We start from the raw sequence: 144,179 nt of genomic DNA, 5'->3' as shown, positions 1-144,179 counted from the left end.
TCACACTTCATAGATTCACTTTCAACTTCACTTCTATATAGATCAAGCTTTTAAACCGATAACCCAATATTTCAGATCTTAAGATATTCAATTTTCAAAAGATGGCTTAGCCAAGATATCTCCTTCCCTATTTATATTCAAGCCCTTATTCACACCATGGGACAAAACCATCAATAACCAATACAAGGGATCCAAACCGGGGCTAAATTACATCCTATACCATGGGCCAAAACCATAGAATTAAGAATGGCGGGCTAAATACCACGGGCCAAACATAAGAAACCCCACGTGAGCGCGCTTCTCTGCCTTGAAGTGACTGAGCTGGGGATCCGGACCTCATGAACGGGTAACCTGCGGGTATGTACGCACTTTAGCTATGATATTCCTACGGGTCCGCAGCTTTTGTACGGTGTACCTGCGTACCTCTTATTTTCCAACATATTTTGAGAGCCTGAACAGAGTATTGCCACCTAAGAGAGTTGCCATCAAGTACAACACCTGTAAGATAGAGCCATACCACAATCATAATGCCAATAGACTTGGTGTTGTAATATTCGTAATTAGCTATGGCTAATTGGAATATTCGATTTTGTTCGATTTTTTCCTTCTATAGTTATTTGTAAATAAAAAGTGAGGAAGGGGGAGCATAACTCACTTTAGAATAAAAAGTCACTTCCTAGGTAGCACAAGGTCGTGACTTAAGGGGGAACCAAGGGGGCAAAGGGGGACGCAAAAATGGTGCCCACGCGGACACATGGAGGGTCTATGCAGGAAGGAAGGAACACATGGCAAGAAGAGGATCATGCAAGAGAAAGTGAGCCTAGGAATTGTGAGAGGCAGAGGCTATAAAATAGAGAGGAACCCCCTCATTTGGGATCATTCTGGTTATGAGCATTTGTGATAGTCATTTCAACTTAGAGCATGCTGGCTGTTTAGCTAGTCTGCAACACTGTTTAGTGCATTGATTGTCTCCGTTCAGAGATCTCACCCTTAGCCCCACGAGACTTCGAGTGCCTGCTCGGGCAAGGTATTTCCATTGGCATTCCAGCAGTAGATTCATCAGCATTTCAACAATAGTTTCATTAGCATTTCAGCAGAAGTTTCATCAACATCTTTGAGGAATTGCGCAAAACTCCAAGGGGGTGATTTTCAGGGGTCGACCATTTTAGAAAATCTTTTTGGGTTTTGCTTGTTTTTTTAGTAGACTCTGATTCCAGAGTTTTAGCCTTTTCTAAGGAGGGAAGTAGCCCCAAATCCTCATTCGATTTCCAACAACAACAACAAAACAACAGTTTTCTAGCAGCTGGGACGTAGATCAGTGTGAGGCCATTCCAGGAAAGCTTTCTGGGTTTTTCTGGGTTTGTTGAGTAGAGCCTGAATCTAGAGTTTTAGCTTTTTCTGAGGGGGGAGCAACCCCAAATCATCATTTGTTTTCTAGCAGCACAGCAGCAGCATCCATGCAGAGAGGCCATTCTTGTGATTCTGAGAGTATGTCTTCACTTGCCTTGTGCAAGTCGAGGTGTCATCTACCTAATCACCTCTTGTAATCATTTATTTCTCAGTATAATAAAATGGCTTAGCATTTGTGACTGCATTTCTTGTGTATCTGCTTATATTTCTAGCTTACAATATTATATGTTGTTCCATTGTTATTTTATCTCTTCAGGGTTATTTTATCATTTGCACATATTTGGTTGGAGATTTTTCTAGGGTTTGAGGATTAGTATGGGTTAGGGATATTACAGTGGTATCAAATCATAGATCTGGCTCAACCTGTGGAGCTATCAATCTATGACATCGAGGGAAAAACCTTATATCTATTACAGAGGTTAGAGATACAGAGACACTAGGCATATGTTGGAGAATACCTACGGGAAACGAGATTGTGTTCCTGTGGCAAATGCAGAACAAGAGGAACCAATAGTGGACGCAGAGGAGATGGCAGATGAGGAGAGGAAGAGATTTATGGATATGCTCCTCAAATCAGTGCATGATTTATCGAGTCAGATTGAGGTGATGGGGCAGAGATTCACGGAAGTAGAGGCCAGACAGCGGGAGAGCCCATGATTTCTTCAGATCAGTGAGGGATTAGGTGCATCCCATCACTTTCTAGAGTAGCATGATACTACGTAGCAGCGGGCCTCACATACCCTTACACGCTCTACCATGCCCACCTTCTTAGGAGCAGAAACGAGGGCCGCAGCCCTGTAGGAGGTAGAGCCCGGGGCATATGGGAAATTATTTTGCAAAGTACCCGACCTATGGGTAGGAGTTCAGGGAATCCCTCTCATTCAGAGATTTTGTTCAGCTCCAGTGGGATAGCAGACCCCACGATCATCACAGAGGGTACCGACATTACAATGATGGAAACACCCACCGTGCAGCGAGCAGATTCCACTTGCCTACGTTTGATGGCTCATCAAACAGTTCAGCAAAGTCTTGGGTGGGGAAGCTGGACATTTATTTCCAGCTTAACCAATGTCGAAGGCAAAGGCCATCAAGGTGGAAACATTACATTTGGATGGCGAGGCCCAGGATTGGTGGTTTCATGGGATGGTTACATTGGGGCACTCCACAGTGATGTCATATGCCAAGTTTACTAGGAGACTGATGGAGGGATTTGATCGGAGGGATCTAGAGAAGCATTTCATTGAGCTGACGAGGCTCAAGCAGACAAGGAGCCTAAAGACCTACATTGCAGATTTCTTGAGGGTCTCCATGATGGTGCCAGACCTCTCCATAGCACGGATGGTCTATATGTATGTTGAGGGGTTAGAAGAGCGACTTCGGGGTCTAGTCCAATCCACTAGACTAGCTACGCTCTAGGACGCTATCAGCAGGACCTAGGACTTACAGGATGTCTTACCCAGGACCCAGACACCTTACCCCCAGAGACAGATTTTCCAGTCTAAGGGGAAGGATGTGAGGATTCCACCTCCGAAGGGAAATCCAGGATGAGTATAGCTTGACGATGATGCTAGGAGGGAGCTGAAGAAGAAGCAATTGTGCTTCACTTGTCAGGAGCCATGGGCACCAGGACATAGATGTGCTGCTGGTAAAGCACATTTATTGAGGTCTTCTCTGAGAGCAGTGGAGAAGAGGATGATGAGGAGGATGTGGAGGTAGGAGATAGCCATGCCATATAGGGACCTTTGCCACCTCCACCCCCAACACCAGGTGGTGCATCTTTTGCACCCATCGGAGAGGCCCTTGCAGCATTTTAGAGAGTTCCCAAGTATCTGACATTACGTGTATGAGGGACAGTACATGGCCAGCGCGCATCAGTTTTGGTTGACAATGGGGCAACCCACAACTTCATCGATGCCCAAATGGTTGAGCGGAGAGGTATACAGACATAGAGCTTCGATGGGTTTTTAATATTGGTCCTAGGAGATCAAACCATGACGTGTGCTCGTTATGTTCCAGAGCTTTTAGTGACGATGGGCACCTACACATTGACTGACCACTTTTTTTTGGTCGATATTCTAGACACGAACATGATATTGGGTGTTTAGTGGCTTATCACTCTAGGGAACGCCACAACAGATTGGAAGACCCTGGAGATGGAGTGGGATGATGAGATGATAAGGAGGCATGAGAAGATATGGGGACAGCACACATATTCGCCTCAGACTATCTCGGCACATCAGTTGGAGGCATTCTTCCGAAAGTGAGACATAGAGTGGGTAGTGGAGCTCCATGCATCAGAGGCAGGAACTACAGGGCAGACAGTACACCCAGAGATACAGTCTATCCTTGATTGGTATGCCATAGTGTTTGGGGAGATTCCACCTGTTTAGCCACCAAATCGGGGGTTTGAGCACACCATCGAGCTTGAGCAGGGAATACAGGCCATGATTACCACCCCCTATAGGCACCTCAAGGCCTATCGGGATGAGATTGAGTGGGCTATCCAAGAGTTGCCTGCATTGCCAAATTTCACGCAGCCATTTTTTTTGCAGTTGATGTGTCGGGAGATGGGATCAGCGTAGTATTGATGCATTTGAGGTCACCCTATAGCAAAAGCAGCTACTAGAGAGGCAGCAAAAGTGGATCAGTAAGATCCAAGCATATGACTTTGACATTGAGTATGTCAAAGGTAAGAACAATGTGGTAGCAGATTCCCTTTCACGTAGACCAGCCACATTGTCTCTGTTGGATACCTATACCAATAGGTTTCATATTTCATGATTGGCAAGGGAAAGTCCAAATATGCTCTGCTTTGATATCACAAAGATCCCATATTTCCTAGAGAACAAGAGGTGTGTAAAGTGTTTCAATGTTGATGACCTTATTTCAATTTTGGTGTATGATCCAACAGTTTAATCTGGATCATGCCATGTTTTCAATTTTCAGTTATAGAATAGAGAAAGAAGTCTGTCCAAACTGCTTAATCTTGGCAGACAACTAGTTCAGGTAGAGAAGAAAAGGCTCCCAACAGCTTAATCTGGGACCTTGGAAGAGATAAGGGTAGAAGTAGATAGAAAAAGCAAAAGAAAAAAGCCGAAGAAAAGAAAAGGCAAGTAAGGGTCTGCAAGTCCAAGTGCACCCTCCAAGAAGAAATAAAAATGCTAGGCAAGTAGCTGGGTAAGTAGTTGGGGTTGCAGAAAGGTTATCCCTACCATTGCAGAGATGGTAACTGTGGGCATCAAAGCGAAGTCAATTAATTGACAAAGGTGTTCTTCTTCATCGAATTACAGCAGGAAGCATGACTAATTTCCCTCATTCCCCTCCAATTTCATTTCTAACATTCCCCCATCAGCTAAGATTCATGGAAAAGACTAAGGTTTCATGGTGGTTCTTAATCTTTAGAAGCCACATTTCTTGTCTAAAAATCTTTTCATTTTGATCTACTCTTAAAACCAAGTTTGTTTCACATAAACTTAATGGTTTCCCCTCCACTTACCCTCTCATCCATGCTAACACTAACCCTATTATATAAATCCCTTATATCACCTTTTTCCCTAATATTACTAACACCATGGTGTATAAACCCCAAAATCTTATAAATACCCACCCCCTTGGTATTATAGCCAATAAGTCTTGAGTCAGGGATCAAATGACACCTGGTCATGTTGATGAACCTAGGCCAAGTACCTCTTCCCCTTCATGAGCTAATTCCTTCATTTTGACCCCCTTTTGCACATAAAAACCCCTAAAAAGCCTAATTCCTACCCTCACCCGCTTCAAATGGCCAAAAATCATGAAAAACCGACATGTTCTCTTTATGCTAAGTCTAAAGGGCGGAGCTATTTTCAAACAAAACGTGAAAACCCACTTTTACATAGTCTCCGCCATCGCGCAAATTCCCAGAAAAAACATTATTTTAACCCTCCCCTTCCCCGTACTTGGTTGTCACTTTACTTGTCCCGACAACCGTCCGATCAAATACCTCCCGTTCCAACGGGCCTGATCGCATCGGAGTCCTTCCGACGTCCGAGAATTAAGCGCGCTATCTCCCTGTCACGTCAGTGTTCCGATCACCGTCCGATTTGGCCCCTCCAGATCTGACGGCCACTATAGCGTCGGAGCTCATCCGATGCCCGAAAGTTACCTCCCGACGGCCGTATAAAGGTTACGTCACGCTGTATCCATGCGTCGGTTCCACAATCCGTCGGAGGTACTACTGCTGCAAACCGCCATCGTACCGTAGGCGGTGCGATATCAAACTGCCGCGGTTTCTGGTTTTGCCGTTCCCGCCCACGTGACCTCAGCAACCCGTCATCGTTCCGTCACCCCAGGTACGCCGTCTTGTCATTTCCTTGCCCAGTGATTGGTCCACCTGTCCTGCCATCTCACTGCCCCAGTGGACCAACCAGACCCCGCCACCTGGCCGGATGACGTCCTGCTGACGTCATCCGGCCCCGACCCCACTCATGACGTCATGATGACGTCAGCACGAATTCGCGCCAAAATCACCAAAAAGTCTATTTTGGCCGAAAATCCGTGTTTTTTGCCATTTTGAGCGCATTCATCGTAGTTTATCCTGCATGCATAATCACGACCAAACCTGCACCAGCCACGGAAATGTGTTTCCTGACCGCCAGAACGTCCATCTCTTCAGCGCCAGCAAGCTCTAACCAGTCCAACTCTACAGGTATTCCTCATTTGAGCTCTGAAACTCCATTTTCACTGCATTTCGCGTATCAATAAGTAACAGACCTTAAGACCCGAAATTCACCGTTAAATGCCACTGAATTGACATTTAGACTGAACCAGAGCCGTCACTACACTTCTGTCGAACCACTGTGGGTAATTTGAAAGTAAACTGTCGCTGGTTCGCGCAATCGTGAACCAGTCATCTGCAAGAAGCCAATTTGCCTCAAAAACGAACTCTGCTCAGGTCTGCAACTCACCTGTTAACTCAAAGGCAGTATTTCAACTGCTGCAGCCTCTACATTCACCCTTTTCTCAGAAATTTTCATTCTTTGCAAGAAACTCCGGTTGTGTTACTCTGTACTGTAACAACAGTCCTTGAAAAACATAATCTTGAAAAGAACCATGGATCCCCCTGTGGCTCCCATAGCCCTCAATGTAGCTCCTCTGAATGCCCCTCACAGAGCATTGGGCTGGCAAGCATTAGCTGACTTAGACTATAACATATCAGAAGAAATGCTAAGCAGGAGCAGGTTCCATCTTCAAATACTGAATGAAATTAAAATCAAACGTCAAAATGGGACAGACATCTTGGGAATTTGGGATTCCTCTCTCCCAATCTTCAAGCTACCTCAGGTCAACCAATTCCCAGAACTCATCCACCTATGTGCTGAGTATTATGATGCATCCCAGAGGGTGGTGCTTGATTCTTCAGGTGCAGTTCTGTTTCTCATTGCCCCTGAGGCCATCAGGGAAATGCTGCAGTTCAAAACAGATAAGAAGTTGGTCCCTCTATTATTAGCTGATTTGATAATGGAGGGAGCCAGAATGACAGAGGCCCAGATTACAAAGCTTAACCAGTTATTCATCAAAGCTGACACTGTACAAGCTCCTCCCATCAACTCTATCTACCTCAACCAATTGGGCCTGGACCTTGTTGACATGATCAGTCCCATCCTGGGATATGATTCAGTGGAGCATGTGGATGAAACAGTCATGCACATAATGCTCATGTTTGCTCCAGGTAGAAAACCAGTCTGCTATGACTATGCTACATACATCTCAGACAAGATGCATGATCAGTTGATGAACCTATCAAGAGATAGGGTATTTAAATACACCTCCTACATATATCATTTGCTTCTATACTTCCAGCATGAGAAGTTCTCCTTCCCAATGAAGAGAGAAGATGCACAGGGAAATCTGAGATCTGTGGTGTACTGGACCTCTGTTTTCCACCTCACTTGCTATTCTCCATACACCTACTGTGAGTTCATTGATCATTTCATTCATCCAGCCATGACTCTACTCTTGGGCTCACCTCCTCCCAGGTTGACAGATGAGATGAAAAGACTCCTGCAGCTATCAAAAGCATACAGTATTGGGGATTGGTACTTCTACCAACACCACACCGTTATCAGAATATATGGGTGTGAGGTGCCCCCATTTATACTACCCAGATATGTGCCTATGAGGCTATTTGCCTTAGAATACTTCAGGCAGTTTTGCTTTGTGGATATGTTCCACTTTTCAGGCAAAGGTAAGAAGGCACAGCTAAAAGTTAAAAGTCAACTTGGCCATTTCCTCTATAATGAAAGGGATGAAGGATGGAAGGAAGCAGATAGAAAACTTGGGGGCTTTGGTCTCAAATACAGCTTCCTATGGAAACCTTATGACCCCAACAACTTCATAACCATGAGGAGGCTTAAATACAAACTATCTGCCTACGATCATTGCAGCCTTCCTCACATAGAAAAACATGCCAACCAAAGCAAATGGAGGAGAGGCACTTTGGAAGAAGCTGTTACTCAAGAAGAGCTTAATCAAAGAGCTCTAAGAAACCTAAAGAAGATGGCCGACCTTGAGTTTTATTCACAGGTCAGTTCACTGCCAAGCATACAAATTGGAGCAGCAGCGTCCTCTTCAACCGCCCCACAGCAAACTACAAAAGTTGCTGGAAAGATATCAGAGAAGGGAAAAGAAAAGGAGATGGAGGCAGAGCAGGAGCAGCAGCAGCAACAACAAAAACAGCAACAAAGCAAGGAGGAGGGCAACCTGAAACGCAGCAGCCTTTACAGCAAGAAAGAGTGGTAGATACCCCACCTACCACCGAGCAGCAGGCCCAAAATGTAGAACACTCGAGGCCTGAAAACATCACTGATGCCTCGGTCCTTCAAACTCCACAGAAGGAGGACCTAAGTAGGAAAAGAGACAGAGAAACACCCATGACTTCATCCATCAACCAAGGGGAGAAGAGACAGAGATTGAATGACTTCCCAGAGGATGATGCTGCAATCAGACAGGCAATGGGTATGGGCCCACCCAGCAAGGAAGCCTCGGTCAGTTCCTTCCACCAAGAACAAGACAGAATCATAGGAGGGGAGGTTACTTCTTCCAGCTAGCAGAGGGAAGGAGAGGTAGGCATCAAACAGCAATTCATAGACATTAAAAGAAGGAGTGAGCCCATGAAGGTCAAGTTATATAACCATTTGTTGAAATTGGCCCCCTCCAACCAACAAAGATTGATGTCTGCTTTTGATGTGGACGAAGGCAAGTTGAAAATGAGTCACTTCATACCCACAACGCTCCAACCACAAACCACTGCAGATTATCTCAGGACTAATCTAGAGGTCCTGGCCAAGGATATCCATCCAATGGATAAAATAGAGCTGCACAAGCAAACTGGTGAAATGGTGTATGCAGCCTTGGCAGACAAAACGTTGGATAATTACAAATTAACAAGCAGCCTCAATGCTACAGCCTCTCAACTAGAACTCGAGAGGGCTTCATCTCAAGCAAAAGACAACAGGATAAGATCCCTGGAGGAGATCATCGTGGAAATTGGTCATAACCCAAATGACATCAAAGGGATACAGGAAATTCTGAAACTAAGAGATGCTGACATGGCTGCATTAAGGAAAAAAGTCAAGCTCCCGGCTACCATTCACCCCCAAACAGATGAGGTAGCTCAACAAAGGATGGAAAAGGATGCCACAGACCTGCTAATAGCTATATACAAGCAGCTCCAGCAGACACAAGAGAAATTAGGAGAATCTGAGGCTACTCAAGCGGCCTTACAAGCAGCACTAAAGCAAAGACAAGAGGATCAGACTTCTCAGCCTCCTCCTCATGTCATCAATCTTGAGGATGCTGCTCCTACTACAGTGCCTCCACCTCAACAACCTGAGCAAACAGCTACATCCACTTCAACAACACCTACAAGTACTGAACAGGGACACACTCTGGACATGCAGAAATTAAAAAATGAAATACAAGTCTTGGAAGCTCAGATGACAGAGCTGCATGAAACCAGAGATAAGCTGGCCAAGGTCAATGAAAGGCATGATAAGACAAAAAGAGAGGTGGGAGAAAAGGCCAAGGAAATTAAAGCCCTAAAAGACATGATCAAGGAACTGGAGAATGAGCTCAAGCTAGACAAAATCATATCTGAGATTAGAGCAATGATATGGTCCAATATTGGCCAATCCATCACCAACCAATGGCCATATATTGAGACAATCCATGAGCAACTAGAGCTCATCCCAAAGGCACAGAAGGAAGTTCGAGCATCAAGAGCCTTATTGGGAAATATGCCTGAGATTGCTACAAGAATGATCAATGTGCTCAACCACAAAACAAGTTCTCAGTTGGCCACCATTGGAATCACAAATAGAACTGAGGCTATTCAACTGATCAAAAGGGTTCTTACTCTTAGAAATCTGGTGCAGACATTGGACAGAAGAACCCAGGATATGCAGACAGAGGTGAACAGGTTCATGGAGAAATTCCAGGTATTGCAGAATAGAGGGCTCCCTAGCTTACTGAACAGCGGAGGGAAATTATTCACCCATGAACAGTATGCTAAAAGAGTAAATGTTTTTGCCTCAGCGCAGATCAATGAGAAGGCCAGCACTTCAGAAGACACAGGGCCTATTACAGGACAGGTTTTCTATAGTAAAATAGAAAATCTATTTTTCATAATGAATGAAATTAATCACTTGTTTGATGTGGCCCCAAATTTTTTCAAATATACAGAAGCTGAAGAGACAATGGAGGCCATCCTCATGCATCAGCTCCCTACACAGGAATGGTGGACCGATGCAATACAGAGAATTTTGTAATCACTAAGGCATTCGCCAAATTTCTATTTATTACAAATTTTTTATAAAAAGCACAGTTCAGCAAAGTCAGCATGCAGCATAAATCAAAGCTGAGCCAACTCAGCGGATCTAGCGGCCAACAGAGCAGAAATAGAAGACCACAGCTGGCAAACCCGAGAATGCACTGCGCAGCCAAAAGTAAATGCGTATTTCCAGAATTAAAACAGAGTAATGCAACCGACTCAATGACTCTCAAAAGTCAAAACAATCCTCTGACAGACATAAAGGGCATTTACGCTGCATTCAAAATTGTAATAACTCCTTGCCTACTTTCTGAACGTAATAATGAAGATATTTTCTCTCTCAGATGACTCAATGCCTGAGATATTTTGTATACACATTTCTATAAAGTCCCCTTCGCATGAGATAGCAAGGGTTGTTGTTGATTTCTCCTGAAGAAGTTCTTATGCTGTAATCCTTTTCAGAAGTTAATAGAGCAAAGCAATGGAATTTCTCGGATTTCCGAGGTGTTGGATGCGTTCTGGTGTCTGTTGATAACTACTAGATCCCTGTGTATTTCATCATACAATAAGTCTCTGTATCTCTCTCTGTTAATTTGTTGTTTTGTTAAAATCCATATATGTTATCTGTTTTCAATACTAAGCAACAAGGAAAAAGAATAGCTTTCAGGATTTATTCATTGAGTAACCTGAGTTCAATCTGCGTTGTTTATCAATGTTTTCTTCAGCTGTAATCTAGTTAAGTGTAATTCTTAAATGCTGCATTTTCAGAATACATCTATCACAGTGACCTTTGTCATAGGAATTCAAGTTTTGCTCCTGTGCAGTTCACCTCCATCCACCAGCTCAATAGAAAATTCTTAATTGCTTTCTGTTGATCGACATACATCACCATTTGATCTAGTTTGTCTGTTAAAAATACACAATAGGCCCTACAGTTTGAACACCACCAAACCAGCGTGTCTGATCACTTCACAACTCCAGACTCCATTGCCCAATGGTATTATACTATCTAAACACTGCATCATAAGACCTGAAAGAAATCCTTCAACCAAAACATAAACCAAAACCTGAGCATAATAGCTAGCCTAAAACACCATCATAACAGAGACAAATCATTAAGAGAGAGCCCTCTCTGGTTGCAGTTAGGCTAGGAACTGTAACCCAAAGATTGGTTAGTGGTTACCCCGGCCGTATTCCCTTGGGAGTCATAGGGAATAACCTGGGTGTTAACATAATTGGCGACTCCACTGGGAAATTCTTAGGATTTTTCAATTACTATCTATCTTCCAAAGCTACCATCAAGCCTGAAACTAGCCAAGAGGCCTTAGAACTGTTTCTGTACCACAGAGATAGCTTTAGGGAGGAGCTAATTAGGGAATCTTCATCTTAGCTCTGAAACATATATAGCCATTCAAAAATCTTCATCTAGTCCGTGCATATATAAAAAACTTCTTATAAAAGTCCTGAAAAAACAGTTAGAAACTGGCTCCCAAGAAAAATCCAAGGTACACTAGGGCAAATCCTGACCCTAATCCACCCATCATTGTTGATAATCCAAATACCATCCGAAAAAACATCAGGAAGCAACAAGAGCAGGATCAGCCTGCTATTTTGGCCTCAGTTGAAGATTTCCCCAACATTTCTACTCCACTCAAAGTCCTCTTTAGGTCTGTCCCAGGTTCTCCTAGTTCACCATCAACATCTCAAAGTCCTCCTCTTTCGCCTTCATCTACTGCATATACTCCTTTAACCAATCTCCTGTTTGCTACCCATCCCATTAACCCTGTTATACCAGTAATCCCTGTTGTCCCGTTTGTTCTTATCAACCCCCTAAATCCCATAAACATGGCTAACAGGTACGCACCCCTGCAGATACCAGCTAATGCTGCAGCTTTACCCCAAGACTACCAAACCAAAATCTCATTTTTTGACTCCAACGGCCCTCTGACAGCTGTTCAGCATGCTAGAAAGATGCAAGACCACTTTGAGACCTATGAAATAGATGATGACAGTGTCAGGATGAGAATTTTTGTTCAAAGCTTAACTGGGGATGTTAGAACTTGGTTTAGGTCCCTCAATGCAAACTCCATTACAACTCCTGAGGAGCTTTACCAAGCTTTTACGAATAGATGGGAGAAAAAGAAAGATCCTCTCCATATACTTGGTGAATATGACACTATTAAGAGAGGTCCCCAAGAAACAGTTTTGGAATATTGTGCTAGGTTTAACAATGTATATAATGCTATCCCACAGAACTTAAGGCCCCCTCCTGATTTAGCCTTATATAAATTCCCTGATGGTTTTGACCCTGATATGGCCTATCAGTTGAAGGAAAGAGATCCTCCAATCCTTGCAGAAGCTCAAAGGGTTGCTGTCACAGTATAGGCTAACCTAATTGCCAAAAGAAACAGGGCAAAGTTGGAAAAAAGGACTGCCTTCAGAGAAGAACCCTCGGGCTTTGATCAAAAGTTGGATGCAACACTAAATAGCATGAAGAGATTGGGTGAAAGAGTGGAATCAGTTGAAAGAAAGTCATCATGGGAAGCATCACAAAGCAACCCTCCTAGAAATCCGAATTTTAGGAGAACTCAGAACCCAAACATAGGTAAGACAAGTGCTGACCAAGACATTAGACCCCCTTTTCAAGAAAATTATGCAGAAACTTCCACATCTAATGAACTCAATGAAGATCCGGAGATTAACTTAATGGGTCTTGATGGTAAAAGCCATGTTTTCTTAACACAAGAGGACCATGAGGAAGATGAAATCAAAACATTCCAAACTAAATCAGGAGAATCCTTTGATTTTAAACAAGGATATGATACTGCTGTCTATGAAGTCCATAAACAGTACAAGCTAAGGAGTAGGACTGTGAATGTAAATCAGCCTGACAAGATAAAGGATAAACAGAGGTCTAAAGAAACCATAGTCACAGAACCTAATGACAAAATAAACTTGCCTGCAGAAGAAGTAGTGGTTGAAGAGGTTACTGAACTATTGTCACCACTACAACAGCCCATGGCAACTTCGTCCTCTCACCCTGATTTAAATATTACCCCTCAAGACATGAGTAAAAGGGGCAGGTCTCGAAGTCAAGATGAAATCCAACAAGAAGATTTAATGAACAAAGAAAGGACTGCTATCCGTGATTTCAAAACCCAAGCTGACAAACCTTTTGACCTAGGCACAGAGATTGGCAAGCTAAAGATAGCAATTCCCCTCTCAGAGCTAGCCAAGCATGACATCTATAAGCAACAGATTAAGAAATCCCTTCAACTCACTAATAGCAAAGATGATGTAAATGTGTTAGATGACACTCCGGAATTACTGTTTGGCCCGGAGGTAGATGGAAAAACAGTAGTCACGGGGATATTACCTTTTTATGTCAGCTTGCATGTTCATGACAAAATACTGCACAATGCAATGTTCGACTCAGGTGCTTCTCATAACCTCATGCCAAAAGCAGTCATGGAAAGATTGAACTTGGATATAACAAGACCATACAAAGACCTGTTTTCCTTTGATTCTAGCCAAGTCAAATGTTTAGGTCTAATAAAAGATTTATGTGTGTCTCTGGTTCAGTACCCAAACAAAACCATTCTAATGGACGTTGTAGTCGCTGATATCCCACCTAAATATGGGATGCTGCTTTCAAGATCATGGGGAGCTAAACTCCAGGGCTCCCTGCAATTAGACATGTCATATGCCACCATCTCTGTCTTTGGGCAACCAAAAAGACTTTACAGAGAAACACTCATGAAGTACATGGTTAGCAGTGAAGAAAAGCCTCAAAATTTTCCAATATATGTTGTCCATTCAGACATAGACTCATTCATTCTCTTCAATGACAACGCAAGCCTCTCAAAGGATGATGCTGGGACTAAAAAGCTCATGCAAGAACAAAACATTAATCAAGGAAGTACCACCCATAAAACATCAATTAGTCAAGCAATAGACACTGCCCCTCCTCTAGTTGTCAAAGATTTTCAAACAAGTCATGAAACTGTCCTAGAAGACAAGCTGGAGAAGAGACCCCAACTCCTGCTTACATTGCCATCCCATGAACAGATCTTTAAATCTCCTTTCCAGCAAGATATTTTGTGGGTCCTAGAATTTGATGGCTCAGTCAACAAGTTAGGGGCAGGAGCTGGAGTTTGGATACATAACAAAGGGAAAAACCATGCAGAAGGAAGAGCTTATAGATTAAACTTTAGATGCACTAATAACATGGCAGAGTATGAAGCCCTGTTACTAGGTCTCAAACTAGCAAAGTCATTACAAGCTCCTAGGGTCTCCATCATGGGAGATTCTGATCTAGTGATTCAACAAGTAAAAGGAAATTTTGTCACCAATGACAAAAGGTTGAGGTCTTACAGATCTGCTGTAATTGAACTATTGGACACCTTTTCTGAGTTCCTTATCACAAAAATTTCAAGGAGCCATAATCTCCATGCACACAGTTTAGCAACATTTGCCAGCACCTTCAAATTTCCACTAGAACCCAATAACTGCTTCATAGCCGAGGTCAAATACAGACCCTCCATTCCAAACAATGTCAAAGAATGGCAAGTATTTGAGGATGCTATGCAAATAAACAATTTTCTAACCTTACAACAAGAGTTTACAGGATTAAATATCGACATTGAGTCAGCAAGTCAATCACAAATACTTGAGTCAGCAAGTCAATCACGAGTACTCGATGGAGCAAGTCCATCACAAATACAGTTCCAACAGATTGCTCAGCCAATATCACCTAGAACAGCAAAACAATTACTGAATCCAACCATCTTCAACAACGAAAACATTCAGCAAATTCACCAAATTGACTGTGAAGAGGTGACCAGCGCTGAAGCTGAAATCATACAACTCAAAGACAATTTCCTTCCAACAGGCCTTACCCCACTAGAGGACATTTTTGATTCAAATGACATCCCTAGGAAGCCAAAAATGCAGCCATTAGATGCAGCCGTTGAAGAATGCAACATTGGTACTATTGACAAGCCTAAAATAATAAAGCTATCTGCTTCTTTGCCCCCCGACCAAAAACCCAAATACATTGACCTCTTTAAAGAATTTCAGGATGTCTTTGCATGGGGTTATGAGGATCTAAAGTCCTATGATACTTCTGTCATTCAGCATACCATTCCCCTCAAGCCTAATAAAAAACCATTCAAGCAGAAGCTGAGAAGAATCAATCCTGTGCTCCTTCCTTCCATTGAAAAAGAATTGCATAAAATGTTCAAAGCGGGTATCATAGCACCAATCAGGTTCTCTGAGTGGATTTCAAATTTAGTCCCTACAAGAAAGAAAACTGGTGAGATTAGACTTTGTGTAGACTTAAGGAATCTAAATCAAGTATCACTCAAAGATAACTATCCTTTACCCAAAATGGATCACATTCTCCAGAGAGTGGTGGGGGCTTCAAGGATGTCATTACTTGATGGATTTTCAGGCTTTAACCAAATCTTGGTACACCCTTATGACCATGACAAAACTGCATTCACAACCCCATGGGGAACTTTCAAATATGTAAAAATGCCCTTTGGATTGAAAAATGTAGGGGCAACATTTCAAAGAGCAATGGATATTGCTTTTGCAAAAGAGATTCATGACTTCCTAGTCATTTACTTAGATGATCTTACACCCTTTTCAAAATCTGACCAAGAACATCTGAAACATTTGAGACAGATTTTCCTAACATGCAGGAAATATGGTATTTCCTTAAATCCCAAGAAGTCATTATTTGGCTTGGAAGAAGGAAAACTCTTAGGACACATTATTTCAAAAGATGGCATAAGAATTGATCCAGATAGGATACAAGCTATCCTACAAATGCCCCACCCAAGGAATGTCAAAGAGTTGTAGGGATTCTTAGGAAAAATCAATTTTTTAAGAAGGTTTATCCCAAACTTAGCAGAACTAATCAGATTATTAAACAATATGCTAAAGAAAGATTCAAAGGTCAAATGGACTGTTGAAGCCAAGCAAGCCTTTGAAGGTATAAAACTGGCCCTTACCCAAACCCCAGTGTTGACCAATCCTCAGTTTGACAGAGAATTCATCATCTTCTCTTTTGCCTCCCAGCATACTATTGCTGCTGTTTTATTACAGAAAGATGACCAAGGGAATGAGAAGCCTATTGCCTTCTTCAGCAGGGCTCTTAGAGATGCCCCTCTAAAATATCAAATTATGGAGAAACAAGCCTATGATTTGGTCAAAGCTATTAAAGACTTTAGGATTTACATCCTTTATTCCCATGTTGTGGCTTATGTACCAAGTCCTATTGTCAAAGACATTCTCACCCAAGAAAACTTAGAGGGCAGAAGAGGAAAATGGATTGCCAGCATACTAGAATTTGACATTGAAATAAAACCTACAAAGCTAATAAAAGGGCAAGGCTTGGCCAAATTAATGACAGAAGCAAATTTCCAAGCCCTAGATATCAATCAGCTGGACAGTGAAACAGAGCTGGCGACTCCAAAGATCAATGTAGCCTTTGAATAATCCCCTTGGTACTCTGACATCTGTTATGTGTTACAAAACTTGTGTGCTCCCCCAGGACTGTCCAGAACTAAGTGTAGGTTCCTAAAAATGAAAACTTCTAGATTTTGTGTGATGGATGGAAATTTACTTTGGAAAAACCATGAAGGTATATTGCTGCACTGTTTAATGGAGAATGAAACTAACATTATCATGCAAGATTTCCATGCAGGAGACTGTGGTGGACATTTGTACTGGAAGTCCACTGTGGACAAGATACTGAGGGCTGGTTATTACTGGCCCACCATGTTCTCTGATGTTAAGAAATTCACAACCTCATGCCACAAATGCCAAGTGTTTGAGGGCAAAAGAAAGTTGCTGCCACTTCCCCTAAGACCTATTGCAACAAAGAGACCTTTCCAACAATGGGGCTTGGATTTCATTGGGGAAATTCATCCCTCATCTTCAGGCCAACATAGATGGATTCTGACAGCCACAGAATACTTCACCAAATGGATTGAGGCTACCCCATGCAGACAAGCAAATGACTCAGTAATTATTCAGTTTTTAGAAAACAACATACTGGCTAGGTTTGGCTGTCCTGACAAGATAATAACAGACAATGCTGCTGCCTTCAGATCCAAGAAGATGGTGAACTTCTGCCACAAATATCATATTACTTTGGGACACTCTACTGCATACTATCCCCAAGGAAACGGCCTAGCTGAATCATCTAACAAAAGCTTAATAAATATCATAAAGAAGGTGCTGGAAGAGAACAAAAAGAACTGGCATAAAAAACTAGTCAATGCTTTATGGGCAGATAGACTAACAACAAAAAGATCAATTGGGACCAGCCCATATGAGTTAGTCTATGGATTAGAAGCCAAATTTCCTTCATCACTAGGAGTGCCTGTTATGAAGCTTCTGCAAGAGAGTCAAGCAGAGCCAAATGATATGCAAAGGAGGATCAATCAGATAATCTGTTTACAGCAAACTAGAGAACAAGTTTTCAGCAGAGTGCAGATATTACAAGAAAAATTAAAAAAGGCCTTTGATAAAAGAACTAAGGCAGAAGATTTCAGCCTTGGTGATAAAGTCCTCAAGTGGGATGCAAGGAGAGAAGAAAAAGGAAAACATGGGAAATTTGATTCCCTTTGGAGAGGACCATTTGCTGTCCAAGCAGTGCAAGGTAACAACACTTACTTCCTCAAAAGTCTGACTGAAACTGACTTGGATGAAGGTCCTGTCAATGGCAGGATGCTGAAGCACTATTTTGACTTTTTCCCATGAGTGCAACCCAAGGTTCCCTTGTATATATGCAGATGTACATATTATTTTCTGTTTAGATTGTAAAAATGCAGTTTTCCAAGTTATTCACCGACCAGCAAAAGGTAAATAGAATCAGAAGTCTACCATGAAAGGAAGCACGAAATTTGGTACTTCAAAGCAGCAAACTTCAAGGATGATATGGGCAGCAATGGAGCAAGGCAATCTGACCTGCTGTTCTTGGTCTTTCAAAAGAAAAACCATCCCCATGTGGAGCCACTGTTGGATACCTATCCCAATAGGTTTCATATTTCATGATTGGCAAGGGAAAGTCCAAATATGCTCTGCTTTGATATCACAAAGATCCCATATTTCCTAGAGAACAAGAGGTGTGTAAAGTGTTTCAATGTTGATGACCTTATTTCAATTTTGGTGTATGATCCAACAGTTTAATCTGGATCATACCATGTTTTCAATTTTCAGTTATAGAATAGAGAAAGAAGTCTGTCCAAACTGCTTAATCTTGGCAGACAACTAGTTCAGGTAGAGAAGAAAAGGCTCCCAACAGCTTAATCTGGGACCTTGGAAGAGATAAGGGTAGAAGTAGATAGAAAAAGCAAAAGAAAAAAGCCGAAGAAAAGAAAAGGCAAGTAAGGGTCTGCAAGTCCAAGTGCACCCTCCAAGAAGAAATAAAAATGTTAGGCAAGTAGCTGGGTAAGTAGTTGGGGTTGCAGAAAGGTTATCCCTACCATTGCAGAGATGGTAACTGTGGGCATCAAAGCGAAGTCAATTAATTGACAAAGGTGTTCTTCTTCATCGAATTACATCAGGAAGCATGAATAATTTCCCTCATTCCCCTCCAATTTCATTTCTAACATTCCCCCATCAGCTAAGATTCATGGAAAAGACTAAGGTTTCATGGTGGTTCTTAATCTTTAGAAGCCACATTTCTTGTCTAAAAATCTTTTCATTTTGATCTACTCTTAAAACCAAGTTTGTTTCACATAAACTTAATGGTTTCCCCTCCACTGGCCCTCTCATCCATGCTAACACTAACCCTATTATATAAATCCCTTATATCACCTTTTTCCCTAATATTACTAACACCATGGTGTATAAACCCCAAAATCTTATAAATACTCACCCCCTTGGTATTATAGCCAATAAGTCTTGAGTCAGGGATCAAATGACACCTGGTCATGTTGATGAACCTAGGCCAAGTACCTCTTCCCCTTCATGAGCTAATTCCTTCATTTTGACCCCCTTTTGCACATAAAAACCCCTAAAAAGCCTAATTCCTACCCTCACCCGCTTCAAATGGCCAAAAATCATGAAAAACCGACATGTTCTCTTTATGCTAAGTCTAAAGGGCGGAGCTATTTTCAAACAAAACGTGAAAACCCACTTTTACATAGTCTCCGCCATCGCGCAAATTCCCAGAAAAAACATTATTTTAACCCTCCCCTTCCCCGTACTTGGTTGTCACTTTACTTGTCCCGACAACCGTCCGATCAAATACCTCCCGTTCCAACGGCCCTGATCGCGTCGGAGTCCTTCCGACGTCCGAGAATTAAGCGCGCTATCTCCCTGTCACGTCAGTGTTCCGATCACCGTCCGATTTGGCCCCTCCAGATCTGACGGCCACTATAGCGTCGGAGCTCATCCGATGCCCGAAAGTTACCTCCCGACGGCCGTATAAAGGTTACGTCACGCTGTATCCACGCGTCGGTTCCACAATCCGTCGGAGGTACTACTGCTGCAAACCGCCATCGTACCGTAGGCGGTGCGATATCAAACCGCCGCGGTTTCTGGTTTTGCCGTTCCCGCCTACGTGACCTCAGCAACCCGTCATCGCTCCGTCACCCCAGGTACGCCGTCTTGTCATTTCCTTGCCCAGTGATTGGTCCACCTGTCCTGCCATCTCACTGCCCCAGTGGACCAACCAGACCCCGCCACCTGGCTGGATGACGTCCTGCTGACGTTATCCGGCCCCGACCCCACTCATGACGTCATGATGACGTTAGCACAAATTCGCGCCAAAATCACCAAAAAGTCTATTTTGGCCAAAAATCTGTGTTTTTTGCCATTTTGAGCGCATTCATCGTAGTTTATCCTGCATGCATAATCACGAGCAAACCTGCACCAGCCGCAGAAAAGTGTTTCCTGACCGCCAGAACGTCCATCTCTTCAGCGCCAGCAAGCTCTAACCAGTCCAACTCTACAGGTATTCCTCATTTGAGCTCTGAAACTCCATTTTCACTGCATTTCGCGTATCAATAAGTAACAGACCTTAAGACCCGAAATTCACCGTTAAATGCCACTGAATTGACATTTAGACTGAACCAGAGCCGTCACTACACTTTTGTCGAACCACTATGGGTAATTTGAAAGTAAACTGTCGCTGGTTCGCGCAATCGTGAACCAGTCATCTGCAAGAAGCCAATTTGCCTCAAAAACGAACTCTGCTCGGGTCTGCAACTCACCTGTTAACTCAAAGGCAGTATTTCAACAGCTGCAGCCTCTACATTCACCCTTTTCTCAGAAATTTTCATTCTTTGCAAGAAACTTCGGTTGTGTTACTCTGTACTGTAACAACAATCCTTGAAAAACATAATCTTGAAAAGAACCATGGATCCCCCTGTGGCTCCCATAGCCCTCAATGTAGCTCCTCTGAATGCCCCTCACAGAGCATTGGGCTGGCAAGCATTAGCTGACTTAGACTATAACATATCAGAAGAAATGCTAAGCAGGAGCAGGTTCCATCTTCAAATACTGAATCAAATTAAAATCAAACGTCAAAATGGGACAGACATCTTGGGAATTTGGGATTCCTCTCTCCCAATCTTCAAGCTACCTCAGGTCAACCAATTCCCAGAACTCATCCACCTATGTGCTGAGTATTATGATGCATCCCAGAGGGTGGTGCTTGATTCTTCAGGTGCAGTTCTGTTTCTTATTACCCCTGAGGCCATCAGGGAAATGCTGCAGTTCAAAACAAATAAGAAGTTGGTCCCTCTATTATTAGCTGATTTGATAATGGAGGGAGCCAGAATGACAGAGGCCCAGATTACAAAGCTTAACTAGTTATTCATCAAAGCTGACACTGTAAAAGCTCCTCCCATCAACTCTGTCTACCTCAACCAATTGGGCCTGGACCTTGTTGACATGATCAGTCCCATCCTGGGATATGATTCAGTGGAGCATGTGGATGAGACAGTCATGCACATAATGCTCATGTTTGCTCCAGGTAGAAAACCAGTCTGCTATGACTATGCTACATACATCTCAGACAAGATGCATGATCAGTTGATGAACCTATCAAGAGATAGGGTATTTAAATACACCTCCTACATATATCATTTGCTTCTATACTTCCAGCATGAGAAGTTCTCCTTCCCAATGAAGAGAGAAGATGCACAGGGAAATCTGAGATCTGTGGTGTACTGGACCTCTGTTTTCCACCTCACTTGCTATTCTCCATACACCTACTGTGAGTTCATTGATCATTTCATTCATCCAGCCATGACTCTACTCTTGGGCTCACCTCCTCCCAGGTTGACAGATGAGATGAAAAGACTCCTGCAGCTATCAAAAGCATACAGTATTGGGGATTGGTACTTCTACCAACACCACACCGTCATCAGAATATATGGGTGTGAGGTGCCCCCATTTATACTACCCAGATATGTGCCTATGAGGCTATTTGCCTTAGAATACTTCAGGCAGTTTGGCTTTGTGGATATGTTCCACTTTTCAGGCAAAGGTAAGAAGGCACAGCTAAAAGTTAAAAGTCAACTTGGCCATTTCCTCTATAATGAAAGGGATGAAGGATGGAAGGAAGCAGATAGAAAACTTGGGGGCTTTGGTCTCAAATACAGCTTCCTATGGAAACCTTATGACCCCAACAACTTCATAACCATGAGGAGGCTTAAATACAAACTATCTGCCTATGATCATTGCAGCCTTCCTCACATAGAAAAACATGCCAACCAAAGCAAATGGAGGAGAGGCACTTTGGAAGAAGCTGTTACTCAAGAAGAGCTTAATCAAAGAGCTCTAAGAAACCTAAAGAAGATGGCTGACCTTGAGTTTTATTCACAGGTCAGTTCACTGCCAAGCATACAAATTGGAGCAGAAGCGTCCTCTTCAACCGCCCCATAGCAAACTACAAAAGTTGCTGGAAAGATATCAGAGAAGGGAAAAGAAAAGGAGATGGAGGCAGAGCAGGAGCAGCAGCAGCAACAACAAAAACAGCAACAGCAGCAAGGAGGAGGGCAACCTGAAACGCAACAGCCTTTACAGCAAGAAAGAGTGGTAGATACCCCACCTACCACCGAGCAGCAGGCCCAAAATGTAGAACACTCGAGGCCTGAAAACATCACTGATGCCTCGGTCCTTCAAACTCCACAGAAGGAGGACCTAAGTAGGAAAAGAGACAGAGAAACACCCATGACTTCATCCATCAACCAAGGGGAGAAGAGACAGAGATTGAATGACTTCCCAGAGGATGATGCTGCAATCAGACAGGCAATGGGTATGGGCCCACCCAGCAGGGAAGCCTCGGTCAGTTCCTTCCACCAAGAACAAGACAGAATCATAGGAGGGGAGGTCACTTCTTCCAGCCAGCAGAGGGAAGGAGAGGTAGGCATCAAACAGCAATTCATAGACATTAAAAGAAGGAGTGAGCCCATGAAGGTCAAGTTATATAACCATTTGTTGAAATTGGCCCCCTCCAACCAACAAAGATTGATGTCTGCTTTTGATGTGGACGAAGGCAAGTTGACAATGAGTCACTTCATACCCACAGCGCTCCAACCACAAACCACTGCAGATTATCTCAGGACTAATCTAGAGGTCCTGGCCAAGGATATCCATCCAATGGATAAAATAGAGCTGCACAAGCAAACTGGTGAAATGGTGTATGCAGCCTTGGCAGACAAAACGTTGGATAATTACAAATTAACAAGCAGCCTCAATGCTACAGCCTCTCAACTAGAACTGGAGAGGGCTTCATCTCAAGGAAAAGACAACAGGATAAGATCCCTGGAGGAGATCATCGTGGAAATTGGTCATAACCCAAATGACATCAAAGGGATACAGGAAATTCTGAAACTAAGAGATGCTGACATGGCTGCATTAAGGAAAAAAGTCAAGCTCCCGGCTACCATTCACCCCCAAACAGATGAGGTAGCTCAACAAAGGATGGAAAAGGATGCCACAGACCTGCTAATAGCTATATACAAGCAGCTCCAGCAGACACAAGAGAAATTAGGAGAATCTGAGGCTACTCAAGCGGCCTTACAAGCAGCACTAAAGCAAAGACAAGAGGGTCAGACTTCTCAGCCTCCTCCTCAAGTCATCAATCTTGAGGATGCTGCTCCTACTACAGTGCCTCCACCTCAACAACCTGAGCAAATAGCTACATCCACTTCAGCAGCACCTACAAGTACTGAACAGGCACACACTCTGGACATGTAGAAATTAAAAAATGAAATACAAGTCTTGGAAGCTCAGATGACAGAGCTGCATGAAACCAGAGATAAGCTGACCAAGGTCAATGAAAGGCATGATAAGACAAAAAGAGAGGTGGGAGAAAAGGCCAAGGAAATTAAAGCCCTAAAAGACAGGATCAAGGAACTGGAGAATGAGCTCAAGCTAGACAAAATCATATCTGAGATTAGAGCAATGATATGGTCCAATATTGGCCAATCCATCACCAACCAATGGCCATATATTGAGACAATCCATGAGCAACTAGAGCTCATCCCAAAGGCACAGAAGGAAGTTCGAGCATCAAGAGCCTTATTGGGAAATATGCCTGAGATTGCTACAAGAATGATCAATGTGCTCAACCACAAAACAAGTTCTCAGTTGGCCACCATTGGAATCACAAATAGAACTGAGGCTATTCAACTGATCAAAAGGGTTCTTACTCTTAGAAATCTGGTGCAGACATTGGACAGAAGAACCCAGGATATGCAGACAGAGGTGAACAGGTTCATGGAGAAATTCCAGGTATTGCAGAATAGAGGGCTCCCTAGCTTACTGAACAGCGGAGGGAAATTATTCACCCATGAACAGTATGCTAAAAGAGTAAATGTTTTTGCCTCAGCGCAGATCAATGAGAAGGCCAACACTTCAGAAGACACAGGGCCTATTACAGGACGGGTTTTCTATAGTAAAATAGAAAATCTATTTTTCATAATGAATGAAATTAATCACTTGTTTGATGTGGCCCCAAATTTTTTCAAATATACAGAAGCTGAAGAGACAATGGAGGCCATCCTCAGGCATCAGCTCCCTACACAGGAATGGTGGACCGATGCAATACAGAGAATTTTGTAATCACTAAGGCATTCACCAAATTTCTGTTTTATTACAAATTTTTTATAAAAAGCACAGTTCAGCAAAGTCAGCATGCAGCATAAATCAAAGCTAAGCCAACTCAGCGGATCTCGCGGCCAACAGAGCAGAAATAGAAGACCACAGCTGGAAAACCCGAGAATGCACTGCGCAGCCAAAAGTAAATGCGTATTTCCAGAATTAAAACAGAGTAATGCAACCGACTCAATGACTCTCAAAAGTCAAAACAATCCTCTGACAGACATAAAGGGCATTTACGCTGCATTCAAAATTGTAATAACTCCTTGCCTACTTTCTGAACGTAATAATGAAGATATTTTCTCTCTCAGATGACTCAATGCCTGAGATATTTTGTATACACATTTCTATAAAGTCCCCTTCGCATGAGATAGCAAGGGTTGTTGTTGATTTCTCCTGAAGAAGTTCTTATGCTGTAATCCTTTTCAGAAGTTAATAGAGCAAAGCAATGGAATTTCTCGGATTTCCGAGGTGTTGGATGCGTTCTGGTGTCTGTTGATAACTACTGGATCCCTGTGTATTTCATCATACAATAAGTCTCTGTATCTCTCTCTGTTAATTTGTTGTTTTGTTAAAATCCATATATGTTATCTGTTTTCAATACTAAGCAACAAGGAAAAAGAATAGCTTTCAGGATTTATTCATTGAGTAACCTGAGTTCAATCTGCGTTGTTTATCAATGTTTTCTTCAGTTGTAATCTAGTTAAGTGTAATTCTTAAATGCTGCATTTTCAGAATACATTTATCACAGTGACCTTTGTCACAGGAATTCAAGTTTTTCTCCTGTGCAGTTCACCTCCATCCACCAGCTCAATAGAAAATTCTTAATTTCTTTCTGTTGATCGACATACATCACCATTTGATCTAGTTTGTCTGTTTAAAATACACAATAGGCCCTGCAGTTTGAACACCACCAAACCAGCGTGTCAGATCACTTCACAACTCCAGACTCCATTGCCCAATGGTATTATACTATCTAAACACTGCATCATAAGACCTGAAAGAAATCCTTCAACCAAAACATAAACCAAAACCTGAGCATAATAGCTAGCCTAAAACACCATCATAACAGAGACAAATCATTAAGAGAGAGCCCTCTCTGGTTGCAGTTAGGCTAGGAACTGTAACCCAAAGATTGGTTAGTGGTTACCCCCGCCGTATTCCCTTGGGAGTCATAGGGAACAACCTGGGTGTTAACAGTCTCTTATGAGCTTGGATACAGATTGGAGGGCTCGACTCTTAGTAGAGTACTCCAATGATAGATTTGCATGTGAGGTTCTGGATGGGTAGGTGGCAGATGATAGGTACAAGGTGGTCTATGAGATCATCTACTACAGGGACCAGATCTTCTTGACTGAGGGGTCTCAGCTCAAGAAGAAGATACTCCAGGCATCACATGATTCCCCATTGGCAGGACATCAGGGTTTTACCAAAACCTACAGGGCCATTAGGGAGAGGTTCTCATGAAAGGGCCTCAAGGAGGATGTACTCCAACACATCCGAGAGTCAAATGTTTGCCAAAAGAACAAGGGAGAGATGAGCCATCCTACAAGATTATTGCAGCCTTTTCGCATTCCGGAGGGGAAATGGGAGAATATTTCGATGGATTTCATCACAGGGTTGCCCATGGTACAGGGCAAGGATTGTATCTTTGTTGTCGTTGATCGACTGATGAAGTACACACATTTCTTTGCCATATCTGCAAATTATACAGTAGCACAGGTGGTTAAGCTGTTCTTCAGGGAGATCTTTAGGCTACATGGTCTTCCTAAGACCATCGTCAGTGACAGGGACAACAGTCTCATGGGCGGGTTTTGGCAGGAGCTTTTCTGATTGGTGAGGACAAAGTTGACACTGAGTACCAGCTATCACCCACAGACAGATGGACAGACAGAGATAGTTAACAATTGGCTGGAGGGATACTTACATAACTATGTCAGTGGCAGCAGCGAGCATGGCTGAAGTGGTTTCATCTGGGGGAGTACTGCTACAATACTTCACATTACATGTCCATTGATATGTTACCATTCTATGCATTATGGGTATCATCCTTTATCTTTTTCTGACTTGATGTTTGGTGATAGAAAGTCTCCTAGAGCCAAGATTTGGATCCAAGAGAGTTAGGATATCCTTCGAGCTCTCAAGGATAACATGGCTACTGCGCAGAACCAGCAAAAGCTGTATGCCGACAGGGGTAAGGTGGAGAGGCAGTTCGAGGTAGGGGACATGGTCTACCTACGATTACAACCATATTGACAGTCATTGTTGAAGCAAAAGGGGACTGGGAAGCTCAAGCCCCACTTTTATGGGCCGTACAGGGTGATACGCAGGATTGGACAGGTTGCATATGAGTTGGAGCTGCCCCAAGACAGCAAGATTTATAAGTTTTTTCATGTATCATGCCTGAAGAAGGCATTGGGGCAGCAGGTGACTGTGATGGATGAGCTACCACCCATGGATGATGAGGGGCATTTGTTATTGCAACCGGAGGCTATCATTGACTCTAGGGAGAGACGATTGCGAAGTAGGACAGTCCGAGAATTCTTGGCAAGGTGGAAGAATTTGCTGGATGAGGATGCCACTTGGCAGAGTGAGGAGATCTTACTGCATCCATCACTTCAGTTGCTTGAGGACAATCGAAATTTTTCTGGGGGAGACTATAATATTCCTAATTAGCTATGGCTAATTGGAATATTCGTTTTTGTTAGATTTTTGCCTTCTATAGTTATTTGTAAATAAAATGTGAGGAAGGGGGAACAGAACTCACTTTAGAATAAAAATTCACTTCCTAGGTAGCACAGTATTGTGACTTAAGGGGAACCAAGTGAGCCAAAGGGCGACGCAGAAATGGGGCCCACGCAGACACATGGAGGGACTCCGCAGGAGGGAAGGAACACATGGCAAGAAGGGGATCACGCAGGAGAAAGTGAGCCCAGGGATTGTGAGAGGCAGAGGCTATAAAATAGAGAGGAACCCCCTCATTTGGGATCATTCTAGTTATGAGCATTTGTGATAGTTATTCGACTTAGAGCACGCTAGCTATTTAGCTAGTCTGCAACACTGTTTAGTGCATTGAGTGTCTCCGTTCGGAGATCTCGTCGTTAGCCCCAGAGAACTTTGAGTGCTTGCTCGAGCAAGGTATTTCCATTAGCATTTCAGCAGTAGATTCATCAGCATTCCAGGAGCATTTTCATCAGCATTTGACTAGCAATTTCATTAGCGTCTTTGAGGAACTACGCAAAACCCCAAGGGGGTGATTTTTGGGGGTAGAAGTCAATTTAAAATCTGCTCAAGACTGACAAAAGAACTTTTCTAATCATTTGAGGAGCTTCTGGGAATTCCATGTGGGGTATCATGTTTACATTCGGGTATGAGCCAATAAAAGCACCTTGTGATGAATCGGATGTGCTAAATTGGCAACCCAATTCCACGACCCTTTCCAAATTTTAGCTTGAATCGAACCATTGGCTTCTGAGCTGGCCTCACCCAACCATATTCATGTGCACAATGTCTTTCACGTTTCTCTACTTAAGAAATACATTTATGATACTAACCACATAATCAATTGATAAGACATTCAGGCAATGTATATACTAAACATATTTTTTTGAATTCAGATTTATTAAACAAGCTGGTGGAATCAGAGGGCGAGCTCTATGTCGAGCCACTGGTTATACTCGATCAGAGAGAAGTAACACTGCAAAAATGAGTTATCACCCACGTTAAAGTGTAATGGCATCACTATGGGCCGAAGGAGGCTATGTGGGAAGATGAGAAGACTATAAAGGAATACTTTCTAGATTTATTTTCAGAAGGAAAACATCGAGATAATGTTACATCTTAGGGGGGAAGATGTGATATCCCCCAATTATGTAAATATTTAATTTATTGCAAACCAAACAATTTGTTATTACTTTAATTATAAAACTATTTCTTGGATTAATTATGAACAAGAAAATTAGTAGTTATTTTTAAATATTGCTTTTGCTTTTTAAGTAGTTAGGATGACAGTTATCCTCCCTAACTAATTTCTTGAGTATTCACTTAAGAAATATCAAGACGATAGGGGTATCTCAAATCGGGGAGGAGAAGAAAAGAAAGGAAAGAAATTATGTGTTGAGATGTCAGTCAGAGTTCAGTAGCTACGTCTAGTTTGGACCCGATAGTTGTGAGATACTAGGATCTGATAATAGGAAAAGAAGAAAAAGGTTCACGCATACATGAATAACATAGGGGTAGATTACAAGAGGTATTAGTCTCAAGGTTGGGAGGTAAAGTATCGAGGAGAAAGGCTTAGTTGTTGGCTTAAAATGGAAAGCATTGTCACTAGATAAGTGAAATTTCCTTATGAAGTAATTAGGAATTTTTTATGTATATATATATATATATATATATATATATATATATATACAAGTCAATTGATATTAGACTATAGGAATTGATGGATTAATTTGTGAAATTAGTAATAATAGCCTATAAATAACTTTCATGTAATTAGCTTAAAGGAAGACTACTTAGTGTGCTAGTGAAAGTACCATCAAAATTAGTAGTCTTTATTAAAGAACAAATGGCAGAGTTTAAAAAATTATATTTCAGTATTGAAAAAAAGTTAAAAGAAGCATATTTCAGTATTGAAAACAAGTTTAAACAAGTATATTTCAGTATTGAAAAAAAAGTCACGACACAAAGATAAACATATTACTACCGATATTTTATTTTTTCTTGCGAACATTGGAATGCTAAAACCCTTGCTAGGAATAGCAAACCCTTAGTAACAGGGATGGAGCAAAACAAAAATTTATATATAAATATAACGAAACAACATGCACAACTTGAGAAGAACAGAGGAAATAATAGATATAATAAAATGATAAATATAGTACGCGAAAGGTAATTCAAGGAATTTCATCATGCTATCCTCACGGATTGGGGCAAAGACCCTTCACCATTTCAATGAAATTTAGTCACATAAATAAAGTTTTTAAAATCCAATAACAGGAAAAGAGACGAAGAAATGTTGAACCTTATCAATATCAGAATGCATTAAATATTCATCTAAGTTAACCGTGATTTAAGGACAGTAGATTATTGAAACAACATCACAAGATGGCTAGACTAAAGCTATAGCTAAATAAGTCAAGCCGGGATTTGAAGCCTGATGAGCCCTAGAAATGGGTAATTATACGGGCTCATTTTGCCTCTTAATTCAAGTTAAATCACCATTCTCATTAGTTTATTGCATTTTTTTTATTATATTTATGCTAATAGAGTGAATTGGGTTAGTCATTATGCCAAAAAGTCTAATGTGTGCTTTATGCAGATTTTTGGTCAATTTTGAGACAAAATCAAAGGTTTAATGAGCATTTGGCAGCCAATTCATGGAAGAACAAGGGAGAGGATTTTTAGGAGGGTGTTCCCTTCATTTGTGAGCCCTTACCTCAAATTCTCCATCAAAAAGTCAGAGCACAAAGCCAAAGGTCAGCCAAGCAAGTCAAGTAGGACTGTTGTTATCTTCAGTTCGAGGAAGACGAGTTCCTTGATTTTAGGACGACTATTGTAAGTCCCCATTTGTATAAATAGGAAGGCTTAAGCCCACAATTTTTTTATTTAGGTTTTAGCTATTGAAAAGCCTATTTTCGCACTTCAGTGCAGCTCTACATTCAACTCATTTTCGAGCTCTTTCTGTAGACAGTTTTGTGATGTGACTATCATTTTTTTATCAATGAAGATGAATTCAACCTTGAACCAACACTATTCTTTCTAAGGGGGTTGTAGCTCTTGGGGTTGGGCCCATCCCAAGTGCCCAGTACCTCCTTCTTGTATTTATATGTGTTTTTCTTGCATTCATGAAATAATTTCTGTTGTTTAGGTTAAATCTTGCTTTATTACTTAGGTCGCTTTTAATGATTAGAATAGTTGTTCTTGCTTTAGGTTGATTAGTTAGTTTACTACAATAATAGAAAAATATCCACAAAAAGGCTACCAAGTAGGCTTTGATCTCCTTTCTCCTTCCTTTGGACCATGAATTGAGACCAAGGCACTCTTGTTGCCACCAAAACATTGTTTTTTGCTTTCCCATGCAATTGCTAGTGTGTGATTTCGAGTTGGAGAAGTTGATATCAGTTGTATTTACATGCTTATATTTTTCCTTGTTCAATTTTCGTAGCTATCTTGCATAAATTCCTATCCATCAAGTTTTGTTCAGCACTTTTCTGGTTTTTAGGCCAGAATGGGGTTAAAATGGGTAAAACTCTGCTTTTTTAGTTCTTACTTGGGTTCGTTTTCAGAAGTAGTTATGCAGCTCACTTGAAAAACATTCAAGCTTATCATCCTTTCATCACCCAACCTGCTCCAGTCCATCTCTCAATATTTTCTCCACTCATTGGCCATACTTTCCCAAACTACCTTAATTTCTACATTCTTCTGCAAAATCACTTTCTTAACCTCTGAACCAATCCAACCATCTCCTTCATGTTTGATCTTCATTGACAGAGTCCTAGACCCTCTAACACCCTCATCCAACCTTCATTTCCTTTCTCCCACCATTTTTCCATCTCCAAACCTTCAAAAATTACTTTTGGCCTCTTCCTATAGAACTTCTTGTATAACTTCCTGTAAATCCCCTGCAACCTTCCTGTAGAAGTTCATGCGAGCAATTTTTTGAAGTTTGATCGCAATGGAAATATCTAGAAGGGTACTAGGGACTTCTTAGGACCCCTCCACACCTTCCTCATCATCTGCAAAAGCGAACTCCATCTCCCTTCGTCGCCAAACCTCTGCACAGTCACAAATAGTTAAAACACAAACATAATAATAATTCTGCATAAAATTGCTCAAAAGTACAAAAAGATGGTTCTTCCAAATTTTCATTCAGAAGTAGCTTAAGTACATGAATTTTACTTTGACAGTAGTCCATGGCATCCATTTTAGTAGTTTCATCTCTTTTTCTTGCAAAAGTAGGGTTAGTGGGTAAAACTAGGGTTTGCATTTCCTTTCAGCTTGCATCCTCTTTCTACAAGTAGAACAACCTCTTTTGAGTTAGCTTCTTTCCATCACAATTAAAAGATTCTTCTAAGAACTCATAGAAGTTGGCTTGAGATCCTAGCAAACTTCTGCCAGCTGATCAAGTGACAACTTGCAGTAAGAGCTAGCACTTGTGCATACAAGACCGTCGCTTCCAAGTTTGTTACGAACTATCGGGTTGATAAAAGTAAAGAAGGGAGTCGTAGGAGTTGTAACGTTATTGCTGCAATATAGGAGCTCATCACTCTTTTTGCACTGTTTCCGAGGAAACGACAAAGTATTTGTGATTACTGCTTTTCTTCTATTTTCTACTGCAACATTCTACTAAGTAGTTTATTTCAGCAAGAGTAGAGTAGCTGTTTCATTTCCATTCTGCAATTTCATTTCTGCAAAGTAGATTAGACATTTCCCGCTTTCATTTCATTTCAGCAAGCATAGATTAGACATTTCCTGCTTTCATTTCATTTCATCAAGCATATATTAGACATTTCTTCTTTCATAATAATTCTACAATTTCATTTCAGCAAGTGTAGATTAGACATTTCCTGCTTACATTTCAATTCTGCAATTTCATTTCAGCAAGCGTAGATTAGACATTTCCTGCTTCCATTTCAATTCTGCAATTTCATTTCTGCAAGCGTAAGTTAGACATCTCCTGCTTTCATTTCAATTCTGCAATTTCCATTTCAACAAAATAGATTAGTCATTTCCTGCTTTCATTTCAATTCTGCAATTTCATTTCAACAAAATAGATTAGTCATTTCCTGCTTTCATTTCAATTCTGCAATTTCCATTTCAGCAAGGTTTATTTTAGTTAGTTGTAATTTGTTGTTCAATCAATTTCAGTTTTGCAGGTACAAAAAGAAAAAAAAAAAATCAATTAAAAATATTTCCTTTCATGCCTCGTAGGAGTAGAGGTAATTCAGAAAAATGTTTGCAAAACACCCCCACTGCTTCACATAGCCAACCTTCTCTCTTCTTCGGTGGCTGCAATCAAGAAACACCCTTAGGTAATAGCTAGACATATTTGAAGAACCTATAGGGGAAGAAGAAGAAGAAAACATTCCTCTGCAGCCCATGGATGAAAACAAAAATGTTGGGAGCAGTACCTTTTCTTCCAACTCATCCCTTAGAGGTGAATTTGTAAATCAGATGGAAGAATTCAAAAGCAAAATGAGAGAGACTATTGCCATGCATATCAAAATAATACAACAAGAAGAAGAGAGGGATTTGGCCATCTTTTGTCCCAGGTGCACTAGAAAGCATCCTAGGAACGAATGTCTATTGCACTCTATAGAAGTGTGTTTCGTCTGTGAAGAATACCATCCTACGAATCAGTGCCCTTCCTTAACTATGCTTGATCCCTTCAAAGTCAAATCATTTGGTCTCTAAAATCCAGATACCTGTCAAAGCATGCATTTCAAGCCTCCACAACATTTTGTCTATCATATTGATGTGCACATGGCTCCATTGGAAGTATTCTTATACTTGAAAAGGATTTTTTTTATCAAGTAGGGTAGGGTAGAGAAAAAAAAATTGAAAAATAAGAGAAAATAAAAATCTAAGGTGAAAACCTCCTCAGAGGCGCCGCAGATTGGCTCATCGATTGAAAACCTCCATCAGGTGGTCAATGGGTTGGAAAGAAGAGAAAATAAAAAGAGAATAAGATCCCTGGGTGAAAACATCCCTTGGAGGTGCCCAGGGCAAGTGGTTAGGGTGAAAACCTCCTTGAGGCGCCCTAGTTGTTTTCAAAAACAAGAGAAAAAAAAAAAAGAAAAAATGAATTTCCAGTTGTATTGCAGGCTTGCAGGAGGACTTCAAGAAGTAGCAACAGCTGCCAAGAAAGCTCTAAAACCAATAGCATCACCTATCCTACCTTCCCTCACCCTTCTCCATCATTTTTGACATTATTTCCACCCCATTGTGCTTCTTTTCTAAGAACTGTGTTTTCTACAGGAGGCTACTATAGAAATTACAGAGCTAGAAATGGACTTCAAAAGTAGTTTAGGGAATGAGGAAGCTTCATAAAGGGTTTATAAATCCCCCTGCAATCCTTAAACCTCTCTCCCATAAATTCCAAGTCTGCATTATAGCCCAAGCTCATTTTTTTCTTACTGTGCAAAAACTATAGAATGCCCTAATACAAAAATACATAGAGCAGAAATTTGTTTTTTCCCTAACTTGAAAACCATGCATCCATTTAAAAAATATTTCATGGGGAGTTGTATAGGGATGATGGAAACATGCCCAAGCAATTTCAGCCAATTCTAGTGCACGGTTTCCAAGAAATCAGCCTCCATCACCTTCAGCCATTTTTACATTTTCTCCATATCCATGCATCCATTGATCACAATTTTTCTATGGGAGGTGCATAATGATGATGGAAACATGATTAGGAAATTTCAAGTCAATCCAGTCTGCCATTTGGGATCTATGGACAAAACAAGTTGTTTTCCTACAAAAATCCAATATCAGCAGCATGAGGGTGCAAATCTGAAGGTTGAAGTAGACTCCTGAAGATCAAATCCAACCAGAGGATACCTACACAACAAAAATAGCCATATATCAGCAACCAGACAAGCATGCATCCACAGAAGCAAAGGCATGTAGCAGAAGGAAAGGCCACAACACCTCACAGCAAATGCATTTGACTTTCAAGTAAGTGACTAAACCCGTTCCTCTATTGCATGAATGTAATTTAAAAACTGCATGGACAGTGAGATGGTTGTGATTAAATGAGATTGGTGGCTAGCTAACTAGCCACCCTCGTCCAGTTCTATAGCACTCAGCCAGAAATCATACAGCACATGTGTCTAGTCAACTCACAGGAAATCTATAAAAACAGGTAGTGGGAGATGTTTTGAACTCCATCGCAGATAATGGGAAGCGATTACAAGCAAAAAGTGTAAAGTCCCATGATGGCACTGCAATAGGGACCAAAAGTCCAAATAATGCCAACCCACATTTTTGCCAGCTCACCATCAGCGGAAATATCTCACAGAAAACATAAGTACTCTGCCTCAAACTCATTCACCGCCTTTGTTTCCATTTTATCATCATTCCTACAACTGCAACAAGCTTTATACCACGTCCATAGCCTCGAAACCATCGTTCTTTTTCATTTTTTTGCTATCAACATTCTATAGGAAGTTGTAACAGTTCTACAGGAAGGCCAATGAGCAGTCTTGAAGAAGGAAAAACGAGATTCTCATCCAAATTTGGGCTCGAAGAGGTAGGCGGGGCAAACCCAATTTTCATTTTAATATATACAAGGAGTGATGCAATTTTAAGGAAGGATTAAGGCTGAAAAAGGAGAGGAATTGCATTCAAAAGTCTGCCTGTTTCTTGAGAAAACACAATTTTCATCTGTTTCTTGTTTCTGCAAAAGAATCGTTGTCTCCTTTTCCACCTTGGATACTCACATATACAGTGAATGATGCAATTTTAGGGAAGAATTAAGCCTGAAGAGAAGAGTAATTGTATTAAAAAACAAATCCCTGTTTCTTCACGAAAAACACAGTTTTTTCTCTGTTTCCTAGGTTTTGAAAATTGTTGTCTCCCTCTTCACCTGAGATATTCCAGAAGACTCTGAACATCATGACAGGGATAATTTTAGAAATATGGCAAGGGAAGATGAGGGGGAAACAAAAAAAGAGGAAAATACCAAAATAGAGAAAGAAGAACTTGAAACAGAGAAGGAAAAGGCCAGAGCAGAGAGGAGGAAACCCAGAATAGAAAAGGAAAAGACTAAACCAGAGAAGGAAAAGACTAAAGCAGAGAAGACAAAAACTAAACAAGATGAGGAGAAAACCAAAACAGAGCTTGAGGAAGCAAAGCTAACAGAGGCAAAGACGAATCTGTCAGAGCTATCAAGGATGAAGAGTTAGATTAGTTGCTCAGAGGATAAGCAACCCATTCAGTAGGGGGGTGATGATGAGCCCCAGAAATGGGTAATTATATGGGCTCATTTTTCCTCTTAATTCAACTTAATCCACCATTCTCATTAGTTTATCGCATTTTTTTTATTATATTTATGCTAATAGAGTGAATTGGGTTAGTCATTATGCCAAAAAATCTAATGTGTGATTTATGCAAATTTTTGGTCAATTTTGAGACAAAATCAAATGTTTTTATGAGCCTTTGGCAGCCAAATTCGTGGAAGAACAAGGGAGAGGATTTGTAGGAGGGTGTCCTCTTAATTTATGAGCCTTTACCTTTAATTCTTCATCAAAAAATCAGAGCGCAAAGCCAAAGGATAGCCAAGAAAGTCAAGTAGGACTGTTGTTATCTTTAGTTCTAGGAAGCTGAGTTCCTTGATTTTAGGAGGACTATTGGAGGCCCCCATTTGTATAAATAAGAAGGCTTAGGGCCTCAGTTTTTCTAGTTAGATTTTAGCTATTGAACAGTCTATTTTTGTACTTTAGTGCAGCTCTACATTCAGCTGATTTTCAAGCTCTTTCTGTAGACAGTTTCGTGATGTGACTATTATTTTTTTATCAATGAGGATGAATTTAGCCTTGAACCAGCACTAATCTTTCTAAGGGGGTTGTAGCTCTTAGTTTTGGGCCCAAACCAAGCGGCCAGTACCTCCTTCTTGTATTTATATGTGTTTTTCTTGCATTCATGAAATAATTTCTGTTGTTTAGGTTAAATATTGCTTTATTACTTAGGTTTCTTTTGATGATTAGATTAGTTGTTCTTGCTTCAGGTTGATTAGTTAGTTTGCTTCAATAATAGAAAAGGATCCACAAAAAGGCTACCAAGTAGGCTTTGATCTCCTTTCTCCCTCCTTGGGACCATGAACAGAGACCAAGGCAGTCTTGCTGCCACCAAAACACTGTTTTTTCTTTCCAATGCAATTGAGCTAGTGTGTGATTTCGAGATGGAGAATTTGATATTAGTTGTATTTACATGCTTAGATTTTTCCTTGTTCAGTTTTCATAGCTTTCTTGCATAACTTCCTGCCCATAAAGTTTTGTTCAACACTTTTCTGGTTTTTAGGTCAGAATTTTGTTAACATAGATAAAACTCTGTTTTTCTAGTTCTTACTTGGGTCCATCTTCAGAATTAGGTATGCAGATCACTTGAAAAACATTCTAGCTTATCATCCTTTCATTACCTAACCTACTCCAGTCCATCTCTCACGATTTTCTCCACTCATTCACCATACTTTCCCAAACTACCTTAATTTCTACATTCGTGTGCAAAATCGCTTTCTTATCCTTTGAACTAATCCAACCATCTCCTTCATGTTTGATCTTCATTGACAGAGTCCTAGACCCTCTAACACCCTCATCCAACCTTCATTTCCTTTTTCCCACCATTTTTCCACCTCCAAACCTTCAAAAATAACTTTCGGCCTCTTCCTGTAGATCCCCTGCAGCCTTCCTGTAGAAGTTCATGCGAGTGATTTTTCGAAGTCTAATCACAATGGAAATCTATAGAAGGGTACTAGGGACTTCTGAGGACCCCTCCACACCTTCCTCATCATCTATAAAAGCCAACTCCATCTCCCTTCACCACCAAACCTCTGAACAATCACAAATAGTTAAAACTCAAACATAATAATTCTGCATAAAATTGCTCAAAAGTAAAAAAAGATGGTTCTTCCACAGTTTCCTTTAGAAATATCTTAATTACATGCATTTTACCTTGACATTAGTCCATGGCATCCATTTCAGTAGTTTCATCTTCTTTTCTTGCAAAAGTAGGGTTAGTGGGTAAAACTAGGGCTTGCTAGAGTTTGTGTTTCCTTTCAAGTTTCACCCTCTTTCTGCAAGTAGAAAAACCTCTTTTGAGTTAGCTTTCTTCCATCACAATTAAAAGCTTCTTTTGAGAACTCATAGAATTTTCCTTGAGGTCCTAGCAAACTTGTGCGAGTGGATCAAGTGATAGCCTACTGTAAGAGCCAGTACTTGTGCATACAACACCGTCGCTTCCAAGTTTGTTACGAACTTCCGGGTTGATAAAAGTAAAGAAGGGAGACCTAGAAGTTGTGGAATTAGTGTTGGAATACTGGAGCTCACTAAATCCACCTCCCTCAAAAAACAAAAACACATATTTCTTGAAAGATAGTGGAAAATTGTTCGAATTCATAAATTTAACAGGAAACTTCAAAGAGAACCCCCTCACAAATATGCAACACATTAACGTCCAAATAGAGCCCTATGGGATCCAAGACCTCAAACAAGAAAGAACTCTATTAATAAATGTTAAGTAGACTCAAGTACGCAGAGGAGACTTTAATGCACTCAGAAGACCGAGCAAGAGCTCCCACCAGCGTATCGCGCAAAACATTAAAACCTGTAAAACTTTGCATCCCAGATGGGAGGAGTAACCCAGATGAATAGGTAAATCATGAAAGAAAAAGGAACTACAAAGAAGGGTTGCATTCAAATCAAATAAGAATAAAAACTTCGGCCATTACCTGTTTGAAATTACTTTTGAAGAGGACAAGAGATTGTTAGGGGTCATGGTAAGGCAACAATAGAAAACAATGCAGATTACCAATCAAGAACCATTATCAGTACCTCATGGGTGACTTCGATGCATGCCCTTGTCATTGTACAATGCAGAGCCGAAGGCCAATACACCTGCCGTGGAGGCTAGAGACAGTCAAGGGCCATGGATTAACAACAAAAAACTAGTTTTAAGTTACATTCCACACTAGCTATGTATAAAAGAAACTGTGAGCACCTGGGTATGGAGAAACCCTTCTGAGTTGCAGTTTCCAACTCCAAAAAGGAAAGCATGGCAAAGAATCATTGTTTCTGCCAAGGCATAGAAACGCAGGGGTCCCCTCTACCATCTGATCTGAACAATGAATGGAGGTCGTTGATCTTAAACCAGTCCCGAGACCAGCGACGAAGCGGAACCACCATAAAGAATCCAGAAAGCACAAACCTCCACCAAGGCTGATGGAACAATCAATTTATTAATGTATCATGGGAGATCACTTAGCGAGAGTTAATATCACTCAGAAGCCAGACAACTATGAATTCATTTTTGAATGCCAAAGCGCTGTAAAAATATTTATGCGAAGAAGGGATAAGTGGCTCATAGAAATCCCACTTCCTTGTTAAGTTGTAAATGTAATCATGGATAGTACAAAAAGTCGTGGTGGATCATACTGAATGGGATTTGTATTTTAATCATATAAACCATATCATAACCAGAATCGCATTGAACAAACATTTCTGAGTTAATTATGAAATTATATTTGTTCGCATGGTAATAGTTTGGTATATTATTACAGTCATGGTAATTGTTTTTTATTTAAATACATTACTTTATTTAATTACATATATTTTTAAATTTTTATTATTATTATTATTGTTCTATATTTTAACTTATGGATGTGTGATAGTCATATAACTAAATAGTTACACCAACTCTTTATTCATTAGGTATCATGAACATATATTTATTATTACTATTTTTGAATAAACAAATATTTATTATTAGTGGTTTTTAATTAAAATGTCAATAGATTTCCATGGGAAAATAATTTTTACAATTTATATTAAATCAATTACAAATATGAAATTTGAAATCCATCTATTAAATAAAAAGTTAATAAAAAATTAAAATATATCACATTATTTAAATATGTAAGACCATTTTTGTAAACTTAAATGCCAATTTTATTACAAATTATATGTAGACAATTTATATCCATGAATTGATAAACCCACGCTTAAGATATTTTGAAACTTTCATTTATGTGCTTAGTTGACCTTTAAATTAACTTTTAGCTTGAAATAAATAAAAAAATTGACAATTATTTAAAGACTAAAAATGTTGACCTATGTCTATATGTTTTGTTGAACTTCGTTTATGTCGTGAAATCATCTCATATCTATCATCTCATGTGGCATTAATTAATTAATGCCTGTGGTTTTTTATTGAATTTTCCATCTAATTATTCCATTTTAGCACTTTGAATTTCATATTATATTTTAGTTTTAATTATGTCATTTTCACACTTTGAATTTCATATTACATTTTAATTTCTATAATTCAAACTTCAATTATTTCACAAATGCTAAATCTAAACAACCAAAAAATGATAATGTTAGGTCCTTATAATATTAGTGATTCCCCATTACTATTGACATTATATCCCTTATTATTATTGTTGTGCCCCTATGTCCCCATATTGTTATTATTGTGCCCCATAGAATCCCTCTGTTGTTATTTTTTTGCCTTTATATTATTATTGTTAGGTCGGCTTGGTTTTATTATGACCCTTTAGACTCCTATATATAGAAAGGAGGTTTCGTCATTTGAATCATCCAAGAACTTTTCATTTGTGTAATGTAAAGGAGGTTACCCACTTGAAGAGGTTTATTTCTAAGGTGTTGATCTATCTTTTCTATCTTTTTGTGAGCTAGTTTCATAACATTTTGTATAAGAGCTTTGGATTCTAGGGTTTCACTACTCCAAACAAGTCATCGTGGAATTTGTGCTATAATTTTTTTTATGCGATGTTTCGAAAGCCAAAAAAAAACCCATTTGAGCTGAAATCGTTCTAAACTTGGGGACCAAATGTCAGAGATTGTCCTGCTATATTTATGGAGATATGATCTGAGTAATTTAGGGTTTTTGTAGACTCCCGAATTACATTTGAAATAGGTGACCTAGGGAAAACCACCATAATTTTTGTTTCAATCATCATATTGAAATTTCATAAGAAGCTATGGAAAGTACACAGCCTGTAGTTTTTTGTGTATCCATTTCAGATACTAAGGTCGAAATAGTGAGACGTGGCATGTCATAAAAGTTTTCTCTACTGAACTAGTCTATAATCAAGTCACCATGGGATATTTGGCATAAATCTTCTTTGGGTAATCCAATCTTGGTCATACTTGCAGGATTAGAAAGAGGACTCAAAGGTTTACTGCAGGGAAAGATTTCAAATATTATAGATTCATAGTTACAGAGATACAACAGATTCAATATCAAGCGCTTAGAAAGTAGAAACAAAAGGTGTGTAGTTTTCTTTTTAATTTTGCATAAGATTGGGTTTAAAAATTAGTTTGAATGAATTCAAAGGGAATAGTGAAAAATTATTAGCATTACTTAATGCCGCGAAGAAATAAAATGGAAACACCTCATTAGCAACCTAAAAGCTCTAGCATGACTCATGAAGAACATGAATAAAGGCAACATGATATATCAAAAATATGAAACCAAGTACCACAAATTTCATTCTCACTATAGGTAAATGAGGCCAAGATGAATGGCATGAAAGCTAATATGAATGGCATGGATGCTAAGATGGAAGCTAAGATGAATGGCATGGATGCTAAGATGGAAGCTAAGATGAACGACATGGATGCTAAGATGAATGGTATGGATGATAAGATGTAAGAATTGAAGATAAATTTGAATAAGTTGCAACAAAAAATTGTCACTAATGGCGAAAGGGTTGTAAAGGAAACTCATGATGAGAAAAAAAGAAATGTTAATCATGATTTCATATACTCTAATGTTGGATTGAAGACCCACCATGTTCCAAAACTCGATATGAGGATGTTTGATGGCAAGGATCGTAGAACATGGATACTACACTTGTAGCAATTTTTAGATCTCCATAATGTGCAAAACACACAAAAGGTACGTATTGAAACTTTATATTTGGTACCAAATAAGTTTGTATGGTATTTATGTCTTTTCTCTCGTAAAAAAATTGTCACTTGGGAAATTTTTACGAAAGAAATCATAGCACATTATGAGGAAACAAAAAGCAACACTTTTTTTATCCAATTGATAAATATCAAACAAAAGGGTTCAATGATGGAGCACATTGAGGACTTCCAAAAATTGAACATAAGGGTAACAAATATTCCACATGAGAATAGGATTTATGTATTCATAGGGACTTTAAAGGATAATATCTAGCATGATGTTCACCTTTGGAAACATGATTCATTGGAGAAGGAATTCAATTTAGCAAGAAAAATGGAAATCAAAATTACGACAACGAGGAAGCCTATTGCTCACAACTATAAAGATGGAAGTATTGTGGCCCCTAGCCTTCCAAAACCTACAAGGTTGACACCACAAAAATTGGAAGAAATAAGAGCAAAAGGGCTTTGTTAGAGTTGTGATAGCAAATACACTAAAGGTCATAAGTGTGCTAAGAAGAAATTATTCTACATAGATTGTGAAGAGGAGGAAGAAGAGGAATAAGAAATGTCAAAAGAAGAGTATATAGTACAGGAACAAACCCTAGATAAAGAGGAAATGAATCTTACCATATTTTGTAATGCATTGGCTGGAATCACCACTCCTCAAACTATCAAGATAGAGGGACATATCAAGAAGAAAAAGGTAATAGTGTCGATTGATTCAGGAGGTACCCATAATTTATTCATTGTAAGATAGAAAAGTAATTGAGTTGCTTCCTATATCCAACACCAAAGTGTCAAGTGATGGTTGCAAGTGGAGGAACCATAAATTGTTCTGAAAAGTGCCATAATATCAAGCTATCCATTGGAGAATATGTATTGAATAGCCCAATGATCTCCATTCCAATGCGTGGTGTTGATGTGGTACTAGGAGTCCAATGGCTACAATCCTTGGGTACAATAGCTTTTAATTTTCAACAACTTTTCATGAAACTTTTTACGAAAGGAAAGGAAGTTGAATTAAGGGGTATTACACAAAACCAAAGAAAGATAATCAGCTCTAATGGTATGACAAATCTTGTAAAGAAGGAACAACAAGGTGTAATTGCACAATTATGTTTGCTAGAGCTTCCCACATCGAAATCATCTATTTCTCCAGATCTCCAAAAAGTCTTAGACAATCATTCCAAGGTATTTGAGACTCCCAAATATCTAGAATGACTCATGAATAAGAGGAAGAAATGCAACATGATATATCAAAATTACAAAACCAGGTACAACAAATTTCACTCTCACTAAAGGTAAATGAGGCCAAGATGAATGGCATGGAAGCTAATATGAATGGCATGCAAGTTAAGATGAATGGCATGGCCGTTAAGATGGAAGCTAAGATGAATGGCATGGATGCTGAGATGGAAGTGAAGATGAATGGCATGGATGCTGAGATGAATGGCATGGACAATAAGATGGAAGAATTTAAGATAAATTTGTATAAGTTGCTACAAAAAATGGTAACTAATGGCGAAAGGGTAGTAAAGGAGACTCATGATGAGAGAAAAAGAAATGTTAATCATGATTCCATATACTCTAATGTTGGATTGAAAACCCACCATGTTCCAAAACTCGATATGAGGAAGTTTGATGGCAAGGATCCCAGAACATGGATACTACACATGGAGCAATTTTTAGATATCCATAATGTGAAAAACACACAAAAGGTACGTATTGCAACTTTATATTTGAAACTAAATAAGATTGTATGGTATCGATGGCTTTTCTCTCATAAACAAATTGTCACTTGGGTAATTTTTACGGAAGAAATGATAGCACATTATGAGGATACAAAAAGAAACACCTTTTTAGCCAATTGATAAATCTCAAACAAAAGGGTTCAATGATGGAGCACATTGAGGACTTCCAAAAATTGAACATAAGGGTAAAATATATTCCACATTAGAATAGGATTGATGGAAAGCAAAATTACGGCACTGAGGAAGCCTACCACTCACAACTATAAAGATGGAAGTGTTGTGGCCCCGAGCCTTCCACAACCTACGAGGTTAACACCACAACAATTGGAAGAAAAAAGAGCAAAAGGGCTTTGTTACAGTTGTGATAGAAAATACACTAAAGGTCATAAGTGTGCTCAGAAGAAATTATTCTACATATATTGTGAAGAGGAGGAGGAAGAGGAATAAGAAATGTCAAAGGAATAGGATATAGTCCAAGAACAAACCCTAGATAAAGAAGAAATAAATCCGACCATATCTTGTAATGCATTGGTTGGAATCACCACTCCTCAAACTATCAAGATAGAAGGACATATCAAGAAGAAAAAGGTAATAGTCTTGATTGATTCAGGAAGTACCCATAATTTTATTCATTGTAAGATAGAAAAGGAATTGAATTTCTTCCTATATCCGAAACCAAAGTGTCAAGTGATGGTTGCAAGTGGAGGAACCATAAATTGCTCTAGAAAGTGCCATAACATCAAGTTATCCATTCGCTAGCCCGATTCTGCCCGCTTCTATGGCCCTTTCCAAATTTTAGCTTGAATCGAACCAATGGCTTACGAGCTTGCCTCGCCCATCCATATTTGTGGGCACAATGGCTTTCATGTGTCACTACTTGAGAAATACATTTATGATGCTAACCACATAATCAATTGGTAAGACATTAAGGTAGTGTATATACTAAGCATATTTTTTTGAATTCAGATTTATTAAACAAGTTGGTGGAATCGGAAGGTGAGTTCTTTGTCGAGTGCCTGGTTATACTCGATCAGAGAGAGGTAACACTCAGAAACAAGTTATCACCCACGTTAAAGTGTAATGGCATCAATATGGGCCAGAGGAGGCTACGTGGGAAGATGAGAAGACTGAAGGAAACCTTTCCAAATATATTTTTAGAAGGAAAACATCGAGATAATGTTCCATATTAGGGGTAATGATGTGATATCCCCCAATTATGTAAATATTTAATTTATTGCAACCAAAACAATGTGTTATTACTTTAATTATAAAACTATTTCTTGGATTAATTATGCAGAAGAAAATTAGTAGTTATTTTTAAATATTTCTTTTACGTTTTAAGTAGTTACGGAGACAGTTATCTTCCCCAACTAATTTCTTGAGTATTTACTTGAGAAAGGTCAAGAGAATAGGGGTATCTTAGATCAGGGAGGAGAAGAAAAGAAAGGAAAGAAATTATGTGCTGAGATGTCATGCAGAGTTCAGTAGCTACATCTAGTTTGGACCAGATAGCTGTGAGATATTAGGATCTCATAATAAGAAAAGAAGAAAAAGGTTCATGTGTACATGAATAGCTTAGGGGGAGATTACAAGAGGTAGTAGTCTCAAGGTTGGGAGGTAAAATATCAAGCAGTACGACTTGGTTGCATGCTTAACATGGAAAACATTGTGAACCAGATAAGTGAGAATTCCATATGAAGTAATTAGGAATTTTTTTATGTATGTATATATATATATATATATATATATATATATATATATATATGCAAGTCAACTAATATTAGACTGTAGGAATTGATGGATTAATCTGTGAAATTAGTAATAATAGTCTGAAAATAACATTCATGTAATTAGCTTAAACGAAGACTACTTAGTGTGCTAGTGAACGTACCATCAGAATTAGTAGTCTTTATTAAAGAACAAATGGCAGAGTTTAAAAAATTATATTTCAGTATTGAAAAAAAAGTTAAAAGAAATATATTTCAGTATTGGAAGCAAGCTTAAACAAGTATATTTCATTATTGAAAAAAAAAAGTCACGGAATGATGATAAACAAATTACTAACCATAATTTCTTTTTTTCTTGCGAACATTGGAATGCTAAAACCCTTGCTAGGAATACCAAACCCTTAGTAATAGGGATGGAGAAAAACAAAAATTTATATATAAATATAACGAAGCAACATGCACAATTTGAGAAGAACAGAGGAAACAATAGATAGAATAAAAGGATAAATACAGTACACAACAGGTAATTCAAGGAATTTCATCATGCTGTCCTCACAGATTGGGGCAAAGACCCTTCACCATTTCAATGCAATTTAGTTACATAAACAAAGTTGTTAATCTCCGATAACAGCAAAAGAGACGAAGAAATGTTGAACCTTATCAATATCAAAATGCATTAAATAGTCATCTAAGTTAACCATGATTTAAAGGACAGTAGGTTATGAAAACAACATCACAAGATGGCTAGACTAAAGCTATACCTAAATAAGTGCCAGGATTTGAAGCCGCCTCTGTCAAAAAACAAAAATACATCTTTCTTGAAAGATAGTGGAAAATTGTTCGAATTCATAAATTTAACAGGAAATTTCAAAGAGAACCCCCTCACAAATATCCAACAGAGTAATGTAAAAATAGAGCCCTATAGGATCCAAGACCTCAAACAAGAAAGAACCCTATTAATAAATGTTAAGTAGACTCAAGTACCCAGCCAAGACTTTAACGCACTTAGAATTTCGAGCAAGATCTCCCACCAGCGTATCATGCAAAACACTAACAACTGTAAAACGTTGCATCTCATTTGGGAGTAGTAACCCATATCTATAGGTAAATTATGAAAGAAAAAGGCACTATAAAGAATGGTTGCATTCAAATCAAATAAGAACAAAAACTTCAACCATTACCAGTTTGTAATAACTTGTGAAGAGGACGAGAGACTATTAGGGGTCATGGTAAGGAAAAATAGAAAAATAGTGCAAATTACCAATCAAGAACCATTATCATTACCTCATGGGTGACTTCGATGCAAGCCCTCATCATTGTAGAATGCAGAGCCAGAGGCCAATACGCCTACCATGGAGGCCAGAGATAGTCAAGAGCCATTGATTGACAAAAAAAAACTAGTTTTACAATACATTCCACACCAGCTATGTACAAAAGAACCTGTGGGCACCTGGGTATGGAGAAACACTTCTGAGCCGCAGTTTCCAACTCCAGAAAGGAAATTATGGTGAAGAGTCATCGATTCTACCAAGCCATAGAAACCCAAGGGTTCCCTCCACTGTCTGATATGAGCAACGAATGGAGGTCGTCGATCTGAAACCAGTCTTGAGACCAGCGATGGAGCGGTACCACCATAAAGAATCTAGAAGGGACAGGCCTCCACCAAGGCCGATACAACAACTAGTTTATTAATGTAGCATGAGAGATAACTTGGTAAGAGTTATTATCACTCAGAAACTAGAGAACTATGAAGTCAGGTGTGAATGCCAAAGTTTTGTAAAAATATTTATGCGAAGAAGGGATAAGTGGCTCATAGAAAGCCCACTTCCTTTTTAAGTTGTAAATGTAATCATGGATAGTATGAAATGTCTTGCTGGGTCATACTTAATAGGATTTGTATTTTAATCATATAAACCATATCATAACTAGAATCACGTTGAACAAACATTTCTCAATTATTTATTAAATTATATTTGTTCACATGGTAATAGTCTGGTATATAATTACAGTCATGGTAATAGTTTTTTATTTAGATACATTAGTTTATTTAATTACATATATTTTTTAATTTTCATTATTATTGTTGTTGTATATTTTAACTTATGGATGTGTGATAGTCATATAATTAAATAGTTACACCAACTGCTTATTCATAATGTATCATAAACATATATTTATTATTACTGTTTTTCAGTAAACAAATATTTATTATTAGTGTTTTTTAATTAAAATGTCAATAGATTTCCATGGGAACATAATTTTTACAATTTATATTAAATCAATTAAAAATTTGAAATTTGAAATCTATCTATTAAGTAAAAAGTTAACAAAAATTTAAAATATAACACATTATTTAGATATGTAAAACCATTTTTCTAAACTTAAATGCCAATTTTATCACAAATTATATGTAAACAATTTATATCGGTGAAAATAAATTACCTCAGTTCCAAAAATTGAGTTCCATAATTCTCTTCTCCTCTACTATACTTGCTAGATAACAATAACATCTTCACGTTAAGCTACACTCAACACTAAATTTTTGCATGATAAATTTTAAAATACTCTAGTTCTGAATAAGAGAACTTAGTGTTCAAGCCAGGTAACATATATAAATGAGCCTTTGATGGTTGAGCCAGGTAACATATATATATATGATCGTTGTTGCAATGGTTGAGCCTTTGAAGGTGAGATAAAGAAATGTTTACTAGGAGGAGAAGCTACAAGTTAAATTCCCGTAAGTCTTGGTGTGCAACAATTATAAAAGGATAGATCAATTGATGAACACGAAATCACAGATTCTTGGTTTATGCATTCAAGAGGAAGAATTTATGGGAATATTAATTATTATTGAATGTTCATGGTAATTCAGTTGCAGAGACTATGAAAGATGAGACATGTCATGGAAATGGTTGGTTATCCCATTGTTGAGTTAGAGTTATCTCATTGAAGATCAAATATTGAAATAGAGTGAAAAATATGCCTTTGATGAATTAAAGACAATTTTATGGCTCATTGTGGTGTTTGAAAAATACTTCTAGAGCTAAGTGACAATTAATGAGGATAATACTCAAGTTGTGCATGTCGTAAATGAAGTTCGGTGTTGAGCAAGGTGAGCTATACTGAAGCGAACACTCATGCCCCCTAAAAGTAAAATAAAGTGACCCCTATTCCAAAATCATTGTAGTGAAGACTCTGAATAGAGCCATTTGTAGATAGAAAAGATGAACAAAATGTAGTTGGACTACTAGAGATCATGGAGGTAATGTTTTTGTATGTGTTTTAAGAGAAGAGGAGGACACAAGTTAAGTAGTATAAGTAAAGATAAGCCAACAAAGGAGATATTAGGGTTGAGAGGTGATTGATGCTATGTATGAGGCTGAGTAAGAGCCATAGCTGAGAGCAGTGCATATAAATAATACATCTATAGATATAGTATGAAAATAATATGAAATAGTTATATATAGGTTCACCATGTTGGGGCCTACACATAAGAATGTTAGTGCTTCCATCTAAGTGGGTTTTTTAAGAATAGCTTGGGTGTTAGTTCCTCTAGCAACTGGGTGCTTGAAAAATAAAGTACTTTGTATGTCTCATTGGTGCTAGTAAATGTTAGGCCCCTATACTACTAGTGTAACCCATTATTGTTATTTTTACAACCCACTTATTATATTTTTGTAGCCAAGTAGTCCACATATTGTTATTATAGTGCCCCGTAGAAGCCCACTATTGTTATTATTGTGCACTTACATTATTATTGTTATGTTGGCTCTCATTATATTATGACCCCTTAGACTCCTATATATAGAAAGGAGGCCTTGTCATTTGTAGCATCCAAGAATTGTTCATTTGTGTAATGTAAAGGAGGTTGCCCCCTCAAAGAGGCTGAATTCTAAGGCATTCATCTATCTTTTTTAGCTTTTTGTGAGCTGGTTTCATAACATTTGGTATTGGAGGTTTCGATTCTAGGGTTTCGATGCTCCAAATAGATTACTGTGGTATTTTAGCTATAGCTTTTTTTCTGTGACATTTCAAAAGCTAAAAAAAAGAATTGAGAAGAAATCTTATTGAACAGCATGTCCAAATTTCAGATCTTGTCTCGCTATAATTTCCAAGATATTATATGAGGAACTTATGGTTTTTTCAAGCTCCATAATTCCATATAAAACAAGTCGTTGTGTTATTTTCGCTATAACATTTTTCGCTACGAAGTTTTAGAAGCTAAAGAAAAATCGGATTTGAGAAGAAATCGTTCTGAATCTCAGGTCCAAATTTCAGATCCTATCTCGCTATATTTTCGGATATATGAGCTGAAGAAGTTAGGGTTTTTGCAGACTCCCTAATTACATCCTAAGAAGGTGACCTTGGGAAAATCGTCATAACATTCTCTCTGAGCAACAAATTGAAATTTCTTAAGAAGTTAAAGAATGAGCATAGACTGTGGCTTTTTGTACATAGTTTTTAGATCTGAAGGTCAAAACAGTGACTTGTGGCATGTCGTACAAGTTCTCTCTACTGAAACATTATATAATTAGATCATCTTAGGAGATTGGGCATAACGCTTTCTTGGAGAATCCAATTCTAATAAGACTTGCAGGGTTGGAAAGAGGAGCAGAGGGCTACTGCAGGAGAAAATTTGATAACTTTGAGATATTAAAGTACAGAGTTATAGTCATTTCAAGATCGAGCTCCTGAAATCAAGAAAAGGTGATATGAGGAAGTTTGATGGAAAAGATCCAGTAAATTGGATACTATGAATGGAGCAATATTTTGATTCAGATGGTGTACCACCGTTAGAAAAGGTATGTATTGCATCTTCATATTTAGAACCAGATCAATTTTTATGGTATAAATGGCTTTTTACTCGTAAACAACTTGTTACATGGTCAATTTTCATGGAGGAAATGATAGCACATTATGAGGGTACAAAGAGCAACACCTTCTTTAGAGTAACACCACAACAATTGGAAGAAAAAAGAGAAAAAGTGCTTTATTACAAAATGGAAAGAAAACTTATGGCAACAAGGAAGTCTACCCGATGTGAACTGCACCAAATCGCAGGTTTTCTTTTTTCACACGCCCCCTCAGGTTAAATCTGTTGTCACCCGCATTCTTGGCTTCCCCTCAGCGTCTCTTCCCTCAAAATACCTCGGTGCCCCTCTCACCGCCTTGGCCATTACGCATTCTTCTTGGCGCTCCCTCATGGAGAAGCTTTAATCTCGTCTCAACCTTTGGACACATAGATCCCTCAACCTGGCCAGCCGGGTCGTGCTCATTAAGTCTGTTCTTCAAGCAATGCCTTTGTACCTCTTCTCAGTCCTTGCAGCGCCCAAATGGGTCTTAAAAAGAATCAGGAAGCTCCAGCGCAGTTTTCTATGGGGCGGATCAGCTACAAGTAGGAAATGGGCGCTAGTCAAATGGTCTGTAGTATGTCTACCAAAAGAAAAAGGAGGCATAGGGCTAAGAGATCCGGAGCACAATAATTCTATTATGAGTGCTAAAATATGGTGGCACTAGATTACTAATCCAGATAAGCCTTGGGCAAGAATCTGGACGGCCAAATATGCTAACAACCGTCCCCAGGAGGAGCTCATTCGGTTCACACCCAAGGAAAAAGGATCACTAATCTGGAATGCGGCAAAGCAGCATTTTCAGTTAATACAGCAACACAGCTTCTGGGAGGTCAGGAATGGTAAAACAACGAGATTTTGGACAGATGCATGGAACCAAATGCCAAAGCTGACCCACATTCTGCAATCACCGCTGGACCATGTTAGGCAGGAGCAGCAGCAAGGAAAAATCCATCACTACTGGTTGCAGGAGTTGGAGCACGGCTTCAGGAAATGGATGCAGGGAAATCATCTAACTATTCTCACAAATCTACAGGATACAGGGGAATTGGAAAGGGAGCTAGGAAAAAGGAGAATCAAACATGATGAAGGCAATGATATCCTAAGATGGGGATATCGCCGAAAAGGAAATTTCACCACTTCAGAGGCCTACAAGATAATCTGCAACCATAACATCCCATCAGACCCAATCTGGAGTATAATATGGGATCCTAACTCATGGCCCAAAGTCTCATATTTCCTGTGGTTGGTAAGTCACAAAAGAATTCTCACCTGGGACAAACTAAGAAAGAGAAATTTCCATGGGCCATCTATATGCCCTAACTGCCATCAAAGTGAAGAAACGCTCCAACACCTTCTGAACTCCTGTCCCCTAGCCTATCATCTATGGGAAAAGGCTAGTTTCAGATGTCAAAAAAGATGCAGAACAATGAATGACATAACTGACTCCCTAAGACATTGGCCGAAGCGTCCTTACAAGAGCGAGCTCCTAAACTGCCTATGGAAACTGCTTCCAGGTCTCATCCTATGGGGTATATGGAAGGAAAGGAATAAGAGGATATTTAAAAATCAAAGCTCTAGGGTCGATGATATATGGACCAGAATTTGTGGGAACCTCAATGAAACGCTAGCTCTTCACTCCTGGACGCAAGAAGATCTCCCATCTATAGATAGCGAGAAAGGCATTCTAAGCAACTGGCATTTATCTCTACCACAGCCCCCCCACAAAAGCAGTACTTCCACATGCAGCTGCACCATTGAAGGCACCTGGAAGGCTCCCCCCAAGAACTCTTACAAGCTCAACTTTGATGGGGCCTCCAAAGGCAACCTGGGAAAGGCAGGCTTCAGAGGAATCATCAGGAATCAAGCAGGCACACCCATATAGTTATACATCGGATCTTTGGGTTGGGACACCAATAACTCGGCGGAGATTGAAGGTTTATGGCAAGGAATTCTTCTCGCTAGAAACCTCAAGCTTCAGCCCCTGATTGTGGAAGGAGACTCCCAGATTCTCATTAACATGGCCAGGAGGCTTCAGCATGGCTCTCAAGCGGAAAAAATTTCAAACAGCTGGAGACTTGCAGCCAGGCTAGAAGCCATTGAACAAGTTCTTCGCAGCAACAGGGCTATTACCTTCACTCATACTAAAAGAGAAGGCAACAAGGTTTCTGATTTCATAGCTAACATAGGTGCAGACAATGATCACTATCTACTCACCGGTACCATGGCCATCATACCAGACACTTCAAGGGCTCAGGATTTAGACAAGCTAATCCAAAGTGAGGCTGCCTCCCCGGATGCGGGTGCCACGGGCGAGAAGGTGGGACTGCCACATGGTAACCATGGGCGGTACCAAGTTTAAAAGAGGTACTCATGGCAATCTGCCGTCACGGATTGCAAGTGTGGGAGCCGAGGAGAGAAGGGACAACAATTTAATGCCCGGTCCAGTTTACAGCTCTGAGTTCTAGGAGCAGTTATGGTTTGCGAGGGTCGAGACGCTGCAGAAAGGCATAAGTATGGTGCAGGTAAGGAATGTTGTGCATTGGAATGTCGGCAGTTTATGGAATTGGAAGTTTGTGCATTGGAATGTTCACGAGGTCTGGCTCAGGGCGCCCCCGCTACCTTTGAAGTTGGGTGCAAAATTGCAAGAGTGGGCGACCAGTGCGTTTATGTTTATCCTGCTCTGTTGGGCTCTCTGGTCTCCTTCGCCACCATGGTCAAGCCCAGACAACGCCTTATCAACCGCCGAGGCTCTGGCAGAGGCGACACTTCTCGCCCCTCAGTCGATAATGCCTCTACCCGCTGTTGTCGCTGTCTTTGTCATCGTGTTGAAGAAGAAAATCCCCTGCAATCGAGCCAGTTCATGGATTCTGCCAATCCTTAGGTGGGCATTAATCCTCTTCCGACGTTTGGCATGGCGGTTTTCTCCTTCAACAGCGCCCCGGCCAATTCGCGAATTAATGCTCATGTCTCTGTCTTGTTTATTGAAGAACCAGTGGAGGAGGTCGGGGAGCAGCCCCGCCTACAGCTTCATCAGGCTGAGAGCTCCCGGGCAGCTGAAGGATTGCCAGAAGATCACTCCAAGCCGGACCTCGACCCGCCAGCGACTCAGGAGGTGCCTCCGTCAGGGAAAGCCAAAGTGGATTGGGGCCCCTCTCCGGAAGGTTCATGCTGGATATATGAAGAGGAGCCTAGAGATTAGAAGCCCGCTCGTTCAGTCTCTTCATCACACTCAATGCTCTGGTTCTGCCGTGAATTGTTACATAAGCCGCTATGGTAGCTGGTATGTTCTGAACAACTCTGTTTTGTATGCGAATTATAGTGTCCATTGCGTCTCCAAGACCTGTTTTGCAAGTCTCTATTTTGCGAGGGAAAGTGATGAATATTGTCCTTTTCTCTTCCACGCCCCTGAGTCGAATGACAACTCTGCCCTCATTCATCTTCAAAAGGTTAAAGCCCCTGCGTGGACTCTCTATTTCTATGGCAGTTCCCCTGCGTGGGTGTTTGATCTCAAGGAAGCTGCCCCTGCGCGGGCGATTGAGTTTTTTGGTTAAGGCCCCTGCGTGGGTATGCAAGACTGTGGTGTGGACCCTATATGGGTGGTTTTTCTTTTGAGTACTGTAAGTCCAGGGGCCATCCCAGGCCTCTGGCATATGATAGCATGGATGTAGCTATTTTTATTTAATGTAAATATTAGCATAGTATTAACGAGAAAAAAAAAAACAAGGAAGTCTACCCCTGATAACTATAAATATGGAAGTATTGTTTCTCCTAGCCTTCCATAACGTACAAGGGTTACACCACAACAATTAGAAGAAAAAAGATAAAAATGACTTTGTTACAATTGTGATAACAAATACATTAAAAGTCATAAGTGTGCTAAGAAGAAATTATCTTACATTGATTATGGAGAGGAGGAAGAAAAGGATCAAGAAACGTCAAAAAAAGAGTATATACACCAGGAACCAACCCTAGAGAAAGAAGAAATGAATCGGACCATATCTTGTAAATAATTGGAAAGAATTACTACCCCTCAAACTCTTAAGATAGAAGGACATATCAAGAAGAAAAAGTTACATGAAATGAAAGACCACATTAGTCAAGAAGAAATGAATCTGGTCATATCTTGAAATGCAATGGCTGGAATTACTGCTCCTCAAACTATCAATATTAGAAGGACATATCAAGAAAAAAAATGTTCAAGAAGTGAAAGATCACATAGAGCATCAAGAAATGAATCCGAGCATATCTTGTAATGCACTGGAAGAAATTGCCACTCCTCAAACTCTAAATATAGAATGACATATGAAGAATAAAAAGGTTCAAGCAATGAGAGATCACGTCGAACATCAACAACAAGTTCTCCAGCTTTTAAAGGATAACGCCACTTTGGTGCAGAATCGAATGAAACAATAGGTAGATCAACATAGTAGTGAAAAAGGTTTTGATGTAGGTGATAGGGTATTTTTACGGCTACATCTCAAGCAAGCTATTTATGAGAAGGAAATGTTGGCAATACTACAAGCACTTAAGAAACGGCTACCTTACCCAATGGAAAGACACTTCAAGGTAAAAATAGATCATGATAGTCTTAAATACTTTTTAGAGCAAATATTATATTTATAAGAACAAAAAAATGGGTCACAAAGATGTTGGGTTATGACTCTGAAATCATCTACAAAAAAGGGAAGCAAAATGTTGTGGCACATGCATTCTCAAGAAAGGATGAGTACATGGAAGCATTGTTGTGTGCTATTTCTATTATCCAACTACATTTGATAAACGAAATAAGGTATGAATGGAAGAAGGATGAAGAAGTGTGGCCACTCATTCAAAATTTGCAGAAGATCCCAATTTAAACAATATTACGAGAACTTGAAGATGAAGGAAAAATCATTTTGGAACCTGGAGCAGTCACAGAAACAAGAACTCAACAACTATGAAATCGATAAATTTCATAGTATCTCATCAAGTGGAAGAACTTACCTGTTGAAGATTCCACATGGGAGGACAATAATTTTATACAGAAGCATCAACAACTACTCAAGCATTGAGGACAACACTTTTTGAAGGAGAGGGGCATGTTACACTACTACACGAAGGGCACTTTTAAGACATTTTTTTAAGACAAAAGAAACTTTTTGCCTTAAAAAGTCACCTTTTATTTTAAATATTTTACATTAAAATTTAATATCAATTGAATTGTCTTAAATATAAAATTTAAGACAAAAAAAGTTTAAGACGGAATTATTTTAAGACAAAACTTTATATTTAATACAAAAACAACTTAAGACAAATATATTTTAAGATACAATTTTAAATTTAAGACAAAAAGAATTTAAGGCAAAAATATTTTAAGGCAAAACTTTATATTTAAGACAAAAATAGTTTAAGTCAAAAATATTTTAAGGGAAAAATAGTTTAAGACAAGAATATTTTAAGACAAAACTTTATATTTAAGACAAAAACAGTTTAAGACAAAATTATTTTAAGACAATATTTAAGACAAAAACCTTTGAGACAAAAATATTTTAAGACAACTTTATATTTAAGACAATGGTCACTTAAGATGAAAACCATTTAAGTCAATTAACAATTAAGACAAAAACATATCAATTTAAGAAAATATTATCTAACAACTACGAAATTGACTCTCGCAGTGCACCCTAAGTCTGCTAGCTTGTAGGCTACTACTGTGTTGTTGAAAAATGTGCAAAAAGAAATGTTAAATTATGAATGTGCTAAAAATAGACCTGCTAAAAATAGCATGTCAAAAAATAATAGTTTGGCCAATGAGGTCATTGGCCACCTAGGGTGAGAGATGAAACTGCTAAAAATAGAAAGTTCTAAAAATAGCATTTCTGGGTCCCTTCTTATTTATAGCAGTCCCTAGTCTATCAATAGGAAGTAAAAACGAATTTGGTCTTGACAATAGTTTAAAATATTAATTAATTAATCTCCATGAGTTAATTAGTTAAGGAAAAACAAACTTGAAGTCTATGTGAGGACATGCAATAGTTTATCTATTAATTGTTGAATTTATCCATCAGTTAAAGAGATAAGGATGAGTTGTAATTATGAGTTGTAATTAGTTGGCTAAGTTAACTGAGTCAATCCACTTATATTAATTTAACAAGTTGTTAAATTAATGAGATTTATTTTGTTAATGCTTGCATGCATGTAACAGCTGGTACTTTCATATAACTGAATATTATAGCTTAAATAACTCATGCATGTCAGTTCAGACAAAGACCCAGTTGAGATCAGAGAAGGAACATTGTAATATTAGTTGGATGAATATTTTTCCTATAATGGAAGCTCATCCATGATGAAGATTTAAGGTTCCTTGAGGATTGTGTAGTTTTACAGGGTGTGAGATGAGTGTGAAGGATCAGTGTTACAATTAGTAATAGGAGGATCACCCAGGAGAAACTACGCAAGGAAATAGGAGGCTTGGAGGATAGAGGAGAAGGCTTAGCAGAAGTGTTGATTGCCTGTGAGCATCCAAGAGGATTGCACTGAGAGCTCACTAGTTGTGAGAGCTAAGGCTTTGTGTAATCCTGATGTATTTCCACCTTCATCTATGAGGATTGTACTAAGAGCTGGCTTGCTGTGTGAAAGCTAAGGCTTTGTTTAAATCCTATGTATAATAATCCAAAGTTGGGGTTTTAGGCTGAGGCTTTCCTCGGGTTATTTCTTATGTGTTATGTGTGATTGATTCCTTCTTATCAGTTATATGTGTTCTTATTGATGTTTCTCATGGTTGATTAAGCTTCCGCTAAATTGTTTGTAGAAGTAGATCAAGTGTTTTTCTTTAGTACATTTCATTACCAGGTTCATCTACAGCTGGGAAATTTCGACATGGTATCAAAGCTAGCTGATAAGTAGAAAAAGTTCTACATGGTATCAGAGCTAGCTGATTTGCAAAAAAATTCTACAAAATTCTACATGGTATCAAAGCACAGGTGATCAAGGAGAGAACATTATACTGAGAGGATATTTCAAAGTTTTGAGTTTTGGGCCGAGATTTTCCAGAGAATATCTGAAAAATTTTGTACAAAATTTTCAGAAAAAAATAACATATTTGGATTCCTTGCGGAAAAATACCCAAAATCAAAAAAAAAAATTAGTTGAATCGGAGTTCGAATGAGGGAGATATCGCTGATTTAAAATCAACTCTTTTTTTAGAAAATTTCATGACGGCGAGAAAGTGGAAATAGATTGGTATGCTACCCAAGAACCTGTATGCACTTGAGGTACAAGATGCATGCAAAACCTTGAGGAGCAAGGTAAAGGTTAGATACTTGGTGGTTGAAAGGGAGATTAAATTATCTCTCAACATGCAGAGCCAGAAGAACTCTCAGATGATTGTGGAGGAGCCACGATTGCTAGAGCAGCTTCAGGAGGTTGTGAAGCAACCACAATAGGGGAAGCTAAGTGGAGATTGAGTAGATACATATACTCATGTAGAGACCTACAGTAGGAGGAAACTGCAAGCCAGGTCATCAGAGAAATCGCCTGTAGCCATACCTCCAAGTAGGAGGTGGGTCAATGTAGAGTGATTATCCCAAGGAGGAGGGGCAAGATCCTTCAGGTACCCAACCTCTTGGATGAGACCTTGCTACAGGAGCCCCAATGTGGAGTAGCAGGAACTGATTGGTTGAGTAGAGACAGATGTGGATGGAGCGGAAGAAAGAGCGATAGTGCAAGGAATCCCAATACAACAGATAGCTAGCAGGTTGTAGCAATGCGAGAGGCACAAGTGTTTTGCACAGTGCTAGGTGGCATTGAGAGTTGTGCAATGGTGCAAGATGCTTGGAGATGTTGCAGCACTGCAGATGTCAGAGAGGGAGCACTTGTCAGTAGCAGGTAGAGCTTTAGCATCAGAGTATGTTCCTAGCCCAACAAAGTGGTCAGTTGGGAGTCTTTTTATTCCATGTGTTGTTGGAGCAAGTGGACCAGGTAGATGTGTTGCATGCAAAACATTCCAGAGTTACAAGATCGGGTTCAAGAGGAATAATTTCTAGTTAAGAGGGAGTGTTGAAAAATGTGCAACAAGAAATGTGAAATTTAGAATGTGCTAAAAATAGACCTGCTAAAAATAGCATGTCTAAAAATAGAAGTTTGGCCAGTGAGGTCATTGGCCACCTTGGGTGAGAGGTGAAACTACTAGAAATAGAAATTTTTAAAAATAGCCTTTCTGCGTCCCTTCCTATTTATAGCAGTCCCTGGTCTATCAATAGGAAGTAAAAACGAATTTGGTCTTAACATCAGTTTAACATATTAATTAATCTCCATGAGTTAATTAGTTAAGGAAAAACAAACTTGAAGTCTATGTGAGGACATGCAATAGTTTATCTATTAATTGGTGAATCTACGCATCAGTTAAAGAGATAAGGATGAGTCGTAATTAGTTAGCTCAGCTGATGGAGTCAAGTCCAGTTAGATTAATTTAACAAGTTGTTAAATTAATGAGATTCAGTTTGTTAATGCTTGCATGCATGTAACAACTAGTATTTTCAAATAACTCAATATTATAGCTTAAATAACTCATGCATGTCATTTTAGACAAAGACCTAGTTGATATCGGAAAACGGATAGTGTACTATTAGTTGGATGAATATTTATAAAGGAAGCTCATCCATGATGAGGATTTAATGTTCCTTGAGGATTGTGCAGTTTTACAAGCTGTGAGATCAGTGTGAGAGATCAATGTTACAGTTGGTAATAGAAGGATCACCTAGGAGAAACTGTGCAAGGAAATAGGAGGCTTGGAGGGTAGAGGAGAAGGCTTAGTAGAAGTCTTGATTGCTTGTGAGCACCCAAGAAGATTTCACTAAGAGTTGGCTAGTTGTGAGAGTTAAGGCTTTGTGTAATCCTGATGTATTTCCACCTTCGACTGTGAGGATTGTACTAAGAGCTGGCTAGCTATGTGAGAGATAAGGCTTTGTGTCCTATGTATGATAATACAAAGTTGGGGTTTTAGGCTGAGGCTTTCCCTGGGTTATTTCTTCTATGTTATGTGTGATTGATTCCTTCTTATCAGTTATATGTGTTCTTATTAATGTTGCTCATGGTTGATTAAGCTTACCCTAAATTGTTTGTAGAAGTATATCAAGTGTTTTTCTTTAGTACATTGCATTACCAAGTTGATCTACAGGTGGGAAATTTCTACATGGTATCAAAGCTAGCTGATAAGTAGAAAAAGTTCTACATGGTATCAGAGCTAGCTGATTTGTAAAAAAATTCTACAAAATTCTGCATGTATTGTGCATATACCAACGTTGTTATTTCACTTTCCATTCATGTTATCTTATATAAAGACAATTACTTGTTGGGCTCTTCATTTGGTGGGGATAGTCAACTGTGAAGAACGTGAAAACTTTCCGTGGCAACATTTCCCACACATTAATTACTCTTTTGTCCCTTTGATCTCTATCGATACGATTAGAGACAACTTGTATGTCGTTGCATTCAACACTGCTACATGGAGGGGAATTTTAAGACAAAATAAATCTTTTGTCTTAAAATTTTCAATATGAGGCACTAGTAAAAAAGGTAAAGGATTAAGGGTTTGTTTTTATGCTATTGACAGGTTCTTTGGGAAGTAGAGTGATGGAGGCCAACAATGGGTTGTGCATCATGAGAGGAGAGATGGAGGCAATTTCGAGAACTTGGATAGGTGGTAACATAGTTGGAGTACTTTTCGGGGTCCCTATCGATTGTGTTTTAATATGCTTTTTTTTTACTATTTTATTTATTTTGAATGCTACTTATATGTATCAGTTGGTTTTATTAGCACATTGTTGTGTTGGATTTGCAACATAGATTAAATTCACCCGAAGGATTGTTGAAAAATGAAACAAGAATTCTCAATTTGATTTTTCCTTGATTAAATTGAGAAAATTTGAATTTCCACATCAGCAGACAACTTGGATGAAATTAACTTGTATGACATGGCTTATGTCACCCATTTTACTCAATAAATTCGAGTTTGAGGAGTTAGAGTTCAGTTAAGCATGTGTGATTGCTAGATTGTAGCAATCAAAGTCAATTATCTCAAGTTGTTTTTTGTTAAACTAGTTCTAACTATTAGAGGAACTAGTGGAAGGCCAGATGTGCAGTGGGACTTCAGTCAAATGCAGTGATCATCTTGTTATTTGATCAATCAGCCAAAAATAGCTAGTGCAAGAAAATAATTTGAGTTCCCCAACTATGGTGGAGATTCTAAGGAAGTGTAACATTAGTTGTAGAGTAGTATTGAGTGTACAGGTGTTGCATGCAGTCACATGATCAACCTTAGGAATTGCGCAATCCATTTTGGAAAAGTTCCTAAATAATAAGGGCCTAATTTCTCAACGAATTGCCCAAGGAAATAGGGGCTCAAGAAGAGACAAGAATTGATGACGTTTGGGTTTTAGCTTCTTAGTGAGAAGAAAGATAGGTTATTCACTTACATTTTGTGCATAGTTGAGTAAAGCAATTGTAATACATCTATATTCATTAGATTGATGCAAGAAGTCATTAGAGTTTTTAGCAGATTTCTTTCCCCAGGAAAATTATTGTGTGCATGTGTTTTATTTCTTATTGCATGCCTAAATTTTTGGCTCTAAATTGTGAATTAACTTCCGTAGAGCAGTAGAGTAGGTTTGTGTATTTTGATTTTGGAAAAACTTCATGAGAAGTTGCAAATCCATACCATAATTTCTACATTGTATCATAGCATGATTCACATTAGAGCAGGAATTTCAAACTTGTTTCTGAGGAGGCTTGAATTTACAGTTCAGTGTAGCAAGATCTCTTAAGAGTTCAGAAGATGACCTTCAACGGGATGAGGCTAGAGTGTGCCTTGGAAGGCTACCTTAATTTCATTGAATGGAAGGATCACATGGAGGAGGTATTCAATGAAAATGGGTTGCTAGAATACATCAAGAGAGATGTTACAAAGCCAGTAGAATCTAATGCCCAAAACCTTTATCAATGGTAGAAATATGTAGCCAAGGTGTGGAGAATAATATTGGAGGGAGTACGGGACCACATTGTCAGCAATATCCATGGGAAATAAAATCCTTATGCAATGTGGAAGGCACTGAAAAATCTATTCTAGAATAGTAGTGACCACAAAAAGTTGGTGCTCAAGGATAAACTTTTAAATATCAAGATGTAGAAGAATGACTTTATCCTGCAACATCTGAGGAGTTTTTCACAGGTTCGTGATGAGCTTGCATGAGTTTGTATTACTATTTTAAAGGATGACTTGGTAACCATAGCCCTTATGGGCCTTCCAAAGAGTTGGCATAAATATCAAGATTAAGTGAATGCGAGGGAGAAACTACCAAATTGGAAAAACTTACGGTACAATTTGGTACAGGAGGAAATAAGGAAGAGTACCAGAGATGGGACCTCATCCAAGGGAAAGGATGAATAAAACTTTGCACTAGTTGGAAAGGGAAAGAAGGGAAGAGGTAAGAAATCTCAAACCAAACCAAAATCCAGCCAAGGGGGAAAGAAGAAATATTTGTCAAAAAATAAATTCTTCCATTGTCATGAATACAAACACTATGCCACGAAGTGCCCATAAAAAAAGGCAAGCAAGATGATCTTACGAGGAGCAACAAGTGAAGCCTTAGCTTCACACTTTGACCTTGACTTTACCCTTATCGCATGCATGTCCAACACAATGATGGTGAGCATGTGGTACTTGGACTCAGGTGCATTTTTGCACATGACAGAAGGTAGAGATTTTTTCAGCGACCTGGAGGATAAAGATCTCCATATGCACATCAAGCTAGGGGATGATGGAAGGTACACCATGACCAGTATTGGTGCAATCACCTTTAAGAGGGATTCAGGCTGCCCTCTCAGCCTCAAGGATGACATCTTTGTTCTAGGCCTAAAGAAAAATCTCATCTCTGTTGGAGTTTTGGAAGACTGTGTTTATGATGTGATCTTCAACAAATGAAAAGTATTCATGAGACACATAACCACGGGACAGGTGAAGAAGATCAGGGTTTGTGTGAAGAATACGTATAAGTTAAATGTGCATGATTGTGATACATTAAGAACTAAGGAAGAGAAAGTGCAGGGCCGCGATGTAGGTGAACTTTAGCACATAAGACTTGGCCATTTGCATCATTTCACCTTGAATATTATACAAAAAATAGCCACTAGCTTCCTAGGGGAAGTACATAAAATCCACATTCCATGATCAAGACAATGAAGTGTGTGCAGTCCAAGAATGGATCCACTCTGATGTCTATGGACCTTGATCGACAACCTCCACTGCTAGACAAAAATATTTTGTCCTTTTTATAGATGACTTCTCACATAAATGTTGGATCTCTTCATGCAGAAGAAAGATGAGATGTTCTCCAAATTTGTAGAATTCAAGGCACTGGTTGAGAAAGAAACCAACAAGAAGGTAAATCTACTCAGGAGCAATAATGGAGGTGGGTATGTGTCCAATGAGTTTAAAGATTTATGTGCGAAAGAAGACATTTGACGAGAGTTGACAACAACTCACAACCCACATCAAAATGGGGTGGTTGAGAGAAAAAATCGTAGCATTTTGCGAGCAATGAGGGTGATGTTGCATGTCTAAGGCCTACCTCTGCATTTGTGGGTTGAGGCATGCGATACAACATTTTGTTTGTAGAACCGAAGTCCTCATTGGATTCTTGGCATGATTACACTAGAGGAGGCTTTCTTGGGAGGAAAGTGGGATGTGTCGCACTTCAAGATTTTTGGAGCCTCTATTTATTTCCATGTCTCCAAAGAACCAAGGAATAAGCTTCAGTAGACCATAGAATTGGGGGTATTTGTGGGTTACACAGAAAATCCCCACAACTACCATGTGTACTTTCCATCACTCAAAATGATAGTTGTGCGAAGGGATGTAAATTTTGATGAGGAGAAAGCTATGTGGTGCTCTCTTGAGAGGGAGCTTTAGATCCCACCAAAAGATGAGCTTTTAGCTCCAATGGAGGAACCTTAGGAAGTTGTAGAGTAGCCACAAATTGAGGATCAAAGAGTGGAGACATTCACTCAAGCAAAAATATCAAGAGAAGGCAGAAAAAGAACTAAATAAGTTGATAGACTTGTACAAGATGTAAGGGAGAATGTGGGATATCCTTCAAATTTACATAAGAAAAGGAGGGCACCTGAGAGGTACACTGGCTACATGGCTCTTATGACTGAGCTTCTAGAGACTGAGCTATCATATTTTGAAGAAGAAAAAAAGCAACCTATATGGGTTGATGCAATGGCGGAGGAATATGAATCCATTGCAAAGAATAGTGTTTGGGACAAGGTCCCAAGACCAACATATAAATCAATAGTCAGTTTGAGATGCATCTCCAAGGTGAAGCAGGAAATAAACGAAAGCATAGAGAAGTATAAGTCCATATTTGTGGCCAAGGGGTACTCTCAAGTTAAGGGAACTGACTGTGAGGAGACCTTTTCTCTTGTAGCAAGGTACTCATCCATTAGATCAATTCTTGCTCTGGCTACATAGATGGGGTATAATATCCACCATATGGGTGTAAAAACAACATTTCTTAGTGGGGTTATTAAGGAGGTGGTGTACATAGAGCAACACAAAGGTTTTTGAGACATTTGATCAAGAGTCTCATGTGTGCAGACTCAAGTTAGCATTGTATGATCTCAAATAAGCACCTCATGCTTGGTACACCAAGATCGATAGTTATCTCACGATTTTGGCCTTCACCATAATTGAAAGAGTCACTCCCTCCTTCATACACCTAGAACTCACTGACACTCCTTGTGACACACTCTTATTCATTCATTTCCATGCATTTTAAACTAGTGCTCCCTTGAGTTTCCATGGAACTCCCTAACAATCCCTACCACACATTGGCACACCCTAGCACCTAACACATCTTGGCATGTCTCCCCGGCCTTTAGCATGCCTTAGAACTACCTCGAATATATTGTCTCTCCCTCCTTAGCACACCTAGGACTCATTAACACTTTCTGTCACAAGATCTTATTCATTCATTTCCATACATTATGTTGACCTAGTGCTCCCTTGTGTTTCCCAGGCACTTTTTAACACTTCCAAGCACGCATTGGCACACCGTGGCACATCTTGGATTCATGTTGCCTTGCCATACTAGCATGCATTAGCATTGCCTAACATACTTTGTCACTCCCTCCTTAACACACCTAGAACTCACTCACAGTCTCTATCACACACTCTTATTCATTCATTCCATGCATTTTTACCTAGTTCTCCTTTGTATTTCCCTAACACTCCCTATAGAGCATTGGCAACACACCCTAGCACCTGGAACAAATTTCCATGCCTTAGCACTTGGCACGTCATGGAATGCCTAACATGCCTTGTGTCTGTCTATCATGTGTTCACACTTCTTTGAATTCCCTGTCACACGTTTGCACTCCCTAGTTGTTATGCCCTTATAGATAGACTTACATTTTTTGTGACTTGGTAAACCAACCAAGTCATTGAAAAATAATGTTGTGCCTAGCCCAAGAATTATACGAAAACAATTCTATATCCATCAAATTAAATTACCTTAGTCTCAAAACATGATTTCCATAATTTTTTTGTACATATACTTCGTCGATAACATTAAGATATTCACGTTAAGCTAGAGTTAATTCTGTAGTTCTGCACCATAAATTTTAAAACACTCGAGGATAATATAACTTGTTGTTCGCGCACTGTAACCAATATAAATGATATGTTGAACAAACACTTGATCATTGTGGCAATGGTTGAGGCTAGTCAAAAGTAATATTTACCAAGAGGATAAGTTATAGGGTAATTTCCCATAGTGTTTGGTGTTCAACAACTACAAAAGGATAGATCAATTGATGAATAGGAAATGATGGAGTCTTGGAACATTCGAGAGGAATCCTTTCTAGGAGTATTAAATGTGATTCAATGTTGTTGGTAATTCAACTGGAGAGACTATGAAAGATCAGATGTGTCATGGAAATGATTGGTGATCCCATTATTGAGTTAGAGTTATCTCATTGAGTCTTGGTACATTTGAAAGGAATCCTTTCTAAGAGTATTAAATGTGATTTAGTTTTTCTGGTAATTCAAATGCATAAACTGTGAAAGATGAGGCATGTCATGGAAATGGATGGTGATCCCATTATTGAGTGAGATCTCTCTCATGGAAGATCATAGATTTAAATAAAGTGAAAAATATGGCTTTGATGAATTAAAGACAATTTTGTAGCTAATTGCAGTCATTAAAATATACTTCTCGGGCTATGTGACAATTAATGAGGATCCTCCAAGTTGTGTAGGTGGTAAATGAAGCCTATTTTTTAGCAAGGTGAGTGATACTGAAGTGCACACTCATGCCCCACAAAAGTAAAATAAACCAACCTATAATCCTTATTCATTATACTAAAGACTCTGAATAGAGCCAATGTAGTTGGAATCTGAGGTACGGTTTGAGTAATGTTGTTGTATGTGTTTTAAGAGAAAAGAAAGACAAGAGATAAGTGAGTTGAGTAGAGAAAAAGGCTACTAAGGAGATCATAACGTTAAGAGCTGATTGAGGCTATGTATCAGAATGAGTAAGAGCTATAGCTGATAGAAATGCATATAAATACGACACCTTTAAATATAGTATCAAAGTCATATGAAATATTTAGTTTGGGGCCTACAAATTGGAATGTCAAAGATTCCATCTATGTTGGTTTATAAAGAATAGCTTGTAGGTTGTTTCCTCTAGCAAGTGGGTGCTTGCAAAATCAAGTGGTTGGTACTTATTGTAAGCTAACCAGATATCCATCAAAGAGGAATTTGGCACTTCTTTCTCATTGGTGGAAGTAAAAATAATATGGATTTGATGCTTCCTACCAGTTGGGGCTAACAAAGCACATTATGGAGGTCACACTTCCTAGAGTGCTTACTAAAAACTTGATGCAATTCAAGTGGTGACATTTGATCTACATACTAACAAATGTGATTTATTCCATTTATGGGTTTCTGCGTAAAACTATGTGTATGCTACTTGTAACAACCCTCGCTTGTGTAATAAATTATTGTAAACCTAAGCTAAGTTAAATCTACATGTGATATCCTCCCTTGTGTTTTAAATCTTGTAAACCTAAGCTAAGGAAATCTAGGTGATATGTAATATGAAAAGAAAATGTGTTATTAAATAAAATAATAAAATAAATCACTTAGAGGGTGGAGCACCAAGTGAGAGGAGACGCTTGTTAAATCCCATGAGGAATGGGATAGGGATGAATCTTTCAAGATAATATTCTAGATGTGATTCTATATAAGATTGGATGGATTGGATATCCATTGGATGGATGGGAGATAAAGAGCCATCAGACATAAAATATTTGCGAGAAAGAAAGGCAAGATTTTATGTGGAAAAGAGTGGTGTGAAATAAAGACGAGACTTGTCGGAAAATACCTAGGAAAATGGAAAAATCCATAAAGCGTGATGCTGCTAATGGTAACTAAATCATGAAAGAGGGTATTAAATACCCAATGCATTGATCAATTGAGGACAATTCATCCTTGGCAAGATCTTCAGCTGGGGGGGGAATAAGATGTGATTCATGACTGGATAGTTGGTGTCAAATGCGTGGAAGGTTAGTATGATGACTCTTACTCTCTCTCTCTCTCTATTATTGTTCCAATTTTTCTACGAGATTCACTTACATGGTATGGTATCTATATAAATCCTTACTTGTTATGAAGTTAAATTATTTAGCTCTCATATGCTAATGGTTGATTTCTTATCTCTATATTTATTTCCTACTGTTGAAATGGTTAAACTATATAGCTCAGTTGTATAGATGAGGTGTTATCTGTATGGAAATGATTGGTGCCTTACATATGAGACCTTTAAGTTATATGAGAAATAGGGAATTAGGGTAATTAGATTTTGATACTGGTGTCATATCGTTAGATTTCTCATGATCGACTTGCATGTGGCTTTCTAGTGTGAAGTTATCTGTAGAAGTACATCAAATGGATTGACAGTTAAATATCCATGCAGAGTAGGACATTCCACATAATTAGATTACATGTGATATTATGAAAGTGATGGAAGTATTATACATATGACCTTTGTTAAATTTAAGAATAGAGTTAGAAGTGGAAGCATGGCAGGAATTATATACATACTAACATGGTTTATGCTAAGATTATGTGAAATCACTATGGATTCCCTAATTTATCATATTACATTCACTATTGACATATGGTATGCTCATAATGCTCTAAAAGTGATATTTGCTTATGCGTACTCACCAATTGAGGAAATATTGTCTCCCATTTGATGACTAGTGGATTAAATATTTGTGTTTCATGTGTAACTAGTATGCGTGGGAATGAAAGGATGGTTACTGCAAAGTTCATGAAATTAGTGTCCAGTAGTGTTGGTAGAGATTTACCCATATATTTTTATAGGGTGCCTATCATCGCACATGTTAATGAATCTAAGGTTCCATATAAGAGAACCAATAAAACAATTAAATTTTTACTATGGTCAAGTAGTAATATGGCTTAAGTAATTTTTTTAATAAAAGATATGCAAGGAGGGGTAACACTCTAACTATGAATGAACCCAAAATTTTAAATTTATGGGTCCTAGAGGTTAAATTCCTAGGTGGGATCAAGAGGTTCATTACAAATGGTATCAGAGCATAGGTTCAAACACTTAGGCTTATGAACCAATCCACCTCTACAAAATTTTTGTGTCCAGACTATTTTTAATAATAGAAACAACCCAAAAAGTTTATAAAGGGAAATTAGGATTCTTTGCGAATAAATATTGATTCTTAGTGAATGAATTCAAATCCTAACCTCGTTACTGATGGGCCGATAAAATATATAATTCACTATGTATATAACATATTATTATATGGTCCTTATAAAATAAGGATCTCAAATTGATTAAATTATGGTATAAGTGCGCATAGTGACTTAGGCATGATGGGAGTGTGGAAGCATTGACATTCAAATCCACTCCATATAAAATATTATGATGATATTAAATCACATAAATACCGATGGGTTTTATGGATAAATAGAAGAGCATTCCTTATCCAATGAGGATTTAATGATGTTATCATTCTTTCATCATTTGAAGTGAAGAAACTCGTCTAGTAAGGCTCCAATATTCATGTAGTAAATCTAAAGTATGTTCTACCACAATCGGTCAATAATAAAAAGGATCGGCGGAACTATTTTTTTGAATAAATTTTCTCTTACATGTATAAAAATTGGTATGATTTTGATGCCATATTTATCCCTCTAGCCCCCTTCCTCGTACTATGTTGTTGAAGAACTTAGGACTTTTGCTGTTTCAAACCCGAAATTATGACCTCCTGCAATAATTTTTCATGTGCTAGTCTTAGAGCTCGAAGGTAAAAATTGCCATGATATTGGACTGATTTGGTACTTAGCTTAAAGATCAGGTGAAACAATTCCTCGTGCATGGATCATCTTCACTTTTAATAAGTCGATAACGAGCCAGTTTTGTGTAATAAAAAAAAGAGTGTAAAAATATAATCCAAGTGCACATAAAATGTGTATTGGATATGGGGAGTCTCCATTAATGGAGAACCAGTTTTCTTTTGAAACCAGATTACGACAAGCCCGCAGGCAGATCTAGGAGAGATCGACGACTTTGATATCAATCATAGTATAAGAGGGGTAGAGATGTAAATTGAGAAGGGGGTGAGGCACTCGAACTCTTAGTTTACAATCCGGCCTATTAAACTACTACAAGGAAAATCCACATGGTTCGTCATATCAAGTTCATCCCTTGTGACCTGCTGCCTGGGGCGTTGATAATTGTCCCGAGTAGGCATGAGAAAAGTAGTGAAAGTCGAGAAAGAAGTGATTATTTCAATTATAAGTTTTCACAAATGGAATGATGGCTGACGGGTAAGGCAATAGCACCATCCAAATATTAGAAAGGAGAGAAATCCCAAATACACTATTATAAAAAATAAAAAAGTTGCATGTATGTTTATGTTATTGAAGATATGAAGGCATGGGAATGTTGTCATATATTTTTTCATAGAAAACTGCAGTTGTAAGTTTGAGGAATGCATCGAGGCAATAACACCATTAAAAGTAAACTTTCTGGTTTACGGATCTAGAAATGTCATCTACGGACATTTTGATAAAAGCTATCACATAACATTGTGTTATTCTAAATAAAGATATGGATAGGATGAGGATCTAGATTAATGGAGTAAGAAATGTCTATAATCCTTATCAGACTGCTATGAAATATAAACCTTGCCAACATGGGCGGTCGCTTTTATTGTTATTTAAGGAGGAAAGAGTCGATAAGCTACAAGATTTCTAAGTCAGGCCAATAACCAAATTGAGAAAAAGGCTATTGTAAAAGAAACACCCTCTCTATAAAGATGATTCACTGCAAGCTCATTCATGCATCCTTCTCCTTTCTCCTTTGCGTGGTTCCTCCACTTCTTATAGCCAAATTTCAAATTCATTAATAAAAAATGAAGAGTATGGGGTTCAAGAGTAGCAATGTTTTTAGTTATTATTGTTGCTTCCACCATCATGCATGTTCTTGGCAAGGGAGACATTGGCTTCCACTGTCCTCCAAGTGGAGGGTTCATCATGTCTAGATGAAGAAATGAGGCCAGAGGCCAACGATGCGCTATTGAAGGAAGGGTGGAGGAAAGATCCATTTTTGGTTGTCTTACAATATTCGACAAGGAGTGAATGTAAATATGGCATGAATATTTACTTCATTTAAACCTGAACCAGTTGATTCCCTGGATATTTGAAATTTCATGGATGTGAAATTCAAATTTCTTATTCAGCTTTTGCCAGATCAAAAGTTTCCTAATTGTGGCTCATAATCTATTAAATCGATCCTTTCATTTTACCTCTTATTTATTTCAATAAACCCGGTAGCAATGAATGCCTATGATAATGGATCGATATGTTTCATGTATAAAGGAAATTAGTTTTAAATTATAGTAGCTTTACTTATGTTCTCCACCATTCTGTTTAGTTACTACTTGCATGAAAAATGTTGTATGGTTACTTCTAACCCTTTTAAATTGTTAAATTGTTTACCTCATATATGTAAATGTGGTGTTATCTGTAAGCACGGGAATGACTTACATGTACCAATTATACATTAGTATATTTATCTAGGATAATGATTTTTAGCAGAATGATTGTAGTTTATGCATGTGACTCCTTTTAAATTCAAGTGCAGAGTTAATAGTGGAAACATAGTATACCATTATTAGTGCTTGGACCAAGGAGCCTCCTTATCATGTTAGATGTTGTATGTAAGTATAAATGGAACTAATTGTACTAAGTTTTGTTGTTAAATATACTTATATTGGTCTGTAAGATATTCACTGAATATAACTTGAATATCATCAAGTTGAGGAAGGTACCTAGTATGTCTATAATGAGACGGTATCTCTAGTACTGTGTTATAGCTCGGTAAATGTTTATGCTCATAGAATAATATTCTAAGTGTATGGTTAGTGGATTAGGTTATATTACCATGCATGCCTTAACACTTGCATCTAATTAAGCTAACCTAGTTAGTTATGCATGTCATAAGAATGTCATCTAATGAGGCTCGGTTTACTATTTTTGCACGTTGCTTAAAGAGTAACATATTTTGACTGTGCCTATAGTATTAAAATTGTGATACATAGCCATGTTGGTTACAGTAAGCTCAAAGAAAAGTCTCATTAATGCCGGTGTGGAGTTTTCACATGATTGTGGGGGGGTTGTCAATGAGTTTGGTTAACTTCATGCTATGATTTCTCTCTCCCAAATTGTGATGTGTGACGAAAGGTTGACCCAACGTACAAGTCCACATTCCACTTCTATGTCATTCAATTAATAAGAATATGAATACCATGGTATGCATAATAGTGTTTAGATAATAAGGAACTAAATGTAATGTGGACAATAGTTGAATCTTATCAGTAAAAAAACAAAAAATATGCGTGAAAGGGAGCCTAGTGGCATTGAAGCTTGGCGTAAGATTTATTGTTGTAATCTTCTGATACAAAACATAGAAATTATGCTAAAAGGATCTAAAGTTGTTGTATCGAATGTTGCAGCAGTGTTTTGAATAGAATTATTCTAAGGAAACAAAAGGTGGGATGAACCGCATGCAAGAATATGTGGGGGTTAAATAAAATTAATTTAATTATAAAGTGTATTGAAGGTTTGGTAACAAAAGTATGCTTGACTTACAAAGTTAGTTGGTTCGATAATAGATTTGGAAATTGTGTGTGTGCACAAAAGGAATGAGCAAAGGGATCAAGTTAATTAGTGGTAGGTTCTACTTCAAAATGAATGTGAGGTTAATGAATCAAACTTTGGGGAACACATAAAAATAAGCATAGTGTAGATAAATGCCATATTAGGCGGGTGTATGATATGGTGGTATCTGTGGATGATGGTGTGAACATCATCCACTATCATAGCATAAGAATTTGTACATGCACTATAGATAGTAAGTTATAATTCTCATCATGCCAAAGGTTGTGCACAAAGGGTAGTTGTGCGTTGAGAGAAAACTCCTTTAATATGGTTATTCGTTACTGTAATTGCATTTTAATGGAGAAATTGTAATAGAATGGAGGCTTATCACCATTATTTCCTCACCAAAAGCCGTGTATTCGCATTGTAATATGTGTGTTAACTAGATAATAATTATTTTTATGGAGGATTCTCCTAAGTGAGGAATTTAATTTTTTTATCTATTATTATTATAGGTCATCATAAAAAAAATAAGTTTGAATAGTGAGGCTATACATATATACATGATAGCAACAAGAGGAAAACTTGGGAAAATCTTGTATTATGAATGATGACGAGAAATTAGAAAATTTTTGCATAAAAGCTCTAACACAACCCATAACAGGTACCGGTTGAGAAACCATGTGGAAAACTATATTAGGTAAGAGATCTAAATAAGGATTGGTGAATAAAAAAAAATCTCACCTAATACCTAAAAAGAGGATTATATAATGTAGGAAGCCCATGGTTGTATCTCGACTTAATTGTTATATATATATATATATATATATATATATATATATATATATATACCTATGTCTTCTCATGGATAGTTTTACATGTTGTTACCATAGTCTGGTTAAGTAATCATTAAGATAAAAATGTTGAAGAGGAACATTCTTAATATCCATGCATATTAATGAGTTATATGAATTTACAATGCAAGCACATGTATGTGCAGTAATAAGACATGTAACAATGTTTTATTATCAAGTGGTATAGTATAGTTTCATAATAATGAGTCATACAAATCTTCCATGTAAGCACTTCCTCATGAATTCTGGTATTGATAGTCTCTTACATGTTGAAATAAAATAAAAGTCATTTCTCATAAATCATAAAGATGTTGGTTACCCCAATGCCTATTAAAGGGGAGTATGTTCTGTAGAAGGCAAGAGCGTTATTGACCTAATGATTATCTTGATAAAGTAACGTGGATTTGTTGTTTTGTTGTGATAGATTGTATGTTTTGTTGCTTAGATGATGGGCATAGTTGTGTTGAGCAAGGATTGTTGGCTTGTGACTTATAGAGTCAATGTTATGCTACTATCAATGCGTACAAATATGCATAGCATGTAAGAATTTGGTTCTTCCTCCATGAAGGGGATTTCAGTTCCTTATTGAATTTATATTTTGTTAGGATAACTAGATAACAAAAATTCAAACATATTGATATCATATAAATATAAATAGATAACAAAAAGGAAATGTTGCGTAATTCAAACAAAAATTCACAAGTAGACAACTCATCTTTTGGTAAATGGTGATTTAATATTAAGGATGAGCGAACATGTAAATAACCTGAGATCATAAACACTTACAACTACAAGAAGTGTAAGATTCAAATTAGTAACAAATTTCATGCATAACTACACTAAATTATACATGGCCAACAAGTTGTTGGGTCATAAAAAGGGGCAAACTTAAAACATACAAAGTGAATTAATGATCTGATGAATATTAAATTTCAAAAGCTATGAGTTAATATTTTACTTTAGAACATTATTAAGATATACTTATTAAAAAATCTATACAATGCTATTAAAATATAATCTTTAAAACTTGAATATAATTTTTAAAATTTATATTAACTTAATTACAAAAATGAAATTTTAAATTTATATATGAAAATTTTAAATTTAAAAATAATTGTTCAATATAGGGCATTTAAATAATTATAAACTTAAACACCAACTTTAAAACAGATTATATGCAAACAATTTTATATCCATCAAATTAAATTACCTCGGTTCTAAAAATAGAGTTCCATAACCCTCGTCTACTGCAGCGATACTTCGTAGATAACAATAAGGTCTTCACGTTACACTGAAGTTATGCACCGATCAGTTTTAAAATTCAATTAATTATTAACAACTTAACTCTATCTAATAGTCAACTTCGATATCTTTAAAGTTAAATCGGCGTCGATAGTAAAGTTTCTTTTTTAATTTCAAGTAACTGCAACAGTCAACTGAAGATTATTTACAGTCAACTGAACTCTATCTAAGAGAGAACTAAAGATTATTACAGTTATAGATCGCAATTAAGTCTCGTTGCGAACAATGATATTTATACGTTACGTGATGCCATTGGAATCGAAAGAGATTGAATGAAGTTAGAAGATACAACCCATTGCCCACCACCCCAGCCATTTCCCCTTGAAGAACGTTGTCTTCCTAAGATTAAGAGCAAGTGGCTTGAGCCGAGCTGATATGATTATTCTCTTCCTCAGCGAGAATAATTGTGATGCTTGCCATCAATACGGGCCTATTGAGCCTACTTTGTAATGTGAACCTGGTAGTCTGAAAAGAATTGTGCGGAAGATACCCAGCTTGACCCAAGGGCAGAGAAGAAAAGGAGGCTGAGGCAATGGGAATGATGTTCTCTGGAGCAGGACGAGAGGTTATGCCTCTATTTCTAGTGTTGCTTCCTCTGCGCGGGATTCCTCGAGGACGAGGAATGCTTAGGATAACAGGCTGACTGAGAAAGGGGTTGAGGCGGAGCAAACAGGTGAGAATTTGAGCGCAGAGGAGCCCAATAACATCAAAAGACCAAGCGAGCTTCCAAATACGATGAACCAGGCAAGGGTGAGGGAATAATTCCGCGCGGAGGTGAAATAAACCAGTGACAATGGCATGAATTAAAAACGAAGCCATATATAAAATTTTACCTATATGCTCTTGAACTAGGCGCTCATAAATGCTAAACTATGAGACCATTATTCTGTTCTGCAGCGGAGTTACTTCGCGTGCCTTTGAAGGTGTCTGACAGCCCAAGGTGCATGTAATGAGGGCCGTCCGCCAGCCAGGTGCAAGGCCAGCTGCCTGCTCTGTGTGGCTTCTCATTAATGACATTGAATGCCACCCACATCCGGGTGTGTGTCATCCTCTTGAAGTTTATCTTGTATCACAATTTTCTGGAACTCAGAGAGTTGATCCTCGGAGGCTTTTCTAGAGATTGTGCCTGCAAAGAATCCTACCCCAATTTCCACTCCCAGATTAGCAAGAAAATCAGCGAGCTTATTTCCTTCCCTCCTGGTGTGTCTGAAGGAGATTGCCTGATGGTTAGAAAGCCATCTGTCTATTAGCTCGAGCCTTTGGGCCATCCTCCAACTGTTACTAATTTTATGAATGGGGGATCCATGCATTAGTTTTGTGACCATTCTTATAATGATTTGCGAATCCCCTTCTATGATAAGCGGAAAGAAGCTTGTTTCTTGAGCGAGGGTGAGACCTCTCCATAATCCCTCCAATTCGGCTGAGTTGTTGGTATCCCAACCTTTTGAGCCCATAAAAATAAGCTGAGGAGTGCCATGGTGATCTCTGAAGACCCCCCCATACCCTGCTTTCCCTGGATTACCCTTTGAGGCCCCATCGAAATTAAGCTGGAACATGTTACTGGGCGGCAGAGTCCATTTTACTGATTCGTTTTTCTTCATGGTAGGATTCTTTTTGATGTTCGTCTGTTGATTTACCTGGATTTTCCAATTGTCCCACACTGTTTTTTCCTGCGATAATGAAGGGAAATATTCTGAGTACCAGTCTCTAATTGATAGAGACTCCTTCTGATAAGCTGCCATAGAGTGTTGAGGAGTTTGCTTTGGTATGGCGTTTGACTCTAGTTGTGAATAGTGGCAAAAAAAATGAATCTTTTAATATAGTTAATGAAAAATATTTTTAACATGATTCTTCGCCATGCTTTCCTTTCTAGAGTTGGAAACTGCGACTCAGAAGGGTTTCTCCCTCCCTAGGTGCTCATCGGTTGTTTTGTACATAGCTGGTGTGGAATGTATTGTAAAACTAGTTTTTTGTTGTCAATCCATGGCTCTTGACTGTCTCTGACCTCCATGGTAGGCGTATTGCCCTCCGACTTTGCATTCTACAATGACGAGGGCTTGCATCGAAGTCACCCATCACCTAATGATAATGGTTCTTGATTGGTAATGTGCACTGTTTTTCTATTATTGCCTTACCGTGACCCCTAATAGTCTCTCGTCCTCTTCGCATGTGTTTTGGCCTTTGGTTCGACACTTTTCTGCAATGAGGATTTTCACAAGTAATTTCAAACAGGTAATGGTCGATGTTTTTTGTCTTATTTCATTTGAATGCAACCCTTCTTTTTAGTTCCTTTTCCTTTTATGGTTTACCTAATAATATTGGTTACTCCTCCCAGCTCGGATGCAAGGTTTTACAGGTGTTAATGTTTTGTGTGATAAGATGGTGGGAGCCCTTGCTCAATCTTCTCAGTGCGTTAAACTCTCCTCTGGCTACTCGAGTCTACTTGACATTTATTAAAAGGGTTCTTTCTTGTTTGAGGTCTCGGCTCCCATAAGGCTCTATTTCGACACTACTATGTTGCATATTTGAGAGGTGGTTCTCTTTGAAGTTTCCTATTAAATTTATGAATTTGAACAATTTTCCACTATCTTTCAAGAAAGATGTGTTTTTGTTTTTTGAGAGAGGTGGCTTCAAATCCCAGCTTGACTTATTCAGCTATAGCTTTAGTCTAGCTATCTTGTGATGTTGTTTCATAACTTAATGTCCTTAAATCATGGGTAACTTAGATGACTATTGAATGCATTCTGCTATTGATAAGGTTCAACATTTCTTCGGCTCTTTTCCTATTATTGCAGTTTAATGACTTTATTTATCTGACTAAATTGCATTAAAATGGTGAAGGGTCTTGGACGCAATATGTGAGGGTAGCATGATGAAATTCCTTGAACTACTTGTAGCATACTATATTTATTATTTTATTAAATCTATTGTTTCGTCTGTTCTTATCAAATTGTGCGTCTTTTGTTATATTTATATATAAATTCTTGTTTTGCTCCATCCCTGTTACTAAGGTTTTGGTATTCCTAGCAAGGGGTTTAGCATTCCAATGTTCGCAAGAAAAAAGAAGTTATGGTTAGTAATATGTTTATCTTTGTTCCGTGATTTTTTTTTTTCAATACTGAAATATACTTGTTTAAACTTGTTTTCAATAATAAAATATACTTCTTTTAACTCGTTTTCAATATTGTCATATAATTTTTTAAACTCTTCCATTTGTTCATTAATAAAGACCACTAATTCTGATGGTAATTTCACTATCACACTAAGTAGTCTTCCTTTAAGCTAATTACATCAAGGTTATTTACACACTATTATTACTAATTTCACAGATTGATCCATCAATTCCTAGAGTCTAATATCAATTGACTTATATATATATATATATATATATATATAAAGATACATAACAAATTCCTAATTACTTCATAAGGAAATTTCACTTATCTAGTTCACAATGCTTTCCACGTTAAGCCTGCAAATAAGCCTTGATGCTCGATATTTTACCTTGCAACCTTGAGACTACTACCTCTTCTAATCTCCCCCTGAGCTATTGCTGTACGCGTGAACCTTTTTCTTCTTTTCCTATTACGAGATCTTAATATCTCACAGCTCTCTGGTCTAAACTAGACCTAGCTACTAAACTCTACGTGATGTCTCAGCACATAATTTCTTTCCTTTCTTTTCTTCTCCTCCCTAATATCAGATACCCCTATCCTCTTGAAATTTCTGGAGTAAATACCCAAGGAATTAGTTAGGGAAGATAATTGTGTCCCTAACTACTTAAAAAGTAAAAACAATATTAAAAATAACTACTAATTTTCTTCTACATAATTAATCCAAGAAATAGTTTTATAATTAAAGTAATAACAAATTGTTTGGTTTCCAGTAAATGAAATATTTACATAATTAGGGGATATTACATGTTCCTCACTAAGATGTAACATTATCTCGATGTTTTCCTTCTGAAAATAAATTCAAAAAGGTTTCCTTCATAGCCTTCTCATCTTCCCATGTAGCCTCCTCTGACCCATAGTGATGCCATTACACTTTAACGTGGGTGATAACTCGGTTCCACAATGTTACTTCTCTCCTATCGAGTATAACTAGGGGTTCGATGAAGAACTCAGCTTCCGATTCCACCAGCATGTTTAATAAATCTGAATTCAAAAAAATATGCTTAGTATATACATTGCTTCAATGTCTTACCAATTCATTATGTGGTTAGCATCATAAATGTATTTCTTAAGTAGAGAAATGTGAAAGGCATTGTGCACATGAGTATGGCTAGGTAAGGCAAGCTCGTAAGCCATTGGTTCGATTGAAGCTAAAATTTGGAAAGGGCCACAAAATCGGGCTACTAGGTTAGCACATCCGGTCCATAGCAAGCTGCTATTCTTGGCTCATACCCGAATGTAAACATGATCGCTCACTTGGAATTCCGAGAAGCTCCTCGTTTGATTAGCAAAGTTCTTTTTTCAGCCCTGAGTAGCTTTTAAATTCAATTTTACATTTTTCACCATCTCCTCCATTTCTTCTAACATATCTGGTCCTAGCATCAACTTGTCCTCTTGACCACTCCAACTCAAAGGTTTCTTGCACTTACGCCGGTATAACACCTCAAAGGGACTCATTGGTAAGGATGTATGGTATCCATTGTTATAAGGAAACTTTACCAAGTGCAGGTATTCCTCCCACTTAGATGGTTGTTGCATTACATAAGTTCGCAACATGTCTTCTACTACTTGATTTACTTGCTCCATTTGTCCATCCGTTTGAGGATGTTATGCAGGGTTGAAGTGCAGTTGTGTGCTCAATCCTTCAAAAAGAGATTTGTAGAAGGATGATGTAAATTTCACATCACGGTCAGAAATGATCATCTTGGGTATTCCATGTAATTTAAAAGTTTTTTGCATAAAATGCTAGGAATTTGTACCACTTTATAAGTTGACTAGAGTCTCAATTGGTATGAAATGAGAAGATTTGCTCAATTTGTCCACTACCACCATGACAAACTCATTTTTTAATTTAGACATAGCTATTATGGTAATGAAATAGATGGATATGGTTTCCCATTTCCATCTAGCAATAGGTAGTGGGTGGAGTAGTCCTACTAGGTGCTAGTGCCCCGCTTTTACTTCTTGGCATTCCAAAAAATGTGATAACTATTCTCCGTGGTGCCCTGCATAAGGACACTTATGATATTCATACAAAATTATTTTTTTAAGAAAATTCTATTAGCCACATATAACCTCTTCCTATAAGTCAACAATTCTTCTGACTTTACCTCATATCCCAATTGCCCATCAATTTTTTTACATTAATTTTTTTGTAGGAACCCACTCCTAGGAAGAACCATATCCGTAATGTGTTTTGTTGGCCCCAACTAGTCCCTATTAGTTTTACTAGCACCAATGAGAAAGAGACACCAACACCCTCTTTTATAAATATTTGATTAGCTTACAAGACATATCAAGTACTTTTTTTTTCACGCACCTAGTTTCTAGAGGCACTAACACCCAAGCTATTCTTCAAACACCCACTTAGATGGAAGACCTAACATTCTTATGTGTAGGCCCCAACATGGTGAACCTACAGGTAAGTATTTCATATGATTTTCATACTATATCTATAGATGCCTTATTTATATGCATTTCTCTCAGTTATGGCTCTTACTAAGACTCGGACATAGCCTCAATCACCTCTCGACTCTATGATATCCTTTGTGGCCTTCTCTCTACTTAGCCCACTTAACTAGTGTCCTCCTCTTCTCTTAAAACACATACAAAAACATTACCCCCAAGTATCTCGTAGTCAAACAACATTTTGTTCATCTTTTCTATCTATAGATGGCTCTATTCCCAATCTTCACTACAATGATTATGGACTAGAGGTGGCTTTATTTTACTCTTATAGGGCATGATTGTGCACTTCAGTATAGCTCACCTCACTCAATATTGAACTTCGTTTACCAAGGTTTATCCTTATTAATTGTCATAGCTCTTGAAATATTTTTCAACCACGAGAATGAGCCACAAAATTGTCTTTAATTCATCAAAGCCATATTTTGCACTCTATTTCAATCTTTGATATTCAATGAAATAACTATAACTCAATAATGGGATAACCAACCATTTCCATGATGGGTCTAACCTTTCATAACTAAATTACCATGAACATTGAATCAAAATCAATAATCCAAGAAAAAATTACTCTCAAATGCATCAACTAAGAATTTGTGATTTCCTGTTCATCAATTGATCTATCCTTTTATAATTGTTGCACACCAAGTCTTATGGGAAATTAACCTGTAGCTTCTCCTCTTGGTAAATATTAAAGGCTCAACCATTGCAACAACCATCATGTGTTTCAACCTATCATTAATATCTTTACTCACTCTAACACGAAGTTCTCTTATTTAGAACTAGAGTGTTTTAAAATTTATCATGCAAAATGTTAGTTTTCATTGTAGATTAAACTAAAGATGTTATTGTTATCTAGGAAGTAGAGTAAAAGATGTTGTGGTTGTCTAGGAAGTATACCAACAAAGAGAATTGTAACATCCCTCAAATAATGAGTGTAAAATTAATCAGTTGATTAATAGTAATTTAAAAACATACGAATCAGTTACAAACTGATTCTTGATATTTGGGAAACTGAATGAGGGGAGTGCATGAAAAGAATCCTTAACGTGTGATACGGGGGTTGTTCGTTGCTCACCTGCGTGGAGATGTGATGACTAGTATCGAAAAAAAGTGTAGACACCAAGTTTTACAACATCGGTGAATTTAAGTTCCGTGAAGATTCATGTATATTAATCCAAATTCGTTAGTTGGTTTTAGATTATCATTTGTCTTAGAACGTGATTAAAAACAGAGAAAGCTAGCGACAGAAGAAGGTCCCTTGAATTCTGAAGACAATACAAGGTAGAAGAGGCTTTCTATAGTTAGTTCTGTGTTATACTATCGAGATTTTGAAGATGATGGAAGCTGTGGGGACTTCCACGGTTTAGTAAGGGTGGAAGGGTTGGATTTTTCCAAAACAATAGGCCATTGGAATCACCTTCAGCCTCCAGAGGAGTTAGCAGAATGATTTCATTGAACAGGGATTGATAAGACTCTGCCAATGGTTCACTTATTGATTTATAAAATTTTCAACATGTTGAACAAACTATCAGTATATTTATGTGGCTCCTCTAAGTGGTGGCACTGGAATCATCCTAGCTTATGAGACTCTCAATCCAACAGAACTTAAGTTGGAATTTTATTTAGACAATCACGTCATTTTTATATTTTTCGACATGGATGTCATAGAGATACCAGTACTAACTTCGACAGGTGATGGAAGGATGCAGTGGAAGCACGGAGTGAGCCATTGAAGAGATAAGTATCTATGACAAATCTTGGAAAATGTAGGAGCTTGTGTTAGTATTTGAAATGAATATATGTTTATTTTTCTCATAGAAATAGCTATTTTGGGTAAGGAGAACACATATTCAAAAAATAGTTATTGCATTTATTGAAAAGAGAAAGCATATAAAAGAAATAGAAGTTAAGTTGGATTTTATTGAAAAGGGATATATGCTTTATCGCAATGGGATACTAGCTAATTTCGAAGTTCTTGTGAAATAGCTATGCATTGCATGCATGATAGAAATAGCTAATGATGTGCTTCTAGGAACATAGATAATCATTCTAACTTTCTTCAAGAAAATGTATGTTTCATATACACACAAATATAGTTTTCTTTTAGAAAGAGAGTGTATTCTTCATGTATGAAAATAATTTCTTTATGAAAGATCTCTTGAAAACAAAGACAAAGATTCTTTCCTTAAAAGACACATATGAATAGTGTTTTTGCAAGAACAAGAATCCATACTTGTTTCATGAAAAGATTATGTGCATTGAAGTAAAAGTAATTGTGTTAGGAAAAACACATGTTGCATGCACATAAGGGTAGCTATTGTGATATTGGAAATATGATTTGGTGCGTACGTAGAGAAAGGGTAGCTTCTCTCTTCTTATCAGAATTGGTCTTTTTTGGAGCCATGTTTCCTCTAGTCTAGGGCTTGGGAATAGCAGAAATTTTCCAACCTGTCGCAGCAGAAAACCAAAGGTTAGTGCGAAAGAGATGGAGCACAATCGGGGTCTGTTCCTTTGTAAGGGAAAACTCAACATCAATGGACTCTCGGAACCTTGGAGAAATTCCATTATGGGCACGACGGTTGAAGACCCACCACCATCTCATAAGAACCCGGAGAACCCCCTGACCAGTAAGGCCGTGAAACCTGACGGCCTTGGCCAGTAGAAGGGAAAAGCAGAAGAGGAGCCAACCACGGGAGTAGGCCCAAGAGAAGAAATGACCAGGGGTGCGAGGACCCTCCAGAAGTGCGACGAAGCCCGGCAAAACCTCCCACAGAGCCTGAATCTTAGAGTAGGACGAAGGACTAGCGTAAATCAAAGCGTTCCCCTCATGGGGTTGGGAAAGGAGAAACCAGAAAGAGCCCGAGGAGATTTTATCGTCGTAGCAGCCGGGAGTCATCCCACAAGGCCAAAGCATATCTAGCCAAACCAAGAGAACAGAGAAAAAATCATGCATGTCTGAAGGACAAGGACTATAGGAAACATACCACCTTTTCTTGCGGAGGTCGAGGCGGAGGGCTGGTCGTAGAGGTGAGCAGGCGTCTTTCCATTCTTTTTCATCGTTCTTACCAATATGAATGAGCCTGCCATATGTTTCCTAGGGCTTATTAACGCGTTGCCGTGTCGAAAGCACCACCACTTGGCTGGTTGAGTTCCTGACCTCCACTTAGCCATTTATTTTTCCGTCACGCATTCGAGCTTCCCATTCTCGGGAAATGGCATGGCTTTTCCTTTCCACTTTATGCTTCATTATTCCAACCTTCGTCTGGCTGCTCTTGCCATTACCTTTCTTTACTCCTGGTGCCACATGTCATCCTTTCCCTGTCCATTATCTCGAATTCCAGAGCTGGCTCTAGATCATTCGTTAATGATGTCTCAGCTCGCGCGTCCCCTCCGTTTGTTCGACCATTCTTTCCATGCCCCGTCACCTGCCCACCATGTGCCTTCCTTTTGCCTTTGCCTTTTCCCACGGGTGAGCTGTCTGATCCCTCCTGTTGGAGATTATCTCCGCCTCTACTGCGTGCCGCCTAGTCCTGACCGTTCATCTCTTTCGTGCCATTCCCACCTTTATCAACATTTAGTAGCTGCTGAAGTTGGTTTTTCTCCTCCTCGTTCAGGTAAGGCGAACCCACACTGTCGATTTCTTTGCCCCGGTTTCGGCATCCCCAATTCACAAGCTAGTCTGCCGGCTTGTTACCTGCGCGCCTGGTGTGAGTTGGGAGGAGGTAGTCTATTTTGGGAAGGAGCTTCCCAATTTCGCCAACTAGCCAAGTGGTTCTCCAGCTTTTGCTAATCCTTTCCGCTGGTATTTGCTGCTGGAGCTTCCTAACCATGTCAATTGCAAGCTTCAAGTCTCCCGCGATTTGGAGACGTTTGAGGTTGACCCGAAGAGCTATTTCTAGGCCCTGTTTCAGGGCATACAGCTCAGCTTCATTATTCAAAGCTTCCCCAAAGTCCATTGTGAAAGTTCTTAGAGTGTTACCCTCTGTGTCTCTAAAGAATCCTCTACTGCTGGCCTCACCTGGGTTGTGCTTTGCAGCGCCGTCAAAGTTTAATTTTATGAATCCTGGTGGGCGGTGTCTGTACTGGTTGCTTCCGGCTACTGCTTTGGCCAGCTCTTTTCGAGAGCCCCCGTGGGTGACCATACTCTATCTGACCTCTAGTTTACTCAGGATTGTTTCTTCCATGGTCGAGACCTGCCAATCCTCGTCCCTCTAGCTTTCCGATAGGATTGTTTCCCGAATGTTTCTGATGAATTGCTCCCAGATTGCTATGGGGGTTATGGTTTCTGATTTGAAGATGGCCCCGTTTCGAGCTTTCTAGATATTAGAGAGGAGGAATCTGGTCAAGAGTAGCCAGGCGCGGTTAACTACCGGTTTTAGGTAAGGCTTTTTCGGCCAATTGGCAATTATGCTTACGATGTTTTGCTGGTTTCTGTGTTGGCGCTCAAACAAATTGTGGTGATTTTCCCACAGGGAGCAGCTAACAGAGCAGCGGTTCATCAAATGTTCCATGTTTTCCTCTTGGGAGCAGCAGAGGGCGCAACGGGATAGGCCTTGGCTTCCCTTCCACAAAATCTGGTCCCATGTGAGCGCCCGACCATGTAGAATGGTCCAAATGAAAAAAGAGATCTTAGGCCACTGCTTAATTTCCTAAAAAAATTTCCATTGATTTGTTTCTGGTAGATGATTATGGTTGCTATGAAGGTGGTAGGCTTCTACTATTGTGAAATTTCCTTAAATGCGTTTGCCACATCTGAGAGTGTCAAACCGTGTTTTCTTTGCTATTTTCAGAGAAGCCATCTCTGTATAGTAGTCTTGCCATCTGTCGGTTTTTGGGGCTCCTTCCTAGTCCTCTTTAAATTTCAAGTTTCGCTAGTATCCAGCCTCGTCAGGCTTCCAGAAGTTGCTGACAGTTGATGCCCTGTTCTGGGATGAAAAGGTAAGGATGGCATGGAGGTTGTCTTTCTGTATGAGATGGTCTCTTTGCTGCCAAGATTCCTCCCAGAATCTGGTTTTGTCGCCTGCACGAATTTCCCAGAAACTATGCCCCCTTATCAGGTCCTTGTTGCCTCTCGCCAGGTTCTAGATTGCAGAGCCTTTGGTCTCTATCGTGCTTCTCAGTTTTTCTTCGATTTCCCCTGCCATGTCATATTTTCTTTCCCAGAGCACCTTCCACAGGTCAGGGCCACACTAAAGCCATCTCCACCAAAGCTTCGCACCCATAACTTGGTTGATGGCGAAGGCATCGTGGAGACCTAGACCGCCATCTTTTGGGACTGAGCAAAGCCACTCCCTTGAGATAAGGGCCCACTTTCTTGTTTTGCTGGTCACCTGCTAGAGGAAGTTTTTGAACAGGGAGACTAGCTTTTGGCTTGTAGTCTTCGGAATTGCTTGGCACGAGAGCTGGTAATTTTGGATGGCCTAGAGAATAGATTTCAATAAGGTTATCCGACTTGGGCATTCAATGAGTGGTGGGTCCAGTTTTTCGTTTTATTTCGGATTTTCTTTATTAGTAGATTCCAGTTGGCCGACCGGAACTGGTGCTCATGTAACATGATACCTAGGTATTTGGATGGGAAGGATCCCCTGTTGAAGCATAGAGTATGAGCTAGGAATCTTTGGACTGCCAAGGAGGTATTAAAGAAAAACACTTCTGATTTATCTTTATTGATTTCCATCCCGGAGGCTTTGCTGAATTGAGATAGGGATTTGATAATTCTTTGGGCCTCTTTTAGAGTGGCTTGACTATAAAGCATCACGTCATCTACAAATTGCTGGTGGGAGACCAGAATGTCTTCTCCACAGATTTTATGGCCTTTTATTTGTTCCTTGGAGACCTGATCCTTAACCAATCTACCTAGGCGTTATGTGGCTAGGATGAAGAGGAAGGGAGACAAGGGGTCTCCCTGCCTTAGCCCACGGGAGGGAGTGAAAGCTTTAGAGGGGGAGCCGTTTAGGAGAATTGACATGACAAGAGAGCTAACCATAGATAGCATCCATTTTATCCATCTTTGATCAAATCCATAGGCTTTTAGGATATTTGCCAAATAGCTCCAGCTAAGCCGATCAAACGCCTTGGCCAGGTCCAGTTTGATTAGCATGTTGGGGGCATGGGAGCTTTTCAGGGAATGAATCACTTCTTGGGCGACTATTATTCCATCTGTGATCTACCTTCCTTTGGCAAAGCCAGTTTGCTACGGGGCAATGAGATCCGGCAAGATCGGCTTAAGCCTGTTGGCCATGATAGTTGCAAGGATTTTTTAGACAACGTTACATAGGGAGATGGGCCTGAAACCCTGCGGTTCATCTGAGCAACCAAACTTTGGTGTTAATGCCAGGAACATGGCGTTCAGACCTTGGTGCATGCACTTAGAGCATCTGGACTCCTCCACCAGATCAACCAGATCGTTTCCCATGAAGCTCCAAGTCACCTAATAAAATTCGATGGTGAAGCCATCGAGCCCTGGGGCTTTATTTTTTGCCATTTTATTTATTGTTTCCTTCAGTTCTTCCTTGGTTATTACCCAGAGAAGGGCCATGTTTTGATCTCTGGTGATTGTCTTTGGAATATGATGGCTGATTTTGTCTATGTCCTTGGCTCTGTTGACATTTGTTTCGGAGAGAATATCTTTAAAGTGCTCCACCAACAGATGTTCTATTTCATCCTACTGAGTCACTCTGTTTCCTTCCTTGTCTTTCAAGGAGAAGATTCTGTTGTGTTGGCGATGGTTTATCATGGCTTTTGGAAGGAGTTTTTGTCTCCTTCTTTGAGCCATTGGATTCGGGATTTCTGGTTCCACAGGATTTCCTCTTGTTTTTGTGTTTCCTCTAATTGGGTGGTGAATCTACCTTCCTCCTCTGCTAGATCTTGACTTCTTCCTTCCAAGATGATTTACTGCTGGATTCTTTCCATTTTGTATTGGAGTTTGCCTTGCTCCTGTTGGATATTGCCAAATTCTTCCTTGTTCCACTTTTTGATTTCGCTTTTTATTTATTTGAGCCTTAGCTGAAAAGAGTGCATTTTGCTACGGCCCTCCTTTCCACTTTTGTTGTCCTCCTACCAGCCTCTTACTTTGTCTAGGAAGTCAGGGGCTCTAAGCTAAAAGGACTCGAACCGGAAGGGTCTCCTTTTGTGCTGATTATTTAAGGCTATTTCCAATTTTATTGGCTAGTTGTCCGATGCTGTTGAGGGTAGGATGGAGGCTTCGTAGAAGATGTCCAGCCCGATTATGTGCTCTAAGATGAGGAATTTGTCCAGTCTTGAAGCAATCTGTTTGGACCCGCGTCTTCTGTTATTCCATGTGAATTTCCCATTTATGGTTGGGATGTCGACCACTCTTAATTCTATCTGCACTTCTCTGAATCTTTCCATTTCTAGGTCTTCCTTGGTTATTCCACCTTTTTTCTCTTCTTGAGAAGCGATTAAGTTGAAGTCTCCTGCCAGGATCCAACTTTGCTCCTAGTGCAAACTTTGAAGCTTAGTTAGATGATTGAGGAACAGGTCTCTGTCTGCTCTGGTGTGGGGCCATAGACCATCGAGATTACCACCCATTCACTTTGTCCTATTAGCTTGAATCTCCCAGTGAGGATTCTTGGCATTCCTATCCACGAGTCGGCGAGGACTTCAACTGGGTTCCAGAGAATAGCTATCCCTCCTACACTTCCTTTGGGATCTATAGTGACATGTTCGTATCTAGGTTTTATTTTACTGAGGATTTCATCCATTTTCTGGCCCGGGATTTTGGTTTCATGGAGAAGCATAATTGGAGGTTTGTCTTCTTGAGTCGTGTTGCCAGATGTCTCTGTTTTCCTTTTCTATTTAAGCCCCTGATATTCCACGATGTCAAAATCATGGGTTAACTTGGTAGAGGGTTTGGAACACCGTTGATAGCGGGACTACTTTTCCAATATTGACTAACGCTTCTCCCATGAGTTGTATGGAGTCCTTAATGTTTCTTCTTCCTCTTTTATTCCCCCCTTTATTTTATCCATTCTGATCTGGTCTGTTTTCGTTTTGAGTCTCTTGGTTTTCTTCTGTTGAGGCTTTGCCTTTTTCCAGTTTGGTTTTGTATTGTTGGAAGGTTTCAATATATAGCTTCTTTTGTTCTTCGGGAATAAACCTCTCGCCCATGTTCTTCCATTCATGCAACAAGTTTTCCAACACTTCCTCTTCCTAGCTTAGCTCCTCCCTACTGGACTCCTGGTTTGTCTCCATCTGAACAGTTTGTTCGTCTGATTCCTTATCATGTTTTGGTATCTCACTCGGGGATTTTCTTTTAGTTGGGTTCCTTTCGCTGTTTTCACTACACTGTGAGCCTTTATCCTCTTTATTTTCCATGACCTGATCTTCCGCATCCTCCTCTACCTGTAGTATAGCGAAACTGTTTGGTTTCGTTGCATGGGGTTGTTTACCTTTCCCATCTTTCTGGGGGGTTCCTTGTTGGCTTTTCTTTTGTTTCTCACCTCTTGGAATTCCTCGTGGCCCGACTCTCTCTTTTCTTTTTTGGCCCCTCTGTTTTCTTCTTCCTCCCTGGTTATTGGGCATTCCTTTGCTAGATGGTTGTGGGTATGGCACCTAGGACAGCTAAAGGGGATAAGTCAAAAATAAGTCAAAAATTTTAAGAATAAAAAAAATGTTGTTTCTAGTAAAATTATTATATATGACTTAATTATGAAAAATTGATTCATTAATTCAATAATTCATTTACTCTTAAATATAAGAAATTGTTATTAACCATTATAGTTAAGATTATATGACGTGTTAAAAATACTTTTCATTAACTATATTAAAAGATTCATTTTTTTTAATTTTCAAGTAAAACCTATATTTAATTTGTAAATTTTAATATATAGTAAAAAATAATTATTAAGAAACTATGATATTTTTAATTACACTTATTCAAAATAATATTGTTCCAATATCTAATTTAAAATTCAATATACAATTTTAAAATAAAGCAAAACAACATATAGCTTGTATTATTAAAATAAACAACATATAGCTTGTATTATTCATATTTTTCTCAATTTTTTTTATACTTATGCATATGCATATATGAAGTCTCCATGTTTCAAACAAAAAAAACCAAGATATTCAAATTTAACACTTATCAAATGAATGAAGATTGAGTTATATATATATTATAATATATAACATGAAATTCAAAGTATACACAATTGGATGGAAAATTCAATAACATATCCTCCATCCAATAATAAATCCACAAACACAAACCTATCACATAAAATGATAGAAATGAAATACTTTCCCCACATAAATTCTAACTTCTTATCTCATCACAATTCAAAAAAAAAATATACAACACTCCATTATAAAAATAATCCTCATTCTAAAATCAAGAATACAATTTTCAATTCTACCATTTTCATAAATGTAAACTTATACTCCCTTATGAATCAAACACCATCTATTCTTCTGATGAGGAAAATAAAAACATTATATAAACTCAATGTTAAAAACAAAAAACATTATTTAAGATTTAACCAATTTTAAAATTCATGGAAAAAAATTGTTAAACTATGATTAATAACATTAAATTAAAATTTTAAATCAGTTCATTGTGAAGATTAATTCCCTTAAATACTAAATCACTCTATTAACACATAATAATTAATATTAAATCACTTCATTAACTCATAATAAATAATTAAAAGGTCGCCTGGAGAACTACCCTTCTTGCAACTCTCAATTAGATTTAGTGTTCAAATTCTACGGTCTTTAGCAAAATACACACAACTCATATAAAAAATCCAATTCTGCCCATTGTTTTGGCATAATAAGCTTTCAAAAATTATTTGTCTGTATAAAAAGAAATCAATGCAGTTGGGCTTCAAACACAGTGAATTACTATTTGTCTGTATAAAAAAGAGATCAATGCAGTTGGGCTTCAAACACAGTGAATTACGAATTTGATAATCTATTGAAGGTTAAGCTGGCATCATCAAAATATTACTCCATGCAGTTTGTGCTTGATCTGCGTCCTCACTGCCGCATTCGGATTCTTCACAATGAGCGTTCCATTGAGCTCTGCTATGAAGAATCCGACTATGGGACTGAGTGCGCTGAGCTTCAAATCCAACCTCTCATTAATGTCTCTACAACAACAACTCGATTGTAGGGCCCTTACAACCCATAAAAAAATTAAATTCCTCGGTTAGGAGAATCCTCCATAAAAATAATTATTATCTAGTTAACTCACATATTACAATGCGAATACACGGCTTTTGGTGAGGAAATAATGGTGATAAGCCTCCATTCTATTACAATTTCTCCATTAAAATGCAATTACAGTAACGAATAACCACATTAAAGGAGTCTTCTCTCAACGCACAATTACCCTTTGTGCACAACCTTTGGCATGATGAGAATTATACCTTATTATCTATAGTGCATGTACAAATTCTTATGCTATGATAGTGGATGATGTTCACACCATCATCCACAGATACCACCATATCATACACCCGCCTATTATGGAATTTATCTACACTATGCTTATTTTTATGTGTTCCCTAGAGTTTGATTCATTAACCTCACATTTATTTCGAATTAGAACCTGCCACTAATTAACTTGATCCCTTTTCTCATTCCTTTTGTGCACACACACAATTTCAAAATCTATTATCGAACTAACTTTGTAAGTCAAGCATACTTTTGTTAGCAAACCTTTAGTACACTTTATAATTAAATTATTTTTATTTAACCCCCACATATTCTTGGATGCGGTTCATCCCACCTTTTGTTTCCTTACAATAATTCTATTCAAAACACTGCCCCAACATTCCATACAACAAATTTAGATCGTTTTAGCATAATTTCTATGTTTCTTATCAGAAGATTATGACAATAAATCTTACGTCAAGGTTAAATGCCACTAGGCTCCCTTTCACGCATATTTTTTACATTTTTACTGATAGGATTCAACTATTGTCCACATTACATTTAGTTCGTTATTATCTAAACACTATTATGCATACCATGATATTCATATTCTTATTAATTGAATGACATAGAAGTGGAATGTGGACTTGTACGTTGGGTCAACCTTTCGTCATACATCACAATTTGGGAGAGATAAATCATAACATGAAGTTAATCAAACTCCTTGACAACCCCCCCCCACAATCATGCGAAAACTCCACACTGGCATTAATGACACTTTTCTTTGAGCTTATTATAATGAACATGGCTATGTATCATGATTTTAATACTATAGGCACAGTAAAAATATGTTACTCTTTAAGCAACGTGCAAAAATAGTAAACCGAGGCTCATTAGATGACATTATTTTGACATGTATAACTAACTAGGTTAGCTTAATTAGATGCAAGTGTTAAGGCATGCATGGTACTATAACCTAATTCACTAACAATACACTTAGAATATTATTCTATGAGCATAAACATTTACCGAGCTATAACACAATACTAGAGATACCCTCTCATTATAGACATACTAGGTACCTTCCTCAACCTGATGATATTCAAGTTTTATTCACTGAATATCTTACAGACCAATATAAGTCTATTTAACAAGAAAACTTAGTACAATTAGTTCCATTTATACTTACATACAACATCTAACACTAGGAGGCTCCTTGGTCCAAGTATTAATAATGGTATATTACGTTTCCACTATTAACTCTGCACTTGAATTTAAAAGGACTCACATGCATAAACTACAATCATTCTCCTAAAAATCAATATCCTAGATAAATATACTTATGTATAATTGGTACATGTAAGTCATTCCCGTGCTTGCAGATAACACCACATTTACATATATGAACTAAACAATTTAACAATTTAAAAGGGTTAGAAGTAACCATACAACATTTTTCATGCAAGTAGTAACTAAACAGAATGGTGGAGAACATAAGTAAATCTACTATAATTTAAAACTAATTTCCTTTATACATGAAACATATCGGTCCATTATCATAGGCATTTGTTGCTACTAGGTTTATTTAAATAAATAAGAGGTAAGATCAGAGGATTGATTTAATAGATTATGAGCCACAATTAGGAAATTTTTCATTTGGCAAAAGGTGAATAAGAAATTTAATTTCACATCCATGAAATTTCAAATACCCAGGGAATATGAAGTAAATATTCATGCCATATTTACATTCACTCCTTGTCGAATATTGTAAGCCAACCAAAAATGGATCTTGCCTCCATCCTTCCTTCAATACTGCATCGTTGGCCTCTGGCCTCATTTCTTCATCTAGACATGATGAACCCTCCACCTGGAGGACAATGGAAGCCAATGTCTCCCTTGCCAAGAACATGCATGATGGTTGAAGCAGCAATAACAACTAAAAACACTGCTACTCTTGAACCCTATACTCTTCATTTTTTTATTAATTAATTTGAAATTTGGCTATAAGAAGTGGAGGAACCACGCAAAGGAAAAAGAAGAAGGATGCATGATTGAGATTGCAGTGAATCATCTTTATAGAGAGGGTGTTTCTTTTACAATAGCCTTTTTATCAATTTGGCTATTGGCATGACTTAGAAATCTTGTAGCTTATCCACTCTTTCCTCATTAAATAACAATAAAAACCACCGCCCATGTTGGCAAGGTTTATATGTCATAGCGGTTAGATAAGGATTATACACACGTATTACTCCATTAATCTAGATCCTCATCCTATCCATATCTTTATTTAGAATAACACAATGTTATGCGATAGCTTTTATCAACATGTCCGTAGATGACATTTCTAGATCCGTAAACCAGAAAGTCGACTTTTAATGGTGCTATTGCTTGGATGCATTCCTTAAACTTACAACCGCGATTTTCTATGAAAAAATATATGACAACTTTCTCATGCCTTCATATCTTCAATAACGTAAACATACATGCAACTTCTTTAATTTTTATAACACTGTATTTGGGATTTCTCTCGTTTCTAATATTTGGATGGTGCTATTGCCTTACCCGTCGGCCATCATTCCATTTGTCAAAACTTCTAATTGAAATAATAACTGTTTTCTCAGATTTCACTACTTTTCTCATGCCTACTCGAGACAATTATCAATTCCCCAGGCAGCAGGTCCCAAGGGATGACCTCGATATGATGAACCATGTGAATTTTCCCTATAGTAGTTTAATAGGTCGGATTGTAAACTAAGAGTTCGAGTGCCTCACCCCCTTCTCAATTTACATCTCTACCCCTCTTATACTATGATTTATATCGAGGTCGTCGATCTCTCCTAGATCTGCCTGCGGGCTTGTCGTAATCTGGCTTCAAAAGAACACTGGTTCTCCATTACTGGAGACTCCCCATATCCAATACACATTTTATGTGCGCTTGGATTATATTTTTACACTCTTTTTTTTATTACACAAAACTGGCTCATTATCGACTTATTAAAAGTCAATATGATCCATGCACGAGGAATTGTTTCACCTGATATTTAGGCTAAGTACCAAATCAGTCCAATGTCATGGCAATTTTTACCTCTGAGCTCTAAGACTAGCACATGAAAAACTATTGCAGGAGGTCATAATTTGGGGTTAAACACCAAAAGTCCTAAGTTCTTCAACAACATAGTACGAGGAAGGGTGCTAGAGGGATAAATACGCCATCGAAATCATACCAATTTTTATACATGTAAGAGAAACTTTATTCAACAAACTAGTTCCGCCGATCCTTTTTATTATTGACCGATTGTGGTAGAACGTACTTCAGATTTAGTACATGAATCTTGTATCCTTACTAGACCAGTTTCTTCACTTAAAATGATGAAAGAATGATAACATCATTAAATCCTCATTGGATAAGGACTGCTCTTCTATTTATCCATAAAACCCATCAGTATTTATGTGATTTAATATCATCATAATATTTTATATGGAGTGGATTTGAATGTCAATGCTTCCACACTCCCATCATGCATAAGTCACTATGCACAATTATACCATAATTTAATCAATTTTAGATTCTTATTTTATAAGGACCATATAATAACATGTTATATACATAGTGAATTATATATTTTATCGACCCCTCAGTTAGGATTTGAATTCATTCACTAAGAATCAATATTTATTCACAAAGAATCCTAATTTCCCTTTATAAACTTTTTGGGTTATTTATGTTATTAAAAACAGGCCACAAACATTTTGCAGAGGTGGATTGGTCCATAGGCCTAAGTGTTTGAACCTATGCTTTGATACCATTTGTAATGAACCTCTTGATCCCACCTAGGAATTTAACCTCTAAGACCCATAAATATAAAATTTTGGGTTCATTCATAGTTAGAGTGTTACCCCTCCTTGCATATCTTTTATTAAAAAATGTACTTAAGCCATATTACTACTTCGCCATAGTAAAACTTTAATTGTTTTATTGGTTCTCTTATATGGAACCTTAGATTCATTAACGTGTGTGATGATAGGCACCCTATAAAAATATATGGGTAAATCTCTACCAACACTAGTGGACACTCATTTCATGATCTTTGCAGTAACCATCCTTTCATTCCCACACATACTAGTTACACATGCAACACATATACTTAATCCACTAGTCATCAAATGGGAGACAATATTTCGTCAATTGGTGAGTATGCATAAGCAAATATAACTTTTGAAGAATTATGAGCATACCACATCAATAGTGAATGTAATATGATAAATTAGGGAATCTGTAGTGATTTCACATAATCTCAGCATAAACCATGTTAGTATGTATATAATTCTTGCCATTCTTCCACTACTAACTCTATTCTTAGATTTAACAAAGGTCATATGTATAATACTTCCATCACTTTCATAAAAGAATATATATAATCTAATTATGTGGAATATCCTACTCTACATGAGAAATCTAACGATGTGACACCAGTATCAAAATCTAATTACCCTATTTCCCCATTTCTCATATAACTTAAAGGTCTCATATGTAAGACACCAATCATTTCCATACAGATAACACCTCATCTATACAACTGAGCTATATAGTTTAACCATTTCAACAGTAGGAAATAAATATAGCGATAAGAAATCAACCATTTTGTTTTTTCTTCGTAAATACTAATTCTATTAAAAAAGGTGAAAAAATATATACTCTGCACTATTTTTATTTTTATTTATTATTATTGTTGTTGTATATTTTAACTTATGGATGTGTGACAGTCATATAATTAAATAGTTACACCAACTCCTTATTCATAATGTATCATAAACATATATTTATTATTACTGTTTTCCAACAAACAAATATTTATTATTAGTGTTTTTTTTATTAAGATGTCAATAGATTTCCATGGGAACATAATTTTTACAATTTCTATTAATTTTTACCATTTATATTAAATCAATTACAAATATGAAATTTAAAATCTATCTATTAAATAAAAGGTTAATAAAAATTTAAATATAACACATTTTTTAAATATGTAAAACCATTTTCGTAAACTTAAATGCCAATTTTATTACAAATTATATGTAAAAAATTTACATCCGTGAATTGATAAACCCACACTTAAGGTATTTTGAAACTTTCATTTATGTGCTTAGTTGACATTTAAGTCAACTTTTAGCTTGAAAAAAAAAATTGACAATTATTTGAAGACTAAAAATGTTGACCTATGTCTATATGTTTTGTTAAACTACATTTATGTCGTGAAATCATCTCATATCTATCATCTCATGTGGCGTAATTAATTAATGTCTATGGATTTTTTATTGAATTTTCCATCTAATTATTCCATTTTAGCATTTTGAATTTCATATTATATTTTAGTTTTAATTATGTCATTTTCACACTTTGAATTTCATATTACATTTTAATTTCTACAATTCAAACTTCAATTATTTCACAAATGCTAAATCTAAACAACAAAAAAATTATAATTTTAGGTCCTTATAATATTAGTGATTCCCCATTACTATTGACATTATATCCCCTATGTCCCCATATTTTTATTATTGTGCCCCATAGAATCCCTCTATTGTTATTTTTGTGCCTTTATATTATTATTGTTAGGTTGGTTTGGTTATATTGTGACCCCTTAGACTCCTATATATAGAAAAGAGGTTTTGTCATTTGAATCATCTAAGAACTTTTCATTTGTGTAATGTAAAGGAGGTTTCCCGCTCAAAGAGTCTTATTTCTAAGGCGTTGATCTATCTTTTCTATCTTTTTGTGAGCTAGTTTCATAAAATTTGGTATAAGAGCTTTGGATTCTAGGGTTTCGCTACTCCAAACAAGTTATTGTGGAATTTTTGCTATAGCTTTTTTTATGCAACGTTTTAGAAGCTAAAAAAAAAAACCCCTTTGACCCAAAATCATTGTAAACTTGGGCTTCAAATTTCTGAGATTGTCCTGTTGTATTTGCAGAGATATGATCTGAGGAATTTAGGGGTTTTGTAGACTTCTGAATTACATTTGAAATAGGTGACCTAGGGAAAACCACTATAACTTTTATTTTGAGCATCAGATCGAAATTTCACCAAAAGTTACAGAAAGCATACGACCTGAAGTTTTCTATGTATCCATTTCAGGTACTAAGGTTTAAACAGTGAGATGTGGCATGTAGACAAGTTTTCTCTACTAAACTAGCCTATAATCAGGTCACCATGGGATATTTCGCATCAATCTTCTTTGGAGAATCCAATCTTGATCATACTTGTGGGGTTAGAAAAAGGACTCAAAGGTTTACCGCAGGGAAAGATTTCAAATATTAGAGATTCGCAGTGACAGAGATACAACATATTCAATATCGAGCTCTTAGAAAGTAAAAATGAAAGGTGTGTAATTTTTTTTAATTTTGCATAAGATTGGTTTGAAAAATTATTTTGAAGGAATTCAAAGGGAATAGTGAAAAATTATTAGCATTACTTAATTCTCTGAAGAAAGAAAATGGAAACACCTCGTAAGCAACCTAAAATCTCTAGCATGACTCATGAAGAAGAGGAAGAAATGCAACATGATATATCAAAATTACAAAGCCGAGTACAAAAAATTTCACTCTCACTAAAGGTAAATGAGGCCAAGATGAATAGCGTGGAAGCTAATATGAATGGCATGCAAGTTAAGATGAATGGCATGGACGCTAAGATGGGAGCTAAGATGAATGGCATGGATGCTAAGATGAATGGCATGGACAATAAGATGGAAGAATTGAAGATAAATTTGAATAAGTTGTTAAAAACAATGGTCACTAATGGTGAAAGTGTAGCAAATGAGACTCATGATGAGAAAAAAAAAAGAAATGTTAATCATGATTTCATATACTCTAATGTTGGATTGAAGACCCACCATGTTCCAAAACTCGATATGAGGAAGTTTGATGGCAAGGATCCCAGAACATGGATACTACACATGGAGCAATTTTTAGATCTGCATAATGTGGAAATCACAAAAAAGGTATGTATTGCAACATTATTTGGAACCAAATAAGTTTGTATGGTATTGATGGCTTTTCTCTCGTAAAAAAATTGTCACTTGGGCAATTTTTATGGAAGAAATGATAGCACATTATGAGGATACAAAAAGCAACACCTTTTTTAGCCAATTGATAAATCTCAAACAAAAGGGTTCAATGATCGAGCACATTGAGGACTTCCAAAAATTGAACATAAGGGTAAAATATATTCCACATGAGAAAAGGAATGATGTGTTCATAGGGACTTTAAAGGATAATATCCAACATGATGTTCACCTTTGGGAACATGATTCATTGGAGAAGGTATTCAATTTAGCAAGAAAAATGGAAAGCAAAATTACGGCAACGAGCAAGCCTACCACTCACATCTATAAATATGGAAGTGTTGTGGAAGAAAAAAGAGCAAAAGGGCATTATTATAGTTGTGATAGCAAACACACTAAAGTTCATAAGTGTGCTCAGAAGAAATTATTCTACATAGATTGTGAAGAGGAGGAAGAAGAGGAATAAGAAACGTCAAAAGATGAGGATATAGTCCAGGAACAAACCCTAGATAAAGGAGAAATGAATCCGACCATATCTTGTAACGCATTGGCTGGAATCACCACTCCTCAAACTATCAAGATAAAGGGAAGAAAAAGTTAATAGTTTTGATTGATTCAGGAAGTACCCATAATTTTATTCATTGTAAGATAGAAAATGAATTGAATTGCTTCCTATATCCAACACCAAAGTGTGAAGTGATGGTTGCAAGTGGAGGAACCATAAATTTCTCTGGAAAGTGCCATAATATCAAGCTATCCATGGGAGAATATGTATTGAATAGCCCAATGATTTCCATTCCAATGGGTGGTGTTGATGTGGTACTAGGAGTCCAACGACTACAATCCTTGGGTACAATAGCTTTTAATTTTCAAGCAAATTTCATGAAATTTTCTGCAGAAGGATAGGAAGTTGAATTAAGGGGTATTGAACAAAAACCGAGAAAGATAATCAGCTCTAACAGTATGACAAAGCTTCTAAAGAAGGAACAAAAAGGTGTAATTTCACAATTATGTTCGCTATGGGTTCCCACATTGAAATCATCTATTTCTCCAGATCTCCAAAAAGTCTTGGACAATCATTCCAAGGTATTTGAGACTCCCAAATATCTCCCACCTATTCATGATCATGATCATTCTATTCATTTGATTCCAGAAAGTGTTCCTCTAAACATCAGGCTGTACAGATATCCCTATGCCCAAAAGTGTGAAATTGAACATACGGTTGCAAAAATGCTAGAGGTTGGTATAATTCATCCTAGTCAAAGTTCTTTCTCTAGTCTAGTAGTATTGGATCACAAAAACGATTGATCATGACACTTGTGTTTGGATTATAGGGAGCTCAACAATCTCACTATTAAAGATAAATTTTCCATTCCTATCATTGATGAATTATTGAATGAATTGTATGGATCAATTTACTTCACCAAGTTGGATCTTTGTTCAGGATATCATCAAATCAAAATGAATACTGAATACATTCCAAAAACAACATTTATAACTCATAAGGTTCATTACGAATTTTTGGTCATGCATTTTGTCCTTACCAATGCACCTTCTACATTTTAGGGTTTGATGAATTCCATTTTCAAACCCTTAGAAAATTTGTGTTAGTATTTTTTGATGATATACTAATCTACAACAAGTCTTGGAAGGATCATGTTGAACATGTTGGCATGTGCTCAAACTATTGGAGGAGAAACAATTATATTCAAAAAGCTCCAAATGTTTCTTTGGAGTATAAGAGGTGGAATATTTGGTTCATATGTATCTCATGAAGGTGTTAAGGTAGACCCTAGCAAAATTAAAGCCATTATGGAATGGAAAATCCCCACATCCATAAAGCATCTGCGAGGATTTCTCGGGTTGACAGGGTATTATCACAAGATTGTTAAGAATTATGGGAGAATAGTAGCACCTCTAACAACACTATTGAAGAAAGATTCATTTTCATGGACTCTAGAATCAACAAAGGCCTTTGAACATCTTAAAGAGGCAATGTGTCAAGCACCGGTCTTAGCTACATCGAACTTCACAAAAACCTTTACTGTGGAATTTGATGCTTCGGGAAATGGAACTGGTGCTGTTTTAATGCGAGATGAAAGACCCATTGCTTTCAAGACTCATCTAATCAAGGGAAAGTATTTACACAAAGTTATTTATGAGAAGGAAATGTTGGCAATACTACATGCACTTAAGAAATGGCGACCCTACCTAATGGGAAGGCACTTCAAGGTAAACAGATCATGATAGTCTTAAATAATTTTTAGAACAAAGATTATCCTCTAAAGAGAAACATAAATGGGTCACAAAGATGTTGGGTTATGACTTGGAAATCATCTACAAAAAAGGGAAGAAAAATGTTGTGGCAGCTGCACTCTCAAGAGAGGATGAGGATGTAGAAGCATTGTTGTGCGCCATTTCTATTATCCAACGAGATTAGATAAACAAAGCAAGGGAGGAATGGAAGAATGACGAAGAAGTGTGGGCACTCATTTGAAAGTTACAACAAGATTCTAGTACATCTGATACATTTAGCTGGAAAAATGATTCATTATGGTAAAAAGATCACTTATACCTATGTAAAAATTCCTAACTCAAAAAAAAAAAGATTCTTATGGAATTTCACACTTCTCCCTTAGGAGGGCACTTAGGGTTTTAAAAAACTTACCACAAGGTAAAGAAGGAATTTTTTGGGGATGGCCTTAAATTGGATATTGAAAAGTTCGTGGCGGAATGTTTTGTTTGCCAACAAAATAAAGTTGAAACAATTAAGACCCCAGGTCTATTACAACTTTTATCCATTCCAAGCCAACGTTGGGAGGAGGTTTCATGGATTTTATCACAGGTTTACCCAAGTCCGAAGGAAAGTGTGTCATCATGGTGGTAGTTGACAGACCTACCAAGCATGCACACTTTTGTGCATTACCACATCCATTTAAAACCAGTATGGTTTCTACTGCATTTATGGAAACAATTCAAAATCTACATGGAAACCCAAAGATTATTTTAAGAAACACAGATCCCATTTTCACTAGAAATTTTTGGACATAATTATATTCTTGTCTCGGTACTCAGTTAGCTCATAGCTCATCTTATCATCCTCAATTTGATGGGAAAACTGAGATAGTAAACAAATGTTTGGAAGGACATTTTCTTTTCTTTGTATCTTATAAACAAACACAATGGGTCAAATGGTTGCCTCTAGCTGAATCGTGGTATAACGCTTCCTTCCATACTGCAGCAAAAATGACCCCATTTTTGGCATTTTATGGATATCAACCACTATCCATCACATCATATTTAAGAGAAAATTTTAAGGTTCAAGCAGTGGAAATGACATCCACCATCAACAACAAGTTCTCCAACTCTTAAAGGATAACCTCACGTTGGCGCAGAACAGAATGAAACAACAGGTAGATCGACATCACATCGAAAGAAGTTTTGATGTAGGTGACTCGGTATTCCTACGGCTACAAACATATAAAAAAATGTCTCTCAAGCAAGCTAAGAAGGACAATAAATTATCACCAAATTATTATGGTTCATACAAGGTGTTGCAAAAGATTGGTACTATGGCATACATATTGGAGCTTCCTACAACTTCTCTAGTGCACCGAGCTTTCCATGTTTCATGTTTAAAGAAGGTTATAAGCGACAAGCTCCTATTTCAAATAATATTTCCAGAACTTGATGAGGAAGGAAAAATTATATTGGAACCGGAAGTAGTCACAGAAGAAAGAACTCGAAGGCTACGAAATCGATCAATTTCGGAATATCTCATCAAGTGGACGAACTTATCTGCTGAAGATTCCACATGGGAGTAAGAGAATTTTATACAAAAGCATCGAGAACTACTCAAGCATTTAGGACAACACTCTTTTGAAGGAGAGGGACATGTTAGGTCCTTATAATATTAGTGATTCCCCCATTACTATTGTCACTATATCCCTTATTATTATTGGTGTGCCCCTATGTCCCCATATTGTTATTATTGTGCCCCATAGAATCCCTCTATTTTTATTTTTGTGCCTTTATATTATTATTGTTAGGTCAGCTTGGTTATATTGTGACCCCTTAGACTCCTATATATAGAAAGGATGTTTTGTCATTTGAATCATCTAAGAATTGTTCATTTGTGTAATGTAAAGGAGGTTGCCCCCTCAAAGAGGCTTATTTCTAATGCTTTGATCTATATTTTCTATCTTTTTGTGAGCTACTTTTAGAACATATAACTTTTTTGTTTGAAACAAAAAGTTTTAATATATATCTATATATTCATTTTTTTTCGAAGAAAATAATGCATAGTACATATGATATGCTATCTTTTATTTTTTAAAATTTTACATTAAATTCTAAATTAGATTTTGCGAACAAATTTATTTTGAATGAGTGTAATTTAAATATTCTGCTTTTTTTTTAAATTTATTTTGATTATACATTAAAAATTTTAAAATGTATAAATTTACTTTGAATGAGTGTAATTTAAATATTATGCTTATTTTTAAAGTTATTTTGATTATACATTAAAATTTGCAAAATGTATATGGATTTCACTTTAGAATTAAGAAATAAGTATTTGAATATAGTTGATAAATTTATAAAACGCATTTTTAAGACACTATATAAAATTAGCTATAATATTTTAGACAAAATTCTTATACTTAAAATTAAATTTAAAAACAAATTAATTACTATTTTTCTAAAAATTATTATTAAATCCAATAATATTTTTAATATATATATATATATATATATATTAACACATTTTAAATATAATAATTTTCAAAGAACAACAAAATCATAAAAATGTAATACTTATCAAACACTCATATAATTAAATAGTTACACCATTATTTATAATATTTATAATATAACATAAACATATATTAATTATTAACATTACTTTATTAAAAAATCTGTAAAATCATATTAAAATATTATTTTTAAAATTTATATCAACTCAATTACAAAAAAAGATTTTAAATTTATTTATGAAAAATTTAAATCTAAAAGTAATTTTTCAATACAACACATGAGTTGTTGAAAAGTTGTTGTTGTAGAAACATTAATGAGAGGTTGGATTTGAAGCTCAGCGCACTCAGTTCCACACTCAGGAACGCTTTATGGTGAGGATGCCAACTTAACCTTCAATAGATTATCAAATTCATAATTCACTATGTTTGAAGCTCAACTGCATTGATTTCTTTTCTATGCAGAGACAAATAATTTTTGAAAGCTTATTATGCCAAAACAATTGGCAGAATTGGATTTTTCATATGAGTTGTGTGTATTTTACTTAATATGAGTTGTCTGTATTTTGCACTAAATCTAATTGAGAGTTGCAAGAAGGGTAGTTCTCGAGGCGAACAGTACAGAGCATACAATCCATTGCACTTATAATGATGATGATCCTATAGACGACTCTCAGATTAGTGATAGAAATCACTTCAATATCGCGTTGATTTCCATCATTCTCAATTCTTGAAAGTAACATGTTAAAGAAGCAGAATCGGGATCACCTTTTACTTATTTATTATGAGTTAATGAAGTGATTTAATGATTGTAGAAATTAAATTTGTGTTTATATATGATTTAGAATCAGGATCACCTTTTAGTTATTTATTATGAGTTAATGAAGTGATTTAATATTAATTGTTATGAGTTAATAGAGTGATTTAGTATTTAAGCAATTTAATCTTCACAATGAATTGATTTAATTTTGTTAATTTGATGTTGTTACTTATAGTTTAAGAATTTTTTAATATAGTTAATGAAAAATATTTTTAACACATCATATAATCTTAACTATAATAGTTTATGACAACTTCTTATATTTAAAAGTAAATGAATTAATGAATCACTTTTTCATAATTAAGTCATATAATATTTTTATTAAAAACAATATTTTTTATTCTTAAATTTTTTGACTTATTTTTAATATAGTAATTAAGAAAAAAAAATAATTTCAAAAATTCTAATGTTTATCAACTAGTCATATAATCAAATAGTTACACCAACTCCTTATTTATAATGTAACATCAATATATATTTATTATTACTATTTTCTAATAAATATATATTTATTATTAGTGTTTTTTTGTTAAAATGTCTATAGTGTGCGAGGGGAACATAATTTTTATAACTTATTTTAAATCAATTACAAATATAAAATTTAAAATCTATATGTTAGTAAAAGTTAATACAAATTTAAAACATAACACATTATATAAATACTTAAAACCATTTGTATAAGCTTAAAAACCAATTTTATTACAAATTATATGCAAAACAATTCACATCCATGAAAATAAATTACCTCAGTTCTGAAACTTGAGTTCCATAATTCTCTCCTCTGTTGGTATATTTCCTAGATAACAATAACTGTTAGAAAATTATACATTACAGAGCAATGGAACTCATAGAATATTGCATAAATATAAACACAGAAAACACATAAAACCAGAGAGACACAGATATACGTGGTTCACCCAGTTTGGGCTACATCCACCCCGTATAGTCAGTCCTTCCTTTCTATTATCCAACAAAATGAAGAGACACAACCTACAGCAGATCCATTGTAATATCCTTTGTTTTCTCTCACAGTCTCACCTCTCTGTTTCTCACTCGGAGAATACACATCTATATTACACAACATCAATACAATGCCCTCATACGAAGAGAGGGGTTTCCTTCTAGGGAAAAAAACCCTAAACTAAACATAAGTTCTACCGTCAGATCATCCTCCTAATGAACAACCCGGATTGACTAGAAATTACTATACTTTTACAAGGCAATTTTACATCTGTTTTTAGTTTCTAGGGGCGCTACCCCCGAAACCCCCATCGGGGGACCGCTGGCCCCTAGACCCCCCAGCCCGGGGGGATCGGCCCCCCCGAACCCCCGCGGGGGGGAAAAGTCTCCCCCCTCCCCCACATGGAGGGATGTACAAACTTCTTGGGGTATACATCTGCCTGAAACAAAGACCTCTAAATAATCATGCTCCATACTCAACAATCTCCCACTTGGAGAATGATTGTAGCAACTCCACCACTACTTCATTTGCTGGACAATGACTCCTCTTTGGACCTCGTTGTTTCTCATCTTCATCGTCATCCTTGAAGACCAATTGAAATTGAGCATATTCTCAGTTTCTCCCTCGTTACAACTTTTGTTAGCATATCTGTAGGATTCTAGGTAATGTGTATCTTTTCTAGCTTGAAATCTCCATTTTCCAACACTGATCGTATGAAATGGTATTTGAGATGTATTTGTTTAGTCCTGGAATGAAATGTTGAGTTCTTTGCAATATGAATGGCACTTTGGCTATCACTGTATAACGTGTCCATATCATGCTCCTTACCTAATTCACCCACAAACCTTTGTAACCAAATCATTTCTTTACTAGCCTCTGTAGCAGCAACATACTCTGCTTCTATTGTTGAAAGTGAAACAACACTTTGGGTTTTTGAAACCCAACTGACAGTTGTTCCACCTACAGTAAATACATATCATGTAGTGCTCCTTCTGTTATCTCTTTCACCTGCCATATATGCATCAACATATCCCTATAGAGAAAAGTTTGAACCACCAAAACATAATGCTTGATTTGTGGTACCTTTCAAATATCTGAGAATCCATTTCAGTGCCATCGAATGTTCCTTTCTTGGATTGTTCATGTACCTACTTACAACTCCCACTGCATGTGCAAATTCAGGCCTTGTGCAAACCATTGCATACATTAATCTTCCAACTGCTACTGCATATGGAACTTTAGACATATAATCGATGTCTTCTTGGGTCTTTGGGCACATTTCCTTAATAAGTTTGAAATGGCTAGCAAAATGTGTACTAACTGGTTTTGCATTGTGCATATTAAATCTTTTTAACACCTTTTGTATGTACTCATTATGAGACAATGTTAATTTGTGATTTTTTCTATCTCTAGTTATTCTCATACCAAGGATTTGTTTTGCAGCTCCCAAATCCTTCATTGCAAATGAATTTGCCAATTTTCTTTTGAGCACATTTATTTCCTACATGTTTGACCCTACAACAAGCATGTCATCCACATACAATAACAATATAATATAATTGCCATCATTTTTATTTTTCAGATAAACACAATGATCAGAGTGACATCTAGTATAACCTTGTTCAGAAATAAACTTGTCAAATTTTAGATACCACTGCCTTGGAGCCTGTTTTAAGCCATACAAGCTCTTCTTCAACCTGCACACTAGTTTCTACTTCCCTTTCACCACATATCCTTGTGGATGTTGCATATATATCTCTTCCTCCAAATCCCCATGGAGAAAGGTTATCTTTACATCTAACTGCTCAAGATGCAAATCTTAAACTGCTACTAGACTTAAAATAGTTATGATTGAATTCATTTTAACAATAGGAGAAATTATTTCATCAAAATCAATACCTTTCTTCTGTGCAAAGCCCTTCACGACAAGTCTAGCTTTGTACCTTTGTTTTCCTTCATCTTCTTCCTTCAGCCTGTAAACCCATTTATTCTGCAATGTAGTCTTTTTACCTGCATGCAACCTGACTAAGTCTCAAGTCTAGTTATGAATTGAGGAGTCCATCTCTTCTTCCATGGCTAGCTCCCACTTCTTCCTACTTTCAACCTGCATTGCTTATTCATAACATTTGGGTTCACCAGAATCAGTCAACAATAAATAATATAATGAAGGAAAAAATCATTCAGGGGGTATACTTATCCTGGTAGATCTTCTAACACCACTTTCAGGTGTTTGGGTTGCCTATTGCTGTTGTGGTGGTTGATGTTGTTGTGGTTGTTGATTATTATTATTTTCAGGTACCCTTAATTTTTTAGTGATCTCATCAAGAACTGTGTATTCCTTGTTTTCTTTTTCCTGTTTATTTTCCTGCAACTGATTCTTATACAAGACCTTTTCATTGAATATTACATCTCTGCTCCTAATGATTTTGTGATTTTCATAATCGTATAAGCGATAACCAAAAAAATTAACACCATATCCAATAAAGGTACATTTCTTTGATTTTACCTCAAGCTTTGTTCTATTTTATTTATTAATATGGATAAAGGGCTCACAACCAAAAGGCTTTAAAAGGATTAGTTTACCTTTTAATCTGTCCATGCTTCCTCTAGAACACCACCATCCAAGGAACTTGAAGGCCCTCTGTTTATTAGATAAACAACAGTATCTACAGCATCTGCCCAAAATTGTCAAGGCAATCCTACATGCAATCTCATGCACCTTGCATGCTCCATGATTGTTCTGTTCATCCTTTCTGACACCATTTTCTTGTGGTGTTCTTGGAACTGTCTTCTCTTTGTGAATTCCATGCTCTGAAAAGTACCTATCAAACTCTTTGCTACAAAATTCACCTCCATTATCTGATCTAAGACACTTCAATTTCTTTCCTATATTAATCTCAACCAAAGCTTTCCATTTCTTGAAAGTATCAAATACATTAGATTTATTCTTAATACAATAAATCCAAGTTTTTCTAGTTGCATTATCAATAAAAGTAACATAATAACTAGAGCCACCGAGAGATGGTTCCTAATCAGGTCCCCATACATCTGTATGCACAAGATCTAATTTTCCGCTCTTCTTTTCTTTCCCAACTCTAAGAAATATAACTCTCTTCTGTTTTCCATAAATGCAATTCTCACAGAAGTCGAAATCAACATTCTTCAAATCCGACAAAAAATTCCTTGACTGAAGAATCTTCATCCCCTTCTCACTCATGTGTCCGAGCCTATGATGCCATAATGTTGCATCTGCTACTTTTGAAGTTAAAGCATTAACATAGTTAGAAATACCATTACATATAGACAATGTACCAACCTTTTCACCTCTTGCTATTACCAAGGCTCCTTTGGTGACCTTCCAAGCTTTATCTGTGAAAGTCATCACACAACCTTCATCGCCTAACTGCCCTGTTGAAATCAGATTTTTCTTCAGATCTGGAACATGCCTTACCTCCTTTAGTAGCCATTGGTTTCCATTCTGCTGTTTTACAAGAACCTTACCCATTCCAACAATTTTACAGGGTTTATCATCACCCAAAGGAACAACCCAGATTGACTAGAAATTACTATACTTTTACAAGGCAATTTTACATCTGTTTTTAGCTTCAGGGCACTACCCCCGAAACCCCCGCCGGGGAACCACTGGCCCCCAGACACCCCAGCCAGGGGGGATCAGTCCCCGCGAACCCCCGCTGGGGGAGAAGTCCCCCCTGCACTCTCTGGTGGGGAGGAGTGTACAAACTTCCTGGGTATATATCCAGCTGAAACAAAGACCTCTAAATAATGATGCTCCATACCCAACAAATAACATCTTTTGCTATACTTCCTAGATAAAAATAACATATCCATTTTAAGCTACAATGAAAACTGAAGTTTTTCATGATAAATTTTAAAACACTCTAGTTTTGAATAAGAGAACTTGGTGTTAGAGTCGAGTGAAGATATAAATGATATGTTGAAACACATGATGGTTTTTGCAATGGTTGAGTCTTTGAAGGTGTGATAAAGAAATATTTACCAAGAGGAGAAGCTACAGGTCAATTTCCCATAAGTCTTGGTGTGCAACAACTATAAAATTATAGATCAATTGATGAACAAGAAATCACAGATTCTTGGTTGATGCATTTGAGAGGAATTCTTTCTGGGAGTATTAATTGTGGTTCAATGCTCATGGTAATTCAGTTGAAGAGACTATGAAATATGACACCTATCATGGAAAAGGTTGGTTATCCCATTATTGAGTTATAGTTATCTCATTGAAGATCAAAGATTGAAATAGAGTGCAAAATATGGCTTTGACGAATTAAAGACAATTTTGTGGGTCATTCTGGTGGTTGAAAAATACTTCTAGAGCTATGTGACAATTAATGACGAAAATCCTTGGTAAATAAAGTTCAATTTTGAGCTAGGCGAGCTATACTAAAGTGCACAGTCATGCTCGGTAAGAGTAAAAGAAAGCCACCTATATACCATAATCATTGTAGTGAATATTGGGAATAGAGTCATTTGTAGATAGAAAACATGAACAAAATGTGGTTTGACTAGGAGAGACATGGGGTTAATGTTTTTGTATGTTTTTTAAGAGAAGACAAGGACACTAGTTAAGTGGGCTAAGTAGAGAGAAGGCCACAAAGTATATCATAGGGTCGAGAGGTGATTGAGGCTATGTCTGAGTCTTAGTAAGAGCCATAGTTGCGAGAAATGCATATAAATAAGACATCTATAGATATAGTATGAAAATCATATGAAATAGTTACTTGTAGGTTCACCACGTTGGGGCCTACACATAAGAATGTTATTTCTCCCATCTAAGTGGGTGTTTGGAGAATAGCTTGGGTGTTAGTGCCTCTAGAAACTGGGTGCTTGAAAATAAAGTACTTGGTATGTCTTGTAAGCTAATCAAATACTTATCAAAGAGGGAGTTGGTGCCTCTTTCTCATTGGTGCTAGTAAAACTTATAGGGACTTTGTTGGAAATAATACTGAGAGGGGGGGGTGAATCAGTATTATCAAGTTCTTTTTAATAAATCTTCCTTATTTATACTTTGAATTATTCTTGTATGTCAGTACCATAAAACAATGAGCATGAACAAGAAAAACAGATAGTCACACCAAAGAACACCAGATATAAGGTGGAAACCCAATGTGGGTGAAAACCACATGCTGCAATATGTCTCTATCTTCTTTCAATTAGAAACTCCTTTTACAATGATTTTGTACTGGTGCAGTCCTTTACCAGTACGCAGGCTGCAACCTGCAGAGAGCTACAACTCTCTCTCGTTTTCCTGTCTCTCCTGGAAGGGAGCTACAACCCCCTACTTCTTTTCTTTTAAGGACCACTTTTCATAAATTTTCAAACTGGATCCAAGAATATCAAATAAACATCAAGTACATGCAAATTACCCAAACTCCTTATACAATCAACCAAGAATTACCCAACTTCTCAGAATGCTGTAAACAGAAAGATAGTACGAGAAATATAAACCCAGAACTCTGCAGAAATAAATAGAAGATGATCTACAAATGTTTTAGGACACATACACAATTTTTCCTTTATCTGGACTGCGTGGCCTCGCACTTCACCTTCTGCATCTCTGCGTATCCCTAAAGAAAGCCTTCCACTGTACCGCATACCCACGCATCGTTTCTTCAATCACACCGCGTGCTACTACTGTAGCCACGCACCCACAGATGCTATCGTGCCATGTATCTACGCACCTGCGGCTTCTGTAGCGCCGCGTACTTTCACTATGCCTCTACACCTGAACCTCTATTGCGCTGCGTACCTACGCACCTGCGGCTTCTGTAGCGCTGCATACTTTCACTGTGCCTCTGCACTTGAACCTCTATCGCGCTGCGTACCCACGCACTACGCCTTCTTCTGCTCTGCGTACCCACGCACTGCGTCTTCTTCTGTTGTGCGTACCCCAACACTTGCACAGTTAATTACCTGCGAACCTCTGATTAGGGCCAAATTGGCAGTCCACCAGTGTGCCACAGATGGTCAGATGCCCAGATCTGATCATGCGCCCGAGAGATCACACTTCATAGATTGAATTTCAACTTCACTTTTATATAGATCAAGCTTTTAAACCGATAACCCAATATTTCAGATCTTAAGATATTAAATTTTTAGAAGATGCCTTAGCCAAGAGATCTCCTTCCCTATTTATAGTCAAGCCCTTATTCACACCATGGGACAAAACCATCAATAACCAATACAAGGGATCCAAACCGGGGCTAAATTAGATCCTATACCACGGGCCAAAACCATAGAATTAAGAACGACGGGTTAAATACCATGGGCCAAACATAAGGAACCCCATGTGAGCGCACTTCTCTGCCTTGAAGTGAGTGAACTGGGGGTCTGGACCTCATGAACTGGTAAACTGCGGGTATGTACGCACTTTAGCTATGATATTCCTGTGGGTCCGCAGCTTTTGTACGGTGTACCTACGTACCTCTTATTTTCCAACATATTTTGAGAGCCTGAATAGAGTATTGCCACTTAAGAGAGTTGCCATCAAGTACAACACCTGTAACATAGAGCCATACCAGAATCATAATGCTAACAGACTTGGTGCTGTAATATTCCTAATTAGCTATGGCTATTTGGAATATTCGATTTTGTTCGTTTTTTGCCTTCTATAGTTATTCGTAAATAAAAAGTGAGTAATGGGGAACATAACTCACTTTAGAATAAAAAGTCACTTCCTATGTAGCACAACGTTGTGACTTAAGGGGGAACCAAGGGGGCTAAAGGGGGACGCAGAAATGGGGCCCACGCGGACACATGGAGGGACTATGCAGGAGGGAAGGAACACATGGCAAGAAGGGGATCACGCAAGAGAAAGTGAGCCTAGGAATTGTGAGAGGCAGAGGCTATAAAATAGAGAGGAACCCCCTCATTTGGGATCATTCTGGTTATGAGCATTTGTGATAGTCATTTCAACTTAGAGCATGCTGGCTGTTTAGCTAGTCTGCAACACTGTTTAGTGGATTGATTATCTCCATTCAGAGATCTCACCCTTATCCCCACGGGACTTCGAGTGCCTGCTCGGGCAAGGTATTTCCATTCGCATTCCAGCAGTAGATTCATTAGCATTTCAGCAGTAGTTTCATTAGAATTTCAGCAGAAGTTTCATCAACATCTTTGAGGAACTGCACAGAACCCCAAGGGGGTGATTTTCAGGGGTCGACCATTTTAGAAAAGCTTTTTGGGTTTTGCTAGTTTTTTTAGTAGACTCTGATTCCAGAGTTTTAGCCTTTTCTAAGGAGGGAAGTAGCCCCAAATCCTCAATCGATTTCCAACAACAACAACAAAACAACAGTTTTCTAGCAGCTGGGACGCAGATCAGTGTGCGGCCATTCCAGGAAAGCTTTCTAGGTTTTTCTGGGTTTCTTGAGTAGAGCCTCAATCTAGAGTTTTAGCTTTTTCTGAGGGGGGATCAACCCCAAATCATCATTTGTTTTATAGTAGCACAGCAGTAGCATCCATGCAGAGAGGCCATTCTTGTCATTCTGAGAGTATGTCTTCACTTGCCTTGTGCAAGCTGAGGTGTCATCTATCTAATCACCTCTTGTACTCATTTATTTCTTAGTATAATAAAATGGCTTAGCATTTGTCACTGCATTTCTTGTGTATCTGCTTATATTTCTGGTTTACATTATTAGATTTTGTTCCACTATTATTTTATCACTTCTGGGTTATTATATCATTTACACATATTTGGTGGAGATTTTCCTAGGGTTTTAGGATTAGTCTGGGTTAGGGATATTACAGTGGTATCAAAGCATAGATCTGGCTCAACCTGTGGAGCTATCAATCTATGACATCGAGGGAAAAACCTTATATCTATTACATAGGTTAGAGATATAGAGACATTGGGCATATGTTGGAGAATACATACGGGAAGGGAGATTGTGTTCCTGTGGCAAATGTAGAACAAGAGGAACCAGTAGTGGATGTAGAGGAGATGGCAGACGAGAACATGAAGAGGTTTGTGGATATGCTCCTCAAATCAGTGCAGGATCTGTCGAGTCAGATTGAGGTGATGGGGAAAAGATTCATGGCAGTAGAGGCCAGACAACAGGAGAGCCTGTGATTTCTTCAGATCAGTGAGGGATCAGGTGCATCCCATCACTTTCCAGAGTAGCATGATACTACGCAGCAGGGGGCCTCACATGCCCTTACACGCTCTACCATGCCCACCTTCTTAGGAGCAGAAACGAGGGTTGCAGCCCTGTAGGAGGCAGAGCCCGGGGCATATGGGCGATTATTTTGAAAAGTACCAGGACTATGGGTAGGAGTTCAGGGAATCCCTCTCATTCAGAGATTTTGTTCAACTCGAGTGGGATAGCAGACCCCATGATCATCACAGAGGGTACCGACATTACAATGATTGAAACACCCACTATGCAGCAAGCAGATTCCACTTGCCTACATTTGATGGCTCATCAAACAGTTCAGAAAAGTCTTGGGTGGAGAAGCTGCACATTTATTTCCAGCTTAACCAGATGTCAAAGGCAGAGGCCATCAAGGTGGCAACGTTACATTTGGATGGTGAGGCCCACGATTGGTGGTTTCATGGGATGGTTACATTGGGGCACTCCACAGTGACGTCATATGCCATGTTTACTAGGAGACTAATGGAGCGTTTTGATCGGAGGGATCTAGAGCAGCATTTCGTTGAGCAGATTTCTTGAGGGTCTCCGTGATGGTGCCAGACCTCTCCGCGGCACGGAGGGTCTATATGTATGTTGAGGGTTTAGCAGAGCCACTTCGGGGTCTAGTCCAATCCACTAGACCAGCTATGCTCTAGGACGCTATCAACAGGACCTGGGACTTACAGGATGTCTTACCCAGGACCCAGACACCTTACCCCCAGAGACAAATTTTCCAGTCTAAGGGGAATGATGTGAGGATTCCACCTCCGAAGGGGAATCCAGGATGAGTATAGCTTGACGATGATGCTAGGAGGGAGCTGAAGAATAAGCAGTTGTGCTTCACTTGTCAGGAGCCATGGGAACCAGGACATAGATGTGTTGTTGGTAAAGCACATTTTATTGAGGTCTTATTTGAGAGCAGTGGAGAAGAGGATGACGAGGAGGATGTGGAGGTAGGAGATAGCCATGCCATATAGGGACCTTTGCCACCTCCACCCCCAATAGCAGGTGCTGCATCTTTTACACCCATCGGAGGGGCCCTTGCAGCATTTTGGAGAGTTCCCAAGTATCTGACATTACGTGTATGAGGGACAGTACATGGCCAGCGCGTATCAGGTTTGGTTGACAGTGGGGAAACCCACAACTTCATCGATGCCCAAATGGTTGAGTGGAGAGGTATACAGACAGAGAGCTTCGATGGGTTTTCAATATTGGTCCTAGGAGATCATACCATGACGTGTGCTTGTTATGTTCCAGAGCTTTCAGTGACGATGGGCACCTACACATTTACTGACCACTCTTTTGTGGTCGATATTCCAAACACCAACATGATATTGGGTGTTCAGTGGCTTATCACTCTAGGGAAGGCCACGACAGATTGGAAGACCCTGGAGATGGAGTGGGATGATGAGAAGACAGGGAGGCATGAGAAGATATGGGGACAACACACATATTCGCCTCAGACTATCTCGACACATCAGATGGAGGCAGTCTTCTGAAAGGGAGACATAGAGTGGGTAGTGGAGCTGCGTGCATCAGAGGCAGGAACTACAGGGCACACGGTACACCCATAGATACAGTCTATCCTTGATCAGTATGCCATAGTGTTTGGGGAGATTCCACCTGTTTAGCCACCAAATCGGGGGTTTGAGCACACCATCGAGCTTGAGCAGGGCATACAGTCCATGATTACCACCCCCTATAGGCACCCCAAGGGCTATCGGGATGAGATTGAGTGGGCTATCCAAGAGTTGCTTGCATTTCCAAATTTCACGCATCCATTTTTTTTGCAGTTGATGTGTCGGGAGATGGGATCGGTGTAGTATTGATGCATGGAGGTCACCCTATAGCATTTGAGAGCCGGAAGCTCCTTCCGAATGAGAGTTTGTATTCCATATATTACAAGGAGATGTTCGCCATCATGCATGCATTGGCTAAGTACCGACAGTATTTGGTAGGCAACAGGTTCAGGGTGAGGACTGATCACAATAGCCTCAAGTTCTTTTTGGAGCAAAAGCAGCTACTGGAGAGGCAGCAGAAGTGGATCAGTAAGATCCAAGCATATGACTTTGACATTGAGTATGTCAAAGGTAAGAACAATGTGGTAGCAGATTCCCTTTCACATAGACTAACCACATTGTCTCTTATGAGCTTGGATACAGATTGGAGGGCTCGATTCTTAGTAGAGTACTCCAAGGATAGATTTTCATGTGAGGTTCTGGATGGGCAGGTGGTAGATGAAAGGTACAAGGTGGTATATGAAATCATCTACTATAGGGACCAGATCTGCTTGACTGAGGGGTCTCAGCTCAAGAAGAAGATACTCCAGGCATCACATGATTCCCCATTGGCAGGACATCAGGGTTTTACCAAAACCTACAGGGCCATTAGGGAGAGGTTCTCATGAAAGGGCCTCAAGGAGAATGTACTCCAACACATCCGAGAGTGAAATGTTTGCCAGAAGAACAAGGGAGAGATGAGCCATCCTACAGGATTATTGCAACCTCTTCCCATTCCGGAGGGGAAATGGGAGAATATTTCGATGGATTTCATCACAGGGTTGCCCATGGTATAGGGCAAGGATTGTATCTTTGTCGTCGTTGATCGACTGATGAAGTACACACATTTCTTTGCCATATCTGCACATTATACAATAGCACAGGTGGTTAAGCTGTTCTTCAGGGAGATCTTCAGGCTACATGGTCTTCCTAAGACCATTGTCAGTGACAGGGACAACCGTTTCATGGGTGGGTTTTGGCAGGAGCTTTTCTGATTGGTCGGGACAGAGTTGACACTAAGTACCAACTATCACCCATAGACGGATGGACAGACAGAGATAGTTAACAAGCGGTTGGAGGGATACTTACATAACTATGTCAGTGGCAGCAACGAGCATGGTTGAAGTGGTTGCATCTGGGGGAGTACTGCTACAATACTTCACATTACATGACCATTGGTATGTTACCATTCTATGTCTTATGGGTATCATCCTTTATCTTTTGCTAACGTGATGTTTGGTGATAGAAAGGCTCCTAGAGCCAAGATTTGGATCCAAGAGAGTCAGGATATCCTTCGCGCTCTCAAGGATAACATGGCTACTGCGCAGAACCAACAAGAGCTGTATGCCGACAGGGGTCAGGTGCAGAGGTAGTTCGAGGTAGCGGACCTGGTCTACCTATGATTACGGCCATATTGACAGTCATTGTTGAAGCGAAAGGGGACTGGGAAGCTCAAGCCCCACTTTTATGGGCCATACAAGGTGATACGCAGGATTGGACAGGTTGCATATGAGTTGGAGCTACCCCAAGACAGCAAGATTTATAAGATTTTTCATGTATCACACCTGAAGAAGGCATTGGGGCAGCAGGTGACCGTGACAGATGAGATACCACCCATGGATGATGAGGGGCATTTGGTATTGCAACCGGAGGCTATCATTGACTCTAGGGAGAGACGGTTGCAGAGTAGGACAGTCCGGGAATTCTTGGCAAGGTGGAAGAATTTGCTGGATGAGGATGCCACTTCGAAGAGTTAGGAGATCTTACTACATCTATCACATCAATTGCTTGAGGAAAATCGACATTTTTCCAAGGGAGACTATAATATTCCTAATTAGCTATTGCTAATTGGAATATTCGTTTTTGTTAGATTTTTGCCTTCTATAGTTATTTGTAAATAAAATGTGAGGAAGGGGGAACATAACTCACTTTAGAATAAAAAATCACTTCCTAGGTAGTACAATGTTGTGACTTAAGGGGAACCAAGGGAGCCAAAGGGCGACGCAGAAATGGGGCCCACGCAGACACATGGAGGGACTGCGCAGGAGGGAAGGAACACATGGCAAGAAGGGGATCACGCAGGAGAAAGTGAGCCTAGGGATTGTGAGAGGAAGGGGCTATAAAATAGAGAGGAACCCCCTCATTTGGGATCATTCTAGTTATGATCATTTGTGATAGTCATTTTGACTTAGAGCACACTAGCTATTTAGCTAGTCTGTAACACTGTTTAGTGCATTGAGTGTCTCCGTTCGGAGATCTTGCCGTTAGCCCCAGAGAACTTTGAGTGCTTGCTCGAGCAAGGTATTTCCATTGGCATTTCAGCAGTAGGTTCATCAGCATTTCAGCAGCAATTTCATAAGCATTTGACTGACAATTTCATTAGCATCTTTGAGGAACTGCGCAAAACCCCAAGGGGGTGATTTTCGGGGGTAGAAGTCAATTTAAAATATGCTCAGGACTGACAAAAGAACTTTGCTAATCATTTGAGGAGCTTCTGGGAATTCCTTGTGGGGTATCATGTTTACATTCGGGTATGAGCCAAGAAAAGCACCTTGTAATGAATCGGATGTGCTAAATTGGCAACCCAATTCCACGACCCTTTCCAAATTTTAGCTTGAATCGAACCATTGTCTTATGAGCTGGCGCCACCCAACCATATTCATGTGCACAATGTATTTCACTTTTCTCTACTTAAGAAATACATTTATGTTTCTAACCACATAATTAATTGGTAAGACATTCAGGCAATGTATATACTAAGCATATTTTTTTGAATTCAGATTTATTAAACAAGCTGATGGAATTAGAAGCTGAGATCTTTGTCGAGCCCCTGGTTATACTCGATCAGAGAGAAGTAACACTGCGAAAATGAGTTATCACCCACGTTAAAGTGTAATGGCATCACTATGGGCCGGAGGAGGCTACGTGGGAAGATGAGAAGACTATGAAGGAATCCTTTCCAGATTTATTTTCAGAAGGAAAACATCGAGATAATGTTACATCTTAGGGGGGAAGATGTGATATCGCCAATTATGCAAATATTTAATTTGTTGCAAACCAAACAATTTGCTATTAATTTAATTATAAAACTATTTCTTGGATTAATTATGAACAAGAAAATTAGTAGTTTTGTTTAAATATTGCTTTTGCTTTTTAAGTAGTTAGGATGACAGTTATCTTCCCTAACTAATTTCTTGAGTATTCACTTAAGAAATATCAAGACGATAGGGGTATCTCAGATCGGGGAGGAGAAGAAAATAAAGGAAAGAAATTATGTGTTGAGATGTCAATCAGAGTTCAATAGCTACATCTAGTTTGGACCGGATAGTTGTGAGATACTAGGATCTGATAATAGGAAAAGAAGAAAAAGGTTCATGCATACATGAATAACATAGGGGTAGATTACAAGAGGTAGTAGTCTCAAGGTTGGGAGGTAAAATATCGAGGAGCAAGGCTTAGTTGTAGGCTTAACATGGAAAGCATTGTGACTAGATAAGTGAAATTTCCTTATGAAGTAATTAGGAATTTTTTATGTTTATATATATATATATATATATATATATATGTACAAGTCAATTGATATTAGACTGTAGGAATTGATGGATTAATTTGTGAAAATAGTAATAATAATCTATAAATAACTTTCATGTAATTAGCTTAAAGGAAGACTACTTAGTGTGCTAGTGAAAGTACCATCAAAATTAGTAGTCTTTATTAAAGAAAAAATGGCAGAGTTTAAAACATTATATTTCAGTATTGAAAAAAAAGTCACGACACAAAGATAAACATATTACTACCAATATTTTATTTTCTCTTGCGAACATTGGAATGCTAAAACCCTTGCTAGGAATAGCAAACCCTTAGTAATAGGGATGGAGCAAAACAAAAATTTATATATAAATATAATGAAACAACATGAACAACTTGAGAAGAATAGAGGAAACAATAGATATAATAAAATGATAAATACAGTATGAGAAAGGTAATTCAAGGAATTTCATCATGCTATCCTCACGGATTGGGGCAAAGACCCTTCACCATTTCCATGAAATTTAGTCACATAAATAAAGTTTTTAAAATCCAATAAAAGGAAAAGAGACGAAGAAATGTTGAACCTTATCAATAGTAGTTAACCGTGATTTAAGGAAAGTAGATTATTGAAACAACATCACAAGATGGCTAGACTAAAGCTATAGCTAAATAAGTCAAGCCGGGATTTGAAACTTGATGAGCCCTAGAAATGGGTAATTATACGGGCTCACTTTGCCTCTTAATTCAACTTAAATCACCATTCTCATTAGTTTATTGCATCTTTTTTATTATATTTATGCTAATAGAGTGAATTGGGTTAGTCATTATGCCAAAAAGTCTAATGTGTGCTTTATGCAGATTTTTGGTAAAATTTGAGACAAAATCAAAGGTTTAATGAGCATTTGGCAGCCAATTCATGGAAGAACAAGGGAGAGGATTTGTAGGAGGGTGCTCCCTTCATTTATGAGCCCTTACCTCAAATTCTCCATCAAAAACTCGGAGCACAAAGCGAAAGGTCAGCCAAGCAAGTCAAGTAGGACTGTTGTTATCTTCAGTTCCATGAAGACGAGTTCCTTGATTTTATGAGGACTATTGTAGGTCCCCATTTGTATAAATAAGAAGGCTTAAGTGCATATTTTTGTTAGTTAGGTTTTAGCTATTGAACAATCTATTTTCGCACTTTAGTGCAGCTCTACATTCAACTCATTTTCGAGCTCTTTCTGTAGACAGTTTTGTGATGTGACTATCATTTTTTTATCAATGAAGATGAATTCAGCCTTGAACTAGCACTAACCTTTATAGGGGGGTTGTATCTCTTGGGGTTGGGCCCATCCCAAGTTCCCAGTACCTTCTTCTTGTATTTATATGTGTTTTTCTTGCATTCATGAAATAATTTCTGTTGTTTAGGTTAAATCTTGCTTTATTACTTAGATCGCTTTTAATGATTAGAATAGTTGTTCTTGCTTTAGGTTGATTAGTTAATTTGCTACAATAATAGAAAAATATCCACAGAAAGGCTACCAAGTAGGCTTTGATCTCCTTTCTCCTTCCTTGGGACCATGAATTGAGACCAAGGCACTCTTGCTGCCACCAAAACATTGTTTTTGCTTTCCCATGCAATTGCTAGTGTGTGATTTCGAGTTGGAGAAGTTGATATCAGTTGTATTTACATGCCTATATTTTTCCTTGTTAAATTTTCATAGCTATCTTGCATAAATTCCTGTCCATCAAGTTCTATTCAACACTTTTCTGGTTTTTAGGTCAGAATTGGGTTAAAATGGGTAAAAATCTGCTTTTTTAGTTCTTACTTGGGTCCGTTTTCAGAAGTAGGTATGCAGCTCACTTGAAAAACATTCAAGAATATCATCCTTTCATCACCCAACCTGCTCCAGTCCATCTCTCAAGATTTTCTCCACTCATTGGCCATACTTTACCAAACTGCCTTAATTTCTACATTCTTGTGCAAAATCACTTTATTAACCTTTGAACCAATCCAACCATCTCCTTCATGTTTGATCTTCATTGACAGAGTCCTAGACCCTCTAACACCCTCATCCAACCTTCATTTCCTTCCTCCCACCATTTTTCGACCTCCAAACCTTCAAAAATCACTTTCGTCCTCTTCCTGTAGAACTTCTTGTAGAACTTCCTGTAGATCCCCTGCAGCCTTCTTGTAGAAGTTCATGCGAGCAATTTTTTGAAGTCTGATCGCAATGGAAATATCTAGAAGGGTACTAGGGACTTCTTAGGACCCCTCCACACCTTCCTCATCATCTGCAAAAGCGAACTCCATCTCCCTTCGCCGCCAAACCTCTGCATAATCACAAATAGTTAAAACACAAACATAATAATAATTATGCATAAAATTGCTCAAAAGTACAAAAATATGGTTCTTCCAAATTTTCCTTCAGAAGTAGCTTAAGTACATGAATTTTACTTTGACAGTAGTCCATGGCATCCATTTTAGTAGTTTCATCTCTTTTTCTTGCAAAAGTAGGGTTAGTGGGTAAAACTAGGGTTTGCATTTCCTTTCAGCTTGCATCCTCTTTCTGCAAGTAGAACAACCTCTTTTGAGTTAGCTTTTTTCCATCACAATTAAAAGCTTCTTTTGAGAACTCATAGAAGCTGGCTTGAGATCCTAGCGAACTTGTGCCAGCTGATCAAGTGACAACTTGCAGTAAGAGCTAGTACTTGTGCATACAGCACCGTGGCTTCCATGTTTGTTACGAACTATCGAGTTGATAAAAGTAAAGAAGGGAGTCGTAGGAGTTGCAGCATTATTGCTGCAATACAGGAGCTCACCACTCTTTTTTGCACTGTCTCCGAGGAAACGGAAAAGTATTTGTGATTACTGCTTTTCTTCTATTTTCTACTGCAACATTCTGCTAAGTAGTTTATTTCAGCAAGAGTAGAGTAGTTGTTTCATTTCCATTCTGCAATTTCATTTCTGTAAAGTAGATTAGACATTTTCCGCTTTCATTTCATTTCAGCAAGCATAGATTAGACATTTCCTACTTTCATTTCATTTCATCAAGCATATATTAGACATTTCTTCTTTCATAAAAATTCTGCAATTTAATTTCAGCAAGCGTAGATTAGACATTTCATGCTTACATTTCAATTCTGCAATTTCATTTTAGCAAGCGTAGATTAGACATTTCCTGCTTCCATTTCAATTCTGCAATTTCATTTCTGCAAGCGTAAGTTAGACATCTCCTGCTTTCATTTCAATTCTGCAATTTCCATTTCAACAAAATAGATTAGTCATTTCTCGCTTTCATCTCAATTCTGCAATTTCATTTCAACAAAATAGATTAGTCATTTCCTGCTTTCATTTCAATTCTGCAATTTCCATTTCAGCAAGGTTTATTTTACATAGTTGTAATTTGTTGTTCAATCAATTTCTGTTTTGCAGGTACAAAAATAAAAAAACAAAAATCAATCAAAAATATTTCCTTTCATGCCTCGTAGGAGTAGAGGTAATTCAGAAAAATGTTTGCAAAACACCCCCACTGCTTCACATAGCCAACCTTCTCTCTTCTTCGATGGTTGCAATCAAGAAACACCCTTAGGTAATAGCTAGACATATTTGAAGAACCTATAGGGGAAGAAGAAGAAGAAAACATTCCTCTGGAGCCCATGGATGCAAACAAAAATGTTGGGAGCAGTACCTTTTCTTCCAACTCATCCCTTAGAGGTGAATTTTCAAATCAGATGGAAGATTTGAAAAGCGAGATGAGAGATACTATTTCCATGCATATCAAAATAATACAACCAGAAGAAGAGAGGGCTTTGGCCATATTTTGTCCCAGGTGCACTAGAAAGCATCCTAGGAACGAATGTCTATTGCACTCTATAGAAGTGTGTTTCGTCTGTGAAGAAGACCATCCTACGAATCAGTGCCCTTCCTTGCCCGGAATTAAAGCTACATATCAGAGGGCCAAAGGAGCCACTGAACCACTCTATTTCATGAACCAAAGAAGGTTGCATTGACCGAGACCTTACCAACAAGGAATGCAAGGGGCATACCAAACCTATTACAACCCCTATCAAGCCACTTCCATGCCTTCTTGGGGTCCCCCTGCTCATCCTTCCCAGTCCACATCCCCTCCTTGGTCGTATCCATCTCAATACCATTCTCCCCCATTTGCTCATTCATTGCATTCTCACGTTCAGCCACAACCTCAGTCGAATGCACCTCATCAGGGGTGGAGGCCCCAATACAACTCTCCTCCCACTCTTTTGCCTCCACCACCTGCTCAACAACGACCATTACCTCCTGCACCTCCAAGACAACCCCAAATACCTGCTCAACTGAACCCGAACCTGAATAAAAAACAGGCCCAGAAACTATATAGTGAGGAACCACCATTTCCAAACCCGCACATTGGAGTAGCTCAACCCAATTTCAAAGCTGAGGTACAACACTTCCAAACAACTCCTCTTGAGGTCAATGATATTCACCATAGCTCAGGAATAATATTGCAAAAAAAAGATTATATTGATATCATTGAAGGACCACATCCAGTAGAAGAAGATGCAAAAGAGAAAGTCAAAAAACCATTGGATGCACTTGATAAATAAAAGGTAACAGAATCAGGGATCGAGAGAGCTCCCTCATGGTTACCATCAAATCCTCCATTTATTCAAGAGAAGAATCAGCAAAAAGAGGAAGATATGAAGGTCATGGTAGAATAAGACATGAAGAATGATCTGGATCAGAAAAAGGGTGAAGGACATCACAGCTATATTGAGATATGGTTCGAGATGGTCACTAAGGTGCAACATCACTCTCTTCCTTAACTATGCTTGATCCCTTCAAAGTCAAGTCATTTTGTCTCTAAAATCTAGATACCTGTCAAAGCATGCATTTCAAGCCTCCACAACATTTTTTCTATCATCTTGATGTGCACATGGCTCCATTGGAAGTATTCTTATACTTGAAAAGGATTTTTTTATCAAGTAGGGTAGGGTAGAGAAAAACAAAATTGAAAAATAAGAGAAAATAAAAATCTAAGGTGAAAACCTCCTCAGAGGCGCCACAGATTGCCTCATCGATTGAAAACCTCCATGAGGTGGTCAATGGGTTGGAAAGAAGAGAAAAGAAAAAGAGAATAAGATCCCTGGGTGAAAACCTCCATTGGAGGTGCCCAGGGCAAGTTGTTAGGGTGAAAACCTCCTTGAGGTGCCCTAGTTGTTTTCAAAAAAAAGAGAAAAAGAAAAAGAAAAAATGAATTTCCAGTTGTATTGTAGGTTTGCAAGAGGACTTCAAGAAGTAGCAACATGTGCCAAGAAAGCTCTAAAACCAATAACATCACCTATCCTACCTTCCCTCACCCTTCTCCATCATTTTTGACATTCTTTCCACCTCATTATGCTTCTTTTCTGACAACTGTGTTTTCTACAGGAGGCTCCTATAGAAATTATAGAGAGCTAGAAATGGACTTCAAAAGCAGTTTAGGGAACGGGGAAGCTTCATAAAGGGTTTATAAATCCCCCTGCAATCCTTAAACCTCTCTCCCATAAATTCCAAGTCTGCATTACAGCCCAAGCTCATTTTTTTCTTACTGTGCAAAAACTACAGAATGCTCTAATACAAAAATACATAGAGCATAAATGTGTTTTTTCCCTAACTTGAAAACCATGCATCCATTTAAAAAAATATTTCATGGGGAGTTGTATAGGGATGATGGAAACATGCCCAAGCAACTTCAACCAATTCTAGTGCACGGTTTCCAAGAAATCAACCTCCATCACCTTCAGCCATTTTTACATTTCCTCCATATCCATGCATCCATTGACCACAATTTTTCTATGGGAGGTGCATAATGATGATGGAAACATGATTAGAAAATTTCAAGTCAATCCAGTCTGCCATTTGGGAGCTATGGACAAAACAAGTCGTTGTCCTACAAAAATCCAACATCAGCAACATGAGGGTGCAAATCTGAAGGTTGAAGCAGACTCCTGAAGATCAAATCCAACCAGAGGATACCTACACAACAAAAATAGCCATATATCAGCAACCAAACAAGCATGCATCCACAGAAGCAAAGGCATGTAACATAAGGAAAGGCCACAACACCTCAGAGCAAATGCATTTGACTTTCAGGAAAGTGACTAAACCCGTTCCTCTATTGCATGAATGTAATTTGAAAACTGCATGGACAGTGAGACGGCTATGATTAAATGAGATGGGTGGCTACCTAACTAGACACCCTCGTCCAGTTCTATAGCACTCAGCCAGAAATCATACAGCACATGTGTCTAGTCAACTCACGGGAAATCTATAAAAACAGGTAGTGGCAGATGGTTTGAACTCCATCGCAGATAATGGGAAGCGATTACAAGCAGAACGTGTAAAGTCTCATGATGGCACTGCAATAGGGACCAAAAGTCCGAATAATGCCAACCCACATTTTTTCCAGCTCACCATCAGTGGAAATATCTCATAGAAAACATAAGTACTCTGCCTCAAACTCATTCACCGCCTTTGTTTCCATTTTATCATCGTTCCTGCAGCTGTAACAAGCTTTATACCACCTCCATAGCCTCGAAACCATCGTTCTTTTTCATTTTTCAGCTATCAACATTCTATAGGAAGCTGTAACAGTTCTACAGGAAGGCCAATGAGTAGTCTTGTAGAAAGAAAAATGAGATTCTCATCCAAATTTGGGCTCGAAGAGGTAGGCGGTGCAAACCCACTTTTCATTTTCACATATACAAGGAGTGATGCAATTTTAAGGAAGGATTAAGCCTGAAAAAGGAGAGGAATTGCATTCAAAAGTCTGCATGTTTCTTGAAAAAACACAATTTTCATCTGTTTCTTGTTTCTGCAAAAGAATTGTTCTCTCCTTTTCCACCTTGGATACTCACATATACAGTGAATGATGCAATTTTAGGGAAGAATTAAGCCTGAAGGGAAGAGTAATTGCATTAAAAAACAAATCCATGTTTCTTAAAGAAAAACACAGTTTTTTCTCTGTTTCCTAGGTTTTGAAAATTGTTGTCTCCCTCTTAACCTGAGATATTCCAGAAGGCTCTGAACATCATGACAGGGATATTTTTAGAAATATGGCAGGGGAAGATGAGGGGGAAACAAAAAAAGAGGAAAATACCAAAATAGAGAAAGAAGAACTTGAAACAGAGAAGGAAAAGACCAGACCAGAGAGGAGGAAACCATGAACAGAAAAGGAAAAGACTAAACCAGAGAAGGAAAAGACTAAAGCAGAGAAGACAAAAACTAAACAAGATGAGGAGAAAACCAAAACAGAGCTTGAGGAAGCAGAACTAACATAGGCAAAGAAGGCAAAAGAAGAGAAAAAGAGAAAGAAGAAAGACAACAATGGGAAGAGGAGGATAGAAAAGAAAGTTTCCATGATAAAGAGGAAGATATTACATCATAGGCATGGGATGTTTAAGAATCTGTCAGAGCTATCAAGGATGAAGAGTTAGATTAGTTGCTCAGAGGATAAGAAACCCATTCAGTAGGGGGGTGATGATGAGCCCCAGAAATGGGTAATTATATGGGCTCATTTTTCCTCTTAATTCAACTTAATCCACCATTCTCATTAGTTTATTGCATGTTTTTTATTATATTTATGCTAATAGAGTGAATTGGGTTAGTCATTATGCCAAAAAGTCTAATGTGTGCTTTATGCAAATTTTTGGTCAATTTTGAGACAAAATCAAATGTTTAATGAGCATTTGGCAGCCGAATTCGTGGAAGAACAAGGGAGAGGATTTGTAGGAGGGTGTCCCCTTCATTTATGAGCCTTTACCTTGAATTCTCCATCAAAAAATCAGAGCGCAAAGCCAAAGGATAGCCAAGAAAGTCAAGTAGGACTGTTGTTATCTTTAGTTCTAGGAAGCTGAGTTCCTTGATTTTAGGAGGACGATTGGAGGCCACCATTTGTATAAATAAGAAGGCTTAGGGCCTCAGTTTTTCTAGTTAGATTTTAGCTATTGAACAGTCTATTTTTGTACTTTAGTGCAGCTCTGCATTCAGCTCATTTTCAAGCTCTTTCTGTAGACAGTTTCGTGATGTGACTATTATTTTTTTATCAATGAGGATGAATTCAGCCTTGAACTAGCACTGATCTTTCTAAGGGGGTTGTAGCTCTTAGGTTTGGGCCCAAATTAGGCACCCAGTACCTCCTTCTTGTATTTATATGTGTTTTTCTTGCATTCATGAAATAATTTATGTTGTTTAGGTTAAATATTGCTTTATTACTTAGGTTGCTTTTGATGATTAGATTAGTTGTTCTTGCTTTAGGTTGATTAGTTAGTTTGCTTCAATAATAGAAAAATATCCACAAAAAGGCTACCAGGTAGGCTTTGATCTCCTTTCTCCCTCCTTGGGACCATGAATAGAGACCAAGGCAGTCTTGCTGCGACCAAAACACTGTTTTTGCTTTCCAATGCAATTGAGCTAGTGTGTGATTTCGAGTTGGAGAATTTGATATCAGTTGTATTTACATGCTTAGATTTTTCCTTAGTCAATTTTCATAGCTTTCTTGCATAACTTCCTGTCCATAAAGTTTTGTTCAACACTTTTCTGGTTTTTAGGTCAGAATTTGGTTAAAATAGGTAAAACGTTGTTTTTCTAGTTCTTACTTAGGTCCGTCTTCAGAAGTGGGTATGCAGCTCACTTTAAACACATTCTAGCTTATCATCCTTTCATCACCTAACCTACTCCAGTCCATCTCTCACGATTTTCTCCACTCATTCACCATACTTTCCCAAACTACCTTCATTTCTACATTCTTGTGCAAAATCGCTTTCTTATCATTTGAACTAATCCAACAATCTCCTTCATGTTTGATCTTCATTGACAGAGTCCTAGACCGTCTAACACCCTCATCAAACCTTCATTTCCTTTTTCCCACCATTTTTCCACCTCCAAACCTTCAAAAATCACTTTCAGCCTCTTCCTGTAGATCCCCTGCAGCCTTCCTGTAGAAGTTCATGCGAGTGATTTTTCGAAGTCTGATCACAATGGAAATCTATAGAAGGGTACTAGGGGCTTCTGAGTACCCCTCCAAACCTTCCTCATCATCTATAAAAGCCAACTCCATCTCCCTTCACCACCAAACCTCTGCACAGTCACAAATTGTTAAAACACAAACATAATAATTCTGCATAAAATTGCTCAAAAGTACATAAACATGGTTCTTCCACATTTTCCTTCAGAAATATCTTAAGTACGTGCATTTTGCCTTGACATTAGTCCATGGCATCCATTTCAGTAGTTTCATCTTCTTTTGTTGCAAAAGTAGGGTTAGTGGGTAAAACTAGGGCTTGCTAGAGTTTGTGTTTCCTTTCAGCTTTCACCCTCTTTCTGCAAGTAGAACAACCTCTTTTGAGTTATCTTTCTTCCATCACAATTAAAAGCTTCTTTTGAGAACTCATAGAAGCTGCCTTGAGCTCCTAGCGAACTTGTGCGAGCTGATCAAGTGATAGCCTGCTGTAAGAGCCAGTACTTGTGCATACAACACCATCGCTTCCAAGTTTGTTACGAACTATTGGGTTGATAAAAGTAAAGAAGGGAGCCCTAGAAGTTGTGGAATTAGTGTTGCAATACTGGAGCTCACTAAAGCCACCTCTCTCAAAAAAAAAAAACACATATTTCTTGAAAGATAGTGGAAAATTGTTCAAATTTATAAATTTAACAGGAAACTTCAAAGAGAACCCCCTCGCAAATATGCAACACAGTAATGTCCAAATAGAGCCCTATGGGATCCAAGACCTCAAAAAAGAAAGAACCCTATTAATAAATGTTAAGTAGACTCAAGTATGTAAAGGAGACTTTAATGCACTCAGAAGACCGAGCAAGAGCTCCCACCAGCGTATCGCGCAAAACATTAAAACCTGTAAAACTCTGCATCCCAGATGGGAGGAGTAACCTAGATTAATAGGTAAATCATGAAAGAAAAAGGAACTATAAAGAAGGGTTGCATTCAAATCAAATAAGAATAAAAACTTCGGCCACTACCTGTTTGAAATTACTTTTGAAGAGGACAAGAGATTGTTAGGGGTCATGGTAAGCCAACAATAGAAAACAATGCAGATTACCAATCAAGAACCATTATAATTACCTCATGGGTGACTTCGATGCAAGCCCTTGTCATTGTATAATGCAGAGCCGAAGGCTAATACACCTGCCATGGAGGCTAGAGACAGTCAAGGGCCATGGATTAACAAAAAAAAACTATTTTTAAGTTACATTCCACACTAGCTATGTATAAAAGAACCTATGAGCACCTGGGTATGGAGAAACCCTTCTCAGTTGTAGTTTCCAACTCCAAAAAGCAAAGCATGGCAAAGAATCATTATGTCTGGCAAGGCATAGAAACCCAGGGGTTCCCTCTACCATCTGATCTGAACAATGAATGGAGGTCATCGATCTTAAACCAGTCCCGAGACAAGCAACGAAGCGGTACCACCATAAAGAATCCAGAAAGCACAAACCTCCACCAAGGCCGATAGAACAATCAATTTATTGATGTATCACGGGAGATCACTTGGTAAGAGTTAATATCACTCAAAAGCCAGACAACTATGAAGTCAGGTGTGAATGCCAAAGCGCTGTAAAAATATTTATGCGAAGAAGGGATAAGTGGCTCATAGAAATCCCACTTCCTTTTTAAGTTGTAAATGTAATCATGGATAGTATGAAAAGTCTTGGTGGATCATACTGAATGAGATTTGTATTTTAATCATATAAACCATATGATAACCAGAATCGCATTGAACAAACATTTCTTAGTTATTTATGAAATTATATTTGTTCGCATGGTAATAGTTTGGTATATTATTACAGTCATGGTAATTTTTTTTTATTTAAATACATTACTTTATTTAATTACATATATTTTTAAATTTTTATTATTATTGTTGTTGTTATATATTTTAACTTATGGATGTGTGACAGTCATATAACTAAATAGTTACACCAACTCTTTATTCATTATGTATCATGAACATATATTCATTATTACTGTTTTTCAATAAACAAATATTTATTATTAGTGTTTTTAATTAAAATGTCAATAGATTTCCATGGGAAAATAATTTTTACAATTTTTATTAAATCAATTACAAATATGAAATTTGAAATCCATCTATTAAATAAAAAGTTAATAAGAAATTAAAATATATCACATTATTTAAATATGTAAGACCATTTTTGTAAACTTAAATGCCAATTTTATTACAAATTATATGTAGACAATTTATATCCATGAATTGATAAACCCACGCTTAAGGTATTTTGAAACTTTCATTTATGTGCTTATTTGACCTTTAAATTAGCTTTTAGCTTGAAATAAATAAAAAAATTGACAATTATTTAAAGACTAAAAATGTTGACCTATGTCTATATGTTTTGTTGAACTTTGTTTATGTCGTGAAATCATCTCATATCTATCATCTCATGTGGAATTAATTAATTAATTCCTGTGGTTTTTTTATTGAAAATTCCATCTAATTATTCCATTTTAGCACTTTGAATTTCATATTATATTTTAGTTTTAATTATGTCATTTTCACACTTTGAATTTCATATTACATTTTAATTTCTATAATTCAAACTTCAATTATTTCACAAATGCTAAATCTAAACAACCAAAAAATTATAATGTTAGGTCCTTATAATATTAGTGATTCCCCATTACTATTGACATTATATCCCTTATTATTATTGTTGTGCCCCTATGTCCCCATATTGTTATTATTGTGCCCCATAGAATCGCTCTGTTGTTATTTTTGTGCCTTTGTATTATTATTGTTAGGTTGGCTTGGTTTTATTATGACCCTTTAGACTCCTATATATAGAAAGGAGGTTTCGTCATTTGAATCATCCAAGAACTTTTCATTTGTGTAATGTAAAGGAGGTTACCCACTTGAGGAGGTTTATTTCTAAGGTGTTGATCTATCTTTTCTATCTTTATGTGAGCTAGTTTCATAACAATTTTTATAAGAGCTTTGGATTCTAGGGTTTCGCTACTCCAAACAAGTCATCGTGGAATTTGTGCTATAAATTTTTTTATGCGATGTTTCAAAAACAAAACAAAAAAACCATTTGAGCTGAAATCGTTCTAAACTGGGCGACCAAATGTCAGAGATCATCCCGCTATATTTACAGAGATATGATATGAGTAATTTAGGGTTTTTGCAGACTCCCGAATTACATTTGAAATAGGTGACCTAGGGAAAACCACCATAATTTTTGTTTCGAGCATCAGATTGAAATTTCGTAAGAAGCTACAGAAAGTACACAGCCTGTAGTTTTCTGTGTATCCCGTTCAGATACTAAGGTCGAAATAGTGAGACGTGGCATGTCATACAATTTTTCTCGACTGAACTAGTCTATAATCAAGTCACCATGGGATATTTGGCATAGCTCTTCTTTGGGTAATCCAATCTTGATCCTACTTGCAGGATTAGAAAGAGGACTCAAAGGTTTACTGTAGGGCAAGATTTCAAATATTAGAGATTCATAGTTACAGAGATACAACAGATTCAATATCAAGCGCTTAGAAAGTAGAAACAAAAGGTGTGTAGTTTTCTTTTTAATTTTGCATAGGATTGGGTTGAAAAATTAGTTTGAATGAATTCAAAGGGAATAGTGAAAAATTATTAGCATTACTTAATGCCGCGAAGAAAGAAAATGGAAACACCTCATTAGCAACCTAAAAGCTCTAGCATGACTCATGAAGAAGAGAAATAAAGGCAACATCATATATCAAAATTACGAAACCAAGTACCACAAATTTCATTCTCACTATATGTAAATGAGGCCAAGATGAATGGCATGAAAGCTAATATGAATGGCATGGATGCTAAGATGGAAGCTAAGATGAATGGCATGGATTCTAAGATGGAAGCTAAGATTAACGACATGCATGCTAAGATGAATGGCATGGATGATAAAATGGAAGAATTGAAGATAAATTTGATAAGTTGCTACAAAAAATGGTCACTAATGGAGAAAGGGTAGTAAAGGAAACTCATGATGAGAAAAAAAGAAATGTTAATCATGATTTCATATACTCTAATGTTGGATTGAAGACCCACCATGTTGCAAAACTCGATATGAGGAAGTTTCATGGCAAGGATTGTAGAACATGGATACCACACATGGAGCAATTTTTAGATCTCCATAATGTGCAAAACACACAAAAGGTACATATTGCAACTTTATATTTGGAACCAAATAAGTTCGTATGGTATTGATGGCTTTTCTCTCGTAGAAAAATTGTCACTTGGGAAATTTTTACGGAAGAAATGATAGCACATTATGAGGAAACAAAAAGAAACACATTTTTTAGCCAATTGATAAATATCAAAACAAAGGGTTCAATGATGGAGCACATTGAGGACTTCCAAAAATTGAACATAAGGGTAAAAGATATTCCACATGAGAATAGGATTTATGTATTCATAGGGACTTTAAAGGATAATATCTAGCATGATGTTCACCTTTTGAAACATGATTCATTGGAGAAGGCATTCAATTTAGCAAGAAAAATGGAAATCAAAATTACGGCAACGAGGAAGCCTACCACTCACAACTATAAAGATGGAAGTGTTGTGGCCCCTAGCCTTCCACAACCTACAAGGTTGACACCACAAAAATTGGAAGAAAAAAGAGCAAAAGGGATTTTTTACAGTTGTGATAGCAAATACACTAAAGGTCATAAGTGTGCTCAGAAGAAATTATTCTACGTAGATTGTGAAGAGGAGGAAGAAGAGGAATAAGAAATGTCAAAGGAAGAGGATATAGTCTAGGAACAAACCCTAGATAAAGAGGAAATGAATCTTACCATATCTTGTAATGCATTGGCTGGAATCACCACTCCTCAAACTATCAAGATAGAGGGACATATCAAGAAGAAAAAGGTAATAGTGTCGATTGATTCAGGAAGTACCCATAATTTATTCATTTTAAGATAGAAAAGGAATTGAGTTGCTTCCTATATCCAGCACCAAAGTGTCAAGTGATGGTTGCAAGTGGAGGAACCATAAATTGCTCTAAAAAGTGCCATAATATCAAGCTATCCATTAGAGAATATGTATTGAATAGCCCAATGATTTCCATTCCAATGGGTGGTGCTGATGTGGTACTAGGAGTCTAATGGCTACAATCCTTGGGTACAATTGCTTTTAATTTTCAAGAACTTTTCATAAAACTTTTTGCGGAAGGAAAGGAAGTTGAATTAAGTGGTATTACACAAAACCAAAGAAGGATAATCAGCTCTAATAGTATGACAAAGCTTGTAAAGAAGGAACAACAAGGTGTAATTGCACAATTATGTTTGCTAGAGCTTCCCACATCGAAATCATCTATTTCTCCAGATCTCCAAAAATTCTTAGACAATCATTCCAAGGTATTTGAGACTCCCAAAGATCTAGAATGACTCATGAAGAAGAGGAAGAAATGCAACATGATATATCAAAATTACAAAACCAGGTACAACAAATTTCACTCTCACTAAAGGTAAATGAGGCCAAGATGAATGGCATGGAAGCTAATATGAATGGCATGCAAGTTAATATGAATGGCATGGAAGTTAAGATGGAAGCTAAGATGAATGCCATGGATGCTGAGATGGAAGTGAATATGAATGGCATGAATGCTGAGATGAATGGCATGGACAATAAGATGGAAGAATTGAAGATAAATTTGAATAAGGTGCTACAAAAAATGGTCACTAATGGTGAAAGGGTAGTAAAGGAGACTCATGATGAGAAAAAAAGAAATGTTAATCATGATTTCATATACTCTAATGTTGGATTGAAAACCCACCATGTTCCATAACTCGATATGAGGAAGTTTGATGGCAAGGATCCCAGAACATGGATACTACACACGGAGCAATTCTTAGATATCCATAATGTGAAAAACACATAAAATGTAGGTATTGCAATTTTATATTTGGAACTAAATAAGTTTGTATGGTATCGATGGCTTTTCTCTCATAAAAAAATTGTCACATGGGTAATTTTTACGGAAGAAATGATAGCACATTATGAGGATACAAAAATCAACACCTTTTTTAGCCAATTGATAAATCTCAAACAAAAGGGTTCAATGATGGAGCAGATTGAGGACTTCCAAAAATTGAACATAAGGGTAAAATATATTCCACATGAGAATAGGATTGATGGGTTCATAGGGACTTTAAAGGATAATATCCATCATGATGTTCGCCTTTGTGAACATGATTCATTGGAGAAGGTATTCAATTTAGCAAGAAAAATGGAAAGCAAAATTACGGCAATGAGGAAGCCTACCACTCACAACTATAAAGATGGAAGTGTTGTGGCCCTGAGCCTTCCACAACCTACAAGTTTGACACCACAACAATTGGAAGAAAAAAGAGCAAAAGGGCTTTGTTACAGTTTTGATAGAAAATACACTAAAGGTCATAAGTGTGCTCAGAAGAAATTATTCTACATATATTGTGAAGAGGACGAGGAAGAGGAATAAGAAATGTCAAAGGAATAGGATATAGTCCAAGAACAAACCCTAGATAAAGAAGAAATAAATCTGACCATATCTTGTAATGCATTGGTTGGAATCACCATTCCTCAAACTATCAAGATAGAAGGACATATCAAGAAGAAAAAGGTAATAGTCTTGATTAATTTAGGAAGTACCCATAATTTTATTCATTGTAAGATAGAAAAGGAATTTAATTGCTTCCTATATCCGAAACCAAAGTGTCAAGTGATGGTTGCCAATGGAGGAGCCATAAATTGCTCTAGAAAGTGCCATAACATCAAGCTATCCATTAGCTAGCCCGATTCTGCCCGCTTCTATGGCCCTTTCCAAATTTTAGCTTGAATCGAACCAATGGCTTACGAGCTTGCCTCGCCCATCCATATTTGTTTGCACAATGGCTTTCATGTGTCACTACTTAAGAAATACATTTATGATGCTAACCACATAATCAATTGGTAAGACATTAAGGCAGTGTATATACTAAGCATATTTTTTTGAATTCAGATTTATTAAACAAGTTCGTGGAATCGGAAGGTGAGTTCTTTGTCGAGTGCCTGGTTATACTCGATCAGAGAGAAGTAACACTCAGAAACAAGTTATCACCCACGTTAAAGTGTAATGGCATCAATATGGGCCAGAGGAGGCTACGTGGGAGGATGAGAAGACTGAAGGAAACCTTTCCAAATTTATTTCTAGAAGGAAAACATCGAGATAATGTTCCATCTTAGGGGGGAAAGATGCGATATCCCCCAATTATGTAAAATTTAATTTATTGCAAAAAAAACAATTTGTTATTACTTTAATTATAAAACTATTTCTTGGATTAATTATGCAGAAGAAAATTAGTAGTTATTTTTAAATATTTCTTTTACGTTTTAAGTAGTTAGGGAGACAATTATCTTCCCCAAATAATTTCTTGAGTATTTACTTGAGAAAGATTAAGACAATAGCGGTATCTTAGATCAGGGAGGAGAAGAAAAGAAAGGAAAGAAGTTATGTGCTAAGATGTCATGCAGAGTTCAGTAGCTACATCTAGTTTGGGCCAGATAGCTGTGAGATATTAGGATCTCATAATAAGAAAAGAAGAAAAAGGTTCATGCGTACATGAATAGCTTAGGGGGAGATTACAAGAGGTAGTAGTCTCAAGGTTGGGAGCTAAAATATCAAGCAGTACAACTTAGTTGCAGGCTTAACATGGAAAACCTTTTGAACCAAATAAGTGAGAATTCCATATGAAGTAATTAGGAATTTTTTTATATATATATATATATATATATATATATATATATATATATATGCAAGTCAATTGATATTAGACTTTAGGAATTGCTGGATTAATATGTGAAATTAGTAATAATAGTCTGAAAATAACTTTCATGTAATTAGCTTAAACGAAGACTACTTAGTGTGCTAGTGAACGTACCATCAGAATTAGTAGTCTTTATTAAAGAACAAATGGAAGAGTTTAAAAAATTATATTTCGGTATTGAAAAAAAAGTTAAAAGAAGCATATTTCAGTATTGAAAGCAAGCTTAAACAAGTATATTTCATTATTGAAAAAAAAAAAGTCACGGAATGATGATAAACAAATTACTACCCATAATTTATTTTTGTCTTGCGAACATTGGAATGGTAAAACCCTTGCTAGGAATACCAAACCCTTAGTAATAGGGATGGAGCAAAATAAAAATTTATATATAAATATAACGAAGCAACATGAACAATTTTAGAAGAATAGAGGAAACAATAGATAGAATAAAATGATAAATACAGTACACAACAGGTAATTCAAGGAATTTCATCATGCTATCCTCACAGATTGGGGCAAAGACGCTTCACCATTTCAATGCAATTTAGCGAGATAAATAAAGTTGTTAAACTCTGATAACAGGAATAGAGACGAAGAAATGTTGAACCTTATCAATAGAAGAATGCATTAAATAGTCATATAATTTAACCATGATTTAAGGACAGTAGGTTATCGAAACAACATCACAAGATGGCTAGACTAAAGCTATAGCTCAATAAGTCAAGCCAGGATTTGAAGCCACCTCTCTCAAAAAAAAACACATCTTTCTTGAAAGATAGTGGAAAATTGTTCGAATTCATAAATTTAACTGGAAACTTCAAAGAGAACCCCCTCACAAATATGCAACAGAGTAATGTCCAAATAGAGCCCTATAGGATCCAAGACCTCAAACAAGAAAGAACCCTATTAATAAATGTTAAGTAGACTCAAGTACCCAGACAAGACTTTAACTCACGTAGAAGACCGAGCAAGATCTCCCACCAGCATATCATCCAAAACACTAACAACTGTAAAACGTTGCATCCGATTTGGGAGGAGTAACCCATATCAATCGGTAAATTATGAAAGAAAAAGGCACTATAAAGAATGGTTGCATTCAAATCAAATAAGAACAAAAACTTCGACCATTACCAGTTTGTAATAACTTGTGAAGAGGACGAGAGACTATTAGGGGTCATGGTAAGGCAAAAATAGAAAAATAGTGTGAATTACCAATCAAGAAACATTATCATTACCTCATGGGTGACTTCGATGCAAGCCCTCATCATTGTAGAATGCAGAGCCAGAGGCCAATATGCCTACCATGGAGGCCAGAGATAGTCAAGAGCCATGGATTGACAAAAAAAAACACTAATTTTACAATACATTCCACACCAGCTATGTACAAAAGAACCTGTGAGCACCTGGGTATGGAGAAACCCTTCTAAGCTGCAGTTTCCAACTCTAGAAAGGAAAGTATGGTGAAGAGGCATCGATTCTACCAAGCCATAGAAACCCAAGGGTTCCCTCCACTGTCTGATATGAGTAGCGAATGGAGGTCGTCGATCTGAAACCAGTCTTGAGACCAACGATGGAGCGGTACCGCCATAAAGAATCTAGAAGGGACATGCCTCCACCAAGGCTGATACATCAACCAGTTTATTAATGTAGCATGAGAGATAGCTTGGTAAGAGTTATTATCACTCAGAAGCCAGAGAACTATGAAGTCAGGTGTGAATGCCAAAGTTTTGTAAAAATATTTATGCGAAGAAGGGATAAGTGGCTCATAGAAAGCCCACTTCCTTTTTAAGTTGTAAATGTAATCATGGATAGTATGAAATGTCTCGCTGGGTCATACTTAATAGGATTTGTATTTTAATCATATAAACCATATCATAACTAGAATCACGTTGAACAAACATTTCTCAATTATTTATGAAATTATATTTGTTCACATGGTAATAGTCTGGTATATAATTACAGTCATGGTAATAGTTTTTTATTTAGATACATTACTTTATTTAATTACATATATTTTTTAATTTTCATTATTATTGTTGTTGTATATTTTAACTTATGGATGTGTGATAGTCATATAATTAAATAGTTACACCAACTCCTTATTCATAATGTATCATAAATATATATTTATTATTACTATTTTTCAAGAAAAAAATATTTATTATTAGTGTTTTTAATTAAAATGTCAATAGATTTCCATGGGAACATAATTTTTACAATTTATATTAAATCAATTAAAAATATGAAATTTAAAATCTATCTATTAAATAAAAAGTTAATAAAAATTTAAAATATACCACATTATTTAAATATGTAAAGCCATTTTTGTAAACTTAAATGCCAATTTTATCACAAATTATATGTAAACAATTTATATCGGTGAAAATAAACTACCTCAGTTCCAAAAATTGAGTGCCATAATTCTCTTCTCCGCTACTATACTTCCTAGATAACAATAATATCTTCAGGTTAAGCTACACTCAACACTAAATTTTTGCATGATAAATTTTAAAACACTCTAGTTCTGAATAAGAGAACTTAGTGTTCAAGCCAGGTAACATATATAAATGACATGTTGAAGAACATGATGGCTGTTGCAATGGTTGAGCCTTTGAAGGCGAGATAAAGAAATGTTTACTAGGAGGAGAAGCTACAAGTTAAATTCCCATAAGTCTTGGTGTGCAACAATTATAAAAGGATAGATCAATTGATGAACACGGAATCACAGATTCTTGGTTTATGCATTCAAGAGGAAGAATTTATGGGAATATTAATTATTATTGAATGTTCATGGTAATTCAGTTACAGAGACTATGAAAGATGAGAAATGTCATGGAAATGGTTGGTTATCCCATTGTTGAGTTAGAGTTATCTCATTGAAGATCAAATATTGAAATAGAGTGAAAAATATGCCATTGATGAATTAAAGACAATTTTATGGCTCATTGTGGTGTTTGAAAAATACTTCTAGAGCTAAGTGACGATTAATGAGGATAATACTCAAGTTGTGCATGTCGTAAATGAAGTTCGGTGTTGAGCAAGGTGAGCTATACTGAAGCGAACACTCATGCCCCCTAAAAGTAAAATAAAGTGACCCCTATTCCAAAATCATTGTAGCGAAGACTCTGAATAGAGCCATTTGTAGATAGAAAAGATGATAAAAATGTAGTTGGACTACTAGAGATCATGGAGGTAATGTTTTTGTATGTGTTTTAAGAGAAGAGGAGGACACAAGTTAAGTAGTATAAGTAAAGATAAGCCAACAAAGGAGATATTAGGGTTGAGAGGTGATTGATGCTATGTATGAGGCTGAGTAAGAGCCATAGCTGAGAGCAGTGCATATAAATAATACATCTATAGATATAGTATGAAAATAATATGAAATAGTTATCTATAGGTTCACCATGTTGGGGTCTACACATAAGAATGTTAGTGCTTCCATCTAAGTGGGTGTTTTAAGAATAGCTTGGGTGTTAGTTCCTCTAGCAATTGGGTGCTTGAAAAATAAAGTGCTTTGTATGTCTCATTGGTGCTAGTAAATGTTAGGCCCCTATACTACTAGTGTAACCCCTTATTGTTATTTGTACAACCCACTTATTATATTTTTGTAGCCAAGTAGTCCACATATTGTTATTATTGTGCCCCGTAGAAGCCCACTATTGTTATTATTGTGCCCTTACATTATTATTGTTATGTTGGCTCTAATTATATTATGACCCCTTAGACTCCTATATATAGAAAGGAGGCCTTGTCATTTGTAGCATCCAAGAATTTTTTATTTGTGTAATGTAAAGGAGGTTTCCCCCTCAAAGAGGCTGAATTCTAAGGCATTGATCTATCTTTTTTATCTTTTTGCGAGCTGGTTTCATAACATTTGGTATTGGAGGTTTGGATTCTAGGGTTTTGCTGCTCCAAATAGATCACTGTGGTATTTTAGCTATAATTTTTTTTCTGTGACATTTCAAAAGCTAAAAAAAAGAATTGAGAAGAAATCTTATTGAACCACATGTCCAAATTTCAGATCTTGTGTCGCTATAATTTCCAATATATTATATGAGGAAGTTATGGTTTTTTCAAGCTCCATAATTCCATATAAAACAAGTCCAAATTTTCGCTATAACATTTTCGCTACGAAGTTTCAAAAGCTAAAGAAAAATCTGATTTGAGAAGAAATCGTTCTGAATCTTAGGTCCAAATTTCAGATCCTATCTCACTATATTTTCAGATATATGAGCTGAAGAAGTTACGGTTTTTGCAGACTCCCGAATTACATCCTAAGAAGGTGACCTTGGGAAAATCGTCATAACATTCTCTCTGAGCAAAAAATTGAAATTTTGTAAGAAGTTAAAGAATGAGCATAGACTATAGTTTTTTGTACATAGTTTTTAGATTTGAAGGTCAAATTAGTGACAGGTGGCATGTCGTACAAGAGCTCTCTACTGAAACATTATATAATTAGATCATCTTAGGAGATTGGGCATAACGCTTTCTTGGAGAATCAAATTCTGATAAGACTTGCAGGGTTGGAAAGAGGAGCAGAGGGCTACTACAGGAGACAATTTCATAACCTTGAGATATTTTTTTTTTCTCGGCAATACTAACTACTATTATATTGATATTTACAGTAAAACTTTACATCCAAAGAAACTGGCTGTCCAGAGCCATGAGCAGCTCCATGGGCAGCAGAGACTGACTCATATGATTTCCTCGCAGGGCGATTCTTGCATACAGATCAAAAAACTTGACAACATGACTGAGAGATTCTAGAGAAGCAACATGATAGCCCACGCAGGGGTTCCTCAAAAAGGACTTGTGGATGGACCAAACTGTAAAACTTGAAAGAAAAACTCTGAACCTACAGAAAACGTTTAACGCCATAAACCCAGTACTAACCAGACGACTTCGCGCCCACTGCGACTGTGGTGTCCGCAAGCGGGTCTTAGATACATTCAGAACACAAATCATGACATATAACAGGAAATTGACACAGACCCAAAACCAGGATGCAACTAGAGAAGACCCAACCTGAAAAAAGAAAGTCGAAGCGCGAAAGTGACTATGGGAGCTAGTCTTCTGGCTCCACTTCCTCAATTCTACGCGATCCCTCTCCTTCTGCCCCGCCTTCCCCCATAGCTATGGGATTCTGCGAGGGCCGCACAGGGCCACGAAATTGGGAGAGTGGCTGAGGCTGCTCTCTACCGTAAGTGCCCACCGCCGAAGAAGACTCCCCAATTGGGTATTTTCCTTTGCCACTCTCAGCACTGTCCGCTGCCTTTGACGTTTCCCCCATTGGGAGCTTCCCTTTGCCGCGCCCTGAATTGTCCTCCGCCATAACCAGTGATGACTCCTCCTCATGTTCCTCTGGAATTTTGGTGAAAAGCACAGAGATATGTGCATTGATTCCTGCATTCTCCCTGGAGCTACCCAGTGTAAAGATAACCGAGCCAAATGCTGGTAGCATTGGCTCTCCCTCAGTAGAGCTGCCCATTTCCATGACTTGGCTTGCTAGAATTGGGTTGGCTCCCATTCTTCGGTAGCAATAACAACAACAACAATGGTGATGAATGTCCACTGCAGGGGGGCGGGATGGATCTCCACGCCCCGGACCTCTCCTGCAAGGCATTCGCTCGCGAACCATGATAACTCCCCCTTCCTCATGCTGTTCACAGGAGGGCCTAAAGCTTGTGTTGAACCTTCCCACAGCCAGCCGCTCCCAAAATGCAACCAAACAGTGCTCAAAAGAGTATAAATACAGGCTGAGAGGCGCTAGTATGAGGCTAGCCTCCCCCCAGCTCTCTGCCACCACCTCACGATATGAATTCTGAGCTCGCAACACTGCCCCCAACACCAGCCCACATTCATTCTTAAGCACATTCCCAAGACTATTGAAATGACCTGCATTGAATGCAATCCGTAGGCGTGCCATCCCCTCCATCGGCTCCATTAAGGATGCCTTGAAACATTCTCTGTGTCGGTGTATCGACGGCTTGGGGCATTAAAGGCCCCTTCATATTCACGTGGCCGCCCGTGTTCTACATGTGGCTCTGCCCTGTTTCCAACGACGACACCCACATCCGGGACTATTGCCTCTTCCAGGATCAGGCTGTGACACTCCTGGAGCTGCTGCCTGTCTGCAATGATGTTTATGTCTCCTACTAAGAGTGAATGATCCGTCTCAGTTCCTATGTTAGCAAGGAGATCCGCAACTTTGTTGCCCTTCCTTTTAGTGTTTTAGAAGGATATGGCACTAAAGTTGTTGAGCTTTTGTGCTAAGTCATTCAGCCTTGCTTCGAGTCTCCAACTGGGTGCTACCTTCCTTGCGTTCGAGCCATTCTGAAGACGGGTGGCCAAATTGATTAGAATCTGTGAGTCTCCTTCTACAATTAGGGGTTGTAGATTGAGGTTTCCTGCTTGCACTAGGCCTTGCCATAGACCCTCCAAATCTGCTGAGTTGTTTGTGTCCCATCCTAAGTTTCCAAAATAGATGCTTATGGATTTGCCTTCAGAGTCCCTTAGAATTCCTCCGTAGCCTGCTGCCCCCGGATTTCCCTTTGAGGCCCCATCGAAATTTAACTTGAAGGAATTTTTGGGAGGGGCTTCCCATTGACAGTCATTCTTGTTATTGATATTAGGAGCCGAGCATTTGAGCGTATCTGGGGAGAGCTGCAGCTGCCAATTATCCAATATGTTGCGTTCATTGCCAGTGGAAGGGAGGTCGTCCTTAGTCCAAACCTGAAACGCCAGAGTTTCTTGAATGTTCTTATGAATCTTTCTCCAGGTATCCTCTGATGGAGATTGCTTGTCTTTGAAAATTCTCTGATTGCGTTCCTTCCAGATATTCCAAAGGACGATCCCTGGGATCGTATTCCATAGATGATTAAGGATCTTGCAGTTGAAGTGCGGCATTGGCCAGAGTCTTAAGGCGTTGACAATGTCGCCCTCGCCCTTGCAGCTTTTTTGACATCGGAAACTAACCTTGTTCCAAAGTTGATTGGCTAAGGGGAAGGTGACCAGGAGATGATGGAGAGTTTCTTCGTCTTGAGAGCAGTTCATACATATCGAGGGGCCATGAAAGTTCCGCTTTCTGAGCCTGTCCCAGGTGAGAATTTTTTTGTGACTCACTAGCCAGAGAAAACAGGCAATTTTTGGCCAGGGTCCTAGCTTCCAAATCTTTCTCCACATAGGGTCAGGGGGAGAGGGAAAATTACATACCACCCTATAGGCTTCTGAAGTGGTATATGCTCCTTTGGGCAGGTATCCCCACCTGAGAATATCCCTGCCATTGTCCTACCTTATCCTTCGTTTCTTGAGTTCGATCGTGAGCTCCTCTTGCTGTTGCGTGCCTGAATGGTGGAGAATAAGGTCGCTTGTCTTCCATATCCTGAAGTTGTGCTCCATCTCTGAGGACCAGAATTGATGAACTGTTTCCTGCTGATGAATAACCCTGTCAGGTATTAGCTCTGGGGGAATAATATCATGAAGTTTGGGCTATTGATTCCAGGCATCAGTCCAGAATCTTGCAGTACATCGTCCCTTATTTCCTAGAAGCTGTGCTTCTGTATCAGTTGGTGGTGTAGCTTGGCTGCATTCCAAATTGCGGATCCTTTTTCAGTGGGAATGAAACGTATGAGCTCCTCTTGAGGTCTGCTGCCGGCATACTTGGCTGTCCAAATTTTTCCCCATGGCTTGTCTAGACTAGTGATCCATTGCCACCAGATCTTGGCGTTCATAATGACATTGCTGTGTTCCGGATCACTTAATCCAATGCCACCTTTTTCTTTGGGCATGCAGACATTGGACCATTTTACCAAGGCCCATTTGCGGTTTGTAGCTGCGCTGCTCCATAGAAAATTGCGTTGTAGATTTCTTATGCATTTTAGGACCAATTTGGGCGCAGCTAGAATAGAAAACAAATACAGAGGCATGGCCTGCAAGACCGATTTGATGAGTACGATTTGGCTTGCTAAATTAAGAGATCTGAGGGTCCAGTGATTGAGACGGTTTTCCAATTTCTCGAGCAGGGTTCGCCAGGCAGGTTGCTTGAGGGCTGAAGCCGAGAGGGGGGCTCCCAGGTATTTGGAGGGTAAAGAGGCTATTGGGAACCCCAAGATGCGAGAAACAACAATTTTGACAGAGGGCGGCGTGTGGAAGTAAAAAACCCGAGATTTGGCACTATTGATATGCATGCCTGAAGCTTCCGCAAAGTCTTGAAGGAGATCTTTTAGACGGTGGGCTTCTTGGGCAGAGGGATATCCAAAGAGCATCGTATCATCGACAAACTAGTGGTGGGAGGTGGTAGGGGAGTTATGCACAGAGATACCTTTGATCTGATGAGAGAGGAGAGATTGCTTGATGTGCCTACCTAACCCTTCTGCCATAAGGACGAAGAGGAAGGGGGAGAGGGGGTCGCCTTGGCGGATACCGCGAGAAGGATTAAAGGAACGGGAGGGTATGCTGTTGACTAATATAGAGAGATGAGTTGAGGTGATCAAGTTCATTATCCAACGGATCCAAGGAGAGCAGAAACCAAAAGCTGAAAGCATTTCATGAATATAATTCCAGTTTAGCTTGTCAACTGCCTTTGAGAGGTCAAGTTTGAGAAGCATACCTGATTGCTTTGAATGCTTGAGGGAGTGAATTATTTCGTGAGAGAGCAAGATTCCATCCATTATGTGCCTCCCTTCCACGTACCTTGACTGTTCTGGCGAGATGAGCCCAGTAAGAAGAGGTTTCAGCCTATTCGCTATGACTTTTGAGATAACGTTGTAGATGACATTGCAAAGCGCTAGATAACTTTGAAGAGGAGCAGAGGGCTACTGCAGGAGACAATTTCATAACCTTGAGATATTAAAGTACAGAGTTATAGTCATTTCAAGATCGAGCTCCTGAAATCAAGAAAAGGCGATATGAGGAAGTTTGATGGAAAAGATCCAGTAAATTGGATACTATGAATGGAGCAATATTTTGATTTAGATGGTGTACCACCATTAGAAAAGGTATTTATTGCATCTTCATATTTAGAACCAGATCAATTTTTATGGTATAAATGGCTTTTTACTCGTAAACAACTTGTTACATGGTCAATTTTCATGGAGGAAATGATAGAAAATTATGAGGCTACAAAGAGCAACACCTTCTTTAGAGTAACACCGCAACAATTGGAAGAGAAAAAATAAAAAGTGCTTTATTACAAAATGGAAAGAAAACTTATGGCAACATGGAAGTCTACCCCTGATAACTATAAAGATGGAAGTATTGTTTCTCCTAGCTTTCCATAACCTACAAGGGTTACACCACAACAATTAGAAGAAAAAAGAGAAAAAGGACTTTGTTACAATTGTGATAACAAATACATTAAAAGTCAAAAGTGTGCTAAGAAGAAATTATCTTACATTGATTATGGAGAGGAGGAAGAAAAGGATCAAGAAACGTCAAAAAAAGAGTATATACACCAGGAACCAACCCTAGAGAAAGAAGAAATGAATCACACCATATCTTGTAAATAATTGGAAAGAATTACTACCCCTCAAACTCTTAATATAGAAGGAAATATCAAGAAGAAAAAGTTACAAGAACTGAAAGACCACATTAGTGAAGAAGAAATGAATCTGGCCATATCTTGTAATGCAATGGCTAGAATTACCGCTCCTCAAACTATCAATATTAGAAGGACATATCAAGAAAAAAAATGTTCAAGAAGTGAAAGATCACATAGAGCATCAAGAAATGAGTCCGACCATATCTTGTAATGAACTGGAAGAAATTGCCACTCCTCAAACTCTAAATATAGAATGACATATCAAGAATAAAAAGGTTCAAGCAATGAGAGATCACGTCGAGCATCAACAACAAGTTCTCCAACTTTTAAAGGATAACGCCACTTTGGTGCAGAATCGAATGAAACAATAGGTAGATCAACGTAGTAGTGAAAAAGGTTTTGATGTAGGTGATAGGGTATTTTTACAGCTACATCTCAAGCAAGCTATTTATGAGAAGGAAATGTTGGCAATACTACAAGCACTTAAGAAACGGCTACCTTACCCAATGGAAAGACACTTCAAGGTGATAATAGATCATGATAGTCTTAAATACTTTTTAGAGCAAATATTATCTTTAGAAGAACAAAAAAATGGGTCACAAAGATGTCGGGTTATGACTCTGAAATCATCTACAAAAAAGGGAAGCAAAATGTTGTGGCACATGCATTCTCAAGAAAGGATGAGTACATGGAAGCATTGTTGTGTGCTATTTCTATTATCCAGCTAGATTTGATAAACGAAATAAGGTATGAATGGAAGAAGGATGAAGAAGTGTGGACACTCATTCAAAATTTACAGAAGATCCCAATTTAAACAATATTACGAGAACTTGAAGATGAAGGAAAAATCATTTTGGAACCTGGAGCAGTCACAGAAACAAGAACTCGACAACTATGAAATCGATAAATTTCATAATATCTCATCAAGTGGAAGAACTTACCTGTTGAAGTTTCCACATGGGAGGACAAAATTTTTATACAGAAGCATCAACAACTACTCAAGCATTGAGGACAACACTTTTTGATGGAGAGGGGCACGTTACACTACTACACCAAGGGCACTTTTAAGACATTTTTTTAAGACAAAAGAAACCTTTTGCCTTAAAAAGTCACTTTTTATTTCAAATATTTTACATTAAAATTTAATATCAATTGAATTGTCTTAAATATAAAATTTAAGACAAAAAAAGTTTAAGACATAATTATTTTAAGACAAAACTTTATATTTAATACGAAAACAACTTAAGACAAATATATTTTAAGATACAATTTTAAATTTAAGACAAAAACAGTTTAAGACAAAAATATTTTAAGGCAAAACTTTATATTTAAGACAAAAATAGTTTAATTCAAAAATATTTTAAGGCAAAAATAGTTTAAGACAATAATATTTTAAGACAAAACTTTATATTTAAGACAAAAACAGTTTAAGACAAAATTATTTTAAGACAAAACTTTATATTTGACACAAAAACCTTTGAGACAAAAATATTTTAAGACAACTTTATATTTAAGACAATGGTCACTTAAGATGAAACCCATTTAAGAAAATTAACAATTAAGACAAACACATATCAATTTAAGAAAATATTATCTAACAACTACGAAATTGACTCTCGCAGTGCACCCTAAGTCTGCCAGCTTGTAGGCTACTACTGTATTGTTGAAAAATGTGCAAAATGAAATGTTAAATTATGAATGTGCTAAAATAGACCTGCTAAAAATAGCATGTCATAAAATAGCAGTTTGGCCAATGAGGTCATTGGCCAGCTAGTGTGAGAGATGAAACTACTAAAAATAGAAAGTTCTAAAAATAGCATTTTTGGGTCCCTTCTTATTTATAGCAGTCCCTAGTCTATCAATAGGAAGTAAAAACGAATTTGGTCCAATTTTAATTTCCATGAGTTAATTAGTTAAGGAAAAACAAACTTGAAGTCTATGTGAGGATATGCAATAGTTTATCTATTAATTGTT

Source organism: Pinus tabuliformis, chromosome 6 (assembly GCF_031772625.1).
Source record: "Pinus tabuliformis cultivar Carrire ecotype Pingquan chromosome 6, CPIR1, whole genome shotgun sequence".
In the NCBI taxonomy this organism is placed as follows: domain Eukaryota; kingdom Viridiplantae; phylum Streptophyta; class Pinopsida; order Pinales; family Pinaceae; genus Pinus; species Pinus tabuliformis.
The sequence above is the reverse complement of the archived record's forward strand: the minus strand, read 5'-3'. Positions refer to the sequence as shown.